General features: G+C 40.9%; 6 protein-coding genes across 7 annotated transcripts in view; 3 read left to right on the top strand and 3 right to left on the bottom strand.

The window, feature by feature from the left end:
• LOC129169461 (ubiquitin carboxyl-terminal hydrolase 2-like) overlaps positions 1–3,095 on the bottom strand; it is a 14,580-nt gene extending 11,485 nt beyond the window's left edge. The window contains exon 1 of the mRNA XM_054755885.1: positions 2,710–3,095. Within this exon, the coding sequence (XP_054611860.1) occupies positions 2,710–2,865 (156 nt within the window). The 5' untranslated portion in view covers positions 2,866–3,095. The remainder of the gene's footprint in view (positions 1–2,709) is intronic.
• A 5,333-nt stretch (positions 3,096–8,428) lies between these two features.
• On the bottom strand, positions 8,429–85,834 carry tecta (tectorin alpha). Its single transcript, XM_054755789.1, has 32 exons — positions 84,950–85,834; positions 84,712–84,788; positions 79,675–79,825; positions 79,460–79,599; positions 77,913–78,094; positions 75,990–76,246; positions 75,799–75,925; positions 74,703–74,819; positions 67,761–68,104; positions 52,213–52,352; positions 50,321–50,608; positions 50,055–50,192; positions 49,820–49,985; positions 49,057–49,469; positions 48,373–48,943; positions 47,704–48,299; positions 46,836–47,409; positions 42,199–42,827; positions 26,573–26,902; positions 26,260–26,476; positions 24,620–24,828; positions 20,195–20,575; positions 18,495–18,781; positions 17,489–17,769; positions 17,284–17,394; positions 16,423–16,625; positions 16,125–16,288; positions 11,776–12,024; positions 11,555–11,717; positions 11,394–11,481; positions 9,563–9,682; positions 8,429–9,481 (listed from the first exon to the last, which is right to left on the bottom strand). The coding sequence occupies exons 1-32, from the start codon at positions 84,957–84,959 to the stop codon at positions 9,399–9,401; spliced, it is 7,806 nt and encodes a 2,601-aa protein (XP_054611764.1). The 5' UTR covers positions 84,960–85,834; the 3' UTR covers positions 8,429–9,398.
• On the top strand, positions 33,163–41,601 carry LOC129168921 (syncytin-A-like). The gene is made up of 2 exons (XM_054754759.1): positions 33,163–33,498; positions 38,765–41,601. The coding sequence occupies exon 2, from the start codon at positions 39,768–39,770 to the stop codon at positions 40,971–40,973; it is 1,206 nt and encodes a 401-aa protein (XP_054610734.1). The 5' UTR covers positions 33,163–33,498; positions 38,765–39,767; the 3' UTR covers positions 40,974–41,601.
• A 3,369-nt stretch (positions 85,835–89,203) lies between the features above and the next one.
• On the top strand, positions 89,204–93,699 carry plekhb1 (pleckstrin homology domain containing B1). The gene is made up of 6 exons (XM_054754762.1): positions 89,204–89,665; positions 89,746–89,898; positions 91,246–91,348; positions 93,142–93,181; positions 93,254–93,344; positions 93,412–93,699. The coding sequence occupies exons 1-6, from the start codon at positions 89,629–89,631 to the stop codon at positions 93,543–93,545; spliced, it is 558 nt and encodes a 185-aa protein (XP_054610737.1). The 5' UTR covers positions 89,204–89,628; the 3' UTR covers positions 93,546–93,699.
• Positions 93,700–94,774: 1,075 nt separating this feature from the next.
• Positions 94,775–101,715, bottom strand: LOC129168923 (lathosterol oxidase-like). Of its 2 annotated transcripts, none has more exons than XM_054754760.1 (5): positions 101,674–101,715; positions 99,847–100,061; positions 98,456–98,588; positions 98,262–98,362; positions 94,775–96,003 (listed from the first exon to the last, which is right to left on the bottom strand). In XM_054754760.1, exons 2-5 carry the CDS (start codon positions 100,054–100,056, stop codon positions 95,563–95,565), a joined length of 885 nt encoding a protein of 294 aa, XP_054610735.1. In that variant the 5' UTR covers positions 100,057–100,061; positions 101,674–101,715; the 3' UTR covers positions 94,775–95,562. The 2 variants fall into 2 exon arrangements, with proteins under 2 accessions (XP_054610735.1, XP_054610736.1); XM_054754761.1 differs by lacking the exon at positions 101,674–101,715 and adding an exon at positions 100,167–101,648.
• A 935-nt stretch (positions 101,716–102,650) lies between these two features.
• LOC129169396 (uncharacterized) lies at positions 102,651–106,725 on the top strand. Its single transcript, XM_054755788.1, has 2 exons — positions 102,651–103,331; positions 105,199–106,725. Exons 1-2 carry the CDS (start codon positions 102,651–102,653, stop codon positions 106,723–106,725), a joined length of 2,208 nt encoding a protein of 735 aa, XP_054611763.1.
• The last annotated feature ends 23,223 nt before the right edge of the window (positions 106,726–129,948 follow it).

Raw genomic sequence — 129,948 nt, 5'->3', positions numbered from 1 at the left:
TACCCTGGGTATTGCTAACTTGCGCCGCCCGGCACTATACATTCACTTCGCCGATTAAACGACCCAGCAAGCGCCAACCGCCGGGATGAATGCCCCACAGCACATCCACACTGGAACTGTGGCATTCGGCTTAGAAACTATCGCTTTTGTGCTTTCATTCATATTAGCGTTTGCTTGGTAACCGCTAGCTAGCCGCCGCCTCCCTTACTTATGCGCTGAGACACATGCAGAGTGAACCCTCTTGTCATCCAGCCTGTATGCTGTAGCAAGACGAGGAAATTGAACTGCCATACGTACATTTCAATTTATCGAGGCGTCAAAATGATCAACCTCGTTGTTTTTCTGTCGTTCGATTAATCGTTTTATCGGTTATCATGACAGGCCTATTTGTTATAATTCATACCAATCGAACACATAATATCATCATGATTCTAAAATAAAACGATGAAATATTCAAGCGCTGCGTTGTGTTATGCATGTATCTTTTAGTCCGGATACTATACGCTCGTACGTAATGATGTTTATGATAAATGACAACTGATATCCATCAGTGTCATGTAAAATAACACTTTCCACAAATGGTTTTAAGTCAATAATGGCATGAAAACATCGATGTTTTCATGCAATGACGAATAAATCTTTATTGGCTCCCATTGCTAGTTTATGCCTTCACTTCACCGCTTAAAATGTGCGTCGTCTTTTTGCCATGTCTCCAGAAAGTGCGTACACCAGCTGCAAGGGTGCCGTACCCGTGCGCACATTCTCACGTCAGTTTGTGTTTTTATAGATCACATACTTTGCGTGGAAAACACCGTCCGCAACTTCTCCGGGCAACACCAGGAATGGAATGGGAAGACAACAAAATGATTGCAGAACTGGACCGGTCTTGTTCTTGTGGGCACTGGTATGATGTCACGCTAGATGGGATCTTATGATTAATATGATTCTGTTGGATTGCGTGGAAGTGTTTTTTTTATTTTTTATTTTTTTACATCAACCACATGACTGGATCCCTGTTAGCAGTCCACATGGAGGAACGTGGTCGGTCACATTGTTGGCAGCCACCATTCTGCATGCTTGCATGAATAAACAAGGCTGAGCTCTTGCTGCTACTGTGACATCACCAAAATATGTGATGCAGGCGCGACGTTGCGCGTTCTTCGGTCTCAGATTTTTTTTTGCGAACGGACACCAGCATCCCGTACTCGCTATTGAATCTGTTTATTTTTTGCTTGTCTCGTTGTTAGTAGTGATAGTGATAGCACAGCACAGCACTTTTATTATTGCTTGATAAGATTAGCTCGCACTGCGTATCAGTTTTCAGTTGATGTCACGCAAAGGTTCCCACTGTAAACGTGTTTTGTTTTTCAAGCGGCTTTGTGCTGCTCATACAAGATAATAGGATGTTATGTTCGAGTTGTTCTCCACTAGATGGTCATTGGTTCGCTCTAGTCGCCAGGTGATACCCCTTGTTAAAATAGCCCGATGGGACGCATCGGCGCTCCGGACGTTCTCTGCTTGTTGGCATGTCTTCAACATGAGGTCAAGGGTCATCAAGCGGCTATGTAACACTGCTGAAGGCCGTGTCAACATAGACTCTCAGCGAGGCCACTCCCTTGCTAACTACATAAACACAGGGCCAAGGTCCAAATATGACCGTTTTAAGTACACAAATACTTCTAGAAACGGTTTTAAGGGTAGAAAAACACTGGCATTTGTGCTAGTTAGCCGTGTCATGGCTCTATCTTGAGTGTTGGCAAACAGAGCTGAGGCTAACAAGGCTGATCACAAAAAAAGCAAGATTGTGGTGGGATATCCCAGAAAAAGATGCAAAATTTGGACAGAAAACAACAATAAAAAAGTGAAGGTCAAAGGGAATTCTGAGACATAACATGAAGGCTAGGAAGGACAAACAGTTAAAAATCATAACAAGAAACTGCAAGTGAAACATACAGTATGTACTGTATGTATGAATTACCAAGCTTGCTAGTGTGCTGCTATAGTAGCAAGCGCTAAGACGTCCAAAACTGCATTTTTATATTAAAAAAATGTATGTAGAAACATACATAATAATAATAATATATTACAATACAGTCAAAATAAACATGTGAAACATCACCTTAAACAAATTATAAGCCTCTGGCAACAATTTAGTAGCTAAAGGTCTCTTATCTTTGGTGTGGTGTGTTAGCATGTTAACAGACACTTTAACAGACACCAGCGAAAAAGGGTAACAAGGAACCTGCTAGTCAGGGCTTGAAAGGTCCGTGATTGTACTTTTACATCTAATAAATCATATGTGACTTAATCTTCCATGTGCTAGCTTGTTGGTATATTAATAACTATTATTGTTAGCCCTGGGTTCCCAATAAAATTTATTTAAAAAAAATGTAAAAGCCATTCTTCGTCTGTATTTACTCTGATAACATGTTAGCAGTCACTATGCTAACAGGGCTAAGGCTGACGCCATTCATTTTGGTGATATTGTAATCTTATTGATGTACAATAAAGTTAAATTCAAAATGAGTTAGTTTTTATAATACCACCTTGTGTCTCTAGGGGCGATAATGAGTTGACGTGAGCATCATACTGAAGCAGTTAAAAACATACATTTGGAATTTAAAAATGCCACAAAATGCTATTTCATATCTATATTATTAGTGTTAGTAGATAAGAAAAACGGGCCCAAAGGCCTTGTTGGGGACTCACCTTGGCCTGGTTGATGATCAGCCCCATGAATGTGGACACCAGCATGGACCGGGACAAGGACCGACCCTTGCGCTGCAAATCTGGCTTTGCTGCGGGGAGAGCGGTGGCTGGTTCCTCCGGTGCTGTCACCGTGTAAGAGTGTCGCAGGGACGGCATGGTGGACGACGTCGAGGATTTTTAGAGAGTCGTAACGTGTGACGAGGACAGTCTAGCGAGGTCCAAAGCGTCTCGCAGGAGGTTGCATAATGGTCTTAACCGCACAGCAGCTAACGTCCACCACCTCTTTGATGTCCGTTGGAGGACTAACGACAAACTGCCGCTTGCTGACTTTTTACTGCGGACGTGAACGCCCCCTCCCTTTCCACCATTAATAAACCCGGTCGCCGGGGCTGCCTTCAGGTGCACTGGGAAACGTCGCATCTTGTGAAAGAAAACTGAAAACGCGATCATACTAATCCTACTAACTGCTTATTGCATATTTTTTATTTATTTTTCAAAATGCAATAGATGTGCAGATAAGCCATCTGATACGTGTTAACTTGTGTAACTACTAAACCGAAAGCGAAAACATATTGGTTGTATTATGTGCCGGTTAAAAAGTAAAACGTTTTACAACAATGGCCGAATGCATCTTAGGGATCTGCTTATTGTATGGTTTAGATTCCCAATATTTCGCTGACTGTATGAAACGTGGCCATTTTTATGATTATTTTGTAAAATTGCATTAGCCCCTCCATTGCAAGAATAGGATATTTGCATACATGCCTACACTCTTTACTCCCATTTTAACCACATTTTAATTCATTTGGACCGTTGTGGGGCCTAAGAGCAAAAAGTGTAATTTTTTGCGGGGCTAAACTCTCAATAACTCCTAAAATGTATCAAAATGTATCATTGTTGTAATCAATTATTGACCTGATGCCAAATATCGCATTTTTATTTCAGCTTTATTAAGGGACCATTCTGGGACACCTACTCATAGCAATATTCTGGTTATTTTTTTATTTTAAAATGGAGTTACATAATATATAAAGTGTAAAATGATATCATCTAATTAAATTACATTTGTTTATTTTTTTTATTTAATAATATCTAATAAAAACATTCGATACAGGTTAACAAAATATACATTAAATGGCTTGTTTTATATTGGACAGTACATTTCATGTTGATATCTGGCCATGACTTTATATGCACATTGCATAAAAGTGCTGAGGCCTTGTGGAATCCATAAAAATGAGTGGTGTTGTAAAATTAATTACCCTGAACTCTTACATAATACGGGATGTGTTTTTCCTGCCGTGCTTCTGCATGTCGCAATGTGTTACATTTGTTTGCTTTGGCAGCCGACCTTGTGTTTAAATTGTTAGTTTTTAAATTGTTAGTTTAATTAGACGGGTTTTTTTAAATGCATGGTTTTTTTTTGTTAGCAGAAAACGGGTGTTTTCACTCTTTTTAACTAAACAGATGGCAAAGGATGTGAAAGTCCTCCGTGTGCAGATTAGTGCTGATGCAGAGCAACCATAAGCAAAAAAAAAAATCATAGTTGCAAGATAAGAAAAAAAAGCCCTTGCGTGTGTTCCAAATAAAAAAAGGTTTCATCAGCTTTCCTTATCGACTTTGTGACCTTTGCATTTTTGCACTGATTTTTCTCGGGTGTTAACATTCAGACCAGCAGTTTGCTCAAAGAGCGCGATAAGAATCTTGATCGTTGTCTTAAAAATTGGTCGAGTGAGGAAAACACAGCAAGCCACACAGCTCAACATGCTGTGTGACTCCAAACCTCTACACTACAACGTCATCTGGAGCAGTTCAGAATCATTGTTTATCTCCAAATGTGACAAAAACATCAGACTTTTAAATAAAATTAAATACATCTACTCACCAGAGATGTCCGTTTCGCCTCCTCGGTCAGCCATTGTGGGCGTAAATTGGCTTGTCGAACAGTTTTGCTCTGATCAGCCAATCAGAGGACGGGAAAATGCTGACATTATTGTAGGCTGGCCATGTGAGGCCAACCTGAAATCTGACTGGTTGAAGAAACAGCCCTGATTGCTAATAGTGGGTACTGTATGTGACATGGGCCAGCACCCCTGATTCTGAAGGCCCTGGGCAGATTACAATGGCATGGCAACACATAGAAGCTGGAATCTAACTGGATGAAAAAATCCACTGGAAGCAGCAGGGAATAAATGAATACAATTTAAGAAATACTGGAAGTGAAGTTGTAAATGTAGGTCAGTGCAGAGCAGAGATGGCCTTGCTGGCCCTGACTGTTTTTTAATACTTTTTTATAATGATAATGGCTATTGAAAGTACTTTGTTAAAGTTCTATATTTATCATCCAGATGTTTTTTTAAATATATTTGTATTTTTATTATACTGACAGACATAATGTAATGCCATTTTCCCCACTGGGTTTAAAACAGCATATACACTCCTGAAATTTTAAGACCAGTTGAAAAATTGCAAGCATGTACATTTTGCACTGTTGGATCTTAAGGAGGTTCTAAGTAGAACTTCAAAATGCAAAAAGAAGAAATGGGAGTGAGACAAAAAATGTTTTGAGTAAGCAATATATTGCAAACGAGCAAAGTGAAATAAGATGATGAAATGTTTAAGACCACAGCCTTTAAAAGGCAAAATCTAAGCAAAAATGTGGATTGAATGTGATTTCGTGTCAGGGATTCACACTGTCATGATCTCTTGATCGCAAAGGCAAAAAAAGCTTTCTCCCTTTGAACGTGGTGGGATTGTTGAGGAAGCAAGGCCTCTCGCAGCGCGCCATTGCTGCTGAGGTTGGACGCAGTAAGACAGTCATTTCAAACTTCTTCAAACATCCTGAGGATTGTGGAACAAAAAAATCAAGAAGTAGACCCCGAATAACGTCACCGGCCCTGAGCCGGAGGTTCTGATTGGCTGTCCATCAAGACACCGGACCATCCTCGCCCCAAATGAAGATTGTTACTGGTGCCGAGTGTAGTCCAATAACCATCAGAAACCACCTGCCATAGAAGGCTTTTAAGAAGAAAAAAGGTCTTTAAAGGCCTCATCTCCTTCAACAAAATAGCCCGTTTGGAATTTGCAGGAGAGCACCAAACATGAGACACTGAAAGGTGAAATGAGAGATGATGAGATGAGAGAAAATTGAACCTTGACGGTTTTGATGGCTTCCAATTTTACTGGCATGACAAGGAAATCCCACCTGAGATGTTTTCCACACGGCACAGTGGAGCAACGGAGCTTCAGGTTGTGCAGGGGCGTCAAACGGCAGCTGGCTATGTGGAGACGTTGCAGGGGGCATCCCTCATGACTGAAGGCCCTTGTCTGTGTGGTAATGACTGGCTTTTTCAACAGGACAACGCTGCACTTCACAAAGGACTTCTTCCAGAGGAATAAGATCACACTTTTGGACCATCCTGCATTTTCCCCTGATCTAAATCCAACGGAGAACATTTGTCCTTTGTGAAGCGGCCTTCACCACCTGGAGCAACATTCCTAGCCTCCTGGAAACATCAAGCATCACGCATGCCCAAACCCATTTCTCAGCTCATTAACAAGAATGGCACAGCGACTCATTACTCCTTTTGTCAACATTTTTTTTTTTAATCTATTTTAGGTTTTTTTTTAGTTATGTTCTTAAATTTTTGATCAGCTGATGAGCAGCCTATTTCACTTTAATGCTTGTTTAGATAAATTGCTTACTCCAAACAATGTTTTGTCTCGCTCCCATTTCTTTGTGCATTTTGAAGCTCTACTTAGAAGAAGATCCAACAGTGCAAAATAGACATTCTTGCAATTTTTCAACTGATCTTAAAATTTTGATCAGGAGCATATGTACCTCAATATAACTGGCAATTATGACAAAATTAATCAACTAAAAATGAAATTAATGATACTTACACATTTCTTTTATGAATATTTTTTAATATACTGTACACGTTGCGGTTATGCTATGTTATTATGTTGTCTATCACTCAACAATAATACAATTAGTAATCAAATAATGAAATCAAACTTCAATTAAATAGAAATCAAATTAAAGACAGGTGCATTTTAATTTTTTTTCCCTACAAAATTTACGCACCATATCTTTCTATCTCAATTATATAGTGGAGTTTGTCCAATAAGTGACCAAAGTGAAAGCAAATGGATCCGATACGCTTCCTTAAACACACACGCACGCACGCACGCACGCACACACACACACACACGCACACACACACACACACAGTTATGTAAATCGCCTAAATACGTAACCGGCTCATCAATGGCCGACAGAGGGCAGGAAAGGAGGGCAAAGAGGGCTGGCTGTGTACTCCGGCGGCATGACTGCACGTCAGCCAGTGACATTTGAGCATGCCAACGGTCCACATGAGCTACATGTGACGCGCAGGAAAGAGGGACTTGAAGTGCGTTGAAGTGTAGCGTACTTACATAAGAGGCCTTGTCACGCTACTTTGTTCTGACTGACACGCACACGCACACACACACAGTAGATACAAAAGAATTGGGACACAACCCTGAGGATCGGGGAACAGTTGATGGTTTGCGGTTGGATGAGTTTGGTGTGGAGGAGCACGACCAAACAAACTCAGGAGCCTGGCTGATGAGAACTTTTTCATTTATTAAAACATGCTTGAGAACACACACAAACACGCACACAATAAAACCGATGATGGTAAAACACACAGGTCACGTCGTCACGCGACCTAGCAATATCAGGGCCGCACGGAAAAGATACAAAAAAAAAAAGTTAAATAACAAAAAAGATAACATTGTCGTGTTTGGAGAATCAAGTTGCAACGTTGCGAGAATAGAAGTTGTCATTTTTTTCCAAGAAAAAGCTGCCAGATTACAGAAAATAATTCCTTTTTTTTGTTTTTTTAAAATGAGGGAACGTCAGCATTTATTCTCATAAAAATTTACTCATAAAATCAAGTTACGTTATTTTCGTAAAATGACATTTTTTTTTGTAATATTTTGTCTTTACTCCCATAAAAGTATGCCTTTTTGTAAAATTCTTATTTTTTACTACTTCATTTTTCTAAAAAAAATTCATAAATTTTGGTCCGTAAAATTACAACGTTACTCTCGTAGAATTACAAGATTTTTCCCCGAAAAGTGACTCTTATAATTGACTCTCTTAAAATTCACTTATCTCAGTAAGATTCCAACTTTATTGTCGTGATATTACGACGTTTTGGGTAATATTAAGACTTCACTCCCCCAAAAGTACGTGTTTGTTCTCGTAAAATCATTAACTCATCAACTTTATTTGAGAGACAACAAGACTTGTGTGAAATTGTGACTTCCCCCGCCCAATAAAATTACTAAATGAATAAGATAAGATAATAAAAGTTTTTTTTGGTAATATCATGACGTTAAACTCATGAAGTTACACCTTTGTTCTCGTAAAATTACTTATTTTGGTCTCGGTCAAATGAAAACAAACTCTCAAACTTTCCCCCATTATATTACAACGTTGTTGTCGTAAGAGTGCGACTTTTATTGTAACATTATGACCTTAATTATGTTTTTTCATAAAATTCCGACTTTATTTTCGTAGAATAACGTCATTTTCTCGAAAAATGAAAATTCAGACTTCATCTTGTAGGATTACAACTTTATTGTCATAACATTATGACCATTTTTTGTAATATTATGACTTTACTTCCATAAAGTCAAAACATTTTTTCCCCCAGTAATGGCACCAGTTCTTCTTCTTTTTTACTCATATATTACTTTTAAAAATGTGACATTTTCCTCGTAAGTTTTCCACCATTATTTCCAGAATATTTCAACATTATTCCGCTAAATCCATGACTTTGTTTTTATGGGTGTTTTTTTGTGTGTTCCTTTTCAGTGTTGCCCCAATACTGCTTTGCGTCACATGACACTACACCTGACACTACATTTATACATTAAAAGTCTTGATTGAGAAATACACATTGTGAGAACTTGATGAATGAATGATAATCATAACTCGACTCACTGGCTATTTGCTTTCTACATTTTCCATGTCGAAAGCCTGTGACCTTTCAAAATAAAACACAAGCATGGTTGAAGAAGAGCGCTTTACGGGGAACAGAACGGAGATGCAGGTCAAATGTTGTCACACGGCGTGTTTAGGCAACACAAGGAGCGACGCGTGACGGAATCTGACTGGGACATGTGACTAAAGATGACCCTAAACACAAATTGCACGTTAGTGACTCACTGCTGCCTCCTGAGGTACAATGCGGTATTACAGGACCCTCACACACAGAAATATGCATTTAAAAGGACATATATTATGTTTTTACAGTATTTCTTTTAAAAAGAGGACATTGTTTTGTCACTAAAGTAGTATAGGAGCAGCCAAAACATTAGGCACACCTGTACAATCAAAAATATTGGGAACACAGTGAAGAAAGCACGATAATAATCATTTTGCAGTGAGTGTAGAGTGTGCAGCTGTACCTAATGAAGTGTCCACTGATAGTCACAGGCGCTACAGAGACCTCTGGGCCCTGAAGAATGTCTTTTCTATAACGCCCTCTAGTGGCTTTGAGGAAAACACACTGCCGGTGGACGTGTTGAATAAAAGTTGCACCGTTATTTCGGGGCTTGACGAAAAGCGACTTACTTGCGTGAAAAAAATCGTCATTGTGCATCTTCCAGTCCTTGCGTTGGGTTGCAGTTGTGCGTCAGCGGAGAGCAGAAAGCAGACGGGCGAGCACAGCGGCGCTCGGCAGGAGTGCAGGTGCGATTCTGCAGCTGCAGCTCACCGCTGCAAAAAAAAAAAAAAAAAGAAATGATGACGGAAAATACTCTGCATTTTTGTGGTAATGTATTTATTTGTAGCTCTTACTCCGACAGCTCCTCCTGTCCGGTTGCAGCATCCCAGTCACACAGCTGCACACTGGACCGGTCGTCTTACTGGTGCACATTTGCTCACAGCCGCCGTTGTCCTCCTCGCACCAGTCTGACTCTGCGGGAGGAAGCATCGAGAGAAAATGACAGACGCAAATAGACTATACGGACAAAAGCACTGGGAAACATTCCTGCACATTAATACAACATTTTGCATTTTTAGTTTTAATATTACAGTTGTATTCTTGTAAAACACTGATTGTTTTTTCTCATAATATTGCAACTTTTTTTCAGCAAAGTGAGGACTTTTTGTGTTACGACTTTATTTTTTTTTTTCATTTTTCCTCAAAATATTCCAATGTTTTTTGTTTTTTTTTGGTAAAGTTATTACTTTTTTTAGTCTGGTAATATTTTGAGTTTTTTCCTTATATTTCAGCTTCTTTCACTAAAGGTATGATTATTACGGCTTTATTCTTGTAAAATTATGACTGGAATATTAAGAGCATAGTCTGGTCATATTTGGACTTTTTTTCTCAAAATATTCCAACAAAAAATATACTATTATTTTTTTAGTCTAGTAATATTTAGACTATTTTCCCCTCATAATATTTCAGCTTTTCAGCAAAGGCATGTTTTTTTTTTTTTGCAATGTTGGTCTGTTGATATTTTGACTTTTTCTTCTCGTAATAATCCAACGTTTTTGTTTTAAAGTGAAGTTATGACTTTTTTAGTTTGGTAATATTTGGCCTTTTTTCCTTCAAATTTAGTAATATTTAGACTTTTTTCTCAGAATATTCACATTTTTTTCTGTAAGGTTATGACTTTTTTAGTCTTGTAATATTTAGACTGTTCTTTCTCATAATATTACAACTTTGCCATAAAATTACATCTTTTTTCATAATATTATGGCTTTGTTCTTGTAAAATGTTGACTTTTTTTGGTCTGAATATTACAACTGTAGTCTAATATTTAGATTTTTTTCCTCATAATATTCTATCTTATATTTTTTTTAGTATATTACTTTTTTAGTTTGGTAATATTTAGACATTTTTCCACTCATTATTACAACTTTGTCATAAAGTTTCAGCTTTTTTCATATTATTAAGACTTTGTTGTATTGTAAAATTATTACTTTTTTTAATTAAAATTATTATTACGGAATATTATGACTTTCATCTAATAATTTTTTGAAAATTATATATTTCTAACTTTTTTAGTCTGGTAATATTTAGACTTTTTGCTGCACAATATTACAACTTTTACTTTTACTTTTACTATTACTGCATTTTTGCATTATTTCTCAGAATAATCGGACTCTATTTGCTGAAAATTAATTAACTTTTTAAAAGAAATATGACTTTTTCTTGTGATCTTATGACTAAACAAATACTGTAACTTTATTATTGTAAAATTACCACTTTTTTCTCCTAAAAACACAATTGTATTCTTGTGATATTGCTGCTTTTTTTTTCTCCTCCTCAAATATTGTTGTAAGATGACTACGTTTTGTGACTTTTTTGGGGCGTTTGTATAAGGGTTGCTTGGTCTCTCCAATGTAGGGGTAATTGCACTTGTCACTGCACTGAACTGCATAAAACAGCACTGCTGAGTTTACTTCAGGGTATTTTTCAGTGCAGTGTCATTCTTTAATATATCATATATAAAATGAAAGCTAATACATTTGCTGTCATTACAAAGGCGCTCCAAATGTGTCACATTGCAAGTGTTTTGTGCACAGCCCCCCCACTGATGTTCCATTGGTATTAGGTCTGGGTTCATTCCAAAACAGGAACTTTCTTACATCTATTTGATGTCTAGTATGTTCTTACCTCGTCTTCTAATAGGTCCGACACTCAGTATGTGCTCTTTTAGTAGCGTTGCGTCTTTCGAGTACATCCTCCTCTTCGGTGGACAGTTCTGGGCATCACAACACAAACTTGAGCACACTTCTCAGGACGAGGACTTGGAGGAGAGCGTGTGGCGTGCTCACCACTTTGCAGGCGTTCTTGTCAGCGTCGCAGAGCGAAACGTCGCAATGGAGGTGTACCTCGTCGTAATCACCGATGAACTTGAAGACGGTGACGTGGAAGCGGCAGGTGAGCGACATGCCGTTCTCCGCCATGCCGATGGTGTTGTCCTTCACGTTGGGGCACCTTTTCCCAAAGAGGACGATAAGGAGGTTGAAGCTTTAAAAACGGTGAAAGGTTTTACCCTCGCTCGATGATGACGTAGCGGAGTCGGTCGCTGCTGTTGCGCGAGGGCGTGGCCCAGCACGTGTTCACCACCAGGTGGAGCTGGTTTTCGTCGGCCCCCTCCACAAAGACGCCGACGTAGAGGATGTCCCGCGTGCTCAGCACCACCTCCCCCTCCCTGTAGGGATGGCGGTACGCTGAGTTCTTGTAGAGCGCCATCTTGGTGATGAAGTTCCCGCCCTGGGTTGGGAGGGTGAGGTTGATCACACTGTTGGAAGGCGGGAAAAAGGGAAATGCTGACTGCCCAATGAAATGTATATATTTTTAAATATAAGGGTTACATAAAAGTAAAAAAATGACATACAGTGCTTTTTCTCGTTAAAAAAAACCACTACTTGTACAGTGGCATGAAAAAGTTTGGGCCCCCCTGATAATTTTCAAGATTTCCTTTATAAATCACTGGTTGTTCGGATCAGCAATTTCAGTTAAATACATCATAGAGCAGACAAACACTGATATATGAGAAGTGAAAGGAAGTTTATAGGATTTACAGAACGTGTGCAATAATTATTTAAACAAAAGTAGGCAGGTGCATAACTTTTGACACCCTTGTTTTATTGATTTCAATACCTTTAGCACCAATTATTGGAACACAAAATTTGTTTGGTAAGCTCATTGACCCTTGACCTACATACATAGGTGAAGCCAATCATGAGAAAGGGTATTTAAGGTGGCCAATTGCAAGTTGTTCTCCTCTTTGCATCTTCTCTGAAGAGTGGCAACATGGTAGCCTCAAAACAACTGTCAAACGGCCTGAATGCAAAGATTGTTCAACGTCATGGTTTAGGGGAAGGATACAAAAAGCTAGCCCAGAGATTTCAGCTGTCGTTTTCCACTGTGAGGAACATAGTGAGGAAATGGAAGACCACAGGCGCAGTTCTAGTAAAGGTCTGGGGTGGCAGGACCAAAAAAATCTCAGAAAAGAAGAGGCGAAGAATGGCGAGAACAGTCAAGCTCGACCCACAGACCAGCTCCAAAGACCTACAACATGATCTTGCTGCAGATGGTGTCACTGTGCATCGTTCAACTATTCAGTGCACTTTGCACAAGGGGATGCTGTATGGGAGAGTAATGCGGAAGAAGCCTTTTCTGCACACATGCCACAAACAGAATCGCTTGAAGTACTGTATGCTAAAGCACATTTGGACAAGCCAGCTTCATTTTGGAATAAAGTGCTGTGCACTGATGACATTAAAATGGAGTTATTTGGGCTTAACAAGGGGCGGTATCCATGGCGGATGAAGAACACAGCATTCCAAGACAAACACTTGCGACCCACAGTAAAAAATGGTGGTGGTTCCATCATGCTGTGGGGCTGCGTGGCCCGTGCAGGTACTGGCAATCTCGTTAAAGTTGAAGGTCGCATGGATTCCAGTCAGCAGATTCTTGCGAACAGTGTTCAAGAATAGGTTGAAGTTGCGCCAGGGCTGGATACTTCAACAAGACAATGACCCTAAACACTGCTCAAATTCTACTAAGGCATTCATGCAGAGGAACAAGTACAACGTTCTGGAATGGCCATCTCAGTCCCCAGACCTGAATATTATTAAAAATCTGTGGTGTGATGTAAAGCGGCTTGTCCATGCTCGGGAACCATCAAACCTGACAGAACTGGAGATGTTTCGTAAAGAATCAGAATCCAGACCCCCACTGGAAGCTATAGGAAGCGTTATTTCTGCAAAAGGAGGATCGACTAAATATTGATGTATTTTTTCTGTTGGGGTGCCCAAAGTTATGCACCTGCCTACTTTTGTTTAAATAATTATTGCACACTTTCTGTAAATCCTATAAACTTCCTTTCACTTCTCATATATCAGTGTTTGTCTGCTATATGATATGTTTAGCTGAAATTGCTGATCCGAACAACCAGTGATTTATAATGGGCAATCTTGAAAATGATCAGGGGTGCCCAAACTTTTTCATGCCACTGTATGTTTGGATTTGGATTTTTTTTGTCACAATATACAGCAACATCTTTACCAATGTTACCAGAATAAAGCTGTAAATGTTACATGACAAGTTGAAAAACGTCTGTTTTCACACTCGTAAAATCACCTATTTGTTTATTAGAAAGTCTTTTACAAGGAAAAAGTTGTCATATTACAACGATAAAGTCCAAATTATGACGTCTAATAACATACAATAATAAGTGCATGCTTGTAAAAACTCATAATATCACGAGGAAAGAGAAAACTTTTTCCTGTCATATTACAACTTTATTCACGTATTTGATTATTATTCCAATTATGTATTTATTTATTAGTTTATTATTTATATTATGAGGAAAGAATATAATAGTCCATCTTTTTAAAAAAAATAAAGTTCTAACTTTTTTTTTTGCAGAATATTACAACTTTAGGTAATATTTTCACCTTTTTCCCTGACAATATTACAACTTTATTGTCATTAAATGGCATCTTTTTTCCATAATATTACAGCTTTGCTCTTGTAAAATTATGACTATTTGTCTCAGAAAAAAGAAAATATAACATCAAAGAAATGTGTACATTTACACGTTTTTCTTGTGATATTAAGACTTTTCCAAAAATGTTGAAATGTTTATTATGGTATCCTTAACACTGCTTTTTTACTACATTTTTTAAATAAAGTTTGTTTTTTTTTGCAAAATTACAACTTTACTGTTATAAAATAACACATTTTTTCATAATAGTACAGCTTTGTTCTTATAAAATGATGACTTTTTCTTCAGAAAAAATAAAATATAAGATAAAGGAACTATGAATTTATTCTGTGGAAATTTGCACTTTTTTCTTGTGATATGACTTTTCCAAAAAATTACTTAATTATGGTAAAATTACCACTTTAATTAAATGTAATTTAAAGTTAGAACTTTTTCTTGCAGAATATTCCAACTTTATTGTCATATAATTACGTATTTTTTGTCCATAATATTAAGGCTCTTGTAAAATTATTACCTTTTCCATCAAAAAAAGAAAATATAAGATAAAAGAAATATGTCTTTATTCGGTGTAAATTTGCACTTATTATGACTCCACCCCCACCCCCCCCCCCCAAAAAAAAAAAAAAAAAATCATTACAACTTTCTGATGGTAAAATTCCCATATTTTTTAAAATTATATAAACATTTGTCATTACAACTTTATTCTTGGAGAATTTATTCTTTTTGCCCCTCCTCCATTATTATTATTATTTATTCCCATAAACAATAAAATTGTAACTTTAATCCCTGAAAATTACCACTACAATAGATTTTTTTTTGGGGGGGGGGGGTGTTATAGTTAGGGATGCTCTGATTTTATGCTGCCGATTCGGATACCGATCATCCATGCGTGAAATCAAAAAATAGGTAATTGCTAATAAAATGAGTAATTAATGAATGCATACTCATGTGAGAGTTGAAGACGCGTCCAGAGGTGTCCGGTTCGTCTCAGTAAATATAGCGCCACAATAGTCCTGATTGGCTAAGGGAGAACCCGCCCATTGCATTCTGCGTTCTGATTGGCTGTAAACCATTGTCAATCAATCTCCTTCGTGCAGGACTGCTTGTTTCCTGTTAGCTAGCTGCTAGCAATCATACACGCTGAATGAAGGCAGAAGTTACGCGGCTGTAGGGGGCCTGGAATACGATAAATGAATCTTCGAATCATGGAGGAAGACGAGGAGGAGCGTGTTTTAACAAGGATACAGCCTCACGGCGCCAGGGCAAGCCACGATCAGAGGAGTGAATACATGTGAGTCTCTTCATTTCTTGTGTCCAATCTCGTAAATTGATCATCAAATTCAAACGAAATCTGAACTTTGAGAGTTTAAACAAGAGAGAAATGTGATCAAATGTTAACGCCTGTATGAGAATGGTGTGTAAGGTGTATGGCGAGGGGTTTTATAGCCTTAAAACATGTATAATAATTATACAAAAATGTAGTTGGCTACTTCGCGGATTTCACTTATTGCGGGCTATTTTGGGAACCTATCCCCAGCGATAAACCAGGGAACGCTGTATTAGCTTAGCCTTTCGACTGTCACGCACATACTGAATGGGTGAGTGTTGTCCACATGGCTGCGTTAGCTGCCGTTTGACTGGTTTTTCATGGAAATAGGCTGATATTGATCGGTGGCTGATTGATCAGAGCATCCCTAGTATTAGTACAACTGTTTTCTCATAAAACTAAAATGTTTCCTTTGTAATGAGGACTTTATTCCCTGAAAATGACTACATTTTTCTAGTGAAATTATAGTTGTTTCGTAAGAGTATGGGTTCTTTGTCGTGAAATTATGCCTTTTCAGTAAAAGCATGATTTTTTGAAAATATATTTGACAGCTGCTGACCTGAGTATAGGTTTGAGGACCGTCTCCAGCGAGATCTTCAGGTCCAGCTCGTAAGCGCAGGCAAACTCCACGTTGATGGTTTTGTCTCGCGTGATGATGTTCCCCGTGTTGTTGACGCTCTCGATCCACACCGTGTTTTTGTACATGATGTGTGTGCCGTTGGACTGTCGGGACAAACGCAAGCACAGGCGATATTGTATTGTAATACCACATTCAGCCTCAAGGGGCAACAGTGAGTCGCTCAAGTTTGTTTCCGCCGTCGTTGGGATAAAAGTGGACGTCGTTGAAGTTCCCTGACCTGCACGATGGAACCGCAGTGTCCTTTGGTGTTGTTGATGTGGAAGGAGATGTAGTCCTCGCCCTCCATGGCGGCGCAGTGCTCGTCGTTGATCCTGACGTCTCCGCGCTCGAAGCCCAGCTGGAAGAGCTTGCACTTGGAGATGGACACTTCCATCTGGGCGTGCTTGCAGCTCACCTCCGCCTGTATGATGTCATCGTCGCCTGACGAGACACACACACACACACACATGCACACATACCACCTGTTGAAGCAGTGGAGGCACAGATGCAGAGTGCACTACTTGGCTGCAACCAGCAGAGGCGCTGTTGTTTCGGCTTCAACGAGCTTGCTGAGCTCCAGCCACGCTATGGCACATCTCATCCAAGCAGCATTATTTCTCAACACAATAAACACCGGTATGGAAATAGGAGTTAAGAACATGCAGTTGATTTTTTAAAAATATATTTAAAACTAATTATTTGGTATTTAAAACAAATTAATCAACAACACTATTAATTTGAGATTAAAAACATTAAACATTTACATGCTAAGAATTAATAATAATAATAATAATTGATACATACAATAAATAATAATAATATAAAAAAAGAAAATTGGAGTGAGATACCCATACCATATTATAATTTAATACTAGAATATATATAAAATACAAATACGATAAGAAAAATGCCTAAAAAAGGAAGGAACTTGAGATATATATAAATAAATATAATACAATATAATATAATATATAATCACATAATAATTAGAATATTCATAAAATAAAATAAAAAAACAATAAATACAAATAAAACTTTGAGAATGCAAATAGAATAAATATTAAAATGTATATACTTAAATGTACTAGTAATTGCTCACCTTCAGGGCTGGTGGGTAATTCAGGACATCCGCACAGGTCGCCTCCATCCTCCTGCTCACAGGTGAAGTTTGTACAGGTCTCTGTTGCACAGGGGTCGTAAATCCATTCTGCTAAAGACATTGGTGCACACACAACGTTAGCTGCCACACACACACGCACGCACACACACTGTTGTGTTATGATGTTGCCTGCCGGCGGCCTTACAGCAGTTTTCCTGAGTGATCCACTGGGTGGTGAGGGTGCCCATGGAGCGGCAGGCCTCGGCGTAGGCGGCCAGCGATCCGCACACCTGAGGCCTGCGCTGGTTGTAGCAGCCATCCAGGTAGCAGGACTGGTAGAAAGGCCTGGGGTCCAGCAGGCCGTGGCACGGCTGGAAGAAGCCCTTCAGCTCGGTCAGCTTCAGGCAAGCGTCCTCACGCTGCAGCGCCTGCACCGCAGTGTTGGTACACGACTGGGCCAGGGACACGTATTGGGTCACATCGCACCTACGGGGACGTAGGATTGTGTCATGTTTAAAAAAAAAAAAGACACATTATTGCTTCCAAGCTTTCTCCAGATGGAAAACCATAGAAAGCCACTACATAAAGGGGCCACTTCATTAGGTACACCTGCACAATCTATCAAAAATGAGGCGTTTTCAAAAATAAAAATATGCACTTTTGATGACAGTATTAATTTAACAATATATTTTAAATGTGCTTGTAGTTTGCAGTGGTCTTGACTCGGAGAGGGTATTCCACACTTTTCCGAGCAAGAACCATGGACTTCGACTTGGAGATGCTGATTCACATCCCGGTCGCTTCACACTTGCCTGCGAACCGATCCAGTGAGAGTTGCAGGTCACAGCTTCATGAAGCCAGCAGGACCACATCATCTGCAAAATGCAGAGACCTAATCCTGCAGCCACTTTGTCCATAAAAGTAATGAACAGAATCTGTGACAAACGACGGCTCTCGCTGGAAACGGGTCCGGCTTATTGTCGGCAATGCTAACCAAACTCTGTCATACAGGGAACTGAATAAGGTGGTTTTGGTACCCCATAATCCCGGAGTACTCCCCACAGAATTCCTCAAGGAACACGGTGGACTGATTGGGCAAACTCTCATGAAGCCACCATGTTGTTTACCACGGTGTGTTTTGGCCAATCACCACCAGGTAGCGCCATAGAAAGACCAGTCCACACCCCAACATGAACATGCTCCTCCCTTACCTGTTTTGCATGCCGTTGGTCTTCCAGCTCTGGGCCAGCTCCAGAGCGCTGGCGGCCGCCTTTCCCGTGGAGGTGATGTAGTCGTCGGCTGGGACGCCGTTGAAGTTGCCGCACAGGCCGCACAGCTTGTCCTGCATCCGCTGGCCCATGGTGATGCTGAGCGTGTTGAAGCGGTTGTAGCGCACCTGGATGTCCTGCGGTGAGTCGATGTCCACGAAGCCCTCGGACGTGGACAGCCGGGTCATCAGGCCGGTGACGAACGGCACAGATACCGGCGTGCCGTTCACCTGCGGGCGACCAGGAAATATGATATAGGAAACATCATACAACCACAATATCTGTCTAATACCAACTAAAACTGGTTTATTTTCTCAAATAGTGGCCGGTGATGTTTACATTTACTAAGGTGTTTAGGAGGAGGAGGAATCCTTTATTTGGACAAATACATTCATACTGTAGAAAACTAGCATATACTGTATTTTGTGGCATTTTCCCCACAAATAAATAAGCATACTTCTTGAGAATAACATAAATTACAATGTACAGTAGACAAACAATAAAAGTAATAATACTACATCACACTTATATAGTGTTTTTCTAGGTATTCAAAAGCGCTGAAATCCTAATAATAATATATTACGGTAAATAAATAAAATAAAAAATACAATTTAGAATGATGAATAAAGAATTCACACCATTGTTTAGATATTTATGTTAATAAATATAAGACAGAAAAAAGCTGTAACACTGCAAAAATAATGTTGCATTTAAAAAAAAAAAGTATTATTTAAAAAGAAAAAGTAGTAATATTCCGCAAATAAAATTAGGCAAATAAAATTAGGCAAATAAAATTTGGCAAATAAATATAAAAATAAATAGAAATTGCAAAAATAATACTTACATTATGAATACATTCGTAATTATTTTTGGTGAAATAAAAGCAGTAATACAGCAAAAATAATATAGATTTTTTTTTTAAAAAGTAGTAATATTGTAGTTTTATTTTATTTTTTTCAGAAACAGCCCTAAGACTAGGCAATAAATATTATGCAAATACAAATTCCAAAAATAATACTTATAATATGAATAAATTCTTAATTATTTTTGGAAAAATACTATTGCAAAAATAACGTTTTTTAACTAAAAGTGGTCAATTGTAGTTGTTTTTGGAGAAAGTAATAATATTATGCAAATAAATAAAATTGTTAAATAAAAATTATGAAAAACAATTTTTCTACACATTGTGACAAAGCAGCAAAATGGCACAAAAACAAAGGAAAAGTGGTAATGATGTAGTTTGTTAGAAAAAGCGGTAATATTACACAAATAAAATGATGCAAATAAATACATTTTTAGACCAGTTTACAGTATTGTGATAGTCCACCAGTACACCTATGTACACCTATCATGACACATGGTGGCATTACTACAGCCCCCCCCCCCCCCCCCCCCCCAGTGGCGTTGTTCCAGGACCTCTTTATTTCCTGAAAAGGACGTGTTTATTTGAGGTTGAGATGCTTATTTGTTCAAGTGGACGAGGTATTTTATGACTGATATCATTATTATCATAAAGGCTACTACTACAGCCACGAATAATAATAATAATAATAATTGAGGCCGAGCAATTAATGGAGGTATGGCGTCTAGTAGAGTGGAGCCACTATTTGAGGAAATACGGTAATGGCGGTCATCGAGTCTACCTTGATGGTGTTTCCAGAGATGAGTATGTTCTCCTCGTTGATGTAGAGGTAGACATGGGAGATGGTGGTGAGGTTGGGCGTGCTGCCCTTGTCGAACTTGGCGATGAGCTGGAAGGAAAGGTCGGGCAGCTTGTGGCAGTTGGTGGACAGGACGAAGGAGCACGAGGCCGCCAGGCGCAGGGATGCCCCATCAAACGTCTTGAACACGCCGCCGCCCGACGCGATGCACTGGCCGGAGCGCCGGGCGAAGCAGCCGCGCACGCCATGGCGCAGGACACATTCCTCGTCCGCCTTGCAGCGCCGCGGGTCGCACTGGATCAGGTTGCGACCGATGCACCGGCAGCGCTTGGAGCAGTCGGTGTTCCAGAACAGCTGTTTGGGCTAAAACGGAAACAGACCTCTATTAGCATTAGCATATCAATACAGTGTTCCCTTGTTTATCGCGGGGGATAGGTTCCCAAAATAGCCCGCAATAAGTGAAATCCGCCTGTGAAGTGAAATCTTCTTTTCCTCTCGGCTTTTCCCTTCAGGGGTCGCCACAGCGAATCAATTGCCTCCATCTAACCCTGTCTTCTGCATCCTCTTCTCTCACACCAACTACCTTCATGTCCTCTTTCACTACATCCATAAACCTCCTCTTTGGTCTTCCTCTAGGCCTCCTGCCTGGCAGTTCCAAACTCAGCATCCTTCTACCGATATATTCCCTGTCTCTCCTCTGGACATGTCCAAACCATCTCAGTCTGGCCTCTCTGACTTTATCTCCAAAACCTCTAACATGTGCTGTCCCTCTGATGCACTCATTCCTGATCCTATCCTTCCTGGTCACTCCCAGAGAGAACCTCAGCATCTTCATCTCTGCTACCTCCAGCTGTGTCTCCTGTCTTTTCCTCATTGACACTGTCTCTAGACCAAACAACATCGCTGGTCTCACCACAGTTTTGTACACCTTTCCTTTCATTTTAGCTGAAACTCTTCTATCACACATCACACCTGACACTTTTCTCCACCCGTACCATCCTGCCTGTTCACGCTTCTTCACCTCTTTTCCACACTCTCCATTGCTCTGGACTGTTGACCCTAAGTACTTAAAATCCTCCACCTTCTTGATCTCTTGTCCCTGTAAGCTCACTCTTCCACTTGGGTCCCTCTCATTCACACACATGTACTCTCTTACTGCGCTAACCTTCATTCCTCTCCTTTCCAGGGCAAACCTCCACCTCTCTAGCTTCTCCTCCACCTGTTCCCTGCTCTCACTGCAGATCACAATGTCATCTGCAAACATCATAGTCCATGGAGATTCCTGTCTAACTTCGTCTGTCAGTCTGTCCATCACCATAGCGAACAAGAAGGGGCTCAGAGCTGATCCCTCATGCAGTCCCACCTCCACCTTGAACTCCTCTGTCACACCTACAGCACACCTCACCACTGTCTTCCAGTCCTCATACATGTCCTGCACCGCTCTAACATACTTCTCTGCCACTCCAGACTTCCTCATACAATACCACAGTTCCTCTCTGGGCACCCTGTCATAAGCTTTCTCCAGATCTACAAAAACACAATACAGCTCCATCTGGCCTTCTATGTATTCTCTATCAACATCCTCAAAGCAAATACTGCCTCTGTAGTACTCTTTCTTTGGCATGAAACCATACTGCTGCTCACAAATGCTCACTTCTGCCCTTAGTCTAGCTTCAACTACTCTTTCCCATAACTTCATTGTATGGCTCATCAGCTTTATTCCTCTGTAGCTGCCACAGCTCTGCACATCTCCCTTGTTCTTAAAAATCGGGCACCAGCACACTTCTCCATTCCTCAGGCATCTTTTCATGATCTAAGATCCCGTTGAACAACCCAGTGAGAAACTCTACTGCCACCTCTCCTAGACACTTCCAAACCTCGACAGGTATATCATCAGTACCGACGGCCTTTCCACTCTTCATCCTCTTCAATGCCCTCCTCAATTCATCCTGACTAATCTTTGCTACTTCCTGGTCCACAAAAGTCACCTCTTCTAGTCTTTGTTCTCTCTCATTTTCACGTTCATCAGCTCTTCAAAGTACTTGTTCCATCTTCCCATCACACTACTGGCACTTGTCAATAGACTTCCATCCCTGTCCTTAATCACCCTAACCTGCTGCACGTCCTTCCCATCTCTGTCTCTCTGTCTTGCCAACCTGTATAGATCAGTCTCTCCCTCCTTACTATCCAACCTAGCATACAAGTCATCATAAGCCCCTTGTTTGGCCTATGCTACCTCTACTTTCACCTTACGCTGCATCTCCCTGTACTCCTGTCTACTCTCCTCAGTCCTCTGTGTCACACTTCTTCTTAGCTAACCTCTTTCTCTGTACGTATACACTCCTGTACCTCCTCATTCCACCACTAAGTCTCCTTGTCTACTTTCCTTCCAGATGATACACCGAGCACTCTCCTACCTGTCTCCCTGATCACATTAGCTGTTGTTGTCCAGTCATCTGGAAGCACCTCCTGACCACTCAGAGCCTGTCTTAACTCCTTCCTAAAAGTCATGCGACACTCTTCCTTTTTCAGCTTCCACCATTTCGTCCTCTGCTCTGTCTTTGTCCTCTTCATCTTCCTCACCACCAGAGTCATCCCGCACACCACCATCCTATGCTGTTTGGCTACACTATCACCTACCACTACTTTACAGTCACTGATCTCCTTCAGATGACAGCGTCTACACAAGATGTAGTCTACCTGTGTGCTCCTACCTCCACTCTTATAGGTCACCCTATGTTCCTGCCTCTTCTGGAAGAAAGTATTCACTATGGCCATTTCCATCCTTTTTGCAAAGTCAACCACCATCTGTCCTTCTGCATTCCTCTCCTGGATACCAAACCTGCCCATCGCAGGAGTGTATGTCACCTTTTACAAAATAAAAAACTACATCAATATATAAAAATATTAAAAATAACATTTGTCCACCTTTTTACAAAATAAATATATATATATAAAAAATAGAAAAAATAAAATATAAAAATATGTAACTATGTAGGCCTGTCACAATAATCAATAAATCAAGAATAAATAAAAACAAACTTGGTAATTTTGCCAGCCTCGATAAACATGACATGTTTGCCTTCCTCCCCTCTCTCTACCAAACAGGCTGGATGACTAGAGGTTCACTCTGTGCATCCGTCTCAACACCTGGGCGTGTTGGTTCTATAGCAGAATGACCAGAGTGAGTGAATCCTCCTGTCAGTCATTCAGTCTCTTTGTGCCAGCGGGGGAAGTCTGGGCTGCTAGCAAGTGCTGCAAGCCTGCAAGTGAGAAAATGCAAATAAGAATGAAGGTAAAATTTGTTGTCGTGACAGTCCTGTAATAAATATTTAAGTGACCCCAGGCATCCTTCAATTTTTCAGAATGTGGCCGAGGTATCACGATGCGTTAAATAGTTGTACAGTTTGTAATTTCGCATACATTTCCATAAAAATATCTCCAAAATCGTATGGGATTTCACTGGATTTGCTTCAAGGAGATGTAAGTAATTAAGCCCTGAGATGGCTCAAGAATGAGCAGGAAAGTTCAATTTCATGCAGTGTTGTTTTTCCGACAGTATAACATTGAAGAATAAAAAAACTCACACTGGACCGCCGAACAAACAAAAATGTCCCTAAAACTGCTGTAAATATCAAATACACTCGGTCCCCAACTTACGAACACAGTTGGTTCCAGACGACCGTTCTTATGTCGACTTGTTCTTAAGTAGGGGAAAAGGTAACATTACCAATGATGTAGGTACTACATGTACGTGTATACATATACAGTATATGTGTATGTATGTAAATATGAGTTTGGATGCAGTAGTAATATTAAACGAGGACAATTAATGAAAAAAACAATAATAAAAATGATATCATAATACGTAATGATAAATGTTATTTACCTTTGAAGAGGAGTGTGGTGGAGGAGGAGTTATTGAAAAAAAGGACAAATTGTTGTCGTCGTTAGACTCTTCTAAAAGAGGTAGTGTTCTGTGGGTGGTGTAGAATTAAGCAGGCCTATTAACTCTTCATAAACTTTAATCACACGCTCTGTCTGGGTTGTATCTTACAGCTACAATTTAGCTTTCAATTTAGCTTTATCTCCCCAGCATGTAAATCTCCCTCTGATGGTCCCATTAGCTCTAACGCTTCCTCTGTTGGTCCCATTAGCAGTGTCACAGTGCCCTCTACTGGTCATGCATGTACAGTAGCAGTAGAAATACTGATGGAGCGACTACAAGGCAAAATAAAATAAAATATGGACCAGTCGGCTTGTGTTCGTATCCGCTAATGTTCGCTAGTCGGATGTTCATGAGTTGGGGAGCTAGTGTATAAGAATGCATTTTTTTTTACCGCTTTAAGAATATCACTGAAATCCACTTACAAACGCTAAAGAAATTTCTTGGTGTGTGAGACTGACCTCGTAGTACTTGCCGTCTGTGTAGCAGCCACAGTCTTGAGGTAGGATGCAGCTCTTGCCGTTGACCACATAGCCCTGGTCGCATTGGCAGCCTTCCACGCAGTCGGGCGGGCCGCCGCTGCAGTCCCTCTGGCCGCGGGTGGGGGCGCACTGGGGCGGGCAAGGTGGCATGCAGCTGGAGTAGTGGCTGTTGGGAGGACACCTCTGGACTGGGCGCACAGAGACACTAGCTTATACATCCACTCGTGCACTAGTAGAGTAATGAGGTGTTTAAACATCAGAAAAGCACTCGTTCAACACAATGACTTACACATCATCTCACACAGGCGGATGAAAGCACACTTAATAAAAGAGCATAGATGATCCACCTAGCGGACTATTTGTTGAATTACAGTTTCATAAACCTATCAGCTGAAAAAAAAATCCAACAAACTATAATTCCAATGAATAAATAAATAAAATAACAGTTTAAAATAGTTTAACAAAATGTCCGGTATTAACTAGTTTCATATGCATGTTCATAGCTATCGACTATTTTATTAAATTGTGTTATTTGGTATTTATATTTTATTTTAATTAACATTCAAATATATACCAATACATTCGACGTACACATATAAATACAATCATAATCAATTATATTCAACTAATAAATTCTTAAAGTGATAAAAGATGAGTTATAACACTTGTTATTGTATTTTTATTCTCTGTACAGTGTCCTTCAGGCTGCAAAAAGGTGTTTATAAATCAAATGGGTTTTTCAAAAAAATAATTTAACAAGATTGTAACCCCAGAAGATTATTGTTCAATGTTATAAGACTTTTAAAAAGAAATTTAAAATCATTGTCATTTATAATAATAATACATTAATATACAGTACACCTCCAAGGGGTTTCCTTCCTGTGGATGTGGCGCCACCATCAGGAAGCACAAGGTACAAACGAAAGCGCTCAGCCATTCAAACTTCACACAAACATGTACTGTATTCTGTATTATTATGCTGTAATGTATTATGCTGACATTTTATGCTTTATTACCACATATTTAAAAACTATCACCAATTTCGAGTAAATGAGATGGGTTTTCTGCAAAAAAATGAAACAAAAAATATAGATTTTTGAAGAAAAAAAGAACAAACGTGTGGGTTTTACCACAATTAAAAAATATTTTTTAAATAAAAAATATGAGTAACAATGCTTGGGTAACAATTCATTTCAATTAAATTCAATGCAATGCAATTTATTTTATTTTATTTTATTTTATTTTATTTTATTTTCATTTCATTAAAATGATTTATTTTAATGTAATTACATTAAAATAAAAACATTTCATAAATTAATTTTAATTTAATTTAATGTATTTTTTATTGTTCATATTTATTGTATTTAATTTTTAAAATAATTTTATTATTCCTTTAATAAATATTCATTTTACTATAATTCAATTTAGTTGAATTTCTATTTCATATTTTAATTGTACTGACGATGGGACTACGATGGGAAATTTCATTTAAATAATAATAATAATAATAATAATAATAATAATAATAATGATAATAATGGAACAATTCTGTATAATAATAAAATAACAGAAACAAACAAAAAAAGAAGCACTGATAATCACAGTTCCGTCCAACTTACCGCAGGGTGTGTCGCCCCTCCATCCAGTAACAGGCACGCTGTGGCTGTGACACGTGCTGGCGTAGACCTGCAGCCAATTACAAACTGTCTCCAGCGCTCCCTCATCCAAGCAAGCGTCCTGCAGGCAGTTTTGGTAAAAGAACGCTGGCGCCACCTTGCTGTGGCAGCGTGCAAACACGTCATCTCGTTCCACCATCAGGCCGCACAGTGTCAGGACCTCAGGATCCATAAACACATAGAGTCCATCTCCCAGGTGGAAGCGGATTCTAGCACTGACGCCGTCATCACTGTCCTCGTCAGTGTCCATGTTGACAAGAGCGGTGTCGCTTGTCGTGCTTTTATCCCCCAGGCCGCATCGTGGGCAGGAATCCCCGCAGCCCACCTGGCAGAAAGCGTCCCTCTCGGCCCAGGCCGCCCCCCAATCGGTGTTGCTGAGTGTGGGCGGGGTTAAGGGCAGGCCCTGGCAGAGGCCGCAGGATGCGCTGTAGTGGTGACGAGGCAGAGTCAACAGCAGGAGAGTGTTCCAATCGAAGGCCACCTTCAGGCCAAAGTCTGTTTCCAGGATGAGGAGCAGTCCTACGGTGAAGATGCTGACCTTGCCGGGACCCAGCTTTAGGGGAACGGATAAACGCTCCTTATTCACCTAAATCAAAGGAACCATATCAATGAATTGTATGCGTTATCTCTAAGGAACTTAAACTTAATGGATGCTACACGCCTGCCTCCCTGTGAGGCAGTAGAAACCATTGTTATCCTGCTTGGTTCTCAGCAGCGTTTTTTTTTGTGTATTTTTTCCTACTAGGTTTCCAGCAGCGCCTTTTGTTAGATTAGATTTTTTTCCTGCTATTTCCGTGTGTAGCAGTGTCTTTAGTTTGTTCTGTATTTTTCCCTGTGACAAGGTCGGGTGTGTTTGTGTTCTACTTTGTTTCTTACCTTTGTCTTTTTCTACCATTTTGGACACTTTTTGTAATAAACTTTTGTTACACGGACTGACTCGCCTCTGCATCTGGGGATCCTGTATACTGGCTTTGGCCACACGTAACTGCTCTCAGGATAATTGTCAGATTTTTTTAATGAAATGACTTAAAGACAGCAAAGTATACTATGTTATAGTATTATTATAAATATAATGATAATGGTCCACCGATTTGAAAATAAAACTGAAATTATTAATACATAATTTAATCAATATTACTGATAATATAATTAACTACAATAATCTTATGGGGTTAAAATGTAGCATTCCCGTGTATTTAATACTAATAAATAATATTAATGAGGAGAGGGACTATTTTTGAAGAGTAAGGGTACAAATTATAAAAAAATTAAATAAAAAAATCTTGAGAATTTGCGGAACCTTGAATGCTGAATTAATTATTAGTAATTGACAAATTATTATATTTTATTATACTGACACAATGGGAAATTTGATTTTAATAATTTAATGATAATGGAACAATTCTGTAAAAATAAAATTACTAAAAAAAAAAATTCCACATTGATAATCATGGTTACATCCAGACTGTACAGTAAGTAAAAAAAAAAAAAAAACGGAAATACATAGTGTCCCACTTTGGTATTTTATATTTAATACAGAGCAGTGATTCAACTGTGAAATTAATGTGCTTTCATTAGGGCTGTCAAAGTTTCCTTTAACGGCAAAATTTTTTGGGACGCACTATTAACCGGCGCACGTCCTGTTTGACCCTCAGCCCACACCGTAGTTTGAGGAAATGCAGCGGTGTGGAAGTTGTGACGCTACAAGCGGGAACAAATATTGAGCAGAAATGGACAAAGAAACGAGTATTTTGAAGCGTAAGTGTAGCTTCAAGCCCTGGTAGATGGCTCTCGCAAAAAGACCAAAGTTATTCGTGTCTACTGTCGCTGTGAGTTAAGTTACTGGTGAGAAGTGAAGTTACTAAGTTACTAAGAGAAGTTACTGGTGCACTGCAGGTATTTTTTTAGCATTGCCATTTATACCGTGGTACCTTGGCATACAAGTGTCCCAACTAAAGAGTGTTTTTTAGATGCGCGCTGTCTCTAAACTGATTTTTTGCTTTGAACTGTGGGCTAAAATTTGGGTTACGAACTGCTATAGTTACCGGTAAGCATAGCCGAGGACAGCTATTTGAGGGCTTGTGTCAATGTGACAATGGCTGTGTCTAAATCCGGGGTCTGCAGCCTACCAGTCCGACAAATCTGTCCTCTTTCTCCATTGAAAAGAAGTCTGCAGTCAAAGCATCCTTCGTGGCCCATCATATCCCAGGATTCTGGGATTTCAAAATGTCAACATGACGGCGGAGAGCGGGGAAGTGTAAGTATTACTTTATTAATAAACTTTGGTTTGTTTGTAAGTCATTCGTGCAAGTTTGATGTGCGGAGCCCTTGGATGTAAAGTCTTAAGTCTTTCTACGACGTGAAAGTTTCACTTTGATCTTACTACCATGATTATGTAAATGCATAACACTTCATATTACGTACATTCATGCAACAACGTGCGGTCATTATTTGTGTTTGTGTACATCACGTACATGTTTTATTGGGAAATTCTGTGTGTTAACTTTTATGAATGTGTGTACTTGTGTTAATGCGATGTTGGGTTTGCATTTCTGTTGCTCCTGTCTTTAGAGAAGTCTTGGAGGAAATGCACGGGATCACAAGCACATACAGTAAACCAACAATAAAAAATATTAGTATTTAAAAGTTGAGATGATAATTTGGCAAACAAAATGATGTTTTCAGTGTTTAACATGTCCATGAATAAATATTGTGCTGAACTACTTCTCTTGTGATTTTCATCTTCAATCCAATCCAATCCAATCCACTTTATTTATATAGCACATTTTATAAACACTGTTTCCAAAGTGCTGCACAGACTAGCAAAACCATAAATAATAAGTCAATCAAGGAATGTAAATGTAAATAATAAGTACAAATTACGACGATAAAAACTAAAAGATCAAATAGAAACAAAGAAACGTACTACAATAAAATATTTAAAACAAGAAATCGAAACAATAAAAGCCAAAAGTCCAAGAAGTAGGTAAAAAATAAATAAGTAAATTTAATTTAAAAAACTAAAATAAATAGAACCAATAAAAAACTTAAAAAATAATAAAAGACACAGAGGACCACACGACTCACGCCGAGTTAAAAGCCACAGAATAAAAGTGGGTTTTAAGACGAGACTTAAAGCTTTCAATTGTGGGGGCCGTTTTTACATGAGGGGGGAGAGTGTTCCACAGCTTTGGGCCAACTACAGAAAAGGCCCGGTCTCCCCTGGTCTTAAGTCTGGTCTTAGGCACCACCAGTTGGAGCTGGCCTTCGGACCTCAATGTGCGCGCTGGAGCGTAAATTTGGATGAGGTCCGAGATGTACTGAGGGGCCAGCCCATTCAAAGCCTTAAAAACAAACAATAAAATCTTAAAATCAATTCTAAAACGCACAGGCAACCAGTGCAGGGAAGCTAAAATTGGGGTAATATGCTCCCTCTTTTTGGTTGCTGTTAAAAGCCGTGCTGCAGAGTTCTGGACTAACTGTAAGCGAGAGAGTAATTTATGGCTTATTCCAGAGTAAAGGGCATTACAGTAGTCCAGACGCGACGAGATAAAAGCGTGCATGGCTTGTTCGAAATGTTGCAATGATAAAAATGATTTGACTTTGGATAAAAGCTGAAGATGATAAAAACAAGATTTTACAACGGCATTGATTTGTTTGTTAAGTTTAAAATCACTATCAATGATGACGCCAAGGCTGGTGGCTGTGGGATTGACATGGTTTTTCATGGGACCCAAGTCCAAGTGGGGGTCATTATTATTAAGGATGATAACGTCTGTCTTCCCCACATTGAGCTTTAAAATTTTTTGAGCCAACCAGACCTTGACGTCACTAAAGCACTCAAGAAGGAGAGTCAGGGGGGCATGGTCATTTCTTGTAATTGGTAAATAGATCTGGCAGTCATCTGCATAAAAGTGATAGGAGATGCCATGCTTTCTAAAAATTGTGCTAAGTGGGATTAGGTTCAGAACAAATAGGATGGGCCCCAGGATTGATCCCTGGGGGACTCCACATTCAAGGGGGGTAGTAGATGATGTGAAGTCACCAAGTCCCACAGTAAGGCATCTCCCTGACAAGTAAGACCTAAACCAATCAAGGGCAGTCCCCCTGACACCCACACAGTTTTCCAAGCAAGATAAAAGAATAGTGTGGTCCACTGTGTCAAAGGCAGCAGTCAGGTCTAAAGGCACTAAAATGGCTGAACCACCAGTATCAGTCATTAAAAACAGGTCATTAAAAACCTTTAAAAGTGCAGACTCAGTTCTATGAAAGGCCCTGTAACCTGACTGGAAGGTGTCTAAAATCCCATTTTCATCTAAAAAAGGCTGCATCTGTGCAAGAACACTTCTTTCTAAAATCTTTGAGATAAAAGGTAGTTTAGAAATGGGCCGATAATTTGATAAAATCGAAGGATCAAGACCTGTTTTTTTAAGCAAAGGTTCAACAGCAGCCTTTTTACAAAAGGAAGGAACAATACCAGAGGACAGGCTGCTGTTGATGATATTGCACACATAGGGGCCAATAGTTGCCCACACCTCCCTAAAAAAGCGAGAGGGGAGTGGGTCAATGGGAGAGGAAGAAGGCTTAAGACCATCAACTACCTTGGTAATGAAGGCCAGCGACACAGGTTCAAACTGATTAAAAACTTTAGAGCACTGTGTCACTGTAGACAAATTAAAAGAGGGGGTGATATATTGGCTCGTATAGACGCAACCTTATTATTAAAAAAGTGCAGGAAATGTTCACAAGTGTCAGATGAGACTTCCAGTGTCGTGGATGGACTGGGGTTTAAAACAGAGTCAATAGTTTTAAAAAGAACACGTGGGTTGTTCACATTTTTTGATATCACATCTGAGAGGTATTTTGTTTTCTCAGCCTTCACTATGTTTTGATAACGCCTCCAACTGGCTTTGAGGGTTTCAAAGGAACCTTGTAGACCATCTTTCTTCCACCTGCGCTCGGCCTTTCGGCATTCGCGGCGTGCTTCTCGTGTGACATCGTTGAGCCCCACATCCTGTTTAGTTCTAGAGCGCATGGTTTTACGCGGGGCTAGACTGTCCAGGACATCAGCACAGGTAGAAGTAAAGCAGTTCATTAGCTGCTCAGTATCAAGAGCAGCGTCTGGAGCCATTGCAACCCGAGATGCAGTGGCGAACAGAGAGGCAAAGGCAGAGGCCGTGTCAGGCTTGATGGAACGGCCAAGGCGAGCAGGAGCAGGCAGGGTCGCACTGCAGCGCAAATCAAAGTCAAACATGACCGGACTGTGGTCAGAGAACACTGCATCCCCTACAGGGACATTATCAACAGCCAGTCCATGAGACAATACAAGGTCCAAAGTGTGTCCGTATATATGTGTAGCTCCTGTAACATTTTGTACTAAATTAAAAGCTTCCACCAACTCTAAAAAGTCTTTTGCCATAGGCGTGGAAGGGCAGCAGACATGAATATTAAAATCACCCACAGTTAACATGTCTGTCAAACTTTACCAACATTGCAGTGATAAAGTCAGAAAAATCCCGGATAAAGTCATTGTTGTGTTTGGGTGGTCTGTAAATGACCGCGCACAACAGCGGCTCAGACTGTCGCAGTTCGAAGGAGCTCACCTCAAATGAGGAGAAAGACACCATGGACAATGGCTTCTGGTGTAAGGACGTTTTTCAAAGAAAGTACTCTTTCTCAATCATGCCAACAGAAAAGATGTCCACCATAAACTTGACAAAGAACACAAATAGAATAGGATAGTTTTAAATGACTAAAGATAATCATGATCAGGATGGAGCTCCAGGACAGCCAGGTATGTGGTACCACCATGGAACATCACTGATGGCCTTCCAAACCTTCTCCTCCTTTGGCTTCCTGCACCTCATCATGACTTCACCTGCCCTCCAGCTTGAAACTGTGTCGGATGCTACATTGTTTTATGACATCAAGTCATATATGTGATCAAATAATACATATTAAAACTTAGAAATACTATGCAAGTAAATGGAGGTATTCAAAATGATCCCTAAATGCTGGCATCTACTGTACATATAAACACATTTCATAAATAATGTGTTGTTGCTGATCAGAGTGTTGTACAAATGAACCAAGTAGCCAACAAGAGACACGTGACACAACCAGGAAGTGTGAGGAAGGCTAGACCGTCTCAATTCACAAGGGTGGTTCGCGACTTGAGGAGGAGCCTCCGAACGTTTGGCCTTCGTCCACCGGGTAGGTTACTGGCCCTTAAATTAGACACAGCCCAAGACTGAAGACAAAAATGGATTTACTGTAAATACTGTAGCATTAGCAGCTCGAGCATTAGCAGTGCTAGCTAGTCAGAAGATTTTGAACACATTAGCAAAACATACGTACATTATAGCCATCTAATATATCTTATTCATTACAGGAGCTACCTCAAATTAACAATCCACCGGTACGAACATGGACTTTGTTTTAGAGAGAGGTGCACTGCACAAATATGTACATTAGCACGCAATAAGCTCATCAAATCTTACTTACCTTTATGCATTCCCACATAGATCAGCATTTGGCAACAAATAAGAGGTGAAAGAAAAAGGGGAAAAATACAGTATAGTAGTCTATCTGTGCAGCGTGAGAGAAAGATGATGTTGCATTCAAGGACCGTAAAGTCGCCGCTGGCATTAAACATGCAAAAACTGGGGGATTTCTAACTGTTTATTTGTAGGATTTATGTGCTTTGGTGCTGCTTGAAAATATGTTGAGTGTGTGTATTTGACTCATAACCCCTTCCAAGCTTGTTGTTATCTTCCGGCCCAGCCTGTCTGTTGCAACAGACAGGCAAGCTCATCCTACCCTTCCCGTCATGAATAAAAGAGCTCGCTACAGGAAGAACAGAGAGAGACTCCTTGTACATCAGCGACCCTCCGGTGGTTGGTGTCTCAATGATCTCCCTGGCTAGCCAGCTCATAAAATATACTCTGACTCAGCCTTCTTTTGTGTACAGTCTGAGGTTTTATTGATAGTAAACCTGACATATTTCTCTGGTGCCGAAACCCGGGACCCTCATATCCTCCGTCTGGGACAACGTGAGATCAACGGACCGACTTCGGACGTGACTCGTTTCCTCTCCTGGAGCGGGGGCCACCCCTTGGTCTCGCGAACACCCCAGACCGTTGGTGACGGGTCCCAAATGAACCAGGACTGTGCACTGAGAAGGTAAGGAAGCGTTTTCGTTGTGGGGAAACAGTAGGAAGGTAGATTAACGCCGAAGTAATGGTGTTACGGTAGCGATGTACTGATACCGCGTTCGAAGTACTGAACATCTATTAAGTAAATTCCATAAACTGTCCACAAGACATCACTAAAGGAAGTGTGGTGGCGCTCGGAAAAAGGAGTCATTGTATAATATTCGTCGAAAAAATAAAGCATGGGCAAAGCACAGAGCAAATAACTAGAAAACCACCCGGACGTTGTGTTTATGAAGCAGACGCACCCGGGAAGTTGTTGTTATCTGAAAACCTGGGTGACGAAGTATAGTTTTGAACCAACGTTCAAAACAACATCGGAAATCGCTAGGGTGAAGCGTGAAATAAATGCAGAAAGAGCAAAGGGGAAGTTGAAAAACGGTGATGATCAGGTGCGTGTCCTCGCCTTGTGGGATAAGGAGTGTAAGAAAAGGCAAAAGCAAGTGGAAGAAAAGAGGAAGAAGAAAGAAGAAGCAAACATCACAGCTGCAGTAAAGATTAAGCCAGATGAAGAAACTGTAGCCACAGCTCCGGAGCAGAGAAGATTGTAACAGCAACAACAACAGGAAGGAGCCCCACCACACCCGCAAGGCACCGGGGGGGGTTTTGCATACTAGCCTGCAGGCTAGAGAAGAACAGCAGAACCCACCCCCGTACCCCCAACATTTTTCGCCTCCCATGACTCGGTCACGAGGAAAGACTGAAGAACAACAATATCACACTTACACAACACAATCGACCTGGGCAGCAGCGCCCACAGGTGTTTTCCCCATGATCGCAGTGGCCAATCCACGCCATGGCGTGGATGGGGATGCCGACCCAACCATGCTGGTACACCGCCCGTGGACTCAAACTGAATGCGCAGACGCATGTAAAGGGCTAGGAGACGTAGAAGGAGACCCCATACAATGGTGTGTCAATTTTCGTGACTTATGCCACTCCTTCAACCTGAATGGTGTGGAAGTGGAAAACGCTTTCCGCACCAGTTTGGGTCACCGTTGGGGTCGGGTAAGGGCGGACTTCACTGGATGAACTCCGGAAGGACCGCCCATTGCCTATGACAACCCAATTCTGCGGGCTACGATCGAACAAGTGCTGGAACGGGTGACGCAGGCCTACCGCAAGGTGCCAAGTTTTGCTGAAATACAGGCGTGCACCCAAGGGGAGGACGAAAAAATACACGATTATGCTGTGAGACTCGAGAAAGTCTTCGGACATCACAGCGGATTCCCCTATGACCCACGAGAAGACAGCCCGTACCAGGCGAACTTCCGGCAGTGGCTCATGAATGGCCTGTCCCCACATATTCGATCTTTTATACAAAAACATAATGTAGCCCACCGAACTATGACCAGACAACAATTGCTGGAGTGGACAAAAGACAAGAGCTTAAAACTCTCGCCACTATGGTAGCAACACTGTCAACCGGGCAGGAACAGGTATGCTATCAGGGGCGTGACCATAACCGTAGGTCGCAGCAAAAAGGGCGGAACAGACCGCGACGTGAAGCCACAGAACACGATGCATGTTACAATTGTGGACGCACAGGTCCTTTCTATCGGGAATGCAAGGAACCCAGAAAACCAAGACCACAATCACCACAATGACGCCAGGAAGAGGACAGACAGAGAGATCATGTATATTATGAGGATGACAACACAGACACACAGGAAGTGGACATCTTTGACCTGTCTGTCCTCAACCTACAAGACTTCGATCCGCGGGATAATGATAGACCATACCGTACATTGTTAGTGGGTCCCGAACGCATGCCTGTTAAGTTCCTTTGCGATTCCGGAGCAGATAAAACAGTGATAAACAAGCCAATAAATGGTTTAAGAAAAAGCCAAAAGACCGTGGTAATGGTGGGTGCAGGGGGAAAGCCACATCTGCGCGCCTATTCAAGGCCAATTGAAATGGAGGACGAGGATGGAGCGGTGGTGACCACAACGGTCATCATGGCCCCCGATTGTCCTACCAATCTGATGGGACGGGATCTCATGGCCAAGTTGGGGCTGAGCCTGATACACCAACAAGGTAAATTAGTTCCAGAGAAACCCCAGGTGTGCGTAATGAAGGGGCATGGTGCACCAGCTACCTTTTATTCACTTGACTTGACACCGACTGGACCGCGCTCCATACGACAGACATTGACTGACACCGCGCAGCGATTGTGCCCAAAGGGGAAACCACAAACTGACTGGCCCCTGCATGTCACGTTGATGTTCAGACGTGACTCCCCACCCCCCGCCCAGTGGAAGCTAGCATTCGACCAGCTGGGCCCGCAGTCTGTACATACGAAGTATGTAATGGCATCCGAGAAAGGCTTCTCACATGCCCTTGTAGACTTGTCCCCAGCAGCTTATACACTGCTGGACAACAGGGCACCACATGTGTCTTTGATGAAGCCAGCCTGGGGTCACTGGAAAGACGTCGCTGTGTTTGCCCGGGAGGTGACGTTCCCCGGCCGAACACAGTGGACCGAGAGGGATGATGGCACCTTTGACGCTGAAGTGTCCGGGTACGGTAAGGTGACAGTATTACCGGCCCGCTGGACCACAGTGGCCACTCCCTCCATACATTTGGCGAAATGACATGTGCTGGCGCAAACTCTCACAGCGCAGGATTTCCCAAACGTTCCTCAGTGGTTTTGGTCGGTCTCAAAGACGGATGTGGGGCTTCTCACGACTGCCACGCCAGTGAGGATTGAAGGGAAAACCGGCCACCAGCCTCGGTTGCGACAATACCCACTGAAACCTGACGCAGTAGAAGGTATTCGGCCTGTTATACAAAACATGATTGAAGCTGGAATATTGATCGAAGATGATGCAACGCCGTGTAACACCCCCATCTTTCCAGTTCGGAAGGCTGATACTTCCGCTTGGCGGCTTGTGCATGATCTTCGAGCAATAAATCAGGTGGTCAAGACGCGGGCGCCAAATGTGCCAGATCCGCATACTCTGTTGAATGATCTGAACCCCACCCAAAAGTATTTCACGGTAGTGGATTTGAGCAACGCCTTCTTCTCCATTCCGCTGCACCCTGAGTCCCGCGGTTGGTTCGGGTTCACCTACAACAACTAACTGATGACAGGAAGAAGGCTGTGCTAGAAGCTCCCAAGCCAAATACAAAACGCCAGATGATGGCCTTTTTGGGCTTAGCGAACTATTGTCGGTCCTGGATCTTAGATTACGCACATATAACACAGCCATTGTTGGGCCTCATATACAAAGAGGAAATGGAGTTGTCTGCGCGGCTGACTTGGACGGGGGAGGCAGAGGAGGCCTTTCGACAGATCAAAGACGCCATAGTGTCGTCAGGGGTCCTCGCATTGCCAGATTATGACAAACCTTTCAAACAAACTGTAGACTGTAAGAGCGGGTTTATGACGTCAGTCTTGACCCAAAAATATGGTGACAAAGATAGACCTGTAGGGTATTTTTCAAAAAAGCTAGACCCGGTGGCCTCCGCTCTGCCTCCGTGTGTCCAGGCGGTATGCACAGCTGCTCTAGCGGTGCATGCCACGGCCCAGCTCGTGCTATTTCATCCACTAACACTGTGTGTCCCCCATGAGGTTGACGTACTGTTAACACAAACGAAAATGGGCTTTCTTTCCCCGGCCCGACACTTGAGTATAACAGCCACCCTCTTGTCCCAACCGCATCTCACCATCATAAGATGCAATACCTTAAATCCAGCCTCATTGATTCCCACTCCACAAGACGGGGACCCCCATTGTTGCCCAGACAGAATTCAGGAAAGCTGTAAGCCACGTGCAGATTTGGTCGATGTACCGTTGTCAGACGGTGACGTTGTCTACGTAGATGGTTCCTCCCAAAAGGCGCCAGATGGTACTACCCACACAGGTTTTGCTGTGGTATCAGCCTCCAAAACGCTAGTTGCTGGACGGTTGCCGGGTAATTGGTCTGCCCAGGCAGCTGAATTGAAAGCGCTTTGTGAAGCTTGCAAGTTTTTTGCGGATAGGCCAGTAACCATCTACACGGACAGCCAATATGCCTGGGGCACCCTCCACGTTTTTGCAGCACAATGGCAACGACGCAGGATGGTGTCCTCTACGGGCAAACCAGTGCAAAACGCAGAGTTACTCACAGAACTACTCCGAGTGGTCCTTCTGCCATCACGCATTGCCGTTGTAAAATGTAAAGCCCACACTTCCGGGAAAGACCCAGTGTCACTGGGGAATGCCCGTGCTGACGAGGCTGCCATAAAGGCAGCTCAGGGTCCTTATCATACCATGCACATCCTTGACACCTCCCCAGATCCTCCCATACCTTCACAGATTATGCACGATATGCAAACAGCGGCCTCTTCCCATGAATTGGCGAATTGGCAAACCGATGGGGCCGTGCAAACGTCCTCAGGCCTTTGGGTGGTTAATGGCAAACCGTGTATCCCTCGTAATATGTTCCAAGCAGTGGCTAAATTGAGCCATGGGCAGTGCCATGTCTCAACAGGAGGGATGATATCACTAGTACAACAATCATTTCATATACCCAAAGGCCTTACTACCTATTTTAAAATTTTTTTGTAGATCTTGCCTAATCTGTGCCAAACACAATCCTCAAGGGAATCTGCGTCCTCTGAGAGGAAAAACACCAACGGGCACATATCCGTTTGAAATTATGCACATGGATTACATTGAGTTGACCCCTTCTGGGCAGTATAAGTACTGTTTGGTTCTGGTCGACTCCTTCACCAAGTGGGTCGAATTGGTACCAACAAAACATCCAAATGCCCTAACAGTTGCCAAGGCAATATGCAAACATATCGTACCAAATCATGGCATACCTCACATACTGTGGAGTGATAATGGGACCCACTTTGTGAATGACATTGTAAAGCTGATGAGCCAACATCTCGGCATCGTGCTCAAACACCACTGTGGATATCATCCACAGAGCGCAGGCCTGGTCGAAAGGACAAACGGCACAGTAAAAGCGCGCCTAAAAAAAACTATGGAAGATACAGGCCGGACATGGCCTGAATGCTTATATCTGGTCACCATGTACATGCGTATAACACCTGCAAGTACAGGCATTACGCCATTCGAGGCTGTGATGGGACGCCCATTCCACCTCCCGTTGTGGGAAGGGCATCCCATACAGGACAAACAAGGAATGCTAGATCCAATGACTGAATGGTTGTGTAAGCTGTTCCAACAAAAAGAGGTACGAAGAGCAAATGATCTGCCAAGTGCTTCTCTTCTCCCTCAACAGACATTGCTGAGACCGGGAGACCAGGTGCTGATAAAGGTCATCAAGAGAAAGAACTGGTCAAGCCCAAGGTGGGACGGCCCCTTCACTGTCCTGTTAACCACACCAACTGCCTGCAAGGTTGCTGAACGCGCCACTTGGATCCACCAAAGCCAGTGCAAAAAGGTACTACAGTTGCAGGATGCAGATGGTCCTGCTCATCGTGATCCTGTTGGGAAACAGTAACCCCGGGGACTTCACCACAAGCTATGGCCAAACCCAGCAGCAGTGGCTACAGCAGACAGGGACGCAAATCAATTTGACCTCCATGGCACAAGCCCAAACGATAACCATACCTTTGACGCAGTTTCAATCCATTCTGACGTCACGCCACACCACAATACGACCTGTGAGCCGACAAAGAATACAAGGGGGCACGAGAAAGAATGGTGGTCCAAACCAATCGGTGCAACAGTGGACGACCACCCAGGTAACAAAGATGGCAGATTGGAAAGGTTACTGGTTCTACCTGATGTCGGCAGACAGCGAAAAAACATGGGAGCAGTGGAATAATTACATCACGTCCGAGAGTGGTGTTTATTGGCAGACCATGTCCGTGTCGACTACAGCGAAGCAGTGGAGACAGAAGGTGAGCATCACTAAGGGAGGGCCAAACCTGACTTTCCGCTTTGAACAAATGAGCGTGCTCCCAGGAAAGGACTCAAACAACTGCTCACGGCTGACTTTGTGGGCATGGACAAACGCGCATGCCCACCCCAGAGTACCTATACAGGTGTGTTACACCCCACCGTCAGAAACAAATAAGAATGACAACCCTGAACGGCCAGACATAAAGACGACCAAGACAGCCGTGGTAACAGTCATGCGAAATGGACAGCCCTATGTGGCAGAGGGAGTAAAGACACACGTACAAGGGGAACAGTTGGAAGACTTCCTGAAGCAAGAGACTGGCATCAAAGTGATCGAGAACACTTATTTGGAGAGCGTTCTCTGAATTGCTAAGTCTATGAAAAGGAACTGTATAGTGTGCCTGAAACCCAAGCTGTCGCTCTTTTTAGTACAACCCATTGTGGACGCGGCATGTGCATGGAACATGTCCACTAACGGGGAGAAGACTGGCAGCTGCACAAATCTCTCCAGGAAGTATCCGCTTCGGTCCCACCGAGATATTCCCCCCACCTTTGTCATCCCAGACAAGAATGCTAGTTTCACATGCTTCTCCCGCTCGAACTGTTCCACATCCCCTTGCAAGGAAATAGGTAATGTGACTGTCCTATGCAACACCACAGTGCCCAAAGACAGCCAAGACGATCCGACTCACCACATCCGCACCAGGCTCTGGTGGTATTGTGGAGGTGCGGCACTATATGGCAAACTAACAAGCAAATGGATCGGAGTTTGTGCTATGGTCACGGTGGTACAAGAGTCAACCACTATAATATTAGAAAACAACACTGACATGATCACCAACGTGACTGAGAACACCCGCAGAAAGAGAAGGAGCACGTTGGCTGATCTGAAAACATCTCTTACGGACGGGGGAGTGTACTTTGATGCCATAGGAATGCCACGAGGCATTCCATATGATGCCATGCTCATAGATGAGGGAAAAGCAGCTGCGTCCCACCTTCCCCTCATTTCTGCTGTACTCCCCATCATGACTTATAAGAATACAGGGTTCATATATTATCTAAATTATAAGATTGTGTTGTTGTATAATTTCACAGAACTAATGCATTCTCAAGTCGCGGAACAATTGCACGCCACCTCCGTTATGGCCCTTCAAAACCATTTGGCTCTGGACCTCCTATTGGCTGAAAAGGGAGGTCTATGCAAATTTATCCAGGATACAGGAGAATGCTGTACGGTCATTCCAATGCATACCGCAGAAAACGGCAGCATAACTCAGCTCCTGTCCTGGTTCCGAACCTATAGGGAAAACATGTATAGACAGGAGGGTGTGACCCCTAATCCAGTATTGCAGTGGTTCCAAGACACATTTGGCAATTGGAAAAACCCCTTCATTGCGCTCATCATGTCCCTGGCTGTTGGTTGTGTATTGTTGCTGTTTTTGTCTTGTTGCTGTAAGTTGGTGATATCGCGTCTGTTTGCTATCATGGACACACGCATAAATGTGGTACTGGAGGCTTTCGAGGCGCGCTATCATCTGGTGGACCAGGACAGTGAAGGCGAAGAGGACAATATGGTGTAAGGACATGAATGGACACCGGTAGCCACATCACACGTTTTCCGGCGGCCTTAAGTCGCAGAAAATGTCATTAAAAGAGTTCCAGCCTGTACAAATTGCACCTGAATGTGACTATGTTTGGGTTGTATTCCCAGCGTCCACACGGCATGAAGCTGCTCTCGTCCCATGCCAGAAGGGAGGGAATGGGGGAATTTTTTGTCTTCTCACGCAAACTAGTTATCGCTGCGTGAGGGGATTTTTTCGCCCCCTTCGTGTGGCCGCAGTCCTGCGGTGGGGATTATGAAGATGACTGCCCAAACCTCTTGAGGAGAGAAGGCATTTGTCTGATGTATTCAAATACCCACAACAGGAGGGAAATGTAGGATTTATGTGCTTTGGTGCTGCTTGAAAATATGTTGAGTGTGTGTATTTGACTCATAACCCCTTCCAAGCTTGTTGTTATCTTCCGGCCCAGCCTGTCTGTTGCAACAGACAGGCTGTGGGTTCATGATTCATATCCTGTTTTTCTTTGTATGCAAGCTCGTCCTACCCTACCGTCATGAATAAAAGAGCTCGCTACAGGAAGAACAGAGAGAGACTCCTTGTACATCACCGACCCTCCGGTGGTTGGTGTCTCAATGATCTCCCTGGCTAGCCAGCTCATAAAATATACTCTGACTCAGCCTTCTTTTGTGTACAGTCTGAGGTTTTATTGATAGTAAACCTGACATTATTATTTTTTAAATAAAATAATGTCCCATATTTCCAAAATGGATATCCCTTGACATAAACGTTGATGTACTTATTTACAAATATATAATATAATATATAATATAATTTTATTTTTTTTTATTTTAAAGTGTTTTTTTTTAAATCATTGTGCTTAATACCATTGATATCATTATCATTGTTTCGATGGTTGGGGACCCCTGCCTTGCACCATGCTTGGGGATATGATGTGCTCTTTTGCACATTTGGAAGTACTTTAAGACACTTTCATAGAATTGGCTTCTTTATTTTATAATGTAAGATTCATTGACCGTTGAATCGTAAAGAATCGCTTCGTATTGTTTGTAGACTGTATCGAGTCGTTCTTTTGAATCGTACCTTAACCCGTGTTTCTAGATGCGTATCGAATCGTTTACCACAAGATTTACATCCCTACTTATTATGGATAAAAACAATTTAATTGAAGTTGTTAACAATTACACAAATCAACAAAATTATGTTTAGATTGTTGTTTACTCACCATGGCGGTGTTCTTGTAGCTTCGAGTCACCTCAATCTTGAAGTCATAGACCTCCAGGACAAAGCCTCTCACCCAAACAGTCTGTCCCGTGTCCCTCTCCTCATTAAGAGCTGCCAGTTTAAAATGAGGCAAGCTTCCAGTCATGGCGGCATGGTCCCCGCTCCCTCTCTCACAGTTGCTGGTGGCCATAATGAGGCTACAAGAGCTCTGCAGCTCAAATGGAAGGCCACCAAACGGCAGGAAGTGTCCATAACCAGCTGCTACACACAGGGCCTCGGTGCGGGGCTGACAGTAGTACAGGCCATCCTCCTCTTGGCAGTACTCCTCAGGGCGGCACGGTGCCGGCAGACAGTACAAGCTGTTGTCGGAACCGTTACAGTAGCAGCGCTCCTGGCACTCCCGGTCGGTCCAAAAAGTGTGGTTGGTGGCCAGCTGGCGGCCGTGGCTGACGCAGCCGCACTCGCCGCGGGCCACGCACAGGCCGTCCAGCAGGGCGAAGCCGTCCTCGCAACGGCAGCCCTCGCGGCAAGGCAGAGGGCATGGCTCCTCAGGTTCATCCAAGCTGGAGCAGGTCAGTGGGCAGGCGCTGGTGCACTCGTCAAAATGGCTGTTGTCTGGACACGGTAGTGCTGGAAGAAACGGACGGTTGTTGTGGGAAGGCTGAGGGACAAGCACGGTGTATTAAACATCCCCTGTTATGCAAAAGTGGACATTTTAATGATGTTCTGACAGTAATCTGTGTCCCTTAAGTCTGTTTATGAGCAAACATCTCCCTCATTTGTTTGCTGTGCTTTTCAGAGAAGCGGCGCTGACACGCTCGCTTTTGAATGGACATGATATCACCTCTGACCCATCCCTAGCAAGGGGAGCCCACCCTTTGTATACGTCCACTTAAAAAACAACAAAAGAGCAGGCTTCACTACACATCTTAAAACAAAGCCTGTGCCTCTGCCGGCTATCCCACAGTCAGCTACAGACGAGGAAGCTGTAAGTCTGATCGTTGTGTTGTTCTTCGGGGGAATAGGCTAACCTAGCATGATGTTGCTGTTAAAATGTGACTGTGATGTTAGCACTTTAGCGTCACATAGCTATGCTAGTGTTGCTAACATTTGTGTCCTCTTTTCCCACTCCTTAATGTTACATTGATTTTAGTGATACATGGCATCTATCACGTTAGACAACCATTTATCGTGGTCAGTTGGTTCCAGACGAGACCGTGATGAGTGAATTTCAGCAAAGTAGGATTCCTTATTTATAAATTAAATATTTTCATAGTTAAGAGTATTGAAAACCTGATACGGAATACAGCTTTTAACATTAAGATGACGATGAAATAGCACCCCTATAGTCACCATTACACTCCTATTACGCAATATAGTCGACATTAATATAAACTCAGACATGTTAGCATTGGGAAAGTTCCTTTTTTACTTCCTGATGTGTGTGTCCAGTAATGTTACTGACACCTAGTGACAAGTGTAGAATTCTACATATCATCACAACATGAATGTCTTATAGTTGTATTTTAGTTCATTTAGCCATTTAATGCTTGAAAATGCTTAATTTAGGCAGAAAATACATACAATTTGCTTAAATATGCATAATGTTTGACTTTGACAGCAATGATTTATTAAATCCTATATTTTTTAAAAACCATGATAGAGTGAAACCGCGAAATTCAAAGCGCGACGCGGCTAAGGATTACTGTTAGGAGTGCCACGTTTTAATCATGTACGTTTTAATCTCACGAGATCTCATCAGAAAAGCTGTATCGTGAGAACAGGGCAGCCAGAAGCCAATCAATACGCTATGGCATGGCTACTATGAATGATAATACAGTAATACGGATGTGGCAGTGTGCAAGACATTATTGGAAGTGCACATTAAGTGCTTTATGCGCACCTTGCAATCCAACCTGCCTCGGTGTTTCCAGCGTCAACGTCAGTGAGCGACGTGTGGCAGTTTTTTCCATTGGAGTTAAACAGCTGCTTGCTACTTGTTGTTGTCCAAGCATAAGCTGTAGTAATACTACATTTGATCAATTTTACTTAAGATTTGTCAGATCAACCCACATAAATGTTTGGACTTGTCTGCACCGGAGATGTCCGAATCGGCCCGATATTTGCATAAAGATGTAATATTGGTCAATATCGGTATTGGGATTTTTCCCTATAATGAAAGGTGATAATAAACTTCTTTATATAGGCCTACGGGCTCCCGTATTTTCCGGCAAGCAAATGACCTCTTCAAACTGCCTCTCAAGCATGTAAACAACAGTTTGCTAATAGCAAACTAGCTATGCTAGATCCTTCCATCCATCCATTTCTATGTTATCCTCACTAGTAGGAATGTTACAATTCCTGGAAGTAAGCGACGGTAAAATCTGACACTGTGTATGTACTCGATTAGGAGAGTCTGTGGGGACGTCCGTGAAAATGCTGCTTTTTCATATGATATTGGGTGTAATTTCACTCGTATACATGTTTGTTAGGTAGACTACTCCTGTTGTTTACAGCCACGTTAAGAAGCTAATTGCTAATTGAAGCTAATTAGCTTCACAACAGAGATATGTTATCTTACACATACCTCTGTTGATATCGGTATCGGAAATTGAAAGTTGGACAATATCGGCACGTCGGATATCGGCAAAAAAGCTAATGTCGGACATCCCTAGTCTGTACCCTTAATTGACGCTCATTGCATTTGGCTCAGCGCCAAATTTCAAGCACCGGGGATCATCTGCTTCATGACACACCTCATACACAGAAGGTCCGTGCTGACAATGTAGCAACATTGTCGCTATCTTGTGTTATGGAATGTGGCTCACTGCTGAAATAAAATAAACAAAAACACAGCAAAAGTGGAAAATAGTGCAAAAAGGCATAATAACTAGAAAAAGTTAAAATGTTGATATTAGTAATTCATAAAAACACAAAGATTTGTGTTTAAATGTATAACCATGTATAAAGAATGTATACTGTATATACGGTGGTGTGAAAAAGTGTTTGCCTCCTTCCTGATTTATTTATTTTTTGGTGTTTGTCATACTTAAATGTTTCAGATCATCAAACAAATTAAAATTTTAAATTATTTTTTTATTATTAAGGGAGAAAAAAATCAAAAACTACATGGCCCTGTGTGAAAAAGTGATTGCCTCCCCCATTAAAACATAAATTAACTCAGATTAATTGAGCTCTATCAGTGTGGAAAAGGTTATAAAGCCATTTCTAAAGCTTTGGGACTCCCGCGAACCACAGTGAGAGATATTACACACAAATGGCGAAAACATGGTGAACAGTGGTGAACCTTCCCAGGAGAGGCCAGCCAACCAAAATTATCCCAAGAGTGCATCAATGACTCATCCAAGAGGTCACAAAGGACCCCACAACAACATCCACAAAACTGCAGGCCTCACTTGCCACAGTTAAGGTCAGTGTTTATGACTCCACCATAAGAAAGACACTGGGCAAAAACAGCCTGCATGGCAGAGTTCCAAGATGAAAACCACTGCTGAACAAAAGAAACATTGAGGCTTATCTAAATTTTGCCAGAAAACATCTTGATGATTGCCAAGACCTTTGGGAAAATACTCTGTGTTCTGACGAGATGAAAGTTAACTTTTTGGAAGGTGTGTGTCCCATTACATCTGGCGAAAAAGTAACGCCGAATTTCAGAAAAAGACCGTCATAGCAACAGTGAAATAGTATGGTGGTAGTGTGATGGTCTGGGGATGTTTTGCTGCTTCAGGACCTGGAAGACTTGCTGTGATAAATGGAACCATGAATTCTGCTGTCAACCAAAAAATCCTGAAGGAGAATGCCTAGTCATCTGTTTGTGACCTCAAGCGGAAACCAACTTCGGTTCTGCAGCAGGACGATGATCCAAAACACACCAGCAAGTCCACCTCTGAATGGCTGAAGAAAAACAAATGAAGACTTTGGAGTGGCCTAGTCAAAGTCCTGACCTGAATCCTATTGAGATGCTGTGGCATGACCTTAAAAAGGCTCTTCATGCTGGAAAACCCTCCAATGTGGCTGAATGACAACAATTCTGCAATGATGCTGCTAAGGGTGACCCAACCAGTTATTAGGTTAAAGGGGAAATCACTTTTTCACACAGGGCCATGCAGGTTTGGATTTTTTAAAATCCCTTAATAATAAAAAGTTTCATTTAAAAACTGCATTTTGTGTTCAGTTGTGTTGTCATTAACTAATATTTAAAATTGTTTGATGATCTGAAACATTTAAGTGTGACAAACATGCAAAATAATAAGAAATCAGGAAGGGACAAACACTTTTTCAAACACTGTTTATTTTGTTTTTAAAAAAAAGTCTTGTTGCCCAGTCATATTTTTTGATTGTACTTTTCTTAAAATTAATGCTAAAATCTCATCTTGTCTCGTTCTTGTGGACCCAATGTCATGCATAATCTTGTCTCCAGAGTTGTGTGTCTCGTGACACCCCTACTTACTGTATATGTAAAAAGTAGATACACAATATCGCTTCCTGGAGACACGCACTCTGTCTGAGACAAACAACTCATTAGCATTAAAGCTACACACACAGACACACACACACAACACAGCGGGTTGTGGAAAAATAGCACAATATGGGACTTATTAACCACCCCCTACTTACGGCAGTTGGTGGACATCCTCCAGGAAGCGACAACGACCTGAGCGTTCTGGCAGGCAGTGGCGTAGGTGTGCAGCGAGGAGCACAGCGCAGAGCGGTTCCCATCCTTCACGCACATGTTGTACAAGCAGTTCCGGAAAAACGGCGACGGGTTGACGGCCGCGTGACACGCCAGAAAAGAGCTGTTCCCCGGGTCGTTGATGTTGCCGCACAGCCATGCGCTCTGGTAGAGGCGCAGGTCCGTGCACGTCCGGTACAAGTCGTCGCAGTCGCCATTACACGTGATGTCGTCGGCAATGGAGGAGCGCCAGCCCTCCACGAACTGCTCGGCAGACTCAGCCAAGAGTCCGTTTGGGAGGCGGAAGTCGTCTTTGGCGTCGCTGTTAAAGACGCCGCACAGGCCGCAAGTGATGTTGTAAAATATGGTGGAGAGGGAGATGTTGATGAATCCCTGCTGCGTATAGAGGACACGGAGGCTACCGTGGGACTCCACCACGGTGGCGTTACCTGGCGCTCTGTAGATGGCTACGGTCTCCAAAGGATGGATGTAAGGAAGGGAGATCAGTTCACCATTGACCTTGGACACAAACAAGATTCATAGTGAGATACTAATCAGGCGTAGAAGTACCTCAGCGGCACAGTTCGGTTCAGTTCAGTACATTTGTCGTTGAGTTTCGTTTCGGTTTCTATGCTTTTTTGGTGTAGCCGTCGCAGTAGGATGGTTCACTTGTGATAGGGTGGCGTGTCGCGTTTATTTTTGTTGTTGAATCCACCTCGCCAAATACTAAGGTGCGATGGAAACTGATTTACCAAACAAGATTTACCAATTCGAACTGAACTGTACCGTACCACCAGGCTAAGGAATACTAACCTTGACCGCTTCCAAATCCATCCCTCCCACCTGAACCTCCAGGCTAGCAACTGTAACTACCACAGGTCTTTTCCAAGCAGGGCCTTTGTTGACCAGCCGTCTGCCTATCTTCACCTCCACCATTGAGCCGTTAGCTGGCGCAGCGCCGCACAGCCTCAGCAGGTAGTAGGAGCTGTCATCTGGGAACAGCAGGAAGGCGCCGTCAAAGGATGATGTCACAGCGTTCTGAGCCATTGAACACACCCCCTCCCTGCGAGGGTAGCAACCCAACTTGCCCACCTCCGCCCCACACACCTCGCCCTCCTTGCAAGAGTCGTTGAAGCAAGAGACTTCGCCTGCGATGCCGCAGGTACAACGGAGGCTGCATTCGGCCCCGGACCAAAAAGTGTCATTAAGAGGATAATAGAGGCCGTTGCGCTCACAGCCACAATCATCGCGCTGCACACAATGGCTGCCGCTGAGGACGTAGCCTGGATCGCACTGGCAGCCCTCGGTGCAAGGGTGGGCGCAGTACAAGGGGGCGGTGACGTCCGAGCAGGAGGCTGGACAGGCGCTGGTGCACACTTGGTAGTGGCTGAATGGTGGACATGTCAGAGCTGAGCAAGAGAAAGGAAATTGGGTCATTTTAGAAAAGAAAATATGTCTCCGGAGATTTAAAGTGAAACTCACTGCAGAAGGTGTGAGACCTCCAGGGTTGGATGGTGACACCCAAGGCCTGACAGGCTAGAGCATAAGCCTGGACGGCCTGGCACAGTGTGGTGATGTTGTCCTTGTTGCTACACATGTCGTAGACACAACTAAACACAAAGGCGGTAGGGTCCACCACGGCTCTGCAATCCCTGAAGGGTCCATCTGTTTTGTTGATCAGTCCACAGTAGTCGGAGGTGAAGTAGAACGCTTCCGTTAGCGGGTCGCACACGGTACAGTTATCCACACAACCATCTGTACACCGCCAGTCGGCGTCCTGCGCCCGCCAGCCTCCCCCGAGCTCCGCCACGCTTTCCGCCAGGGTGCCGTCAGGAAGAACGGGATCATCTGCGGGGTCATCGTTGTAGTTGCCACAAAGGCCGCAGGTGTTGTTGAAGTAGGAGCTAGGTAGGGATATGGAGGCGTAGTGCTGGCCATCGTAGGTTATGAGGAGTCCGAAGTCTGTCTCCAGAGCAACTGCCAACCCGGACTGGTAGACTCTGATTGCACCAAGCTGAAGCTGGACCGGTAAAGTCTTCACCAAACCATCCACCTACAGAGAAGACAAAAGTGAAGATTCTCAGTCATCTAGGTCTACTGGATTTTGCCTTGTTGTTGACTCCAGGAAGTCCAGTTGAGTCAGCTCATGAGGAATCAGAGGCTCACCTGAACAGTTCCCAGATTTCCTTTGGGCAATGTAACTCTGTGGCTGTACACCTCCACGGTTACATCTCTAAGCCAGGAGACATCAGCCACGCCACGGTCCTCATTTTTGGCCTCTACACTGAAGAAAGGCAGCCCTGCTACTTCCCAGCAAGGTCGAGCCAGCAAGTAGGTGCAGGTGCCTTGAAAGTGGTAGAGCAGGCCGTCAAAGGTGTGATAATGTGGGTCTCCGAACACCACGCAAGTGCTGGTGCGAGTAGGTTGGCAGTAGAAGCCCCCCTCCTGATGCTCGCAGGTCTCCAGCTGCCCACATGGAGACTCCTGGCAAAGAACCTCATTGTCGATGTCGAGACAGCGACACCGTTGAGAACACCGGTCAGACAGCCAGAAGACCTCTCCTCGTCTGTAAAAACGACCTAAAGACATTGTAGGAAAGGGAGACTTTAAAAGAAGAGCCAAAACCAGCTCAGTTGCGCTGCCTGGATAGTCAGAAAGCAATCGCCACCTGTGCGTCCGATTGACATGAGATCCGGTATGCATGTTCATTGTGACGGGATGCACAAAAATGATCAAGGACTATTTTTATCAAAGAACATTTTTGGCCATTTCAACATTAGGTGATCTTTAGAAATTTTGCTGACTTTTATAATGTCATCATTATGTGGATGGACACCAACATTTAATGTGAACACCCCCTACTTTAGACAGGAAGTTGAGCACAAAGAGGTAAAAATATGAGAACTTTGGGGAAAAAGACTGGACTTGCCATTGTAGCTGCAGCCGCTGGCGGGATCGACAAACTCTGGATCAACACGGAAGAACCAGCGTCCGGGAATGTTCACATTGGTCGTCTGATCAACGTTCACTACTTCGTTGGACCGCGATCCCGGCAGGTTGAAGAAGTGTCCGATTTCTCCGCCATTAAAACCTGACTGAAAGGTTGAACGTTGTGAAGCGTATGTCATTGTACAGTTGTGTATCGCGTCGAAATACAGCAGTACCTGAGCCGTGGTCCCACCCAGTCCGGTTAGAGGGTCTCCGCCGCTGGCTGTGCCTGTGCTCCAGGTGATTTCCTGGTAGTTGAACATGGCGAAGGACATGGCACCATCTGAGATTAGCACAGTTTGGAATGTGTTCACCTTTTAATCAAACAAGAGGATTGAAACAGTTTTACAAAAGAGATAAACAAAGACTGTGCAACAAACAAATAAATAAAATGGTGTCCAACTACAAGATTTGCTCGCAGATGACTGCTCTACAAAATTACCGGAGTGGTCTGGCTCCCCCCGTAGAAGGTCACTTGGTGCCACGTGACGATGAAGGCCCAGGTGGCTGCGAAGTTGGGCACGTTTTTGAAATGCCTGCGGACGTCCTGTGTTGCCCTTTCCAGTATTTCTGCTTGGGTGGACTCTCTGTAGTAGACATCACCGCGGATCCCGTTGTGCACGTCCGCCCATAAAGGGGCAACGAACGATCTGCTATCGCTCAGGGGGAAAGCCTCAGGCGTGAACTGACTGACCTGCTCGTTGAAGGATATCACGCCATTGTTGTTGACCTGGGAAGAGAAGTTGCGTGAGTGTCACGAGTATTGGTGGTGTGGTGATGAAGAAGAACAAACTCGACTGATGCCACTCGTTCAACACAGAGAAGTTTATTAAACTATGCAGCGAGCCTCAGTACAGGCCTACAGCACCCTGTGAGAAGGTTAGGTCAGATCGGAAGCACTTCTGACCTGGGTCCGGCCAGCAGTCAGACTTTTGTAAACCATTACGCCAACCTGTTGTCTCAAAGTTGGACTCTTTCCTTACATGGGCAAAACATAGGATCCATGGGATCATGTCGCCAAATGGGCTAGCACAGGGGTGTCCAAACTGCCTCCCCGGGGCCATATGTTTTAGATATATTTTATAGCTATTGCGCACTCTAAGCAATTGCGCACTGATCTTTTTTTCTCAAGGCACAGTAAATCCTTGCAGCACAAGAAAATCAAATCTAAGCTGAACTAAAAATAAAACAATTTTTTCTGTACCATTTTGCAATGCAGCTCCACGAGTGACAGGCAACAACAAGCGGTAACAACACAATCATGAACACTGTCCAGCCAACGATGACATCCTGTTTGCACGTATTTACTTACGCAGCCAATCATACAATTGTACATGCCGCTGTTTTGCAGGTTAGCGTACAGCTAATGGTGAAACGGAGTTGTGAGAGCTAAATGCTGCTTGCTAATCCGTATTATAGCGAAATGAACATGCAGTGCAACTTCGACTCGCCAAGCTAAAGTAAACTACAGCTTCATTAAAGTAACAGATACTACAAGTGGTCAGCATCCAGCAGTTTCATCTATCAATCTTTCTATCTAAGTTTGCTCCTTTTCCAACATAGGAATGACACGTTCTCCGAAACTGCTCACTAAAATCCTGACAAGGGAGTCCAAATTTAAAATTGAGGTGCACTCAAAACTTTTTTGTAGTGTCCACTCACCGCTACCTCATAATGATAACAGTTGTGATGACTGGAGTTGGACACTACATGATTTTTAGATGTCAGTACATAATTAACGTAATAAGGTTTCATTCACGTGGAGTCATTTGGCCCCATAACTACAGCCTAGCTTCCCACACTAATTAACAGGCGTCATGGCAACGGACACGAAAGGTAACAATTGTTATTGGCTTTCTAAAGTTCCTGTACTTGGTCAGTATTATCTGCATAGCAGAAATTGTGTGCATATTTTGCAAACAGCACATCAATAATGAAAATCATTTCACAGGACGCACTTACACATCATCGCAGAACCGCCAATAAAACCTGCAAGGTTTTTTGTGTCCCTATCTTTTTTTTTCCAATGTCCAGGATTAATTATCAATCAAGAGAAAAGCAAACGTTATCCAAGACTCATTTAATCATCACTATACCTCAATAATGTAACAATTACGTCCATGGAATTTATAAAACAAATATAATAAAACAGAAGATCCTTGTAAAGATCTCTGCAGGTTCAGAGAATGTGTCACATATACAGTATATAAATAGCAGCTGCTCTCCAATTATTACCTTCCTAAAAGCAAATGGTGAACTTCTTTTTGCACTTATATGATACCACAGTTGCCATACTTTCTGGGAAAAAAAACCATCTGATCACGCAGTTCTTACGTAGATGGTGCGGTAGGGGATGCTGAAGAAGATGAAAGGGATGAGCAAAGGAATTTCCGGAGAACTCCCATCGTCCATCTTGGGGGTCACCAGATCCATGTGGGCAGGTCCATATGGATACAGGACGTCCTGAGTACTAACTAAAAGGTGAATTTGAAAATATATTTGAAAAACATAGTACATACAAAACATAGTAGATAGAAACGTGAAAAAAAATGTTTTTGCTGTTATTTAACCCCGCAAGTCACACTGGCTTGAAATGTCTCACATAACTCTACAAAACACCAACTGTAACGTTAGGCTGTTTAGACGAATCAGCACGAAATTTGGTACACACTTTTCGGGGACTGACAAGCACATGTATGTAACATTTTAGCAAGATTGATTGAAAAACATGGCCGCCATCAAGCAAAAATGGGCTGGAGTTAAGGACACCTCCGGGCCTTAGCAACAAATTATATATCACAAATCATTGTCTTGTCATTGACCATTTGTCTAATAATTAGACAACTTTGAGGATATCTGCAGTACGTATGCTACCATTTCTTTCTAAGAATTTTAAGCACAACCTATAGGGGGCGCCACAAATGTTGTACGTGAACGAGTGTTTTTATTAGGGCTGTCAAAGTTAACGTGTTAATAACGCGTTAACGGAATTTTTCTTTAACGGCCCACACTGTACTTTGAGGAAACACAGTGGTGGATGTTGAGCCACAAGCGAGAACAAATATTGAGGAGAAATGGACAAACAAAAGGGTATTTTCAATGGTAAGTTTAGCTTCGAAGCCCGGACAGATGGCTCTCGCAACAAGACCAAAGTTATTAGTTATTTGTATCTACCGTGAGTTGAGTTGTCACGGAGTACGTCGACTGCCAGAGAGAAGTGAGAAGGTACTGGAGCACTACCGATATTTTTTAATGTCATTTATACAGTGGTACCTTGGCGTATGAGTGTCCCAACTAACGAGTGTTCCGTCGCTCAGCTGATTTTTTTGCTTTGAACTGCGAGCTAAAATTAGGGTTACGAGCTCCTAATTACCGGCAGGCATAGCCGAGGACAGCTGTTTGGGGGCTTGTGTCAATGTGACCATGACCGAAGACGAGAATGGATGTAAATATCTTTAGCAGCGCTAGCATTAGCAGTGCGATAGCTAGTCACCGGGAAAGATGTGACTGTTTTAAAAAATATAAAATTTAACACAAAAAAAAAATCTGTAATAATTTTACAAGAATAAAGTCAAAATATTAAGAGAAAAAATTGTAGTGTAACGAGAAAAAGTTGTAATTTTACGAGAATAACGTCGTATCATTATGAGGGAAAATAATGTCTTATAAATAAGACATAAATAATGCTAATAACTTTAGCATCCCTAAAATAAACTCTTAATATTATAAAGGAAACTTTACACAGACTATTTAAGAAGAAAGTTGACATATGGGGATGAAAGTTGATACTAATCATAGGCTTTTTCACCTAGACTGTCGTCCCTCGCAATATCGCTGTTGGATTATCACCCCCTTGCTACAGTATATCGTGGTTTTTCAGAAATTAACTAATTAATACATGATGGCTCTTTGGTGGTAGACTAAGCTCTATTATTACCCAAAACATATTGAAGGGTGATAGGTAGTATTTTGTCCACTGGGTATTGAGACATTAACACTGCATGAAGTCATGAAGTCAGCCATGGCATGTCTTACATGAGAAAGTGAAAAAAAGTTCTCCCATTACGTGTGGAAGTGGTACGTTTTTGGTTTCTTAGGTTTAGAATAAATAATTTCAAGACTAACTGGTTAGCATGATAGCGGCCGTCTCGAGTCCCTGCAGCATAAGAGTTGAGCAATGTGTAGTAAACAATGAATCATAGGAATGTAAAGGTGACTATAGGTGTATTATTTCATGTCTACAGGGCTCTAACAGTGTTAAAAAAAACATATTTAGAAAGTCATAAACAGGTTTTCTATGCTCTAACTATGAAAATACTGCATTCCATTTATTAACATTGGGGAAATTCATTTATCACGGTCAGGTCTGGAACCAATTAACCGCTTAACTAACTTAATTAATTAACTGTTTATCACAAAGCTGAGATGCATGTTTACTCTTGAAATACATGTCACTTTTTAGCATATGGCAAAGTTGCATCCTTTTTTTTGCTATGTGGCCCTCGTTGGAAAACGTTTGGACTCCCCTGCACTAGAGTGTGCAGGTGTACCTAACATTATGGTAAGGGCATGTGCATGTAAATGTGTCATACCTCCGGTGAGAGCAAAGATGCTGAAGATAAAGAGCAGAATGACTGGATAGACTGGCCTCACCATTCTAAATAAAAAAAAACAAACACAGGAAGAAAAGAATGATAAGGGAGATCACGTTGTGTTCTTGTCGTTTCTTTACCACAGCGTCTCCTCCTACATGAGGGGACGCATTAAACTAAAGTCACGCTCCTTCTTCTTTAAGATCAGGCTCCCAGGTCTCCCCCGAGGAGCCCTGAAAAGACTCCATTATGTGTGTCAAGACAATGTGTCAGGATCACGTTAGCCTTTCCAGTCCCCCAGTGAGGAGGCAGCAGTGGATTACAGCCTGTTCTCTGCCGACGACTACGCTGCCACAAGGCCGCCTTAGACCGCATGAGGGATGAAAGGGGCAATGGGGGGCACTAATGGCTTCGAGTGAGTGGCTGTGACTTGCCAAGGTCACTGCGGTGGCAACGGCTTGGCAAAGGCAACCTCCCTTTGGCAAAAGAATAGCATTAACACTAAACTAGTTGTTTGGTCAAACACAGGATGGTTATGTTCGGTGTACTGTAGCTGTAAAATCGAAACAAAATACTTACTGCAATATATTATCATATGTTATATGTCAGCAACTATGGCACACGTTACCAGGAGAGGTCAAATGAATCCCAGATATCAAACAACGTTGAAGTGTTGGTGAAAGGGAAAACAAAGCAAACGGTGCATGCCCAGCCTCGTGAGCCTTCTTGGATCTTTGAAGGCGTTCTCTTGCGTTACGTGCGGTATTTTATTGCACTATTGTGTGTTGTGTGTGGTAAACATGTAAAAGCCCACCTTGGAAATGACTGGTAGCTCTTCATAACGCTCTGTGCAGCACATCAGTTGCATTTATTGCGTTGGAACTAAGTTAAAATGTATTCTCAAGTAGAATTCTATGTAATAATGATATTTCTTTTGTACTTTCTCCATTATATTTTATTTGCTTTAGTAACTTTACATAATTTTAAAAAATAGGTATAATAGTGATACACCTGTCTAAGATTTATTTCTAAGATTCCATTCTAATATTAAACTGTTTTTAAATGTATAATAATGATAAAAGTGTCAAATATTTATTTGATCCATTTTCTTTTTTTAAATGAGTAACTTAATCATTATTTTTAGATGTACACAAATATAACGGTATTTTTTTTCCAACACTTTAAACATTATAACGGTATTTTTTTTCCAACACTTTAAACATTTGAAAGATTACCAGTGTAATATACAGTACTTACATTACCCCTAATATTTTAGTATTTCAGTACAAAATATTGAAGTATTAACATCCTTTTCCATGATATATTTTATTTTTTCCTTTCATAACTTAATCTTTGTTTGGGATTTTTAGTCATGATATATTATCACATAAATTTTTTTCCCTTTACCTGAGTGTGTTTTTATCTTGATGCTATACCAGCATTAAACTATTTTGATTAAAAACAACAACATTCCATACAGGTATACTACAGTACATTATTGATGATGTACTCACCTGCCTTCACCAGACGGACATGTAGCACCCTTCTAGTCCAACCTGGCAACCTCCACGTAGCGCAACCCCATCCAGGGTAGGACCACCATCCACCAGGTGAGTCAGGTGAGCTGATAAAGACTCTAGCCGCAACCTGGATGTCCTTTACCGCTCTAATTCCAGCTCCGATCACAGCAAAAAACAGTCCATCCAGCCAGGGGCTTCCAATGAGGTCTGTCTTGTTGGCTGTGCAAACTTTGGCAGTGTTAGCTTCAACTTCATAGGAGAAGGTGGAAGGGGGTGCGGAGGGGAGGAAAAGGGGGTGGGGGGTCACTGAGGGGAGGGACTGTGCTGGAATGCCAGGAAGCCAGGTACTGGACCCATGCTCAGTGATGGACAGCAGATTTTCGCTGAAATACACAAAAATGACTTGTCTTCAGATAGAAAGAAAAACACCGTAAATTTGGAGATGGGGGGGGGGGGGGGGATTTTTAAAGTTCTAGGTATGTTCCATGAAAACCTTGTACTGTATCTCCAAATTGTGTGAATTTATTTTTCATCGATTGAAACCCCCCCCCCCCCCAACCAAAACAAGTTGTATTCATTTTTCTGATCGGAAAAAAAAATTGCATGCAACACCAAATTTTGGGAGTTTTGCCTCATTTTAAAATCAGAAAAAACTATTTATTTGGATGAAAACAGAAGAGAAACCCCCCAAAAAGCTACCTCTCCAATAAAAAATCCCATTCTTCCAAATGTTTTATTTAAATTGAACTGCAAGTCCAGTGAAAAATATTATACAGTAATCCCTCGTCTATCGCGGTTAATTGGTCCCACGCCCGACTGTGAGACGTGAATTTCCGCAGACTAGGATTCCTTATTCATAAATTGAATATTTTGGTAGTTAGAGCATAGAAAAACTGTTTACCACCTTCTAAATATGCTTTTAAACATTATCAAAGTCTTTTGGATATGAAATAACACCCCTATCGTCACCTTTACACTCCTATTACCCAATATAATAACCAAAAAGAGAGAAAATAAGCCATTTAAGACATAAATAAGACTCATGTGTGTTGCTGTAAATGCGTTCCGGTGCTAGGGAACAGGAAGTGACACTCGGGGTTCAGAGCTGAGTTTTAGCTTGGTGTGGGTCACAGCCCCGACAGTAGCCCATGTTAGGGATTATTGTGCCTGTTGTGAGATCATTCAAACCTGCAATAAAAGCCTGTTGTTCCGGCAATCAAGTCTGGTGCTTGTGTGTCTCGCCAAACATTACAGTAACATTACTGACACCTAGTGACCAGTGTAGAATACTTCATATCATTACAACGTCTTTGAATGCATCTTCTGAATGCCTTATATTTGGATGTTACTTAATTTAGCCATTTTTATGCTTGGAAAAATGCTTCAATTAGGTAAACAATAAGTAAAATTTGCTTAAATATGCATATTTTTGGCTAATCATAGGCTGTATTCAACCACAAAATAGGATGATTCATGAGTAAACATATTTTTTAAAAACCATGATAAAGTGAAGCCGTGAAATTTCGAGGGATTACGGTGTCTCCAAATTTAGTACATTTATTTTTCATTCATGGAAAAAAAACAAAACGATTTGTATTAATTTTTCAGATGGAAAATAAAAAATATAAAAAATAAAAAATAAATAAAAAAGCTCAGAGTCAATACCCCCCCCCCCACAACACATTTTTTCATGTTTTTGTTTTACATTAAAATAAAAGTAAAAAACATGTATCTCCAGATTTTGTGTTTCCTTCTTACAACCATACTTATTTCTTTATTAATTAAAAAAATGATTTTTAATTGGAATTAATTATGAATTTGGTGTCGCTCGGGACCCAAACTTAGTCAAATACACCATGTCTGTCTATAGCACCTATAACAGGGGTGTCCAAAGTGCAGCCCGGGGGCCATTTGCAGCCCATGGCTGTTTCCTTCTTGGCCCACAGCACATTCTATAAAAATATAATTTCACATAAAAGTAAAAAAAAATTGATAAAAAAACAGAAAATAATTTAAAAATGTGTAGTCATTTTAAAAATATTAAGAGAAAAAAGGTGTAAACTAGCAAGAAAAAGTCATAATTTTAGGAGAATAATGTTGTCATATTATTATGGAAAATAACATCATTTTATTAGCATAAAGTTGAAAAACTAAAGAAAAAAGATGTTTTTTGAAAAAGTTGTAATATGAGAAACAAAACAGCAAAATAATGTTTACAAAATTAGGCTGAGGAAAAATGTATATTATGAGAATAAAGTCCAAAAATTATGAGAATAAAGTTGAGACACTTGAAATAGTTGGAAAATTAAAAAAATAAAAAAATAACTGCTGTAATTTTGCAAGAATAAAGTCCAAATATTAACAGAAAAAAGTTGTATTCTCATGAAAAAAAAGCTACAATTTCACCAGAACAAATAATATAATTTTAGTAGCATGCAGTTGAAATATTAAAGTTTTTTTTTTTAATTTCTAATTTTTTTTTAAGTCGTAATATAATGGGAAACAAATCAAACAACAAATAAAAGTTGTCATGTTTGGAAAATTAGGTTGGGAAAAAGATACGAGAATAAAGTCCAAATATTATGGGAATAAAGTCCCAAAGACGAGAAGAAAATTGAGAAGAAGAAAGCTGAAATAGTTGGAAAATATTACAAAACAGAAGTTTAAAAAAAGGCTGTAATTTTACGAGAATAAAATCAAAATATTAAGAGAAAAAAGTTGTATTCTAACAGCAAAAAAAGTTGCTTTTCACCAGAATAAACTAGCAATATTATGAGCAAAATTAATTTTAGTAGCATAGATTTGAAACATTACAAAAATTGTTGTTGTTTTTAAAGTCGTATATACAGGGAAACAAACAAAAACAATGAATAAAGTTGTCATTTTTGGAAAATTAGGTTGGAGAAAAAGTTACAATAAAGTTAGAATATTATGGAAATAAAGTCAAAATATTATGTGAATAAAATCAGACTACAATAAGAACATTTCCCAAGATTATTTAAGAAGCAAGTTGAAATATTTTGGGGAAAACCCCCCCCAGCAAAAATGGGACAAAAAAGAGCAAAAAGAGTGAAGTTGATACTTTCACCGATATCACAAAGCTGAAATGCAGTCTTTTATTGAAATATATATCATTTCTTCACATATCCGTTATGTGGCCCTCAATGGAAAAAGTTTGGACACCCCTGATGCATGAATGGTGGACATTCATTGACTGGAAAAAGACACGAATGAAAAACGTGTGCCTGCTAAATCATCAATAAAACAGCTTCACCCTGATTGAGTGCACTTTGTGGGCACCTGAGCTGAGTGAAAAAAAGAATCGTACGGTTGTTCAGCATGTCTTTCAAAGCCCTCCTGGGAGGTCGAGTTACTGAATTAACATGAGTGGACATTTGGACATTCTGTCTCTCCTGCTTTTTAATTAGGAAAAGCTTCATTTAGGAGTTACACAAGACACAGAGATGCTGGCCAGATAGCGAGGAGCCGGGGGGGGCGGGAAATCTCAGGTGGATCCGCACTGATAGGGTTTGGGAAGGAAGGCGTGGGGGTGTGGTGAGGGGGGCAGTGATTCGGGGCTTTGTTGCAGGAGGACAGAGGGAGTAACTGGAGAGGTGGGGGACAAGATGCGTGAAAGGCTCCAGGAGTGAGAGGCCAGCAGCCTCACTTCCATTACGAAGAAGCACAAGGCTGAGGAGTCTTTTAGAACCCCCACCACCTCCCCAACTACAGACTCAGCATCAATGGACACACCCTCTGAACCTGGCCGTGATGAAACCAAATCGCACAAAAACAACAATAACACGCAGAGACCAGCTGGCTGAGGGAAGGTTTGTGTTTTTGGGACATAATGGGAAGGTCATGATATACTTCTTTTTTTTTTACTTCTTGGGTTGTCCACTTAAGGCAACAATAATCCACATTTTTTCAATTAAATTTGATTCATATAAGGATTGATTCACATGAGTGTTCGTATCAATGAAAAGCGTGCATTGTATGTATTTTTTTGAATAACAATAAATAAAACCATGTGTCTCCACTCGGGGTGGAAGGATTCAAACGTGACGAGATTTCTCGTTTGGAGAAAAGCTGTGTCGTGAGAACAGGGCAGCCAGAAGCCAATCAGACTGTGGGCTATGGCATGGCTGCTGTGAATGATAGTACAGGAATATACTATAGAAGTGGTCCTGCACAAGGCATTATTGGAAGCGCACACTGAGTGCGTTACACACCTTGCAATCCAACCGACCTTGGTGTTCACAGTGTCAGCATCAGCGAGTGACGTGTGGCTGTTTTTTCCGTCTGAGTTAAACAGCTGCTTGCTACTTGTTGATGCCCAAGCAGAAGCTGTAGTAATTCCACGTTTGATCAATTTTACTTAGGATTTGTCAGACCAACTCAAGTAGATGTTCGGACTTGTCTGCACCCTTAATCACCGAGCGCTTCTATTGATGCTCATTGCATTTGGTTAAATGCCAACTTTCCAGCACTGGCAACCAACACATGTAGATATGCGAAGAAGCTACTGCACATGTAGCTCAAGAAAAAACTGCATTTCATCTTTGGAATATACGGGAGGTGAAATGCTACTAAAAATGAATTTTTCCCCATAACAATACTAGTTGATTCTTGTAAAATTGCGACTTTTGTTCTTCATTCGATGACTTTTTTTGTTAATATTTTGACTTTATTCCTATAAAATTACAGCTCTTTCTTCCATTTCTGCTGTTTTTTTTTTAAATTCCAACTATTTTATTTCAGCTTTCCTCTTGTAAATTTTCTTCTCATAATTATAACTTTATTCCCATAATTTTTTAAAAATAATGTATGTTTTCTTTATTTCAACATTGTTACTAAAATGATATTTTTCCTCATATTACAAGTTTATTGTCACAAATTTTTTCCCATGAGAAAACAATTTTTTCTCTTAATATCTTGACTCTACTCTGCTGTTTTCCATTTCTGCAACTTTCTTCTTGAATATTTTCTTCTCCTAATATTTTCACTTTATTCCCATGTTATAAATTTTCCCCCAACCTAAGTTGCCAAAAATTACAACGTTAAAACAACAACTTTTTCTTTAATATTTCCACTTCATGCTCCTAAAATGATATTTTTCCTCATACTATGACTTTATTCTTGTGAAATGATTGCACCACATTGCACCTCCTGTAGCCGAAGTTGGACTACTTTGGTCGTGCCCTTCTCTCCAGCCCCCCGGAATAGACTTTCCCAGGGAGGCTGAGGAGTGTGAGGGGACCACCACCCCGGTCTGCCGATCCAGAGGTACTGTTCCCGACTTCCAAGCAATGTTGAAGGGACTTGTCAGCCGGGACAGTCCCTCAACATCCAGAAGTGTATTTCAAATAAATAACAAAAAAATAACAGAATTATTTTTAAATAAATAAAACATAAAATGCAGTTCTTAATGTAGTCTGCGGTGGCTAATTCTGCGACTCGTGACACATGACCATAAATATTTTCTTACTGAAAAAACCCAAAGCAAAATGCAAAAAAATGCAATCACTGGCTCAATCAGTAACTCAAAAAAGGTCACAACAGGCGGTTTGATGAGCATTTTTTTAAATATCGTTTTTCATTATTGGGACAAAGTCCGATACCGAGGTCTACAGATATCAAATTTGTATGCAATATCGGGCCGATATTATCGGTGAGCCCATATTATCGGACAACCCTCATATTTATTTATTGATGCCTTTATATTTTGTATGCTTTTAAGTCAAAGCAAGCAAATTGGTTAGTCAATTTTTAGTCATCTTTTGAAACATGAATACACATACATGTCCAAAGTGCATTTGAGAGGAACTTCTTACAGCATTTTCTCAAGGAAATGAGGACTTTTGGGTCCCCACCCACCATTTGAGGAAGACATGATCCTAAATGTGCAACAAGACAGAGTTAGACAAAAGAACATGACGCTACTAAACTTACCCTTGCTGTCTGCCACCCTGACAGTCTTGAGTTATTGTTCTGAACCGGGTGACCGATTTCTCACTCAGCATAAACTAAGTGGGAAGACCCTCGAAGAACCAGCAAAGGCCTCCAGCGTGCCTCTCACGGTTTCTATAGACGACATCCAAGAGGAGGCTAGGGGTCTTTTTTTTGTTTTCAAAATAAAACCTCTTAACTTGTTACCTGATTCATCCGGTCGAGGTATACAACAGCACGGTGACCTCTGGAGAACCCATCAAGCCTGACCTTCACAAAGACCACACACCCGCCAGAGTCACCCAATCCAAGCTCTAGCATCCAGCTCTTATTCAACATTGATCCTGGCCGTCGCCTCTTCACCTCCCACATTCACGACTGGCGAAACCTTCTTCCAGAAACCCAAACCTTCTTAGACTGATGACTCCTTCATCAGCGTGCACAATACAACCCCTTCTTCCACCCCAGTGCCACTTCCAGAAGACACACAATCTGTGGAATATTGCATTGTTTGGGAAATAAAGGGACACATGCTGCATTTCGGAGACCACCAGGTCCAAACTTGAAGAAAAAACATGTCTGATGCCTACAATAAGCTCGTATTTCTTTTGTTAGCAAGTAGATCATCTGCCTGTGAGCAGTCCGAAGCCTTTACATTTGACCAAGTAACGTCATGCAGGGATGATGCAGCCATTCAAGGCACATCACTTGCAGTTCTACTGACATTTTGTGCAAAATTGTGCCTAAAAAGTCAATAAAACATCTTCATGCGTGACTTCATCAAATTGTCTGACACTTCAGCTGTGAGCATCTAAACCGGGGTTCTCAAATGGTCTCAACCTGGGACCCACGTTTTCCAACGGCCCCAAAGTCTTCATTTTGGTTCTCTTCAGCCATTCAGAGGTGGACTTGCTGGTGTGTTTTGGATCATTGTCCTGCTGCAGAACCCAAGTTGGTTTCAGCTTGAGGTCACCAACAGATGGACGGACATTCTCCTTCAGGATTTTTTGGTAGACAGCAGAATTCAAGGTTCCATTTATCACAGCAATCTTCCAGGTCCTGAAGCAGCAAAACATCCCCACACCATCACACTACCACCACCACATTTTACTGTTGGTATGATGTTCTTCTTCTGAAATGGGGGTTACTTTCATGCCAGATGTAATGGGACACACACCTTGCAAAAAGTTAAACTTTTGTCTCGTCAGACCACAGAGAATGAACTCATGATAGGTCTTGGGGATCATCAAGATGTTTTCTGGCAAAAATGAGACAAGCTTTAATGTTCTTTTTGTTCAGCAGTGGTTTTGGTCTTGGAACTCTGCCATGCAGGCCATTTTTGTCCAGTGTCTTTCTTTTGGTGGAGTCATGAACACTGACCTTAACTGAGGCAAGTGAGGCCTGCAGTTCTTTGGATGTTGTTGTGGGGTCTTTTGTGACCTCTTTGATGAGTCATCGCTGCGCTCTTGGGGTCATTTTGGTTGGCCGGCCACTCCTGGGAAGGTTCACCACTGTTCCATGTTTTCACCATTTGTGGAGAATGACTCTCACTGTGGTTCGCTGGAGTCCCAAAGCTTTAGAAATGGCTTTATAACCTTTTCCAGCCTGATTTCAATTAATCTCAGTTATGTTATGTTTTAACATGGGGGGCAATCACTTTTTCACTGAGGGCCATTTAGGTTTGGATTTTTTTTCTATCCTTACAAATAAAAAGTTTAATTAAAAAACTGCATTTTGTGTTCAGTTGTGTTGTCATTGACTAATATTTACATTTGTTTGATGATCTGAAACATTTAACACAGACAAAAAAATAAGAACTCAGGAAGGGAGCAAACACGTTTTCACACCACTGTATTTGCTGTATTTTTTTACATCTCCGATGTCATCTTTTTCAACATTAATACACCTAATTTAAGGTGAATTTTTTCCAGATTTTTTGCTAACCTCTGGAGGCCAAGGCGTCTTTAGCGTTTGCCTATATTGCCTAATGGGCCAGCTGGCACTGTAAATAACACATACGTTAAATTTAAATATGAAAACTGCACTAAATAAAACCACAGAATATGATATTTCATTTATAACTGTGCAATGACTAAATACCAAGTAGGAGGATGACTAAAATAGTGCTTAATTTGACCATATAACCGCCATTTCCAGCCCGCGGCACATTCTAAAAAGATAATTTAACAACTAAAAAAACACCAGCAAAAATGGAAACATCAGCAGTGATTTTTCAAGAATAAAGTCAAAATATTAAGAGAAAAAAGTTCCCATGCAACAAGAAAAATTGTATGAGAATAATGTAATATTATGAGGAAAAATTACATCATTTCAGTAGCATAAAAAAAACCCTTCTATTAAAAGTTGTAATATCATGACAGATAAACGAAACCATAAATAAAGTTGTAATTGTTGGAAAATTTGGTAAGAAGGTTAAGAGAATTAAGTGAAAATATTGTGGGAATTCAGTCGTAATTCAGTCAAGAAAATATGAAATATTTGGAAAATTCAAAAGATAAACAGCAAAAATGGCTGTAATTTTATGAAAAAAAGAGTCAAAATATTAAGAGAAAAAAAGTCTTATTCTAACAAGCCACAATTTTCAGAGAATGAACTTATGATATGAGGAAAAATAATGTAAATTTAGTGGCATAGAGGATTAATATTGAAGAAAAATGCATTATTACTTTAAAGTTGTAATATTATGAGAAACAAAACAAAAGTTTGTAATTTTTGGGAAATTAGTTTGGAGAAAAACGTATATATTGCAATAAATATTATGGGACTAAAGTCATAATAATATGAGAAGAAAATGTATGAAGATTATTCAACCAGAAAGTTGAAATATTTGGAAGATTTAAAAAAAAAATGGGGAAAAAGAGCAAAGAGCCAAGTTGATACTAACAATAGGCTTTTTCACCTCCATCACAAAGCTAAAATGCAGTTATATCAGTAGTTATAGTAGTTATAGTAGTAGTTATATCAAATACTTCCTTTTCACTATGTGGCCCTTGCTAGAAAACGTCTGGACACCCCTGCTGTAAATCAACAAGAGTGCTTACAAAACTCAATAGTTAAAGGAAAAGAGAACCTTTTAGTGACGGAGTGATCTTATAAGTTACCAAGAAAGGATTAAAGTTGGAAGAGAATGAGGAGAACACAAAAATGGGAGGGAATGTCCCGGAAACATGACCCAATCTGACACGTATGGAATGGACTTTAAAAAAAAAAAGCTGTAATTACTCCATCGGCCACACATCATTTATATTATCTGCACTAGTTACTGATTGAAACCAGTTGTTTGGACTAAGACAACAGTGCAATAAGATGATGATAATTTATTTCTTTAACATAATACGCAAAAGCAAAACCATAATACATACAGTACAGCTGTGAACATGGCATTATTATGATGACCAGAATAAAAAATAAATCACCACCAACAATATAAATCCAAAAGATATAAATTAACGCACCAGGCAAACCATTAAGCTTCCAAATAGTGAGGATGCAACATGAACATTGTACTTAAAGTAATATATTTCATTCAACAACATATTATTTCCCCCCAATGTATGTTTTATCAAAATTTCAAAGCATTCAAAGTATGTATGTTATTTTCCCAACAGTAATTCATGGTGGAAAAAATCAAAGCACATTTTTTGTGTGGAATCTTACTAAATTCTTGTGGAAGACACCAAATGTCCATACATCTTCTCATACATTTAAAAAAAAACAAAACAATTTCTTATGAATATACAAACCAACACCATATGGCAACATTACCGCCTTCCCATGTCAGCATCCAATCACCCGATAACAAAACAAAATGAATCAAATTTCCAGTTTTGCGCTAAACAAACCAAGTAGACATTTCAGGACCTCAACCTCAAGGGTAAACTGAATTCTTTGCTCAAAGTGAGCAATTTTTCCTGAACAAATACACTCAAAACACAAATCCTGATCGTTTCTGCAAGCGTAGTCCCCCACAGTTTGCCAAGGAAAGGTCGTAAGGTAGTACCTTAAAGAAACAGCTCCTGTATCAATTGTGATACTTGGAACAGTGATGGCAGGGACGGAAGTATAAAAAGGACAATTTCTGGATTCGGGTTCATCCGTTTGTACTACTTCTCATTTGAGTGCCTTCATAAAGAAGTCACGCTAACAGTCAGAAAAAGACTTAGTGGAGGTTGCATAGTCCGTTATCTTTGGAATAATCCACTGCACAGTACCGGCTGAACTACTGTTGACTGGTTGGTCGGTGATAACCAAGGAGCACCAGTCAGAATGAGGCATGCTAACAAACAGCAGAGGAGAACGGAGGTGGTTGATAAGGGCAGGGTTTATCCAAGAGAATAAGGCCAGTGAGAAAACAGAGCGCTGCAGCCAAGTGGAGACTGTGCAGCATAACAAAGCAGCGTCCAGAGCTGTGGTATTGCCATGATTGGAACCTTGGCCAACAAAGTACAAGCCAAAGTACCGTGTAGTGCAGTGGACAGGACAGGGGGCTAAATGAAGGTTTCTGACAAATCCAGGTCAAGAGAAGGCAGATGTTTTTGTACTGTAAGCAAACTTCCGGTGAAGCCAGTTGGACAAGGACTTAGGGCATGTACAAGAGCCTGCGTTATCTTTGGAATAATACCCTTATTCCACTGCATGGTACCGACTCGGCTATACCAGTAACTCTACCTCCGGGGAGGTCGATTTGTGAAAACCAAGGGGCATCGGTCGGAATGAGAATGGAGGAGAACAAAGGTGGCTGGTAATGGCAAAGAGTAGAGACTGAGGGCAGCGAGAAAAAGCAGCGCTGCAGTTATGGTATTTGATACTGTATGATGATGCACAAGATCAGGGGTGTCAAACTCGTGCCGTGGAAGGCCGAGACCCTGCAGGTTTTCTTTCCAGCAGGTCACTGACGCAGGTGATTTTAATAATCAACACCTTCAGTTCGAGGGAAGGAGCTCATCAATTAACTGGTTGGAGAGAAAACCTCCAATGTCTCGGCCCTGAGTTTGACATGTGCACTAGATAGTACTTTGAATCCACCATCCTTAGGATCTGGACAATCCAGATAAATAAAAGCCTTGATGTTTTTCTGCTGTAAAAATGTTTCTAGCAAGTGGGAACTCATTTCCTCCCTGTAAAAGAATCTTTTGATGTGGGGGGAAAATCCATGCTGGTGTGAGCCAGTGGGAGAGGTCAGGACCTCGCATCCTGTGAAAGAGCAGACACTTGAGGTGTCAGGTTTGTGAGGGCCATGTAAGAAGCATTCAGATTCATTGGCAAGGGTGGGGTGGGTGGCCCCCTCCTTCTTGGTGAGCCTGGCCAGTAGATACAGAGGAAGTGACCTGACACTGCAGCAGGTGTCTGGTTACCATACCGTCTGGATAGCTGCAGGGAGGCGCGATTAAAAAAACTTGGTATTCTGGCTCAGGACCTTTGACTTTTCAGTCAATCCCAATGTTGTTTTGGAACTTCAGCATAACAGAGGCCTTTCAATCAGTAGCTGTAAGCTGTCAAGCCCAAAACACATCTTTTGCAGTAAACAGGCATGGAGAAGTAGTTGTTGGTAGTCATCCGTCCAATTTCTGTCCTCAAAAGCCAATTGTCATCAATCAGGGCTGGCATCACTCTTGACTTTCTCACAAATTCCACGTAGTCTGCGAAATGGGTCGACAGACAGTCCACGCGCCCTCCCCGAGGGTTGCAGAGACTTTGGTCCTGACGTAAGCCTGACCCAGAGTGAGAACTTTTTATTGCATAACATGACAAATTCAAGATAAAACCAGTCCAGTGAGTGTTTAGGAAGTACCCACTGATCAAAGATCCGAGGAGCTGCAGCGGCTTTTCACTTTGGGCACCACAAGTATCTCGTCCCCGTCCCGGATGCTGTACGAGTGAAGAGCCCGGCAGCCGCACTTCAGCTCCTCAGGCCCGAACATAGAGCACATTTCCCGGTTGATGTAGAAGAGCCGGATGCTGTTGGCAGGCAGCTGCAGCAGCGCCCTCAGTTGCTTCTTCAGGTCGCCGACCGTCTGCTCCAGGCGGAGGCTCACTGCCTCCACCCTTTCGCCCCAGCGCACGTCCACCGTGGTGCAGCGGGGGCTCAGGTCCACGTCGGCCAGCGGGGCCAGCTGACCGTACTTGGATACCAGCTCGTGGTACCTGGGGAGAAAGTAGGTGGAAATTAGATCAGGGAAACATCCATCCATCTATCTTATTCAGCTTATCCGGAGTAGACTCAGTAAGAAATTCCAGACTTCCAGTCTTGGGCCACCTCTTCCAGTTCCACTAGCGTGACCTAAGGTCTGCCCCCAGGCCTCCTCCCGCTAGGGATGTCTGGAACACCTCACCAGGGAGCCGTCCCAGGAGGCATCCAGACTAGATGCCTCTCGGAGTGAAGGAGCAGCGGCTATACTCTGAGCTCCTCATGGATGACCATGCTCCTCACCCTCACTCGTGAACAAGACCCCGAGATACAAGACCTCATTCTCAACTCGAAGGAGGTTCATGTCATGTTTTACGTGTCACTATTACCAATGGTTAACTTCACATTACCTGTTAAACTAATACATATTTTAGGAACTTGGAACCGATGCGAACATTTGCTTCTAAATCAGAACAAGTCAACCTGGCTTCCTGGAATTCTAAGTAGAGATGATCCGATCGGCCACCGATCAGTATCGGCTGGTCTCTGTGAAAAAGCACATGATCGTCATATTTCCTCTTATTATGCCTACTGTATTGGGTAAAGGTGACTATAGAGGTGGTATTTCATGTCTAGACAATCTAATAATGAGGGCCACTATATTTATTATGTATTATAGGGGATGTGGCCCCAATATTAAAGTAATCCCTTGCCACTTCACTCTCACGGTTTTTGAAAAATATATTAACTCATTCAAAACGATAGTTTTTTTTAAAACCCGTACGTTCGATCCCAAAATTAATTTGTACGTCTTTTATTTTTTTCCGCGCGAAAGGCAAAAAGAGGTGATGATGTAACTGCAGACTAAAAGAAGTCACTTATCATGCCTTCTCCATAAAAATGGCCACAAGGTGGCAGAAGTGCATTTGATAAGATCTCGGCAGGGCTCTTATGCATGCATTTACACACCATAGCAAGGAAGATGTGGAAGAGCATGGAGTATACGTGCAGAAGGTTACGCATTGTAGGGAAACGTTAACACATGCACACGCGTGCACACACACAGTTTAGTTCCAAATGTGAAAATTGCAAATAGTTCATGGTGTTATATTTGCAAATGAATTGTTATTTTGATGTAAAACAACCTGTGTTGTTTGTGTTGGTATGGTTGTTTAGACATTTTAGCTGTCACAAAAGCAAAACATTTCTGTCAAAGTGAAAGTTATGCTTGAAATATATCTTTCAAAAAGGTGTTTTTCTTCCTTTTTTTGTCGGGAACTGAAACTTACCTATGTTCTACTGCTGATTACTAAAGAACAGAAACTTCCAACTTTTTTTTCCTGATGACAGACAGGAGTCTAATCTTTCTTTTGGTAGGTTCCATGTTTTCATAGCCATAGAACACAATATTCTGTGTGCTTTGAAAAATCTGTGAAAAAAGTCTGAAATGGGCGGTGTTGAAAGAGTTGAAATTTAGAAAAATGGCTGGGATTGAATCAGTTAATTACAAAATCATTGCTGTTTTGTGTCAAATATATGCATATTTAAGTAAATGTTACATATTATTGACGTAAATTGAGCATTTTCAAGCATAAACGTGGCTAAATGAAGTGAAATTCAAATACAGTAATCCCTTACTTATCACGGCTTCCTTATTTATAAACAGAATATTTTGGAAGAGCATAGAAAACCAGTTTACGACCATCTAAATGCGCTTTTTTAACATTATTAAAGCCCTTATGAAATAACACCCATATAGTCACCTCTACACTCGGACTACCAAATATAGTAGACATAATAAAAGACATTAAGAGTCATGGACTCAACCATGTCAGCATTGGGAAAGTTCCTTGTTGCTGCTGTGGTTTCTGGACACTTCTTCCTGTGGTGTCTATAGTCTCATCAACGCAATATAAAGTAACATTACTGACACCTAGTGACCAGTGTAGAACACTACATATCACAACTTGTCTTTCAATGCGTTTTCTGAATACCTTATGTTTTTCTATTACTTAATTTTGCCATTTTTATGCTTGAAAATGGTTCATTTTAGTCAAAAAACAGTAACATTTGCTTAACTCATTCATTACCCAAGATGTATTTATACGTTTCTTTTTAAAATCCGAATGCTCGCTCCGCAAGACGTATTTATACATTTATACAGGCAAAAAGATGGTGATGATGCAAGTTCACAGTAAAAGAGGTCCCTTTTCATGCAGTTTCAAGCCATAAAAACGGCCACAAGATGGCAGAAGGGCATTTGACAAGAGCTCGGCATGGATCTTTTGCATGTATTAACACACTCGACTGCAAGGAGGAAGTGAGAGAGCGTGGATATATTTGCACATGCGCACACGCGTGCACACATACATTTGAGTTCCAAATGTGAAAAAGCTGTTTTCCTCCCTTTCCTTGTTGGGAATTGATATTTTCCTGAAACTTAACTACTGTATGTTCTACTACTGATTACTAAAAAACAGAAAAAGGTAGAAACAAACTTTTTTTCTAATGAAAGACGAGAGTCTAATGTTTCTTTTAGTAGGTTTATATATCCATAGAGCACAATATTCTGTGGGCCTTAAAAAATCTGTCTAAAATGGCCGGTACTGAAGGGGTTGAATTTTGAAAAATGCCTGGGATTGAATGAGTTAAATATGCAAATTTTTTTACCAATAATACAGTAGGAAGTATCCAACCACAAAACAAGCGATGATTTATTAATATATTTTGAAAAACCGTGAGACAGTGAAGCCGCGAAATTTGAAGCGCAATATGGTGAGAGACGACTGTAAAACGCATTCAAAGACCCGATACGTAGTATTCTACACTGGTCACTCACAGTGTCAGTAATGTTACACTGATGAGACAATAGCCACCAGAGGAAGTACAAAACAAGGAACTCTCCCAATGCTAGCATGTGTTAATCTATATTATGCCTTATCTATCTTATTTTCTCTTATTATGTCTACTTTATTGGGTAATAGAAGTGTAAATGTGACAATATAGGTGTTATTTCATGTCTGGCGAGCTTGAATGTTAAAAGCGTATTTAGAAAGTGGTAAACAGGTTTACTATGCTATACAGTAAAAATACTCCATTTCTGAATAAGGAATCCTACTTCGCGGAAATTCACTTACCACGGTCGACTCTGGAACCATTTAATGGCAAAACATGAAAGTTTTACTGTACACAAAAACTGGATATCATGAGTTCCATATACATTCATACAACCTCTAAAAGAAAAGTTACACAGCTAAAGCTCCCAAATTCCAGAATTTTAGTGAAATTTTTAAACCCAGTTGCTAATTGTACAATATAGATTTACAATATGATTGAGTGGCCTTTGTTGTCTACTAAAGATGGAGTACAACCGTCACTTTTTCTCCTTTACATTGAAATTCCACTATTTTACTCAATACTCCAATATCAAACACGGCATGACTACAGGTGATTCAATTCCTAAAAAACTTTGCAGCCGCGGTGCCATCCAAAAACACATCATCGCCTCACTTAAGGATTTATACCTTGACGACAAAGTAGGTGCATGCATTATATAAAAAAAAAAGAATCAACCTGCTACCTGGTGTATCACTTTTCCCAATCAGAGAATTCCCAGCACAAAGGAGTCATTGAGGTGGGAGAGAGTGGTGGCATTGTCCCCCAAAGGTTAGTCCCCCACCAGCCGCCTCCCAGTTTGGGGACTACACATTCCCCCCCTAACATTCTGCACAAGTGGAATGCCGGCGTATACGATCATGTGACCAGTGTGAGTACACGTGATGGTTCATGCACACGATAATACACACCACACAACAACAGTAGCTATGGCAATGTTGGCTTGTATACAGGAAAAACAAACATTTATTTTTAAACATAATATTACATTACTATTATTATTATATTATTTGTTACATTGTTATTATTACTACTGTTATTATTATTATTAATAATAATTTGAATTATTTTGTTAAATAACTCCATAGAAGTTGTTGTCAGGTATATTGAATAAAAACATGATTATCACCATAATGGCCGATAACACCACCTATTGCATTTTCAATTAGCCTGAATTTTTTTTTTGTTGCTTTTATCACCCTCATTTTATATAATTTATTTTACTACACAGTCGTCCTTCATCACTCGAGTTTCGAATTTCACGGTTTCACTCTATGAAAGTTTTTCAAAAATACATTAGTTAATAAATTGTGCTGTTTCGTGAATATGGTTGAATACGGTCTATGATTAGAAAAAAATATATGCATATTTATGCAAATGTTATGCACTTTTTGCCTAAAGGAAGCATTTTCAAGCCAAAAAATGGCTAAATGAACTAAAATACAAATACAGTCAAACTTGTCTATAGCGGCCACTAGAGGGAGTCTGCAAAAGTGGCCGCTATAGACAGGTGGCCTCTATAGACAGGTTGGCGTCCAGTTTGAATGTTGACTAGTAGAGGGAAAAAAAAGAAAAAAAAGGGAAAATAATAATAATAATAATGTTGACCAGTAGAGGGCACTGCGGACTGCGGATTAAAGTTGTACAGCACTACTAGGCTTGTTATTATCATGGTTCATGGTTTTAATCCTGAACATGCATGAGTCAAACAGTAGCACATCACATAGTACAATTCACAATTTTGCATGTCCAAAAAGGAGTAGGAAGAAGCAAAGCTTATTTAATCCTACCCCTCATCAGTTTCACATCAGTTGCAATACATTTATTCACCTCTTGTTCTTCCAAGTGTACTTTGTAGGTCTACATGACAATGTAGTGCAATCATAGCCAAGGTTTTTACTTACTAAAAGGAAGCTAGAGGCTTAATAATAACTGATAGAATATATCCACGACCCACAGAACAAAGCTGTGCTAGTAATGTCTTACGCTTGGTTTTAATATTTTACTTTTTATACGGCAGAGTGTCATTACAGCTTTAGTTCATCAGGAAGTGACGGGAAGTGACGGTGGGCGTCCCGAGCAGGAGAGCTAGGCTCAGTGCTAGCTGTGAGTTTGGAGAGAGTTGGAAAGTGTGTTTATGTTGGCGTGGATGTAAAGTCCTGCAGTGTTCTCCGCTGTTAATAAAGCCATTAAATGCATCGGCGACGTGAGTCTCTCCTTCCCCACAACAAGCGGCATTACAGTATTGACCAGTGCACACCAGGAAATAAACGGTGTCACTTGTTACAGGCATTGGCTGGACAGCTATGTACTGGGGCTTGTTTAATCTTTGCTTTGTGGGCAAGCAGGAAGGAGAGACGATGCTGAGAGATGTGTGTGTGTTCTGAGCTGCTGTCTGGTGGCCGCGTTCAAGAAATAAAGTTGGCAGAAGCAACAGGAGAAGTTTCCTTCTTTGCTTCGGAGCTGAATAACACTGACAAGTTAACAGACTAGTAGCGAACGGAAAAGAAGACGGCTTTTTTTGTGTCGAATACAGAAGATGAGGACTTTGATGGATTTGTGGATGAGGATTGATGAAAAATAACGTGAGTACATTCTAAAATACTTCAATTAAGTACAACCGAACTCAGTTTTGCTCCCGCTGCCGCATGCATGCTAGCGTATGGTTTTTTTTTATTGTAGCGTCGCTGGGAGCACGTCCTGTTCCCAGCCTAATTTGCGGTAATGTTTTGGTGCAAATGCTCTTAAAGTTACATGTTTGACCAGGAAATAGCAAGCTCAAAAGAAGACGGCTTTTTTATGTGGAACAACTGACAGTTTGTGTGGATCTTGTGAATGATTGTGACTGAGCTAGGACTCAGTAATTAAAGTCTACACACGACGGCTGCATTGATTGAAAAACTAAACTTTTTCATGCATAAAACTTCTACTTGAGTTGGTAATTTGACCGCTATATGCAGTCAGGTATTGACCAAGGGAGACAAAATGGGTGGCCGCTGGCCGCGTTGGACAGGTGACTGCTATACACAGGGTCTATAACGTAAATTTGCTGTGGGGGATTTTTCAGTGGCTGCTATAGGCAGGTGGCCGTTCTATAAAGGTGGCCGCTAAGACAGGTTTGACTGTATATTCAAATGTTACATACAAAATACGCATACAAAGACGCTGATGAAATGTAGTATTCTACACTGGTCATGAGGTGTCAGTAATGTTACTGTAATGTTGGGTGAGATTGGAAAAACAGGCTTTTATTGCAGGTTTGAATTATTTCACAAAAGGCACAATAATCCCCAATAAAAACACAGACTACTTTTGCGTCTGTTAACACACACAAATTCTGACCGCTCGAGGTCACTTCCTGTCCACTTCTTTTTCAGGTCCCCTAGGGAACACATTTATAGCAACACACACGCGTATGAGTCTTAGTTATGTCTTATGACTATATATTGGGTAATAGGAGTGTGAAGGTGACTACAGGGGTGTTATTTCATGTCTAGAGGGCTCTATTGTTAAAAAACATATTTAGAAGGTGGTAAACAGGTTTTCTATGTTATGTTCTATGCCAAAATATTCCATTTAGAAACAAGGGATCCAACTTTGCAGAAAGTCACTTATCACGGTGGGGTCTGGAACCAACGGGGGATTACAGTATTATTCTCTTTTCTTTTCACTCAAATTGTTCAAGTGGACCTGGCCTTGAGTGAGTGCATGATTCCGTACCTCTCCGGACGTTCCTGTTCCGGACAATCCTGGTAGAACCTGATGAAGAACCTCTCGGCGTCTTCCCTCTCGCTGTCGGACACCGCACCTCCGTTCAGCACCAAGACATTTGGCAGCCTGCAAGGGGGAAAAAAAACAGCAGAACCTCAACAATTTGACCCGACGGCTACAAATGAGAGCGTGGAATCATTTGTTTTTAATGTAGAGTGGACCCGTGGAGGTAAAAAAAAAAAAAAAAAGGCTTCGGTAGGCTAACAACTTGGAAAAGCTTTTAAGAAAAACGTGGTCCAATCATGGGCCGAGGTGACTTATTTTGCCATCCGTTCAAGATTCAATTCAAGTCCGTTGTGAATATGATGCTTTTTTGTGGGTGTAACTTTAATTATTTACAATTTTTTGGTGTTTGCATGTGTTTTCAAGTTCTATTAACAAGTTCATTTATACAAAATGCGACTTAAAAACTAGTGCTGTGAAATTATTAAAATGTTTAACCAATTTAACCACAGGGTTGCTGATTAATTTAAATTAATCACGATTAAATATAATTTCTTTTTAATCTGTATTAACAGAGTTTGTTGCAATCCACTTGGCAATTGTGTCTATTTGTCGGAGGTAGACGTACTGAGGCCCTGATGTTTTGTAAGGGTGGTTAGCAAAGGGCTAGCAGAATCCCCGACTAATGTATGCTTCATGTCAATTTGGTACTTTAAGATGGAAGTGCTTTGGTGAAAAGAAAACTCCCTGTGGCGTGTGCATAACATGTTGGTCAACTGCTGCGCCATGTTTTTTTTTTGGGCTCAAATTTCCCATCGAGAGGGCCAACGTGCTGTTCAGCGCTTGTTTGGTTCTGCAGGATGAACCGCCCATTTGTGTATGCGCTATTTGGACAAACCAAAAATGTGTTGCGCGGGACGTTTCAGGGATTTTCTGTCATTCTGCACTGCAGATGGGTAAGCTGCCTAAAAATGTTTAATCAGATTAATAATGATAATCGATTAATCCGCATTAACGTGTTAATTTTGTTTACAGGTTGAACTCATTATATTTTCCTGAAGTCCCGTTCCAGAGTGTCCACTGTGTGTGTATTTGGCCTTACTGTGCTAGAAGGAGGCTACGTCGCTCTTGTGTGGTGTAAGGCTGCAACAGTGGGATCCCCTTTGCTTTGAGTTCTTGCAGCTTGGGGAGAAAATTCAGCCTCTCTATGTCCTCCCACTTACTCAGCCCTGTGCAACAAAAGCATTATTTAGACAACATCTAATGATGTGACTCACCAAGGTGCCCTCAGACCTGAGTTGTTGAGGTTGATGCTGCGCAGGTTGGGAAAGAGGCGTTGCAGTGTTTCCCGGGTGTCGCCCACACGCTCCACGCTGTTGTTGGCCAGCACCAGCGTGTTGAGGCTTGGGTACATCAGGCCAAACTTGTGCACCTCCGCCCAGTCGCGTAGGTGGTTGTCGGTTATCTGGAGTAGCCGCAGGGACGGGCAGGACGTGTGTGACAGGGACACAGCGTTGTAGTCGTTCAGGCACAGGAAGAGCTCCGCCAGCCTGGTGACAGTCATGGTCATGGTTTATTTGTGATGCGCCCTGAGGCCTGCCGTGATGCTCCTGCAGGGGTCACCAACAACGTGGTGCCCGCGGGCACCAGGTAGCCCCCCACGACCACATGAGGTGCCCGCAAGCCTGCTTTTCATTCAGGTTTTCAGTTAATAATGAAAGAACAGTAGAAAGAAATGCATTCTGAAAAACAAAATGTGAGTTGTGGACACCAGCATTTTGTTGATGTTCTGGTAAAACAAGCATATTCGCTTTGTTTGGGTTTAAAATAAGCTCTGAAAATAAATGTTACAAAAATGAGTAGCACATGGCCATTTTCATTTTGTAAAAGTAGCTCTCACAAGGAAAAACGTTGGTGACCCCTGCTCCTGGGGAAGGCACACTCAGAACCTCAAACGGTTTAGTTTGGGGCATAGTTACTCACACAATACGCCCTTTTTCACCAATGAGTACAGTTATTTGTAGCGCTGCAACAATTAATTAATTGATGATTATCCAATTAATCGACAACCATTTTGGTATTCGATTAATTGTTTGATTAAAAAACTTACATATCCTCATATTCCAGCCTCTTAAATGTCGATGTTTTTAAATTTCCTTAGTCATCCATGAAAGCAGACCTGTTATCTATGTGCTATTGGCAAAACAAGATATTCACACACATCAGCTGTGACTTTGGAAACCAGCAATCTACATTTTTGCCTCTTTTCTGATATGTTGCGCACCAAACCACTAACTAGGTCTGCTTCATATTGATTTGGTCCATCTAGCGCAGGGGTGTCCAAATTGCGTCCCGCGGCACATTGTAAAAATAGAATTAAAAATGTAATTCAAGAAAACTAAACTAAAAAAAACCCCATAAAAAATGGAAAAATCAAAGGTAATTTTACAAGAATAAAGTCAAAATATTAAGAGAAAGGCCAGCTCCAACTAGTGGTGCCCAAGATGAGACTTAAGACCAGGGGAGACCGGGCCTTTTCTGTAGTCAGCCCCCAGCTGTGGAACACTCTCCCCCCTCATGTAAAAACAGCCCCCACAATGAAATGCTTTAAGTCACGTCTTAAACACACTTTTATTCTCTGGCTTTTAACTCGGCGTGAATTGTGTGGTCCTTTATTCTTTTCTTTTTAGTTTTAATTGGTTTTATTTATCCTATTTATTTATTTATTGAACCTAATTATTGTATTTATTGCTTTTATTGTTTTACTACTTATTTTAAATATTGTAATGTTTTACATATTTTTGTTTTTATTCGATTTATTAGTTTTTACTGTTCTATTATTCTATTCTATTATTATCTATAATTCACTAGCTCTGAGCTGTGTGTACAATTTCATGAAATGAATGAATGTAATTTACTGAACAGAATGAATATATATCTATATACTGTAGATATGTCTATTTTCTGCCTTTTGATGTCGTACCAGAGCCAGGGGGGAGGGTGTCTGTGTCTAAGCAATGTTGGAACCTGGGTTCAGGGGTGTAGTTACACTCCCTTCACCTGCCCTGTTGTGTTGAAAACAATTGTACGTTCCAGACACTGGCCTGGTCATTCAACCAATTATCCAATTGAGTTACGGCAGTATTTCGCTGGTGTCTGTGTGAAAATGCACATGCAGATAAATCCCAGCGCTGTGGTTACGGTGACTCCACTTACTCCGGCGTGTTCCGCGTGAGCGTATGAACGGTGTCCCAGCTGACATGCGTGTTGATGAGGACGAGGCGCCGCACCCGGGTGAACACCTCGGCCATGCAGGGCTCCAGTCCCACGCCGCTCAGGGGGTTCATGCTCAGGTTGAGAAAGTCCAGGTGAGGGATGTTGGACACGATGGTGCAGATCTGGCAACCCATATAATAATTAAGTATGAGCAAGATATAGTACACATTTGGAGATTTTGTTTTCTGCCATGAAGCACCCAAATATTGAAATGCATCTTCAATGAAAACAACAGCGCTTATATGGCATTTTCAATGTAAATTAGCATCGAGCTAGCACATTTGTTAAAATGCATTTCATTTGTGGAATGTCGTAGAGACTCAGAGACGCAATTTGGGTCGCAGCTTGTCATTAACCAGTGATGGCAGCAGTGTATATCAGTCAAATCTCAGCAAAATAAGCTTTCCAATGATGTATTACACGGCTTGGTACACAAATGGGGGTGGTGTTAAACCCCGGTTTCATCATGATAATAGTCAGAATGTTAAAGGGTGAAATGGGATTAAAATAGGTGTAAAGGTCCGATCCTGATCAGATCCCGATTAAAGTTAAAGTTGATAACCTTTCACTCCATATACTGTACATATATCACATTTCTCTGACTGGACAAGATTTGACAATCCATTTCTACAGAGGGATTGCAAGCGGCTGTGATGAGAATCAGCACCTCCAAGTCCAAGTCCATGGTTCTCGCACGGAAAAGGGTGACGTGCCATTTCTGGGTCAGGGATGAGCTCCTGCCCCAAGTGGAGGAGTTTAAGTACCTTGGGGTCTTGTTCACGATTGAGGGAAGGATGGAACACGAAATTGGGCGGATTGGTGTGGCATCTGCATTGATGCGGACTCTGCATCGTTCCGTTGTGGTGAAGAGGGTGCTAAGCCGAAAGGCAAAGCTCTAAATTTACCGGTTGATCTACATTCCTGCCCTCAATATGGTCATGAGCTTTGGGTAGTGACTGTAAGAACAAGATAGTGGGTACAAGTAGTCAAAATGAGTTTTTGCCATAGGATGGCTGGGCTCTCCCTTAAAGATAAGCACTGTCATCTGGGAGAAACTTGAGGTAGAACCGCTCCTCCTCCGAAATGAGAAGAGCCAGATGAGGTGGCTCTGGTCAGGAGGCCTCCCGGACACCTCCCTGGGGAGGTGTTCAGGGCATGTCCGATCGGCAGGAGGCCTCGGGGATGACCCAGGACACGTTGGAGAGACTATGTCTCTCAACTGGCCTGGAAACGCATCGGTATTGGTCGGGAGGAGCTGGACGTACTAGCCGCGGAGAAGGAAGCCTGGGCTTCCACGCTTTGGCTGCTGCCCCTGCGATCCGACCTTAGATAAGCGGAAGAAGATGGATGAATGGATGGATAATTAATTAATGGATAATTAATTAGGAAGCTTACTTGGAAAGAAAACAACAAAGTTTAAATCCCAAGACGAGGCATAATCTCCTTGATGGAGGTAACAATGGCAGTCTATTCCGGAGGCCACTGACCTCTGCCCAGTCATGGAGCTCATTGTAGGACAGGTCCAGTTCGACCACGTGAGCGCAGAAAGCTGCGATGTCCGACCTGTTGCCTGCTTTTTTAATGCCGCAGTCATTCAGGACCAGTACGCTGGGCAAAAACAGACGATCTGCGGCATAGAAAAAAAAAACGTTAGGGATGTCGCCTTCCGGACAAGATTCGCACCCGGGAAACCGGGGCTCACCTTTGATAGGCGAACCAGGGGGGGAGGGTAGAACCACGACGCCCAGGCCTTGGCCGTAAGGGAAGTTCTCAGTGTTGTACTTGTCACTGAGGACCTGCACAAAGGTGCGAGGTTCCTCTTCATCGGAGGACTGATCCATTGTCTCAGCCCTCTGCAGGCACAAAGAAAGGTAGGATTAGTTTAACGCATTTGACCAAAACCTTTGGGAAAACACAAACAAAAAAAACACCTTAATGCATTACGTCAAGAGACTTGAGTGCCCCTCATGAGAGCTCAGTTTCTTTAGCTTTTTACTCCAAAAGAAGGAGGAGCCTCAAACAAGGTTATTAAGAGAACAAGAACCCCTAAGAAGAGTATACATAGGATGTTAGCGGATGGACTGGTGTTTCTTTGTGGGAGCTTACTACTCCTGAACCGCCGCACACAAAAGGGTGAAAATTTGTCAAAACAGGTACCCCAACTGCCTCGCCTTTGCTGTTACATTTGGACAAAAACTCCACAAGTCTGTGCTGTTATGAGTCTGTTTGACTTGGAATTTCTCACAAAGCTCGATGCACAAACGGCCACTGTAACTTCACAGTGTTCAGCTGAATTGCTGCAAAATTTGGTACACACCTTCAGGGAACAGGCAAGCACATTTGTGTAAATTTTGAACAAGATTGTTCAAAGATGGTTGAAAAACGTGGCTGCGATCAAGCAAAACGGGACACTTGTAACTGTCAGTATATATGAATCTAAATATGAATATAACCCCATAATATTATTACACAGTTGCCCATGCATTAGATGATTATATTTTTACTAACAAATTGATGGATAACTTGCTTCGAAATGAGAAGTGAAGTGAGAATGTCATGGTGACAAGCAGACATTCAAGTATTTGTTTTTGAAAAATGCGTGGAATATCTTGCTGCATGATTAGATCATACTGACATTTAGAAGAACCGCATGCAGTACAATTTTTCTGTCAAAATGACAGATCAAATACATTTAGAAGGGCAAAGGTGAAGTGCATTATTGACATGCATTATTCCAAGGGTTTCGCGGGCCGCATAAAATGATGTGGCGGGCCACATCTGGCCCCCGGGCCTTGTGTTTGACACCTGTGACCTACAGCAACATTCCCGCTAGCCTCCTGGAAACACTCGCATCAAGCATGCCCAAATCCATTTTTCAACTCATTAACAAGAATGGTGCAGATACTCATTACTGAATCCATTTTTGAACATTTTATTTCTATGTTAGTGGGGTTTCTGGATTTTTTTTTAGATATGGTCTTAAACCTTTGATCAGCTGATGAACAGCCTATTTCACTTTAATGCTTGTTTGCAATAAATTGCTTACTCCATTTTTTTTGTCTCACTCCCATTTCTTTTTTTTGCATTTTGAAGCTCTACTTAGAACCTCCTGAAGAATGTAAATTATTGCAATTTTTTAACTGGTCTTAAAATTTTGATCAGGAGTGTAGTATTACATGTATGCTGGCACCCCACGGGGGTGTACGACAGCTAGGAACGTTACAATGCAAACGGTGGTGACACTTTCACTCTGGAACAGATTATTTCGATTTCCATTGTCTCCTAGGGCTAAGCCCATCTTGAAAAGTAAACAAAGGTCGACCAGTGTCCTAGGACAGATCCGCAAAGGTTTTCTCCGCCGTGTTTGTCACGTGAGCTCATATTCCTTGGGGAGAGGTTGCACGTGGAGTCGTCACATGTGCTAAAAATAACCCGGCGGTGGTATCACATCAGTGACAAGTCGCCGAAACGTGAGGCAAAGGCAGACGAGGCGCCGATGCCGGCAGCTGCGCGTCAACCGGCGAGCCACCTGTCCATTTTCAGACTACCCCTCCAAAATGAGCATTTTACAAACTCTGAGTGCATTAATAAGAGAGTTGTCTGGCAAGGTACTATAGTACATAACATGACTTGTGGAATTCAAGTGAATTAGGAAGTAGGAATGAGCAATATAACAATATAAAACAATATAAATTTGGCCTACGACAGATTTAAATTCTATTGCGATAATACATGCTGATGATGCAGTCTAGCCGTGTATGTAATGTAGCGCATTGTAGCTTGTGTTCCTCAAGTCTGACAGCCATTCCTCTAACTTACTAATCCTCTCCTCCATGGCAGCAAATAAACTACATTTCTTACACGTATCATTATCACTGGGGGGCTGGAGGACAAGGAATAGCTAAGCATACGACGCACAGAAGAGCAGAGGAGAGCTGCAGGAGACCGAGAATCCATGCTAACCGCTAAGCTAGCTTGAATGTCAAGAATCAAAACCACAGAAAAATAAGTGCTTGGCATACTTTGGTTATGTTCAGGGTATGATGCCCAATCCAGATTTTTTGTTAAAATCAGATTTCAATGCAGTTGTTCACATTACCCGAAAAATGCGACTTATTAATGTGAACGCAAAGCATCCGCGAAGTTTTGTGCATGCGCAAAAGCATGATGTCACACGCATTTCTTTGCGTTTCTGGAAGTTAATTTTGCTGCAATGTGTGCAATTTCAAGGATTTTGTGCAATGGGAGTTAATATTTTCTTAACCAAATGATTCTGCGGAGGAGATTAAAAAGAAAGAGGGCATAATTTTGGTTATGGCAGTTCGCAGAGAACTTGTGACGTCTGTTCCGAGGAGCGTGTGGGTATTAGGAGTGGTGTGACATCGCCGTGAGCAACTTCACTGACACTTTTTAAAAAAAGAAGAACTTTTGCCTACATCCGTGAGTACAGTAGACGCCCCTACAACGTAAACAATCCGATCCGAGAACCTTTATGTTATAGGGTTTTTATGTTATACAAAGCGTAAAATCCGTTCCAAGATCTTCCCAAACTCACCCCTTGGCCCTTCAAAATATTCAAAGTCCACCAAATATGGTGGGAAAATATAATAAAACGTTAGCATAAACATAATAGAATAACGTTCCAATATAAAATAAGGTAATAAATAAGATTACTGTAAATGAATAAAACTGAAAAACAAAAACAATCCTACCGTTCACGAGATGTCTTGATCAGGTGCACGCAAGTGGAGAGTAGGAGGAGGAGGAGGACTAGCCTGAGTCGAAACGCGACTCAAAGAGTCTAAGAGTCAGCTGGTCTCACAGACAAACGCACACGCACTACACGATAATGCTGTGTGCAAAATTTTAATTTGTAACTTAACTTAATTGTTTAAGTTAGTTTCAGGGCGACTACGAAGAGGAAAGGAAGTCTGGACAAGCCTGTCTCTCACACAAACACACGTATGCGCTGTATGAGTCAGCCAATGAGATGAGAGCGGAGGCGGTGCCCCGATAATCAGCCAATGAGAGCGTGAAGCGTCAGAATTTCTGGATCATTTCCTGCTTGGTTTCTATCGACAACTTTTCCCTTTTTTTTCTTATCACTTACACTTGGGGTAGGGCCCATGATGACGGTAATTTTAACACAAAGAAAAGTAAAAACAAGAAGAGATTTCAATGCGTGCAAACTAGTTTAAGGGTGACTACGATGAGGAAGAGAGGTTGAAGGGAGCAGCATGTCTCACACAAACACGGACAAGCTGGATAAGTCAGCCAATGAGATGAGAACGTAGGCGGTGCCCTGATAATCAGCCAATGAGATGAGAGCGGAGGCGGTGCCCCGATAATCAGCCAATGAGAGCGTGAAGCGTCAGAAGGTGTCACCAAGCGCTAAACAAATCGAATTCTTGAACTTGCACCGACTTGACGCTTTATGTTATATATGGAATTTCTTCCGGAATACGATACAAAAACTTTACATAAATTCTTTATGTTCAGTGGAATTTACGTAAAAGGAGGTTTACGTTATGCGAGGTACTACTGTACCTGTATCCAAGTCTCGCACGGTAAACCACGCCTTTCGATGACGTATAGGTTGGAGATATGCGACCTGACTGTTCAGACTGCAGTAGATCGGATACTTACCGTATTTATATCTACATAGGAACGAGGCCTGAGTCGCATTTGAAAAATTCTGAATTGTACTGTTCACACTGACATGAAAAAAATCAGATACAGATCACATGAGTACAAAAAATCGGAACTGGCCTGCAGTGTGAATGTAGCCTTGAACACAAGTCAACCTGGAACCGGTTACAGTTTACAGAGTGACCAGCTACGATCAGAAAATTAGCGAGTAGATGAATAAGAGTCCTGAGAGTGTCAAGAACTAGACAGAGCAACTTTAGGCGGTCCTTGGGTGATGTTCAAGGTCGGTTCCTAAACGTGACGTAAGTTGAGTATTGGTGTAAATTGTAAATCTAAACTAACCCTAAATTAACTGTAACCTAAATTAACTAAATTAACCCTAAGTCACTCAAACTGTACATCTCAGAGTACATCTGTTTAGGGACAAGGGATTTTTAGTATGTATTATTGTGCCTGTTGTGAAATAATTCAAACCTGTAATCAAAAACTGTTGTTCCGGCCATCAAGTTTGGTGCTTGTGTGTCTCACCCAACATTACAGTAACATTACTCACACCTACTGCCTAGTGTAGGGTACTACATTTAATCTTTGAATTCGTCTTTTGAATGCCTTATATTTTTATTAGTTTGTTTCGCCATTTCTATGCTTGAAGATGCTTAATTTATGCAAAAAAATATGTAACATTCGCTTAAATATGCTTTTTTTTCCCTAGGAATAGACCATCAACTATCTACAATCTAACTACAACCCAAAGTGTGCGCCATTGTCTTTGTAAAGGTTACATTCTGCAGGTGTACCTAATATTGCAGCCGGTGAGGCAACCAAGCACAAGAAACCAACAGCTGATGGCCCAAATTTGAAACGTGCTACAGATCCGGCAGTAAAAATAGTCCATGAAGTAAAAATAATAGGGTTGTCCTTTTTGGAGCGCTCACCAAACTAAATTCACTGAGCTCTCACAGTCCTCCTCTTCTCAGCACTATCAATTTCACACAAATCCTCATCAACGAGGCCCTTTGAGCTTCTCTCTGAAGCTCCTGTCGTAGATAAAAGTTTCTCACAGATTGCCCGATTGTCCCAGTCTGCTTACCTTTGATGTGGCGAGTGGGGCAAAGCCGAGCCGCTTTTCAACAGCAGCACATCCGATCACATTCTTCTTCTCCCCTGCTGAGAAAACACGGGAAAACAAGAGGAAAAAAATGACTCAAAATGAGCAGAAAACTAGAGAAAATGTCCGATTTCCTCAAAAGGGAGCTCCAACTCGAATAAAGGCCTTGCCTCAATTACAAATATGCACATCAGCACTCAATAATGTAATCAAATCTTACCTTTATGCATTCCCACATAGTATCAGCATTTAGGACCAAATATGACGTGAAAGAAAAAGTGGCAAAATACAGTATAGTAGTCTATCTGTGCAGCGTGGGAGAAAGTTAGCTGATGCAGTCAAGGACTGTCAAACCAAGTGGGACAAGTAAGTGCTTGCATTAAACATGCAAAAACTGGGGGATTTCAAACTGGATTTTTTAAAAATATAAAATAATGGCCCATATTTCCAAAAATTATATTCTTTACATAGTTATGATGTAGATGTAGTTATTTACAAATTGTTTAATTCTTAAAGTGTTTTTTTTTTTAATGATTGTGTTTGAAGGTTTCCCGCGGCCTGGTGGTTGGGGACTTCCGCCTTACAGCATGTTTGGGGATATGATGTGCTCTTTTACACATTTGAAAACACTGTAAGAATGCCACTTTTATAGAACTGGCTTCTTTATTTTATAATGCAAGATTCGCGTCTAAATCAGGAGTGTCAAACTCGTGCCATGGAGGGCCGAGACACTTAAATCACCTGCTGGAGAAACTGGCTGACACGAGTTTATCACATGGCCTACGTCGACAAATATAACCATTGAATTGTATCAAATCCAACCATTCGGTTGTGCACTGTATTGAATGGTATCAAATCGTTCTGTTTTTAAAATATATCGTTTTTTAAAATTTTATCTTAACCCGTGTATCTAGATGCGTATCGAATTGTTTACCACAAGGAAATTAGCATCCCTACTTACAGAAAAAATCTTCTTTCCAGCTGTGATTAATTATGACTTAACTATGGACAAAATGCCGTTAATCGCAATTAAATATTTTAATCGATAATCGACAGCCCTAATTTAAATACATGTAAACATTTAATACATTTTAATAATTGTAAATAAATCAATTACAATATAAAATTGACTGGCGACCAGTCCAGGGTGTACTTCACCTACACCCCAAGTCTGCTGGGCAAGACTCCAGCTCACCCGTGACCCTAAAGAGCACAAGCAGTAAAGAAGAAAGAGGTTTGGATGACTATAATGTATGCAGTTTCTATTAAAAGTCATTTATTTGAGAAAAAAAACTCACAATCTTGACTATTATTTAATATTAATGTAAAAAAATGTCCTTGTATAAGTAGACGCCAGCTACTTTCTGCAGTTGAGTAAATAAATGGCCAACGCCACTACTTCAGGAAATGTGATATTGTGCATGAATGGAAGACAGATACACACACAACAGATGCTGTAAAAAACTGCATTGTGTTGCAGACAATAGAGCAAGGTAGAAGGCCTTTTTATGCCCGATGAACATATGTCACACACGTGATCTCCTTCTGTACGCCCACCTAGCAGTCACGCACATGCCCACACCCACCTGCTTTAAAAAAAATCATAATAGTATTTTTAGTGCATTTTATTGGCATGCAAGGTTACGCTTCACAACCTGCTCCCTACTGCCCCCAGTGGTCAGCCTAGGGAGCAGCACAATGTCGTGCATCGTTTAAAAGAAAATAACAAGTAGTTTCAAAGAAGGTGTTAATGCCGAATTAAAGTACCAAACCTGTAGTTTGAGAAAAAAACACTTCTCCACTCTAGCCGTCGAAAATACTTACAAATGATCAAGGTCACAGTGAAAAAACAGATATTTAAGCGGAATTCGGACACACAGGCACAGGAGAAGCACACTTACATGTGAGCGATAAGACAACACCGAAGCCTGTGCAGTGTTGATAAACACAGCTAATAGCGATATGAACAGCATGGGGTAAAATGCTCCCACTGTTAAGTGATTAATGTCAAGAAAACGAGGTTGTTTGCAGCGTTTGGAGCTACCTTCAGGACACGAGCATTGCACCTAGCTTTACCGTCATAAAACGCGGCGACACAACTTCATCCTTCTGCAGCCGAGTCGCGCTAAGGTGCCATATTTGTTCAAATGTCTACTTTTAAAATGACACGGTATATTTTTGGTGTTCGGACAACACACTCACCGTCCCCACCGGAAGCTGCTGCTCGTATAGTTGTGTTTGTTTATCTTCGCAGAAGTGTCAATTTAAGTCCCGCCTACTGCGCCGGAAATGACGTACTTAGTTTGAACGTCTTGAGTCTTCTCCTCGCTTTCGTCAGAACAAAATGTAGTTCTTCGACGTACAGTGACGCAATATATGTTTAATGGTGTAATAATAGGACAAAATCTAGTCAGATGTTAAACATGTGTGCATTATTACGATTATAACACGAATTATACAGTCTGTCGCCGGAGGGTTAGTCGAAGCCCGCCCACTTTACAGAACGTGACGTATTTTAAATATCTTGAGTCTCCTCCTGCTTTCTTCAAAACAAAACAAACGGGTTGTTCCTCCGCCTCCACAATCTCTTTAAATGTGTGCATTATGACAACAGGAAGTTTGGTAAGTAAACTATGTCTAATATATGCTACTGGATGTTTGAATTTCCTGGCAATAAAGTACAGTATATAAAAAAGTATACACTATATATCGATCTATCTACCTATGTAATAAAAAACAATTTTTGACAAAAAAAGTGTTAGCATTCATGTAATAACTAAAATACTCTGAGGACAGTAATAACTAAAATCAAATAAAACTGAAAGTTATCCAAGTTAGGTTACAGTATGAAACAGTACACGTTCCACACAACTGTAAGATTGTAATAAAAAACAACTACAATAAAATATTGTTAATGTTATTGATATTATCTTTGCAAAGGCCAGATTTCTCATTTTCTCTCATCTTGCTCACTTGTGTAACTAGGTGTACATCAGGGGTGTCCAAAGTGCAGCCCAGGGGCCATTTGTGGCCTGTGGCACATTCTAAAAATACAAAATTTAACAAGAAAACCAAACAATCCCCCAAAACAGAAAAAATGGGGGAAAAAATCAACAGTAATTTTGTAAGAATTAAGTCAAAATATTAAGAAAAAAAATAATTTTACAAGAATAACATTACAATATTATGAGGAAAAATAACATCATTTTCGTAGCATAAAGTTGAAATATTAAAAAAAATGAGGTTTGAAAAAAGTTATAATGTTACAAGAATAAAGTCAAAAGACTATGGGAATAACGTCATAACATTACGAGAAGAAAATTTACAAGAGGAAAGTTGAAATAGTTGAAAAATAAAACATAAAACAGCACAAATGGAAAAAGAGCTGACATTTTACGAGAATAAAGTAAAAATATTAAGAGAAAAAAGTCGTATTCTAACAAGGAAAAAGTTTACATTTTATGACAATAAAATTGTTATGTTCTCATTGAATCGATCGATCGCAACTGGACTGTTCCAGTAGTCCAGTTGCGATCGATCGATTCACTGCTCTGAGAATACATTGACCTAGATGAATGAGAATATTCACAGGCTCATAATATTATGAGGAAAAATTTTGGTAGCAAAGTTAAAATATTAAAGACAAAATGTCATCTTTTTAAATAGTTATGATATTATGAGAAACAAAGCAAATAGTGTTTGAATTTTTTTTAAATAAGGTTAAGGAAAAGTTATAATGTTTCGAGAATAAAGGCAAAATATTTTGGGAATAAAGTCATAATATAACGAGAAGAACATTTATGAAGATGCACAGTAGTTCTGAAAAAGTGTTTGTCCCCTTCCTGATTTCATGTTTGTCACACTAACATGTTTCACATCATCAAACTAATTTAAATATTAGTCATTGACAACACAACTGAACACAAAATGCAGTTTTTAAATTACCCTTTTTATTATTAAGGGAGAAAAGCCTACATGGCCCTGTGTGAAAACATAACTTCACTGAGATCTATCAGTCTGGAAAAGGTTAGAAAGCCATTTCTATAAAGCTTTGGGACTCCGGCGAACCACAGTGAGAGCCATTATCCACAAATGGCGACAACATGGAGCAGTGGTGCACCTTTTGTACTGTTTGACTAATATTTAAATTAGTTTGATGAGCTGAAACATTTAAGTGTGACAAACATGCAAAAAAATAAGGAGTCAGGACAGGGGCAGGCACTTTTTCACACCACTGTAACTAGATAATTGAAATGTTTTATATATTTTTACATTATTATATAAAGAAGCAGCAAAAATGGGAGAGGAAAAACCGATGTTGATACTAATACTAGGCTTTTTCGCCTATATCACAATGCTGAGACGCTTTTTTTGTCTTGAAATATATATAACTTGTTAGCATATCTTTACAAAATGTCAGAATGGCCCTTGAATCCTTTAATTTTTCAGCATTTGGCCCTTGCTGATAAAAGTCTGGACACCGCTAGGATACATAATGCTGCCACAAGGAACACTCATATAACCAACCTGCACCGGAACACCTACCAATGGGTTAATCCTCCCGCTGTTATGTCACATTTTGGACTCATTTGTGACAATGAAGTATATGCTGCCTAAAAAACACAGATAGTAAAAAGAGCACTATGCTCGTTGGGTTGATGACAAGGTGAGACTATAACGACATAATAAAAGTAAACAAGGGAAGTAAAGGGCATGAGAAGTAGGGTGTGTCCAAACGCCTAATCCAGAATTATCCTCTGACTCAGACCTGACTAGGGAAAGAATAATCTGGGAGACAGAGAATAAACAGCCAGTGTCCATACAAAATAAACAGGCAGCGTCCATACAAACAGTTGGATTGTAACGTGACAATATTTGTTCCTGTTCCGGATTGGAACCATGGCGCTCATGAGGTCAGGCTGGCTTTGGAGACAGAGTAAGTACTGCAGGGGTGCGATTACAAAATAAGCCTGTTATTGATCACTTCAATGACCGGCTGTTGTGTCTGCTGACTAGCGTCCGTGCTGAAGCGCTGGAAGTTAAACTGGTGCGACCTGTGGGTAGACGGGAGTCTCTGCTTTTACAAGAGCGACAGCCGGCGAGAGTTGGAGCACCGCGTCAACCTGAAGTTCACGTGCATAGACGTGCGGAGCGGCCTGGAATGCCGAGGTACAAGTCGGCGTGTTGAGTTGCGCAATGCATCCCTATTGCTCCATTTTAAAACACCTAACTCACGAGACAAGACGGTGCACAAGACTGGGTCCACGAGACGAGGCAGAATTTTAACATTCATTTTAAGAAAACAATGAAAAAATATGACTGGACAAACAAACTTTTTTGATCTGACCAAGTCAAAAAACAATACAGGTGCATTTTGAAATGTTTATTGTGCCACAAATTGACACTCAACGATATTATTGTCAAAATTTTTTGAGACAAATAAACCACTGTTTTATTTTATAGTATGTAATAATAATAATAAGACAGCTCACTGCTTTTCTCCTGTCTACTTTGTGTATTTACATCATAGCTGTCCTTTGATAGTTATAAAATTAAAAAAACAATTTATAATAAACAAAAATTATATATATATAAAGACAAATCTTTGTCTTTTTAGCATGGTATTAGTATCAAGATTTGAGCTTTTTCTAGTTACAATATGCCTTTTTGCTCAAATTTTCCACTTCTGCTGAGTTTTTATTTTATTTTATTTCTGCAATGAACCATGTTCCACAGATGACCTTTGTGCCACACTTTGGACACCCATGCATGTTTTGCCAGGAAGGGGAGAGTGTCCAAGCTCTGCCTTCATGGTGATGTTGGTCAGGAGCTGGGTTGCATTATGGAGGGTTTTTTTTTTGTTTTTTTTTTACAACATTCACATGTGCATTGCAGGGCGTTATGGAGATGGGGCTCAATTCTGTGCGCCTGCTCAGCGGATGCTTCACCTTTGCTGATGCCTTGTATTTAATTGCCGAATAAATGCAGGATGCAAGAAACACTTAAATTCACCCCCTTACTTATAGCGCCCATGTTGCTAAATTGTCAACATGGATCTCTTCTATGTTTGAGGTGTGTTATGAACTGGACCCGGCAATGAGCATCAATAGAAGCACTCTGTGATTAAGGGTGGAGACAAGTTAGAACATCTGCATGGGTTGATCTGACAAATCTTTAAGTAAAGTTGATCAAATGTAGAATTACTACAGCCTCTGCTTGGATATCAACAAGTAGCAACAACTGTTCTCCGATGGAAAAAACAGCCCGACTGACGCTGTGAACACCAAGGTAGGTTGGATTGCAAGGTATATATAAAGTAGCGCTTCCAGTAATGCCTTGCACACTGCCACTTCCATATGACTGTATTATCATTCATAGTAGCCATGCCATAGTTCACAGTCTGATTGGCTTCTGGCTGCCCTGTTCTCACGATGCAGCCTTTCTCCAAACGAGAAACCTCGTCATGTTTTAAAATTATACCCTTTTCCATTTTTTTTTCTTTTTTTTTTATTGTAGGCGTGACTCCTCCTGAGACCAACCCCCAGGAGAATGTCATTGTGGTCCAGTTCAAGGACGGGTCAACGATGAACATGTGTGCCAACAATGAGGACGAGTCTATGTAGGTCCACTTGCACAGACTACATACAGAACCAGTCAAATCATTTCTTCATCATTAAAATAGTCCACACTATACTGATTTTCAGCAAGTCTCAAACTTGCCACAATAGTGTATTGGAAGCGTGCTGTCCAAAATCCATCCTTGATGCTGGAATTTAGACAGTTTAAAATGGCTTTTAGTAAGCCCTGCTGGGAACACCCCATTTTAGCTGTAATGCTAACAAGCTGTGTTTGTGTCCGACAGATAGGGTATTCTGCAAAGCGAATTTAATGGGTTAGCGAGGTGTGTTGAGTGGAAAGCTGGGCTTGCCTGTACGACGAAGGAAGCTTTCTTTTAATGCAGCATGGTAAATTAGGCTAAACTCATAACCTGGTCCCAATCAGGTTACGTCCAGGCTTTGAGCTTAAAATCGGCCATGAAAGCGCCGCTGTTTCACTGTGTAACCCATTTGGAGATGTCGTCACGATTTATTGAGAACCCGATGGACGTGAGAGCAAGAACAATTTGAGCAGCACTACAACGAGAGTGGCTACTTTGAGATCACACTCAACTGCTAGAATTTCCTGATTAAAATCTCTTTGAGATATAAAGATTTTCAGCCGAGAGAATACGCTACATTTGCTCACTGTTTGAGTCAGGAATAAAATGCAATATGAAATAATAACTTGGCCAATGTTAGCAGACGTATATGTCACAGCAGTACTTGCGTGAGTACTCAGCCCATTAGTATTCTTGTATTTCAATATTTGCTGGAGGAATAAGCACTCTGAGGCATCAATCAACTGGAAGAAAACACTTTTTATGCCGGCAACAGTGTTGCTTTTGGCATTAATAATCTTTTTGAACTCCTCATACAGTAATGCTCATCTTGTGTAAAACACACTAGCTGGCATCTCTTCATTTTTGCGCTGAAATAGAATAATATGACCTCCTGACCTCCAAGAGGCGCTGCTATCCTGTTTTAACATTTACACCAGTGGTGTAATGTATGAATGTACAGCAGATATGCTAAGAATTTATATTATTTCATTAAAGCTTTGTCATATAGTTGAAAAAGACTATTATTAATATCAACTTCACTCTTTGCTCTTTTTTTCCTATCATTGCTGGTATTTTTCATTTTCAAAATATTTTCTTTTCAAATAATCTGTGTAAATTTTCTTCTTGTGATGTTATGACTTTATTCCCAGAATATTATAACTTTTTCCCCAACCAAATTTTCTAAAAATTATAACTTTATTCATTGTTTTGTTTGTTTTTCATAATACTACGAATAATATGAGGAAAAATAATCTAAGTTTTGTAACTTTATGTTGAAATATTAAAGAACTCTAGGATTTATATTTTCTCATAATGTTATGAGAAAAAACAAAACAAAATCAAGTTGTAGTTTTTGGAAAATGAGGTTAGGGAAATGTTGAAATGTTATGGGAATAAAATCAAAATATTATGGGAATCAATTATGAAAAATAATGTCCAAAGGTTATTGAAAAGAAGAAAGTTGAAGTTTCAAGTTCATACTATAATAGGCTTCTTAAACTATATGACAAAGCTAGGACGCAGTTTTTTTTCCCTTGAAATATATAACTTCTTAGCGTATCTATCTACATGTGTTGCTTTACAAAATATCAAAGTGGTAAAGTTGCATCCTTTCATTTTTCACTATGTGGCTCTCAAAATGTTTGGACACCGCTGCTCTGGGGACCCATTTTACTGTTAGAACATCTTTTAAAACTCAAATTTGCCAGTACAACCTCAGATGTGTTCTTGTTTCTGTGCCTTTTTTCCCCCAGAGCCTGGAAACTGACCATGTTAGAAACGAGGAGGAACCCGGTGAGAGGTCCACCTTCTTGTGCTTAATTTATATTTAAATATGTGGGTTCTCGAGACTGTTCTCTTCCTCAGGTGTTCACGTATGACCCGTACAACGACTCCTATCAGGCTGTACCCCTCAGCCACTATCAGACCTTCTACATGACGCCTGGAGCAGGACCAGGTAAACTTGTCTGCGATCTTTACGTTCGACAGGGTTAGGTTGCCCATGTTGTTTCCTCCTATACAAGGTACCCACCAGGTGATTGTTCAGAGGGACCCCTTTGACGGTGTGTTTGACCACCTGGCGCTGGGATTACTGGCAGGCATGGCGGCAGGAGCGGCCATGCGATCTTTCCTCTGGGCGCCCGTCTTCTTCTGCTGAGATGAATGAACGCCGCAACCGCACAGTGCACCTGTAGCTTGTCTATTTGTACAAAACATGAACAAAACAGGATGTAGCGAGGCTCTTTTTGCTTGTTTTTTCTTCCTCACGTGCAATAATTTTGCTTATTAAACAAAATGTAACTGCTACTGTATTAAGTCGTTTTGGCTTATTGGGTTGGTAGAGTGGCTGAAGGTTGCCTGGTTCGATCTTCTGTTCTCCTGTGACCTTGTCGAAGTATCCTTAGCAAAGACGGTGAACCCCCAGTTGCTCCTGACTTTGTGTCATCAGTAGGTAAATGTGGTAGGTTGAGTACATGGATGGTAGAAAAGCACTATACCAGTAATAGTCAATTTACCGTTTATAGTACATATTAAGCGCTTGGGCTAAAGGGCATCTTTTTATTAGAGACTACGGTATGTTAAAAAAAAGTCTTTAACACAAGGCTGTTAAAAATGTGAATGCAAACATCTTAGATCCCACTATGTCAGGGGTGTCCAAAGTGCAGTCCAATGGCCATTTGCGCCTAAAAATATAAAGAAAACAAAAAAAACAAAATAACAGCAAAATTGGAAAAACCATCAGTACTTCTACAAGAATAAAGTGGGAATATGAAAACGAGAAAAAGTTGTCATTTTACGAGAACAATGTCACATTATGAGGAAAAAAATGTAATTTTAGTAGTATAAACTTGAAATATGACAGAATTAAAAAAAATATATATATCATTTTTTAAAAATTGTATTATGATAAAAAAAACACATAAAGTTGTACATTTTTTGAAAATTAGGTTGCAGAAAACGTTATGTTAGGAGAAAAAAGATATTACATATTATGGGAAAAAAGAGTCATAATTCTGAGTTAAATTGTGCAAAAACCCCAAAAAACAAAACAGCATAAATGAAAAAAAAGCTGTAATTTTGCAAGAATAAAGTCAAAATATGAAGACAAAAAAGTTGTATTCTAACGAGAAAAAAAGTTGCAATTATTCAGAATATTATGAGGAAAAATAATATTGGCGTAATATTAATACCATAGAGTTGAAATATTAAAGAACAATTTTTTTTAAGTCATAATTTTATGACAAAAAAAACTAAACACAATAAAAAATGAGGTTGGAGAAAAAGTTTGATCATGAAAAAATTTAAAATATTCTGGCAATAAAGTCATAATATTACAAAAAGAAAATATTCAAAGATTATTTAATAAGAAAGTGGAAATATTTGGAGAAAAAACATCAGCAAAAATGGGGAAAAAAAGAGCAAAGAGTGAAGTTGACAGTAATAATAGGCTTTTTTACCTACAGTATATCACAAAGCTGAGATGCAGTTTTTTCGTGAAATATATATAACGTCTTAGCATATCTACATGTCCTGCTTTACATAATATCAAGTGGCCCTTGCATCCTTTCATTTTTCACTATGCGGCCCTGGAAAGAGTTTGGACACCCTTGCACTAAGTCTTTAAGGGTGCGCTCATACTTTTCAAATTTGGCGCTCTTTAAATGTATATTTTAGTAGCCTTTTGGCAAATGTAAGCTGGTAAAATAAAATAAGCGACGTATTCAACCCAGCAGATGTCATTTTGGTTTGGAATATTTGAGTTATATCATATAAAAGGTCACAAAATCTGTCCAATCAAGTCCTTACTTTATGCATATGCCATATGCACAGCCTTTATAATACCAGTGTGAACGCTAAGCGAACCGCACCAAAATGCGCATCATGCATCTTTTTTTTTGGTCGGGACCAAGTGTGAACACAGCATTAAACAACAAAGCAGACTTCAGAATCTGTTAACAAATATTGCATCCATGTTTGCCTGCTCGGTTGTGTCTCTTAATGGGAGCTATTTGGACACTTACGGTAAGATTTGCAAATCCCAAAACAGTAGCAGGTTTTCCTGGTGGAATTTCCCAACTGTTATTTGGCAAATACAAGAACCCAAACAATTCTCAATTGTGTAAATATGATGGGCAGTCTTTGAGAAAGAACCAATAAGTTGCATTTCTCAACCGTTACTCCTCTTTGCACGTTGCGCTTTGCAGTCCATTCATCCCCCCCTTCGTGAACTTCCCCTCTGCTTGAAGCTTGCGGATCAGGTCACGTGGACCCTTCCCCATCAGCGCTGACGGGTGGCGGTAGGAGCCCCCCAGGCGGTCCCACAGTGTGAAGTACTGGCCATAGTTGTAGTCAAAGAAGAGGTGGTGGTCGGTGTGGTGAGCCGAGCCGTTGATGACCCCTGTCATAGCGTCAGGCACGCGGTAGTCGCCGTCGTGGATGGAGATGGTCCATATGTTGACAAAGATGTACAGAGCCAAGTAGAGCACCTTGTGGAGCGGGAAGAGGAAGGGGTAGATGTGGTACGGGAGCCCCTGCATGAAGCCGTCCACCGGGTGGAAGGCATGACTGGCGAACGGAGTGGGGATCTTCCACACGTGGTGCGGTTTGTGGAAGAGCTGCAATAGGGGCGAGACCGCAAAGCGATTTAACCAAACTTCCTCAACCAACATGCAAATTTAAACTAAGCCTGGCTTAAAACCCCATCCATCCATCCATCCATCCATCCATCCATCCATCCATCTTCTTCCGCTAATCAAAGGTCAGGTCATGGGGGCAGCAGCCTAAGCAATGAAGCCCAGACTTCCCTCTCTCTGGCTACTTCGTCCAGCTCCTCCCACTGGATCCGAGGAATTCCCGGACCAGTTGAGAGACATAGTCTTTCCAACGTGTCCTGGGTTTTCTCCAAAGCCTCCTATCGGTCGGATAAGCATGGGATGCGCCTGGGAGGCATCCTGACCAGATGCCCGGGCCGCCTCATCTGACTCCTTTCAATGCAGCAGTTCTACTTTTCCCGGCGTTTTTTAAAAGTTTTTCCCAGACGACAGTGCTTTTCACCTTACCTGTAAGGAAGAGCCCAGCCACCCTATGGAGAAAACTCATGGGAGCCGTGATCTTGTCCTTTTGGTCACTACCCAAAGCTCATGACCATAGGCGAAGGTAGGAAAGTAAATGGATCGGTGAATTGAGAGCTTTGCCTTTCGGCTCAGCTCCCTTTACACCACAACGGACCGATGCAGAGTCCACATCACTGTAGATACCACACCAATCCATCTGTCGATCTCGCGTTCCATCCTTCCCTCACTCTCGAACAAGACCCCAAGGTACTTAAACTCCTCCACTTGGAGCAGGAGCTCATCACTGATTCAGAGTTGGCACGCCATCCTTTTCCGGACGAGAACCATGAACTCGGACTTGGAAGTGCTGATTCTCATCCTAGCCGCTTCACACTATTCTGTGAACCGATCCAGTGGGAGTTGATGTGGGGTTGTGAGAAGTTGATGTTGATCTGAGTTGAAAGGAAGCCAGCAGGACCACATCATCTGCAAACAGCAGAGACCCAATCCTGCAGCCACCACACCGGATTTGTGGTTCAAAACCCCAACATGGCAACTGGTAGAACATCCATTCTTACATCCAGCTGTGTGAAAAAAGTGTTTGCCCCCTTCCTGATTTCTTATTTTTTGCATTTTTGTCACACTTGTTTCAGATCAACAAACAAATTTAAATATTCGTCAATGACAACACAACTGAGCACAAAATGCAGTTTTTAAATGAAACTTTTTATTAAGGGAGGAAAAAAAAAAAACAACGTACATGGCCCTTTGTGAAAACGTGACCCCACCCCCCACCCCAGAGAGAAAGTAATTGAGATCTATAAAACCATTTATAAAGCTTTGGGACTCCAGCAAACCACAGTGAGAGCCATTATCCACAAATGGCAAACACATGGAACATGGAACATTAAGGCTCGTCTCAATTTTGCCAGGAAACATCTTGATGATCCCCAAGGCCTTCGGGAAAATACCCAGTAGTCTGACGAGACAAAAGTTGTCCTTTTGGAAGGTGTGTGTCCCATTATATCTGGCGTAAAAGTAACGCTACATTTCAGAAAAAGAACATCATGCCAAACAGTAAAATATGGTGGTGGTAGTATGATGGTCTGGGGCTGTTTTGCTGCTTCAGGACCTGGAAGACTTGCTGTGATAAATGGAACCACGAATTCTGCTGTCTACCAAAAAATCCTGAAGGAGAATGTCCGGCCACCTGTTGGTGACCTCAAGCTGAAACCAACTTGGGTTCTGCAGCAGGACAATGATCCAAAACACACCAGCAAGTCCACCTCTGAATGGCTGAAGAAAAACAAAATGAAGACTTTGGAGTGGCCTAGTCCAAGTCCTGACCTGAATCCTACTGAGATGCTGTGGCATGACCTTAAAAAGGCGCTTCATGCTGGAAATGCCTCCAATGTGGCTGAATGACAACAATTCTGCAAAGATGAGTGGGCCAAAATTCCTGCAATTCATTGCAAGTTATCACAAAGGGTGGCCCAACCAGTTATTAGGTTTAGGAGGGCAGGGCCATGTAGGTTTGTGTTGTCATTGACTAATATTTTAATTTGTTTGATGATCTGAAACATTAAAGTGTGACAAACATGCACAGAAATAAGAAAACCAGGAAGGGGGCAAACACTTTTTTCACACCACTGTAGTTGCAAGTGTGTGCATCAACTCTGTATCATTTAATGAATCTGATTGGGAAAAAAATCTTTTACAACACTATCATGTTTCAGAAGCAACCTGTCTCCACAACTCACTAGTTGGGCTAAAATTGCTTCAAGACTCGGGCTTATTTCGCAACATACGACTGTACTCACCTTGTAAATAAGTTTATGATGCAGGAAGCGGTGAATCCAATAAATGCACATATCAGTGAAAAACAGGAAGGAGATCATACTCAGGAAGAGTCCGGTCCAACCTGCAAGCGTGCAAGATCGGTCAGCAAACAAGGAGCGTCCAAGGATTTGAAACCGGGATTAAGAGAAGCCACCACAAGCGAGTGAGATCGTACCCAAGGGTGAGTCGTGGACGTTATCGTATACTTTGCTGTATCCTCGGACTTCGGCGAAGAACAACGCAACGGTGGGAATGCTGATCCAGGGAAGTGAGGTCAGCGCGTATTTGATCTCCCGCCGAACTTGATTCTGTGGGACGAAAGTGTTTGCTTTAAGAACAATAGGAATAGTCTGTGGAGGGAATAGCACATGATGATCAGTGTATGCGCTGCTACTGCTGCAGCACAGGTGTCCAAACGTTTTCCAGCAAGGGCCACATAGTGAAAAATGAGGGGATGCAACTTTGCCACTTCGATATTTTGTAAAGCAACACATGTAGATATGCTAAGAAAGTATATTTTCAAAAAAACTGCATCTCAGCTTTGTCATATAGGTGAAAAAGACTATTATTAGTATCATTGTCATTCTTTGCTCTTTTTTTCCCCATTTTTGCTGTTTTTTTTTTTCCAAATAGTTCAACTTTCTTCTTAAATAATATTTGTAGATTTTCTTTTTGTAATGTTATGACTTTATTCCCACCATATTTGGACTTTATTCCTATAATATTATAACTTTGTCCCCAACCAAATTTTCCGGACTTTGCAACTTTATTTTGTTTTGTTGGTTTCTCATAAATTATAACTTAAAAAAAACATATTTTTTCTTATATATTTCAACTCTATGCTACTAAAATGACATTATTTTTCTTCATATTATACAAGTTTATTCTCATAAAATTGCAACTTTTTTTTCCTTAGAATATAACTTTATTCTCATAAAAATTACAGCTGTTTTTTTCCATTCCTGCTGTTTTTTTTTAAATTTATTTTCCAACCACTTCACCTTTTTTCTTGTTATTTTTCTTTTCGTAAGTATGACTTTATTCCCATATTTTGACTTTATTCTCACATTATAACTTTTCCGCAACCTAATTTTACAAAAATTACAACTTTAATCGTTGTTTTGTTTATTTCTCATAATATTACAACTTTTAAAAAACACTTTTTTTCTTAATATTTAAACTTTATGCTACTAAAACAACATTATTTCTTCTTATAATATTATAACATTATTCTCGTAAAATTATTACGTTTTCCTGTCGTTAGATCACAACTTTTCACTCTTAACATTTTAACTTTATTCTCGTAAAATTGTGACTAATTGTTTCCATTTTTGCTGTTTTTTTTGGTAAATTATATTTTTAGAATTTGCTGCGGGCCAATAAAAAAACAGCGGGCCTCAAATGGCTTTCAGGCCGCACCTTGGACATCACTGTCCTACAGTATTGGAAACAGGAGTGCTTTTAGTCCATTTCTGCCACTCAGTCGCCTCTAAAATATCACATAGGGCTAACCGGTGGCCCAAGTATCCTGAGATGTGCAAACTACACAGTATTTTAAATGATTACCTCTAAGAAGTGCGGGTGTTTCATGAGGTCATGATCAAAGATGAAGTAGTAGCTGAAGGCTCCCAGGCTCAGGTAGAGTGCCGCTGCTCCGAGGTTGGTCACCACTAGTAGGCTGAGGATCTGCCGCAGGGCGCCGTCCTCGGCCCACGACGCCGGGTACACGTAAGGCGTGAACACGTAGTGGTCTGTGACGTTCAGCACGAGATCCATGGTAGCTGAAATGTAGATACCATGTCGCCAGGCAATGTCTTTAGGTAGCATTATAAGGAACTATCATACAGCCAATTTAAAAAGAAGTGAATTATTAACACTTAACTTACCTTAACTTTCATAAAAAGTCAATTTGTAAACATCCTGTACAAAAGTATCGGGACACCATCAGTCTTGAGGCTTTAAACGATTTTATACTGATGGGCTATCAGCCTGAACCGGCATGCGTGTTCCCTTCAAAACTGAAGTAACTAAGACTTTTGCAGCTGATTCCTTAAAAACAGTGCTCCTATGAGCTCCTATAGCAGGGGTGTCCAAACTTTTTCCTGCAAGGGCCACATAGTGAAAAGTGAAAGGATGCAACTTTACCACTTTCATATTTTGAAAAGCGACACCTGTAGATGTGCTAAGAAGTTATACATTGTTTAAGAGAAAACTGCATCTCAGCTTTGACATGTCGGTGAAAACACGTATTATTAGTATGAACTCCTCATTTTTTCCCCCCATTTTTGCTGTTTTTCTCTTTTAATTTTACAAATATTTCCATATTCTTCTTAAACAATCGTATAAAATTTTGTTCTTGTAATTATTACGACTTATTATTACCAATTATTACCATATTTTCACTTTTTTCCCATAATGTATCTTTTGGCCCAACCCAATTTTCAGATTTTACTTTTTGTTTTCTTTGTTTCTGATATTACGACATAAAAAAAAGATTTTATATATCTATTCTACTAAAATGGCATCACTTTACCTCATTATATAACTAATTTATTCTCATAAAATTGCAACTTTTTTCTTTTTCTAGAATACGACATTTTTCTCTTAATATTTTGACTTTATTCTTGTAAAATTACAGCAGTTTTTTTCATATCTGCTGTTTTTTTCCAACTATTTCAACTTTCTTCTTCTAAAATTAACTTAATTGTTAAAATATTGTGATTTTATTCTCATAACATTTAACTCATAACTTTTTCCACAACCCAATTGTCCAAAAATTACAACTTTATTTGTTTTGTTTGTTATTTCTTGAAAAAAAAAATAGTTTCTTTATATCTCAAGATTTCAGTTTTATGCTTTTAAAAGTATGTTATTTTTCCTCATAATATTTCACCATTATAGTCGTAAAATTACAATCTTTTATCGTTAGATTACAACTTTTTTTTCTTGTAAATTAATTAATTAATTAATTAAATTATATTTGTTACAATGTACTGTGGGACGTAAATGGCCCCCAGGTCGCACCTCGGACACCCCTGATATAGCAAATCTTTGACACATTTTTTTGCAGTAGGTCCTTAAAAACAGCGGCACACTCCTGTCATGTAGAGAATCTTTGACCAGCGTCTTTTGCAGTCTGTCCTTAAAAACAGCTGACCGCTCCTGCCGTACAGAGGATCTTTGACAAGCGTTTTTGACAATAGGTTCTTAAAAGCAGCAGTACGGTGAGAGGAATGTATTTTCTAACTTTGGACACAATTTAAGTACTGTACAACAAAACTGAAACCTTCCTACAACATTTAAAATGCCATGAATGAGCGATAGCAGTCTATATAGAAACGTTAACATATTTGGCGAACAGATGACCTAATTCTGCAACAACAAACAGCTCACCTGGTGTTGGTTACTGTGTTCCGGAGCACAACGCAGTTAGGTACAGCGCTTAAACTAAAGGAGGACAGTAGCCAATCACTGAATAGTTTTGAGTTACGTCACATAGCATGCATCCAATGAGGCCGCAGCCTCTGGTCACATCAGCTTCGCTGTCAGCCGCCATTGGCCAATAGGGCGATCTGCTCATAGCACAAGGCTCGGTTAAAGGTCCCAGCTGGAAGAGGAGCTCGAACGCCGTTATAATGTTGCTGCGAATCAACTTTGAAACGCATTTTTAAGTGGACCGATGCAGGTACAATAACATCCCTTTCAACCCCTCAGAGTCGGAACATGGCCCACAAACACACACATTCAAGCTTGGCTTGGTTTTAAAGCCCATTTATGACACATTAAAACATCTTTTCATACAGATTTCCAAGCGTTTGTATGAATTCGGCGTTGTTTAATGTGTCATTGTAGTTGACTCTCAATGCAAAACCTCTTATCATGGCTAAGTGTAAATAAGGATAGTCTAAAAACAAACTCTGAGATGCCAAACCTCCCTCTAATTAAATACTTTTGAAAAAAATGATCTTTTACTGACAATTCTAACAGACACACAAATGAATACACATTTGACCACAAGGTGCCGCCATTGCTCTAGGTAAAAATATTACCATACGTCGGCTCCATGTTGCTTTGCATCACCAAAAAAAACAACAGGTCACATGACCATGAGGTGAAGCCATTGTGCTTTGTGATGATGTCATCCGGATGACGTCATACAAAGCTTCAACAGCCACATTGGACGGTGAGGTAGTGCCATACACCTTTTGTTGATGTCATCATGGCCAAACATGACTATGGGGTAGAGCTTGTTAGCTTTGGCAATATTATTATCACAAATCATCATTGTCACAAGAGCCACAACCGCTGGGAGCCTGACTGAAGAACAACTGGGACATATGAGCTAGTTAGCTAGCTGCCCCTGTAGCACAATGGAGAATAAAATGCACCACATGCAGGGAAATTACTCCCTAAATCAAAATGTGCAACTTTTACAGTTTCAAACTGAGAAGTTCAGACAACTGTGGACTAAGGGCAGTCAGTGTTTTGAAGAGCTTAAGCATTACTACATTCAGCTCAATGAAGAGTGGCAAACCCAGTGGCTTCTCCGGGAGGAAACTATAGGATCCTACCAGAGGCACCTCGAGGTGGACTACATCAAACTGTTAGAGGAATACGCCAAACTGTACAACACACGTGAGGCAAACGAGAGGGTTTTATTGAAAACAAACGCCGCACTGCACAAATGTAACTTAGAGCTCAAGCAGTACCACATTCAGCTCAACGAAGTGTGGCACAACCGGTGGATGAAGCGGGAGAAAAGCATCGCCTCGCAGCTGAGATTCCTTGAGGCGGACAACAGAACGCTCATGCTGGAAAACGCAGAGCGGTCTCACACGATGAAGGTCAACGAGAAGATGTTTCTGAAGACCAAGGCCGAACTCTACAAAACCAGTTTAGAGCTGGAGAGATTAAAAGCTGCCAAAGACTACCTCTCGCTAGAAATGACCGAAAAGGAGGCGCGATGGAAACGAGAGAGAGAGCAGCTGCTCATAGAAAGGCAGGACTTGCTGGAGGAAGTGAGGCAGTGCGGGAACCTGATCCAGCGCATGGTACGTGTGCGTTGACTAGTTGTTTTAAGTCTCACTAGGCAGAGAAATTGATCAATTAGAAGTCTGTCGAATTTTGTGCAGAACTGTTATTATTCTGTCCCATATGACACTTGCGATAAAGCAACATTCTGCTATTCCATAAAAATGTCATCATTCATCAGAATATTATCCTTGTTGATGCTCATCTGTAGTACTCACAGCCACTGCTTCAGATGTCAATCACAAAATCACACTAGTTCTCAAACAAGGGGACTAGGACCCATGGGGATAATTGAAGACACTCCAGGGGGTATTTGAGATAAAAAAAAAAAAACACAATAAAATATATATTAGGGGTGTAACTATACGGCGTAATCACAGTCCGGTACATACCTCCGTTTTAAGGTTGCGGTTCGGTTCATTTTTGGTACAGTAAGAGAAACAATCAAAACATAAAACTGCTTCTGTGTAAGCAGTTTTAATAATAACAAAAAAAAAAAATAACATAAAAAACTGCTGGCAGGTAATTCTCCAATAAAAACTATTCTGAAGTACATACAGTCGGCCCTCGTTTATCGCGGTTCTATCTATCTGTAGACATGAAATAACATCCCAATAGTAACTTACACTCCTATTATTTGTTTACATCACATTGCACGGGCTACGTGATCACTGCAGGGACATAACAGATGGCCGCCACTAGCATAGCAACCTAGTTAGCCTCTCCAATTTACTTATTGTAAACTTAAGAAAGTGTTTCAAATGGAGCCAAAAGAAGCCCAAAACTAACCACTTCCACACGGAATGGGAGGGGAGCCTGTCATTCCATTTGTATATAGTCCACCACAAAACAGCCAACATTTATGAATTCTTTTTTTTTTTTTATTTTTAACTGCGCTATAGTGACGGAGCGATATTCGAACCGCGATATAACGAGGGACTGTACAGCTATAGTATACAGCAAAATTGAGGGATGCCACTGGGATGTGCATTAGAAAAAACAGTCCAATGTTGGTCAAAACATCAACATCTTAGCTTTGTGTTATTAGTGAAAATGCAAAATCAGGGATGCACAATTTTTTTTTCAAGCAGATAGCATATAAACAATTTATATGCAATTATATAAAATTCTATATTATTTTTTACATTTAAATTTCATTGTAGTTTCATTGTAGTTTGTGTACCTACACCTGTAGGTAAGAACGACTTAAAGTTGGACTTGACAAACTGTACCAGGTTTGTCCTTACCAATTAACATGACATCACTACTATTAACAAAACATTAAAAATAGCGACAGCTCAGAAGCACAAAGCATGGCTGCAACTGGTTTATGAGACAACAAAAGCCAGTGTTTTCAACGGTGGTAAGGCTGGTCATGCAGCGCCATCATTTCTATGATGAAACACAGCTCGCGTTATCCCTCGGTCCGTCTCTGGCAAACTTTTTTGCACCGTTTTCTCGCAGTAACCCACCTATAGCACAGTATGGGTAATCTCGCCTCATTTTTAGGAAATTAAAGTTCCAGCATGCAGTCCCGTTCTCGATCTCGACTAAACATACCCGGAACACTGCTGTCTTTTTATCTACATTTCACCTGGAAGACCAAGTAGAAGAAATAAGGAGACTTTATCGACAGAAGAGCGTTTTCAAGCTTGGCACTATTGTTATCCATGACTCCTCCTAGCTAAATGCTGGTCTGCACTATATTCACAAGAATATATTCACTTTTAATGCGTACAAATACATGAACTGTTACACCCCTAATATACAGTATATCAAATGAATTCATCCGTCTATCTGGAAAATACTACTTGGGGGGTACTTCACTGAAAAAAAGTTGAGAACCACTGACTGTATGATAGGCTGTCTCCCTTTTTCTTTGTTTAGGAGATTGCCGTCAAAATGATGGAGGACGGGAAGGTGCTGAAAAAGGGGGACAACAGAGGTAAAACCAAGAAAAAAGAGTATGTCGAGCAGGAGGAGGAAGGGGAAGGAGGTCTCGAGGAGCTTGTGAGAAACACTGAGGACACAGAGGAAGAAGTTGCCAAGGAGCTTGTGAGGGACACCGAGGAGAAAGAGGAAGGTGTTGAGGAGGTATTGAAGGACACTGAGGAGAAAGAGGAAGAGGGTGTCAAGGAGGTAGTGAGGGGCACGGAGGGAGTGGAAGGGAGTGACGAGGAAGGAAGTGTTGAGGAGAAAGGGAATGATGATGAGATCTGTGCGGACATCAATGGCCAGTGGGAAGACTTTGATGATGACGAGTGGCTGGATTGTGATAAGGAGGAGGAAGGGGAAGAGGTGGAGGAAGAAGGAGAAGAGGATGAGGAGGAAGGAGGGGGGGAGAATGACAGAGAAGAAGAGGAAAACGGTGACCAAGCGGAAGTCGATTTCCAAGAAGAAGAGGAAGGTGACCAAGAGGAAGAAGGCGACCAAGTCATAGGGGAAGAGGATGGTGAGGATGAAGCAAAAGAGGATGATGGGGAAGGAGGAGAAGAGAATTATCTGGAGGAAGGTCAAGAAGAAGAGGAAGAAAGCGACAAAGAGGAAGTGGATTACCAAGAGGAAAAAGGTGACCTAGAGGAAAGCCGAGAAGAGGAAGAAGGTGACACAGAAGAATTAGAAGATGACCAAGAAGAAGGTGACCAAGACAAGGGTGAAAAAGATGAGGAAGAAGGTGGTCATGGGCAATGGGAAGATCTTGAGAAATTGGAAAGCCAAGATGAAGGGGAAGAGGAAGGCCAAGAAGAAGAGGAGGAAGGTGACCAAGATGAAGTGGATTACCAAGACGAAGATGCAGAGGAAGAGGATGAAAATGACCAAGAGGAAGTGGAAGATTATGAGCAAGAGGGAGGCCAAGAAGGAGAGGAAGAACGTGACCAAGAATTTGAGGACTGGTGGCAGGACATTGTAAACAAAACACACAATGATGAACATGACCAAGAATTTGAGGACTGGTGGCAGGGCATCATGAGCAAAACAGAACAAGCAAGTGACCTGGAAGGGGAAGAATATGAGCAAGAGGAAGACGAAGGCAACCAAGAGGAAAAAGATTATGAGCAAGAGGAAAGCCATGAGGAAGGGAAAGATCAAGGCCAAGAAGAAGAGGAAGAAAGTGACCAAGAGGATTATGTGGAAGAGGAAGGGGAAGAAGAAAGGGATGATGGTGACCAAGAGGAAGAGGAAGAGAAAGAGGGTGACCAAGCAGGGGAAAAGAATGATCAAGAGGAAATGGAAGAAGGTGACCAAGAGGGGCAGGATAACGAGAAAGAGGAAGGGGAAGAGGAAGAGGGTGACCAACAGGAAATGAAGAGGATGGCCAATAGGAAGGCCAAAAGGACCAAGACAACAATGATGAAAGTGGGGAAGATAGTAACAAGGTGGAAGGGAAGGAAAAGGGTGCCAAGGAGGAGGTAAAAAAGTAACAAGGAGTGTAACAATGAAGAAGGGAGGAAGAGAGTGTCAAGGTGGACGATGTGTCATTAATGTGGGGAAAAATGGTGACAAGATCCATTCACCCATCCATTTTCTTTACAGCTTGTCCTCACTCGGGTCGCGGGTATGCTGGAGGACGGTCAGCTGACTTTGGGCGAGAGGTGGGGTACACCCAGGACTGGTCGCCAGCCAATAGGAGGGCACATACAAACAACAATTCACGCTCACATTCACACGTATGGACAACTAACAGTCTCCAAGTAACCTACCATGCATATTTTTGCAATATGTGAGAAAGCCGGAGTACCTGGAGAAAACCCTCGCACACACATGGAAAACAGAGATATGAACCTGCATCTCCAGACTGTGTGGCCAACATGCTATAACCACTAGGCTACTGAGGAAGAAAGAAAATGACTACAAAGGAGAAAGACTGCAATGAGAAAACGAAAAGAGCGAGGCGGAAGAAGGGAGTGTCACGACTGATGCGAAAAAAAGTAAGGAGTGCGATGAAGAGATTGTCAAGCTGGACGAGGAGGGTGTCACAGTAAACAAAGGGGGCTGATACGGTGGAGGGTGAGGATTACAGTGTCTAACGATGCCAACATGAGTGAGAAGGGTGAAGAAGAGAATAGGAGAAGTAGACGAGGAGGGTGTCATAGAAGAGAGAGTGATAAGTGGAGGGTAGGGAAGTCAGGAGTATCACCGAGATGAAAGACTGATGAGAAGAGTGAGGTGGAGGATGAAAGGAGGAAAAAGAGGGGAAAGAGCGACAAGGCGGAGGGTGAGGAAGAGAGATGTCAAAGGGAGTGAGGAAGATGAGAAAGAGACTGCCAAGAAAGAGCAGGGAGAGACTGTTTCATAGGAGAAAGTGTGGAAAGGAGGTCTTGGAAGAAAAGAGAGTCAAAGAGGTGGTGGAGTTTCAAGGTGGAAGAGAGCGACGAAGTGGAGGAAGGAGTGAAAGGGAGTGCCAAAGTAGAAGAGAAGGAGGAGAGCGTTAATGGAAGTTTGAAGGAGGCACAGAGGGAGGGAGCATCGCAAATGACCACTGAGTGTTACTGTTTATGACCACCAACAAATACCTTGAATAGCTTCGTTTGGTTTTCTTGCTGAGTATACGTTTACTTTCTTATATTCAGACAAGTTTCGTTATATATGTGAGATGTTGTTTTTACCTTGACATGTTTCACAGGCATCCGCAGTCTTTCTCAGAAGTATCACCTGACCAATGTGATGTGTCGCTTACCAGCTGTACTTCCTAGGTGTGGCGAGCCTGATAGACTTGTCAGATCGACCCAGTTGGCCAGCAACACATCAAGAATGTTGCCCTTATCTCCGATACACATTTTGCTTGTCATTGTGTCACTCTCCCACCATTTACTCTGCAAAAAGTTGTGGCCTTCTTTTCGTTTAGATCTGTAATCACTTTCCAATCTGCCTGGAGGAGAAAGAGAAATCTAATTTGACAATGAGGTAATGAACCCGTGAAGCCATTATCTTCGATAACCCATTTCAAAGACTGGTTGAAGCACTGATGGAAATTCTATTAAACATAGCTGGCTGATTTCTCGATTTGGTGGCAGAAAGACACTTTCAAGCCTTGACAATTTACTTTCAACTCTTGGGGTTGCCAGTGATCATTATTCCGAGGAGCGTCAACACTCAAGCGTTGCCTAATGATTGAAAGGCAACAAGCCTAGACTTTCTGCTAATAACCCCTGATAGACTAAAAATACAGCTATGGCCACTTGATCAAGATACCAAAATCAATCCAGCGATTGCCACTTGATCAAGATACCAAAATCTATCTCTGTCTCAATGGATTATTAGCATGGCTTGTATCACTGAAGTTTTGAGTTTATGTATGGCAGTGGACTTGTCCTCTGGGTATCTGGGCCAAAAAGTTATCTGCTTTACTGGTCCCCAAAAATCAATCCTGTTCACTTTTGTCACTCGTCAAATGTTTTCTGCATTTTTATTGTATCTCTATTTTCAAGAGCAATCACAGTCCTGTTGATAACCAAGTTTGCTGCTGGGACACCCATCTAAGAACCTATTTCGTAAAGACTGGGAACCGAGTCTCCTCTCAGGCACACCGCAGGGATTTGCCCAAACCGTTACCTCTGCTTTTCCAATAACATCACGGGCGCTCAGGTTTGCAGATGAGCCCATTAATGCCACTTTCAGGTTTCTGGACTATCATCAAAGTACCCCATTTTCAGTTAACCATAAAAACCAAAAAACATCTAGAAAAAGCCCACCAGCCATTCAATAGAATATTCTCATTTCTCATTTGTATATTGCATAAATTTACTGAATTCAAAGTTGTATTTGTCTTTCATGGATCGAAATTAACTATGAAGAGAATTACTTGTCCTTATAATACTGCAAACAAAAAGTGCACAAACAAAAGTTCATTTCATGGAAAGAACCTTTGGCCTCGTCACGTAGCTGCTGAACCTGAAATTATCCACCAAACACATGAATCTTCAGTGCTCAAATGTGACGCCGTGTGTGTGCGCACTTTTCCATGTGATATTTATCAATCTGCTGAATGCGTGTCGGCCATTATTTGTTCTGCGCCTCCTTGTGTATTCATGACATGAATAATGCCTGCTGATGTTAATCAGATGGCGGACCCGAGAGCGGTCTCAAAAGCATCCTCCTGGAAAACCAATCATCCGCGTGGCCTTCTTATAGTGGCAAGCAACCCTCCCCAGACGAGATTGTACTTGAGGAGTACACCATCTCCCATTTTGCACAGCATTGGACTAACCACAGGCACTGATTAGCACCATCCTCCCCACTGATAGAAACAGTTGTGTCTTGATTTTAATGAACTGCTTCACATTAGTGAGGCCCTTCTCTCCTCCCTGTACACTTGCCTCTACTTGCCCTCTCGCAGTCTGGGGAAAAAAGGGGGCTCCAGTTGGGGATTACATAAATAATTTGGTCAACACTTCTATCAGTAAGCAGCCGTCCAGGCGCACTCTTGAGCCAAGACAAAAATATTGACAAAATGTCTGCTGCCCATCTTATTATCTTGCACAGGGTTGCTGTTGCCAAAATAGCTCATGCTGGAGGAAAGCAATGGTGGCAGCTTCTGAGTGCGTTCTGCAGGGAGATGCCACCGATGTTTGCAAGGCTCACCACCCTCTCATGTTTTGTGTACCGCTGAGGCCTGAGTGCTGCGCCATCATCCACCATATTCTGTAAATTCTTCCGGATGAAAGAGTGGAAGGAGAATGCGTTTGCTGATGAGTGATTTGCTTACCAAAAACCAGTTGCTTGGCAGAGGAAGTGACCCCCAAATATTGTACAAAACAAGCAGAATGTCATCCTTTAAGAGAATACACCCAACTGAGAATGAGGATTGATGCTGCAGATAGTGCCTTGTGAAGCCGGGTCCTTGCTCGGTGCCGGCGTTGACAAATGTGAGCGTCAAAAATGACTAAATATACCAGATGACAACTACAGATAGCGAGCAAGTCGACTGCATGAACACCGGAGGTAGATGGCATAAATCAGCCCACATAAACGGGCAAGTGTCATATCATCCACCCCCCCGGCACGACTGATAAAATGCATTAATACATAATAATGATACATAAGAGGTGAGGGAAGTACATGCATCAACTTTGCAGCTGTCATTTAGAGAGAAGATGACTTTCTGCCTAAAAAAAAGTGGAAAATGCTACCACATTCAAAAAGAAGTCTGCACGACGCCAGTCCCACAGTGGATAGCCATGTTTCTAAGTCTACAGTATTTGACACAGAGCAGCAATTTGAGGCATGTTTAGTCAACCCAAGTATGTACAAAAGTGCCCCACCACATGGTGATGTTTTCGCATTCAATACACAGTGTTTCGATAGTCAAATGAATACATTTGACTGCAAAATTAATGCGTACAAATAAACTGGTCTCATCCTGAGCAATGTTTTTGGAGAAATCTTATTAATGTTCATCTTATTCACTGATTCAATACAAAATTGACAAGTTCTTATAAACCAGGGGTGTCCAAAGTGTGGCCTGGTGGTCATTTTTGGTTTCCGGCTGTTTTTTATTGGCAAGGACCCGCTTCACAAGGCACTATCTGCAGCATCAATCCTCATTCTCAGTTGGGTGTATTCATTCTAAAAACATAATTGAATAAGAAAACAAACAATAGAAAAACCCAACAGCAAAATTTTAAAAATCAGCAGGAATTTCACATGAAAAAGTGAAAATATTAAAAGAAAAAAGTGTTTAAAAAAAAGTCATGTTTCAAGAATAACAGTAATATTAAGAAGATAAATGTCATTTTAGTAGCATAAAGTTGAAATATTAAAGTCATAATATTCTGAAAAACTACAATTTTTTAAAAATTAGGCTGCGAAAAAAGTTATGTTATTAAAGTCAAAATATTATGGAAATAAAGAAATAGAAAAGAAAAAGAACAGAAATGAAGAAAATTTACAACAAGGAAATTGAAATAGTTAGAAATGTTGTAACATTTGTAATTTTGCAAAATGCAAAAGCAATTTTATTAGAATAAACTCGAAATTATACTCCACTATTGAAGTCAATAGAGGATGATCTTGCATGTTGGAGAACCTTGCCCATCTCACTTACAGGCAGAGTATCCACCGTGAAAATGATGATTTTACCAAAGGTTAATTATCTGTTTTCCATGATCCCCACCAAACCATCTATAATTTGGTTCAAGTCATTAGATTCATATATAAATAAATTTCTTTGGAAAAATAAGACAGCACGAATAAGTCTCAAAACGTTACAAAAATCTAAAGAATATGGGGGCTTGGAACTCCCAAACTTCCCCAACTACTTCCTTGCAAACAGGTTACAGTATATCTTATAATGGATCAACCCTAACCCATTGGATTATTTATGGCTAGACATAGAACAATCACTTAGCCACGAAATCCCAATTTGTAACCTACCCTTCATTAGCCAAATCCTCCGGAAAAATAATTGTTTTAAAAGTATAAGCACCACTCTGACAGCTTAGTGGGAATTTCTAAAAATAACAAAATTCTCGCTCACTCCTTGCCAATACACTCCCGTCTGGAATAATCCTGACATCTTGCTTAAAAAGAAACCATTCAATTTTCCGACATGGCACGAAAAAGGAATAAGTTGTATGAAAAATATAATTATAGGAAACAACTTTATCTCATTTAACGATCTTGTTACACAGTATGAAATAAATCATAACAAATTTCTAGAATAAATACAAATTAAATCTATAATTAAAGCAAGTTTCAGGTCTATATCATGGGAAAGCAAGACCACTATTGACCAATTTTTAAAAATATCTGCCCCTAAAACATTATCTAAATTATATGTTCTACTTTCAAAAAATGACAACACAATCGGAGTACCAATCTCCAAATGGAGCTCAGATTTATCTACAAGCTGTGACCCTGAATTCTGGAAGCAAATATGTCTTAATGCTTCCCGGTTAATCAATAATCCCAACCTACAGCTGATTCAGTTTAAAATCCTTCATAGAGTACACTACGCAGGACATAGAATGTTTAGAATGGGCTTAACTGACTCTAACATCTGTACACACTGCTCAGACCATAGAATAGATGACTACTTACACTCCATGTGGACCTGTGCTTCCATTAACAATTTTTGGCACGGAGTGTGTGAGTACCTATCTTTGGCACTTGGGTTCTCCATTCCTACCTCCCCTTTACTATGCCTGCTGGGCGATCTCTCCACAATTGATGTAGAAACAAACCAAACACAGCTTCTCATCACTGCATTAAGCATCGCCAAGAAAACCATTCTCATCAATTGGAAATCAAGGAAGAAACTGAACATAGCTCTTTACAAAAATCTTTTGTTAGATCATATAGCTATGGAGAGAATGTCTGCTGAATTTAAGGAACAAATGTCAAAATTTCAGTCTATATGGGCACCAATAATTAATTCCCTGACCTGACTCTCGGGGGGTTGAGGGCATCTGTCTCTGCCCCTGGGGGTCTCGTTCATCTGGCATGGGGTGTGGTCCTGGTCGCTGGGTGGCCCTGGTACCTCGGGGGCAGGCGGGGGCGGGCTTGGTGTCCCGGGTCTTCTTTGCTGGGCTGCCTGCCTGGGGGGTCTGGGTCGGGTGATGGGGCGGGGGCGGGGGGGCCGTCCAGGGGGCAGTGTTGGTTGACCTCTGGGGTGGTGGGTGGGCGAGGTGCTGCATCCTGCGGGTGCCGAGCGCCTACTGCTGCTGGGGGGGCCCATGTGCGGCTGGTGGCGCTAGCTCTCCCTTGCTTTGGCCGGGGGCTTGGGGGTGGGGCTGGTGGGGGGCTGGCGAGCGGTCCCTGCTACCTGCTGGTGTCTGGCTGGTCTCTGCTTCCTGGCCGGCGGTTGTCTCCCTCCCTCCGGGGTTTCTCCCTTGGCGTGTTGGTGGATGGGCGGGGGGTGGAGTGGTGGCCCGTCTGCGGCGTGGCGGGGGGCGGGGGCATCTGCTTGAGCGCCGGGCCGCTCCTCTCGTGGGCCCTGTCGTGCAGTGCTTGCTTCTCTGTCCCTCCCTGGCGCCTCTGGCTTGCGTGCTTCGTGGGTGTGGCCGTGCTCCGCTCTATGTGGGGTCCGGTGCTCGTGGTCGTCGTAGTGTTGCTCCCTAGACCACCGTGTGGCCAATATTGATCATATATCATGGAAATTGGTCTGAAACCAATCAACAGTGATAAACGAGGGATTACTGCAATTGTTTGACACCCAATGAAAACAGCATTAAAAGAGATGATGTAAAAGTGGCGAGAGGTCAGCAACGCTTCATGACTAACAATGGAGTCAAGCCAAGGGACAGTTGGGCTGAGAGCTGCTCTCTGCCTTATTGCACTTAACGTCTTTTCAGTGACAGCCTGCGACTGCTCGTCGCCGCAGTGCCCATGCTGCACCGTGGCTCTTATCACTGCAGCACAGTCGGCAGCGGCGGCTTGCTGTAAAAACAACACAAAAAAAACTCAAGGCCTTTACAAAACAAACCCGTCAGGCAGGTCTCAAATGAGCTTACACATCTTCCCATTTTAGCAAAGAAAGCACTGACGATGCAGCAACTGTCAACAATGGATGAAAGTATTGGGACAAGGAACCATTATGGAAGAAAATACGGCGGTGCTATAACAGTTTGCACTCTTCGGAGAAGACTTCCGATAATTTTTGTCCACTTATAGGTCAGAGGTTACCATGTAGGCTGAACATGGACTTGAAATTATGCTAACTATTGACAACTTGTAAAATGTATTTATTTACCACTGTTGTGGTTTGTACAACAGTGGTTACTGGCACCATCATTGTTCACGCATATACTGAAAATACATTTAAAGGCACTAACAGACCTGCCAACGTTAAAGAAATATTACGAGCCTCTCATTCCAAACCTGACACCTCTCCGTGCCCTGCAGCGTCAACAAATTGAACAGCAGTTGAACTTGAGCTTCACTTTCTTTCACTTTCCACTTGTGATTGCTATGAATAAAAGGGACTGTATGCAGCGAGGTCCTCCGGATGCCTAGAGGGCGTGGTATAACACCTCTTCCTGCTGACGTACCATGCACAACCACGAGTTATGTTTATTTAGCTAATAATGTTAGCTATCATTGAATGTATGGTTGTCAAAAGTGCGGCCCCGGGGCCTATTAGCGACCCGTGGCAACAACAGCAAAAATGGAAAAATCAGCAGTAAATATACAAGAATGAAGTCAAAATACTAAGAGAAAAAAGCAGTAATGCAACAAGAAAATGTCATAATTTTATGAGAATAAAGTCGTTGTTGTATTATTATTATTATGAGGATGAATAACGTCATTATTATAGCATAATGTTGTAATATTAAAGAAAAAAGATTTTATTATTACTTAATTTAATGAAATTTAATTACCTCATAATATTACAAATGTATTATGAGAAACAAACAAAACAATAAATAAAGTTGTCATTTTTGGAAAATTAGGTTGCAGAATCAGTGAACATCGGTTTTATGGACAAGATTTCTGGGCGCAGCCACGGCGTTGAGGGGTTCCGGTTTGGGTCTCTGCTTTTTGCAGATGATGTGGTCCTGCTGGCTTCATCGAGCTGTGACCTTCAACTCTAACAGGATCGGTCTGCGACTGAGTGTGAAGCGTCTGGAATGAGAATCAGCACCTACAAGTCCGAGTCCATGGGTCTCGCCCGGAAAAGTTTGAGTGTCATCTCCGTGGCGGGGATAAGATCCTGGCCAAGTGGAGGAGTTTAAGTATCTCGGTGTCTTGTTCACAAGTGAGGGAAGTATGGAACGCAAAATCGACAGGCGAATTGGTGCGGCGTCTGCAGTGATGTGGACTCTGCGTCGGTCTGAAGAGGGAGATGAGCTGAAAAGCAACGCTCTCAATTTACCGGTCGATCTACGTTCCTACCCTCACCTATGGTCATGAGCTTTGGGTAGAGACCGAAAGAACAAGATCGCGGGTACTAGCGCCTGAAATGAGTTTTCTTCGTAGCGTGGCTGGGCTCTCCCTTTGAGATAAGGTCAGAAGCACTGTCATCCGGGAGAAACTCGGAGTAGAACCGCTTCTCCTTCGCATTGAGAGGAGCCAGATGAGGTGGCTTGGGGAGCTGGTCAGGATGCCTCCCGGACGCCTCCCTGGGGAGGTGTTCAGGGCATATCCGACTGGTAGACCCAGAACACGTTGGAGAGGCTATGTCTCTCAACTGGCCTGGGAACACCTCTGGATCTGCTGGGAGGAGCTTGACGAAGTGGCTCGGGAGAGGGAAGTCTGGGCTTCCGCGCTTAGGCTGCTGCCCCCGCGACCCGACCTCGGATAAGCAGTAGAAGATGGATGGATGGAATATATTATTGTATGCATGCGAATAAAGCCATAATTATGTGAAGAAAAGCAAGAGAGTTGAAATAGTTGGGAAAAAAACAACAGAAAGGAAAAAAACAGCTGCAATTTTATGAGATTAAAGTGAAAATAAAGTGGTGCCTTGGTTAACGTCATTAATCCATTTTCCCATAGAAAACAATCAAAATCTAATTAATCCATTCCAGACACCCAAAAATGTTAACACAAAACACATTTTATAGACAATAATTATAGTTTCACATGCAGAAAATGATGCAAAAATAATTATAAATAAAACAAATGAATGGACAACTGAACATTTAACATCACTTTTACCTAGTTTTGTTGGGGGAAAAAAACACAAAACCATCAATTAACAAAATAAGACAAAATAAACACATTATTCTGCTGCAACCACAATTTGCAAAAATGTAAAAATATATATCAAACTTAATATGAACATTGTAGAACCAATAAACATGGAGCTTGCCGTTTAATATAGAAAATGAAAAAAAAACAACAACAACCGCTGCAGGCAGGGACGTCGCGGTACTGCGCTGGCGAGGTTAGGTGCGCTATGTTTGACTCACTGCGGCGAACATGCTACGGTAAGTTGAATGCATGTTTTGTTGTTGGAACCAGAAATGAGTGTTATGGATTTAAAATGAGACAGGCAGAAACACCAAGTGTTGATAGACTGTTACACGGGAACCGGAGATGTGTACGCATGTGTGTGCGCATCACAGCCGACGACGGAGCCATTTATGAGCCGTCCTCTGAAATGAAGATGGTCTTCTCTTTAAGCCATAAGATTCAGACGTCTTGCACCCTTGTCTCGGTACGATCTTTCGCCTTTTTCTTTTGTGCGGTCCATGAATTTTGTTATGACACGTATCTGTTGCCATGCTGTTGCTCTAAAACGGCGCCCGCGGCACACAATGTATTGCGCGATCACATGCAAGTATCACGAGATTTCGTCTTCCAAGATGATGGCGTAAACAAAGCAGACGGTGTTTTGGACGCTGAAGAAGCGGGCGAACGCAAGCAAAGGCAAAATTTTAGCAAACATTTTGGATGTTAACTGAAAAACGCGGTAACCGGGGCGGACGTTAACCAAGGTGCCACTGTATCAAGAAAAAAAAGTTGTAATCTAACGAGAAAAAAAATTAATTATAAGAGAATAACTTTGAGGTAAACATTATTTTAGTAGCATAAAGTTGAAGTATTTAAGCAACGAATAAATGATTGACAAAATAAAAAGGTTGTGGAAAAAGTTACAATCTTATGAGAATAAAGTAAAAATATTATGGGAATAAAGTCATAATTACAAAAAGAAAATTTACAAGAAAAAATAGTTTGTGAGAAAAAAAATTGTATTCTAAAGAAGTCAAAAGTTTTTTATCTTTTTAACTCGTAATATTATGAAGAAAATAGTGTCATTCTTGTAGCATAGTGATCAAATATTAAAGAAACAATACATTGTCTTTAAAAAGTCATCATATGAGAAACAAACAAAGAATAAAGTTGTCATTTTTGGATAATTAGGTCGCGGAAAAAGTTATAAGAGTTGACAATAAAGTCAAAATATTGTGAGACTAAAGCCATAAAATGGCTTAATTTGAAATGTAATTCTCATGGAGATGAATAAAGTATGTATCATTAGCACAAAATTAGTTCAAGTGGTCATGACATCAAAACAAATGTTTATTTTGTTATTTGCGCCATGAAAAATAACATTGTGTCAAAATCACCACTTCAATTCATTCCTATTTTGCAGCAGTACGACAAAAATGTTTTACTAAGTGACTACTTTCATTTTGTTATTGTGTTTTTCAAACTTTTGTTGGTGTCATGAGCACTTTAAGAAGAAAGTTGAAATATTTTGGAAAACAACCCCACCAAAAATGGAGGGAAAAGGAGCAAAGAGCGAAGTTGATACAAATGGTGGGCTGTGTCATCTACAGTATATCACACAACCTGTTAGCATATTTACTTGTGTTGTTTTACAAATATGCAAAGTGTCTGTTGCTTCTTTTCATTTTTCACAGTGTGGCCCTTGCTGGAAAAAAGCTTGGACAACATGAATTGCTGGTGCCTTCTCTGAGGCTGTTTGTGTGTGTGTGTACGCGCCACGGACATGAATATCAACCCAGCCGTGCGTGACAGCCATGAACGGCTGTTATTTTATTCGGGCCAAACAAAGATGCATGACAATTTTTATGCATTTTAAATTTGTACTCCGGAAACCTATGGACATATTTGTGCAAACTGTTTCTTTAAACGACTATTGCATACCAAAATGGATGGGAAAATTGAACCAACATGATACGCCACTATCCAAAGTGTAAAAATACATAAAGCCTCACGCATGATGGGGATTGTGATGTATTTACTATTGGTGACGTCACTACGGGTAATACTGTAAACTGAGCAAACACTGGTTAGAATGTCACATTTTTCGGCTATTTTCTAGTCTACCTTACCCTGCTTGATTGTCCAGATAATTTATTAAAAGGAAGGTCAGTTTTGCTGTGTCACCACGGTTTGACTCGGGACAGGTGTTCCATGTTTAGATATCGACTTAGCTTATTAATAAAACAAAAATGTGGTTTGAACACTTTCTGTGTGCTAATTTCATACACACTAACTACATTTTGAGGATAATCCTCAGGTGTATACGAACAGCATGTGGATTATTCTGCAGGTATTTGTGGTAATGCATAAGAAAACGTGTACATTAGACTAATTTCATCAACCACAGCAAAAGTTACAGGGAATACACACTATTTCAGCCTGTTTCGCTGCGCCTGCCAGAATATCTATCCCCCCTCAGGTGCCTACTTGTTGAGAACATGTGCTTCCTAGTGATGGGCGTATCGACTTTTGTGGTATCGATATTTCTGTAGGGCTTCCATGCAGAAAAAAAGGCTGCAATTTTTCATGATGGACGTGCGGTACTGTGCAACACACACACACACACACACACACACACACACACACACCAACCTGACAGCGCATCGCATGGAGTGTTTGCATTGAAAGTATGTTTGCTTTGCAAAGAAATGTCATCATCATCATCATCATCATATTTTTTAATGTAATATTTCAACTTTATGCTGCTAAAATGACATAATTTTTCCTCATAATATTACGTATTAATATCGCTTTCTTCACATAATATTTTGTCCTTATTCCTGTAATATAATATAATATAATATATATTTTTTAATATTTCCCCAACCCAATTTTCCAAAAATAACAACTTCATTAAATTTATTCTCATTATAATAAAACAAATGTGTCCCAAGTGCGGCCCTGGGGCCATTTGCGGAGTGCAGCCTTTTTTTTTATAATCCCCCTCGACACATTCGAAACATAAAATTAAAAGCACAGAAAAAATGGAAGAAAAGGGAAGTAATTTTTTCATCATTTTGCAAGAATAAAATCGTAACATGTGGAAAAAAGTTATTTTAGAGAATGTTATTTTTAAAAGGTCATAATATCTTGGAAAAAAAACCCTAAAAGAATAAATGTGCAATTAGGTTGGGAATAAAATCCAAAATATTTTTAATAATATTTTTCCTAAAAATATTACGTTATTCTTGTAAAATTACAACTTTTTCTCTGAATATTTGGACTTTATTCTTGTAAAATTACTGCTGATATTTCGATTTTTGTTGCTGTTGTTTTTTTTTTTATTATATTTTTAGAATGTGCTGCGGGCCAATAAAAAAACAAAAAAAAACAGCTGCACTTTGGACCCCTGTATTAAAAAAACCGTTATGTTTTTCAAAAGTCCTCACATCATGAGAAAAAAACAAACAAAGAATAAATGTGCAGTTAGTTTGGGAAATATGCTATAATATTACAAGAATAAAGTCTAAATGTTTTGGGACAAAGTCATAAAATTACAAGAAAAGTAATTCAAGAGAGTAAAGTAGAAATATTTTTTTTAAAGGATTAAAAATGCTTTTAAAATATATTACATGGGTTGGTTTATGAAATACTATACAGTTTATACCCTGTATTTCGACTTTGAAAAAATAATGTCTCAACATTATGCTATTCAAATGTTTCCTCATAATATTTTCTCATATTTTCATAAGATGTTATTCTTCGAAGAATTATGACTTTTTATGGTTAGATAACTTTTTTTCTCTTCATATTTTGACTTTATTCTTGTAAAATTACAGCTGTTTTTTCCACTTATGCTGTTTTTTTTTTTTTTTGCAACTATTTCAGCATTCTTTCTAAATTTTCGTCTTGTAACTGTGGATTTACTCCCATAACATTTTGACCTTATTCTTATTAATTTTCCAAAAATTCCAATTTCATTTTTTGTTTTGTGTTTGTCATATTGCGGCGTTTTAAAAAAACATTTTTTTCGTTATTATTCCACCTTTATGCTACTAAAATAACATTATTTTTCCTCATAATACTACATTACTCTCTGAAAATTACAACATTTTCTCTTAATATTTGGACTTTATTCTCTATGTACTGCGGGCTAATAAAGAAAAAACAGCCGTGGGGCGCAAATGGCCCCCGGGCTGCACTTTGAACACTCCTGTTTTGCATGTTATTTTAAGCCAGCCTTCAACAGAGTTTATGATGATGTTGTGTTGCTATGTTTGCATGATAACCTTGAAGTGAAAACATCCAGGTAGAAAAGCAAGCTGGTGTTTTTGTGAGAAAAATGTGCCCTCACACAAGAACCTCAAACACAAGAACCTCTAAGAGCAAGTGCAGCAAAACTGAAAGAAGAAAAAAAAAACCTTCCTGGACCAAAATGTGAGAGGTCATTCTTTAACCAAAGCTGTTGGAATATTTTTCCTCCTCAGTATTTCACGCTTTGCTTTCACTCGCATTGAAATGGGGGCCAGCAGAGGTTGCATCAGCATCCCAACTACGAGAGCGGGAGGTGCTCGGGGGTCAGAAGCACCCTGAGATGATTGAAAGGTGTATGTTATTCAGCGGTGACCGTGGACGCCCTCGCAAAAAAGCTGTCTGAGATGCTGGGAGAAGGTGGCAATGTGGTTCAAGGGCTGTTCAGGCAGCCGAGGCATCAAAACCCCAGGATGAAATGCAAATAAAAGCCCCATAATAAGTCCTCTAATACCTTTCCTCCATTCGTCTTCAATACTTCAGTTCTTTTTTTTGGAGCTGCTTATTGGCTGAGATCTGACCTGCACTTTAAAGCAAGACCTTCCTTTTTGCACCAGTGCACCCGTCAGTCTGTATTGCACTCCATCAGTCCAAATCTGGTGCTCAAGGACGCCATGATTTAGGGTTGCTTTGCTAGCACCAAGGGTTCTTCTCTAAACACCCACAAAAGCCAAGGAAAAAGCACAACACACAAGTTAATCATTTCATGCTAACAAAACTAGAGTGTCTGTATGTGCTCCATCTGTCCAAATCTGGCGCTCAAGGACGCTGACATTTCGGTTTGTTTTGCTCACACAAAAGCTCCTCTGAGGCTGTATATTCATCTTCAAGTCTTAAAGGAAAAGTAGACTTTTATGCGAGACATGAGCACACATCTTTCTCTTTTCGGAGCCTACTAAAGATATAAAAACAGCTAAAATGGGACACAACTATCCCGGCTAGCATTTGGGCCACACAGTCGGAAGATCTGGAAGACCTGGGTTCAAATCTCTGTGTGTGTTTGGATTTTCTTTCGCATTACCTGGCGACTCTAAATTGTCCTATATGTGCCCTGGCGACTGGCGGCCAGTCCAGGGTGTAGCCCGCCTATCGCCTAAAGTCAGATGGGATAGGCTCCAGCATACCCGGGACCCTAGTGAGGTTAAGCGCCATAGAAGATGGATGGACCTGCGTATTAACCAAGCTACAGCGACATTGTTATGATTATTGTTATATATATTGTTACGCCAAATAACTACTTTACTGGTGTAGCAACACCTCGCCACACCACACCGGCTAGCCACTAGCCAGCTAACGACTAGCACTCGCTCGCCACGCTCACAACGCCCCAGGCTACCACCGAAAGTTAACACTACATACTTGAGCTGTCGCCACTGCTGCTGTGGTTTTGAGTTTGGAATAGTTATTCAATGCGCCCAGGAAGGAAGTTCCGCGAATGCTTAAAATGACCAAAATACAGCAAGTAATGGCTTAATATATTTTGAACATGCATACAAGTTACATTGGAATACATCACATGGTACGATTCACAGTTCCACATGTACAAAAAGGAGTAGGAAGAAGCAAAGCTTATTTAATTTGTTTCACATCAGTTACAGTACATGTGTTCACTTCCTGTATTCCAAATGTATTCTTTGCCAATTTTACACAGGAAAATGTGGTACAATAGCAGTCAAGGTTTATAAACACTGTAAATAAATTATATAACAGTCATAATAAATAATAATACACTGTGTTCCAAATTACTATGCAAATAGGATTTTTGTTTCATAAACATAACATTTTTTGTTTTTTAATGAAATTCGTGGATGACATTGTGTCTTGGGGCACTTTGGATTACTGATATCAATCTCTGTATTGCACGCATGACTAGTAAAAGGAGATGTGTACTGGTTGATGCTGATTGGTTAATATGTGAATCTGTAACAACAGAAATAGCACATTAGCCTTTTGGCATGCGATACTCCAGCACAGGATGTTCTTGTACTTATTACAATTATTCCAGTATCACTCACAATCCAAACATTCATCATATGAAATAGACCTGTATCTCCACACTGCAACAAAACGACTGTTTCACAGTAATTAGTGCACTTAATTATCAATTATGATAGTGAGTAGCCATATCTTCGTTCATATCCGTGAGCTTAGCTACATTGACTAAGTGTAATTATTTCTCATTGCACACACAAACCGTGTGGATAAACGGCCAACATTCACACACTTACATCACTGATGCTACCCATCATGAACAATTAACTCTCAACTGTAACAACAGAAATAGCACATTAGCCTTTTGGCATTTCGTCACACACTTGTTCTTGTCAGCGCAGGACGTTCTTCTTCTCCGCTGACGCGATGCACATTTGGCGAGACACTCCCCCTTGTGGCGAAATAGTGCTATTACATCGCATTAGTTATTTGCATGCAGGTTTTTGGAGAACCGTACATATTTTAACAATGCAACAACAGTTAGCTTTACAGTCCAATCAAAAAATGTGTGGGGGTGGCTTCTCTTATCCTTACATCTGTCATAATTAGTTTGCAAAAAGAAAAATACTTAAAAGGATGTTCCACATTATTAAAGGGTAGGTTCGGATTTTTGACATGAGGTTGTATGACATCCCCATCAGCGGTGGACTATTTCAACAGTGACTTACCCTCCCATTTGGTCCCGGGAGTTCAGTTGTGGTCGCACTTACGTGACAGGGAACATACTACCGCTTAGTTGCTGGGTCATTTAAGTAAAGAGTTTGGCTTCTCAAAACAATATGCGTTCAAAAGAGTAATACATTTGCATCATAAAAATGCCTCTTCAAAAATATCTGATCTCACCAAATTGCTCAATTGCACACTGTCGCCTCTTCATTCGTGTGTATGTGATGAAGACGCTCGCATCTTCATCCGCGACGGAGCGCCGCGGCCATCTTGTTTACGTGTGTTCCACAGTTGGGGGGGGGGGTGCTGAACCAGCGTTACTTTATTTCCATCTCGTATGAAGAATGCAAAAAGAGGAGGTGCTCAAGGAACTACACGGTACCAGACCCCCCCCGGCCTCTTTGACGGCCACGTCTGGCCCATGTACTTGAAACATAAGAACATCACTGTTGAAATAGTCCACTGCTGATGGGGATGTCATACAACTTCATGTCACAAAAAATCCAAACTATCCCTTTAAGCATTCCACAGATTTTAAGCAATACGTTAAAGAAAAAGGATCTCTCTGCTGACAAAAAAGCATCATCAAATATTGCAATGCCTTGGACAAACATTCAATAATTCAGAAAAACTTTCGTACGGTGAAGGAATTTGTGGCTGATTCAGATAACAGCCGGGATTGTGCTGATAAAGGCATAATGAGAAACGTATCAAATCAAAAGATCACCTGCTAAAAAGCCATTACAAAGCAGCAAACAGGTATTTGAAGCTGCTGGTGCCTCTGAAGTCCCATGAACCTCAAGGTGGGGGATCCTCCAGGGGCTTGCAGTTTTGCAGAAACCTACTATTTGGCCTCCTCTAACCAATACTCCCAAGCAGAAACGGTTGCAGTGGGCCAACAAATACATGAACACATAATTTTCGAATGGATGAAGTAGAGTACAGCCAGCATATCTCTGCAAGGCTGTGATGTCAGCAAGGAGGTGGATGAGTGATGTTTTGGATCGGAATCATTGGGAGAGAGCTGGTAGGCCCTTTATGGTCACTGAAGGTGTGAAAATGACCTCAGCAAAGTATGTCGAGTTTCTGACTGTTTCCTTCCATGGCACAATATGAAGAACCGTACCTTCTGTGGCAAAATGATCTTGATGCATGACGATGCACCATCTCATGATGCAAAGAATACCTACCTTGCTGTCATTGGCTGTTATGGACATAAAAGGAGAGAAACTCATGGTTTGACCCCTTTTTTTCGCTGACCTCAACCCAATTGAGAACCCAATTGAGAGCTGCCTCCCACCCAGGCAGATCACAACAAAACAGCAGCTGTGGGAGGCTATTCTGACATCTTGCAAAGAAATTCAAGCAGAAACACTCCAAAAACTTACCAGTTCAATGTCAGAACTGTGAAGGTTACATCAAAGAGGGGATCTTAAGTTAACATGTAACTTGACCTGTTAAATGTTAGTGATTGAAATAGCTTTGGCCTTCTTATGCTGCAAATTCAACAAATGACCATTTTTGGTTCTTAACAACCAGTAAAATGCTTTGAAACCCTGTTGTGCATAATAATGTGGAACCGTGCATTTCAAGTTTTTATTTTTGAAAAAAAATTGTCATTAATTGCGAGGTTTGTTCAATAACATTCAAATTGTACGCTAAAGGTTGATGACTTGAAAATGATGACGGCCGTCATTTATATTGACTAGCAAAATCAGAAAAAAAAAATCATTTGGTGTTCACTGTGTAAATATATATCATATATTTAATAACCGACAAAAAGGTTAATAGTTTCTAGAAACATATTTGGATAATGAGTGAGTCCAGACAATGAGTTCAGGACTCTTCTTCTTGTACTTTGGAAACATCAACTGCTGTACTTTTTCTTGAAATCGCTCATTTTGGTGCATCGTTTGAGTTCTTTACTTTGTTCCATAATTTGATTCCGCACACTGATAAGCTGAAGGTTTTTATGGTGTCTTTGGGAGCACTCACATCAACAATCACGTCTTCAATGAAGGTAAAAGTAACCTTAAGTGTTCATTCATCCCTTTCATGTATCATTTATATGCATTTAGAATCGTTTCACGCATGTAAAACTATAACATAGCTGACTTCCGGTTCTGGTGGCCATTTTGTAGCTTAGCAAGCTAGCGCCTTTGTTAGAAGCTAAGGACATTTTGTGATAAAAAAAAACAAAAAACATTACAGTTGGACTCACGCAGTGTATTAATAACACGAAAAGACGTGCGGCGTATTGTAGGCTAACCGGAAAATGTACGCAAACCGAGTCAGACTTTCGGCGTACATTTTTGACGTTAACTGAAAAACACACTAACCAAAGCCGACGCTGATGGAGGTTCCACTGTATACAGCTTATTAGCATATCTACATGGGTCGCTTTACAAAATGTAAAATGTCAAAGCGGCCCCCCGTATCCTTTGATTTGACCGTATGCGGCCCTCGCTGGGAAAAGTAGACACCCCTGATTTAGGCAAACAAAATAAGTAACATTTACTTAAATATGCATATTTTTGACTAATAATAAGCTGTATTCAACCATGAAATAGCACAAATTTATTAATTAATATTTTGGATGTTGGCTATTGGCTTTTTCGCCGATAACCGATACGCCGATACGCCGATATTGTCCAACTGTCAATTTCCGATTCCGATACTGATACTGTATGTGTAACATCACATATCTCCTGTCGTGGAAGGACTGGACAGGCTGGACTTATTACCTTATTAGGTATTATTATTACAATGTATTATTATTATTTATTATGTATTAATGCACTACAAATTTGAAGTGATCTATTCCGTATTTACATGTATTTATTCTTATTCTGTTTTCTTATTTTTCTTATCGCTCATGTCTTGCCTTGGTTGTTTCATTGTGTGATGAAGTGATTAAGTTCATTATGACATTTTATCTATTTATCTATCTTTCTTAGCATATCTGTTGTGAAGCTAATGGATGCAGCATCAGCAGTTAGCTTCTCGATGTACAACTCGCGTAAGCAAACATCTGAGACATACAAACTCTGAGACATTCCCGCTATGTTGAGTGGACTCGCTGCTGCTGCACCCTATCCAAGTCTATAAACTCCTGAACTTTGCATAGAAGCACCCACAAATGTTGCTCCGATTGAACGCTACGGTTGTCCGCCATCTCCTGGTGTAAAGTATTAACTGCATGAGGCAGCAAATTCAGCGATGTTATGCTCTTTGGCGCTTAAAGGGTGATATCGGCTTTCATTATAGGTAAAAAAACAATGCATTATTTTAGCGGTTTGGAAACTTACTAAATCAGCAACCTTTAATATTTGTGATTTAAAAAATAAGGGATTTGGACTGTATGTTCTCTATATGCGGCATTATGGATTATCCTCACTGATCTTTTTTGCAGTACATTTAGCGAGTGAAGATTGCTATAATAGTTATTACCCCATTTCTCCACACAATAAATCAGATGTGGTAATATCAGAGAGAAGTAAAGAGTGTGGAGTGATTTTTGATTTTTTGATCAAGAACAAATTTTGCTTTACTCAATATTGAAGTATCTCTCGCCACCTTATGTTGTATATTTTTGATGTGAGATTTCCAGCTCATTTTTTCATCTATTATGATCCCCAGAAATGTATTTTGGTTCACCCTTTCAACATCCACTCCATCTATTTGTATTTGGTCATACATGTCCTTTCTGATACTACCAAATGGCATTATTTTAGTTTTACTTAAGATCAAGGATAATCTGTTTTTATCAAACCATCATTTTAATATGGCCACTTCATCCGTGATTTTTTTAATTAGCTCTTATGTGCTTTCCCCTGAACAAAAAGCAGTAGTATCATCCGCAAATAATACCAACTTTAGGTCTTTCGACACTTTAAAGATGTCATTGATATACAAGTTGAAAAGTTTTGGTCCCAATATTGACTCCTGGGGTACTCCACACATAATATTTAAACTTGCAGATGTGTATTCTAAATTGCTTCCTGTTTGCTAGGTCACTTTTAACCCAATTCAGAACTAATCTTCTGATTCAGTACCTCTCTAATTTTGTTGTCAGGATGTTGTGATTAATTGTATTGAAGGCTTTATTATATTTTTTAAAAACAAGGCGAATTGTGTACTTTTTCCCCTGCAGAATTCCAACAATTTTGAAACCTGTGCTCTTGAAAGAGCACAGCAACAAGTTGAAGACGACCAGAGGGGGCGTGAAAAAAAAAATATCATCAAATTTACCAGACGTGGGTGACGACAATCTCCTTTGTGGAGACGACAGTACAGCAAGAATAAAGTGTAGGATGAATTGGCCACGCCGTGGAAATGTGATGGGGATGAATAGACCTTGATGTTCTCTTTCTCCATCCCCCCAATCTCTTTCCATTTGCTGCTGTTGTGGAGGATATGCTTCTCATTATTAATCAGCAAGACAAATGAATTCCCACCAGTATGAGTGCAAGGAGAAAGGAAAGAAAGGGGGCGGGGCCTATAAATCAAGTCGGATTTGATTAATTCACCTTGCAATGGAGGACGTGGCTAATGGGCTCTATCAGTTGGATATTTGGGATTCTCCCCGCGTTAGCCCGCCAACTGTCAATAACGTGGCCGCTTCATTCGCAAAATGCTAATTAAAGGCCACGGAAATTCTTTACATGGAGTCACAGCAATTAGTGATGCTCCAATCTAAAGTCCAGTGCTTAATTAGTGGTCAGGGGCGTATTTAGTCATTTGGGGGCCCAAGGCACACCAGTCGTCGAGGCCCTCCACATCCTTGTACTGCACTGACAAAAGTTTTTTATTTATTTTAATTACATTTTTCCTGCTTTTGATATCTGTTACAGTTATCTGTCATCTTAAGTTGCTCGTTACATGCTAGCAAGTGGGAATATGAGAACATTTCCTGAGCTAGATAAAGTCCTTAAACTCCTCCTGGGGGATTATTATTATTACCTAACAAGTCAATCATCTCAAGGCTTTCACTGTAATTGATAAGAACATTAAGCAACATTCAACCTCGTTTAGCGCTTTAATACGCACATCTTTGTGATGAAAAGTGTTAGTCTGAGCTTCATCCCTAAAACTACTGCATTCTCCTGGCTGTCTACCTTTGCTAGTTTTAATACAATCGCCTTCTCTTGATCGTCTTCTTCTCTTCTCTGCTCCACTGAGGCAACTCGCATCAGTTTTCTCCAAACCGCACCAACAAGTTTGTTTTGCTCCGGAATGTGCAGTTACATGGAATAGTACTTTGCATGAGAAGGGAGGGGGGAGCAGTCCAAACGATCATGATAGATTGGGCATTTTGATGTAGTTTTAAGCACGTGAATTAAGACTAAAACATTCATATGTACAAAAATCAATAATCAGCTTTTATGAGACATTTGAGGGCCTCTGGAAATCTCAGAGCCACAGGCCATTGCCTGTGTTTGCCTAATGGTAAGTCTGCCCCTGCTTAGTGGCACAAAGAAACTCCATATTTGAAGTGACGCTTTACTAGATAAAATAATTATATAATATATATAATATATATTATATAATTATATAACATAAATAATAGATGCTGATAATATTCATATAGCCAATGTTTTAGCTGTAATTATTTAAAAAATACTCTTTCATCTGGAGTGAATCAGCATGTGGTAGTACACTTCCGTACCATAAGAGGGCACTGTAGTATCTTCTTCATATTTGCATAATGAAATGGAATCTAATACTGTATAAGCTCCTGATCAAAATGTGAAGACCAGTTGAAAAATTGCAAGAATGTACATTTTGCACTGTTGGATCTTAAGGAAGATCTAAGTAGAGTTTCAAAATGCAAAAAGAAGAAATGGGAGTGAGACAAAAAAATGTTTTGAGTAAGCAATTTATTGCAATCAAGCATTAAAGTGCAATAGGCTGTTCATCAGCTGATCCAAAGTTTAAGACCGTAGTTAAACAAAAACAGAAATTTCCCTAAAATGGAACCAAAATTTTGAAAAGAGCAGACCGTAATGAGTAGCTGTGCCATTCTTTTATTCAGCTGAAAAATGGGTTTGTACATGCTTGATGCTAGTGTTTTCCAAGAGGCTAGTGGGAATGTTGCTACAGGTGGTGAAGATGGCTGGATTTAGACCAGGGGAACAGGCAGGATGGTCCAAAAGAGTCAGCTTATTCCTATGGAAGAAGTCCTTTGTAAAGTGCAGCATCGTCCTGTTGAAACAGCCAGCCATTACTACACAGACGAGGGCCTTCAGTCATGAGGGATGCCCCCTGCAATATCGCCACATAGCCAGCTGCCGCTTGACGCCCCTGCACAACGCTCCATTGTTTCATTGAAGGATAATGATGTTGAGGAAAACATCTCAGGTGGGATCTCCTTGCCATGCCAGTAGTGTTGGAAGACATCAGGACCATCAAGGTTGCATTTTTTCCTCATCAGAGAATACAATTTTTTTTTCATCTTTCAATGCCCGATGTTTGGTGCTCTTCTGCAAATTCCAAACAGGCGATTTTGTGGCATTGAAGGAGACGAGGTCTTTGAAGATCTTTTTTCTTCTTAAAAGCCTTCTCTGCCAGATGGTGTCTGATGGTTATTGGACTGTACTCAGCACCAATAACACCCTTCATCTGGACCGAAGATGGTCCCGTGTCTTGACGGACAGCCAATGGGCTCAGAGCCAGTGACATTTTTTTGGGTCTACCACTTGACTTTTTTTCCACGTTTTTGGTCTCACTTCTATTTGTTCGTGCTGCCATCTTCAATCATGTGCTGAAGACGAATTCTCGCGATTCTTGTTTATTGCAGGTTTCCAAAATTGCCCGCAATAAGTGAAATGTGCGAAGTAGCCAACTTTTATTTGTTTACAATGATTATATATGTTTTAAGGCAGCAAAACCCCTCACCATACACTTTATAGACTTTTCTCAGACAGGCATTAACATCTTATCACATTTCTCTCTTGTTTAAACATTCTTAAAGTTAAAATTTTGATTGAATTTAACGATCAATCTACTAGGTTGGACACAAGAAATTAAGTGACTCACGTGTACTCACTCCTC

The sequence above is a fragment of the Dunckerocampus dactyliophorus genome, chromosome 16 (genome assembly GCF_027744805.1).
Source record: "Dunckerocampus dactyliophorus isolate RoL2022-P2 chromosome 16, RoL_Ddac_1.1, whole genome shotgun sequence".
In the NCBI taxonomy this organism is placed as follows: Eukaryota; Metazoa; Chordata; class Actinopteri; order Syngnathiformes; family Syngnathidae; genus Dunckerocampus; species Dunckerocampus dactyliophorus.
This window is presented reverse-complemented; position numbering and strand designations above follow the sequence as displayed.

What these genes read in the sequence shown, in the direction of transcription:
- tecta (XM_054755789.1), bottom strand. An exon ending in TACGTCATCATCGAGCGAGG is followed by an intron (nt 11,718 to 11,775) that starts GTAAAACCTTTC and finishes CTTTGGGAAAAG; the next exon opens with GTGCCCCAACGTGAAGGACA. An exon ending in ACAAGAACGCCTGCAAAGTG is followed by an intron (nt 11,482 to 11,554) that starts GTGAGCACGCCA and finishes TGTGATGCCCAG; the next exon opens with AACTGTCCACCGAAGAGGAG.
- plekhb1 (XM_054754762.1), top strand. Translation starts at nt 89,629, where the DNA reads ATGGCGCTCATGAGGTCAGGCTGGCTTTGGAGACAGA. An exon ending in GAGCGGCCTGGAATGCCGAG is followed by an intron (nt 89,899 to 91,245) that starts GTACAAGTCGGC and finishes TTTTTATTGTAG; the next exon opens with GCGTGACTCCTCCTGAGACC. An exon ending in GACGCCTGGAGCAGGACCAG is followed by an intron (nt 93,345 to 93,411) that starts GTAAACTTGTCT and finishes CTCCTATACAAG; the next exon opens with GTACCCACCAGGTGATTGTT.
- LOC129168923 (XM_054754760.1), bottom strand. Translation starts at nt 100,056, where the DNA reads ATGGATCTCGTGCTGAACGTCACAGACCACTACGTGTTCACGCCTTAC. An exon ending in AACACCCGCACTTCTTAGAG is followed by an intron (nt 98,589 to 99,846) that starts GTAATCATTTAA and finishes TTCGTCCCACAG; the next exon opens with AATCAAGTTCGGCGGGAGAT. An exon ending in CGTCCACGACTCACCCTTGG is followed by an intron (nt 98,363 to 98,455) that starts GTACGATCTCAC and finishes GCACGCTTGCAG; the next exon opens with GTTGGACCGGACTCTTCCTG.
- LOC129169396 (XM_054755788.1), top strand. Translation starts at nt 102,651, where the DNA reads ATGGAGAATAAAATGCACCACATGCAGGGAAATTACTCCCTAAATCAA. An exon ending in GGAACCTGATCCAGCGCATG is followed by an intron (nt 103,332 to 105,198) that starts GTACGTGTGCGT and finishes TTCTTTGTTTAG; the next exon opens with GAGATTGCCGTCAAAATGAT.
- LOC129168921 (XM_054754759.1), top strand. Translation starts at nt 39,768, where the DNA reads ATGAAAAGGAACTGTATAGTGTGCCTGAAACCCAAGCTGTCGCTCTTT.